We start from the raw sequence: 144179 nt of genomic DNA on the forward strand, positions 1-144179 counted from the left end.
CGACACGCACGTGAAAATAACTATGAGCAGTCGTGCACTAAGTGAAAACTATATCACTACTTGACCTTTCACAAGTGTGGTGAAGTAGTTTTAGTATATTAGAGTATATACTACGAATAATAACTATGCTCTTACTCTATCCTTCCAGATCGTTTTTTTTTTTAAAGATGAATACCAAGTAGGTATTTGATGAATGTATGTTGACCTAATGTATATTAGCCCTCGGCATTGACCAGGTTGACCATATAAGGTATATAGCTAAAGTGGTACAATGGATCAACACCCTAGGTCCTGAAGAGAACCTTTGGGGTAGGCTTCGAAACATGTAGACCTGAGAAAAAGCTGCCCATTACAGCACCCCTTCCACCATTTCCCCACTTTTTATCAATACCAGCTATAGGGAGTATTAAAATGTAGTTTTCCACGCAGCCAGGTATTTTTTAACTCACTATTTTCCTGACCCTTCCACTCTCACATCAAACACATAGTATCACCTCACTAGTAAGTGCTCCCACGTCTCCGTCGGTCGTAGCACGCCCCGTCCCGCAGCGGGGCGGGAAGAACCCGATGATGAAGCATGCCATCAAGGGACCTTTTAGTGGGTGAGGGTTATTTTAGAACACATATTGTTTTTCCTATTTAGGAAACCCAATAGTTCGCTTGGGCTCAGTCACTTTTGTAAGGATAGTATTGTTTTCAAATTTAGAGTGGACTTTCTTTGTTTTTTCATAACTTGTAGAGGAGGCCGAGTCCAAGACTAATTGCACCTCTTCACTTCCTCTTTTGTTTTTGGTGTGGTCCTTAGGAGTCAACTAGCCCACCTGGTACCTCCAGTAAGCCCCACAGACGGGGACTGCTGAAAGGGTGGTCAAAGGCCACACCCCTTTTTACACCACTCGGCAAATGAGCCTCTTGGTGCACTGCTGGTGGGGGAATGAGGTACCCTTGCGTACTGAGGGCCTAAAGACTAAAGTGGACTTCATCCCCCAAGCAGCAGAGCGCCAGGAGGCACGTTAGCTGAGTGGTGGAGAAAGGGGGCGTGGCCTCTAACCACCTCTCAGCAATCCAGCTGTGTGGGGCTTGCTGGAGGTAACAGGAGGGCTAGTTGGTTCTCAGGGACCCATAAAAGGCAAGGGGACTTCATCCCCAACCAAGAGCACGCCAGGAGGCGTGTTTGCAGAGTTGTGGAGAAAGGGGGCATGACCTGTTAGTAGAACTCAGCAATGCTGCTGTGTGGGACTTACTGGAGGTAATAGAAGGGGTTGTTGGCCCCCAAGGACGTCATTTGGGTCCAACTACCCCCCTGTTACCTCCAGTAGGCCCCCCACGGATTTGCTGAGACCTGGTAGGAGCCCTCGCCCCCTTTCTCCACCACTCTGCGAACGTGCCTCCTGGCGTACTGCTAGTTCGAGGATAAAGTCCCTTTGGCTTCAGAGGGACCTTGGGGGCCAAGAAGCCCTCCTGGTACCTCCTGTAAGCCCTATGCTGGGGAATTCTTGAAAGCTGGTCGGAGGCCCAGCCTCCTTTCTCCACCACTCTGCAAATGCGACTGCTAGTTAAAAAACCTTAGAAATTCACTGAAAAAAACAAAGGCTACAGGGACATTATAGTTAGGAATTAAAATTGAAAAAACCTTTGAATTTCACTGAAAAAAACAATGGTTACAGGAACGTTAGAGTTAGGCTGCCATTTCACTTGTACAAAACCAAACAAATTCCACCATTATAGTTAGAGGAGCTAACTATAACTCGTGCCCCCGCAATACACTGCTTATGATGTCACATATTACATCACTCATGACATCTCAAATAACATCACTGCTGACATCCACAGAATCTCTGATGCCCCCACTCACACACCCATATAACCTTTCTTACACCCACTCCAACTTTCACACTACCCTTCTCAAAACCACTGACACACCCATACTAGTATTTACATACAAACTCACTTATTTATAGGTCTACAGACACATCCACTCACTCACCCAACCATACAGCCACTCATGCACCCACTCACTCACTAATACAACCACTGACATATCCACTCATTCACCCATACAACCACTCGCACATTGTCAGACACTCACAGAGCTCCTCACACACCTACTCACTCATGCATAGTCAATCACACTGCCACTTACTCACATATAGGGTTATACACACACCAACTCACTTATTCATACAGATGCTAACACACACACACACACACACATTCACCCATACAGCCACTCTCACAATAACTCACTCACACATACAGTCCCTTATATACTCCAACACCCACATACACTGCCTTTCACATATGTAGTTACTCACCCATATACCACTGAGACATCTGTTCACTCACTGACACAGCTATACGCAAACTCAATCATACAGCTTTTCTCAGACGCACTCATGAACCCATAAAGCCAGTGAATCACACTCACTCATCCATGCAGGGAGTCACACACCCCCTCACCCACCCACATAGAGAATCATGCACCCATACAGGTACTCAGATAAACCAATCAATAACCCATATGGACACTCGTGTATCTACTCACCAACCCTTGCAGCCACGTATACACCAACTGACAAACTGATACATACATTCACACAGATTAGTAACTTACCATTCATTCACTGAGATACGTATAATCACTCATTTATACAGTCAGTCAAACACCCAGTAAATCATCCATAGAGGCAATCAAATACCCACTCATTCTTTAATACAGCTTGGCGTATATATATTTAACACTCATAAACTTTTTAGAAACACTCACAGTCACTGGATGATGTCATCATGAGTGATGTCAATTGAGATTTCATGAGCGATGTCACTGACCATGTCATGAGTGATGTAATATGTGATGTCATAAGAAGTGCATTGCAGGGGCGCGAATTATAGTTAGCTCAACTAACTAGAACGGCTGAATTTCCCTTGTTTTGTACAAGTGAAATGGCAGCCTAACTCTAACGTTCCAGTAACCATTGTTTTTTTCCATGAATTTTCAAGATTTTTAAATGCTAATTTCTAACTAGAACGTCCCTGATAACCTTTGTTTTTTTCAGTGAATTATATATATATATATATATATTGCAAAAACACTGGTTATTTATATGTATATATATGTTTGTGTGTGTATATATCTTTATATGTATGTATGTGTATTTATATATATATATATTGCAAAAACACTGGTGGCTCACTAGAGAAGCACTCGGGAAACATACAAGGTTACCAGCCTTTTATTCAAAGATATAAACAAGTTCAGGAGCTGGTGTATTGAAGGCAGCCTTTCGTTCAGCCTGACGCGTTTCGAAAATAATTTCTTCTTTAGAGGCTCCCAAAAGGTATGTGCTCAATTCTCCTTCTCCCATAGCGTTCATCTATATGTCCCGCCCCTGAATGGGGCCTTCGTCATTTCTTGGCATTGTGGTGGTGACCTTACATGTTTCCCGAGTGCTTCTCTAGTGAGCCACCAGTGTTTGCAATCAATAAGCGGTCGCTCACCCGCTGAGGATGCACCACCCCATTATATAAAGGGGGCCGCGTGGATGGATTTACCTACCGCAAAAGCGGGGAAACTTTGCAGAATGAAGACGTTGAGCAGTGGCTGGGCCCAATGCAGGCTATTATCGCAGGCAGTAATCGTGCGCAAAATTGATGGAAGATTAGCACTCCAAATCCCACAATGCCAAGAAATGACGAAGGCCCCATTCAGGGGCGGGACATATAAATGAATGCTGTGGGAGAAGGAGAATTGAGCACATACCTTTTGGGAGCCTCTGAGGAAGAAATTATTTTTGAAACGCGTCTGGCTGAACGAAAGGCTGCCTTCAATACACCAGCTCCTGAACTTGTTAATATCTTTGAATAAAAGGCTGGTGACCTTGCATGTTTCCCGAGTGCTTCTCTAGTGAGCCACCAGTGTTTTTGCAATATATATATATATATATATATATATATATATATATATATATATATATATATATATATATATATATATACACATACATACATATAAAGATATATACACACACAAACATATATATACACATATAAATAAAAGTAATATATATTTTTAAAATGAATGTACCCTATTTAATTATACATTATAAGTAAACGAAGTTCAGTAATTTAGAATTATATGTAGTTATTTTTAGTTTCACTAGTGTGTAATTTCTTTAAAATTGATTTGTGTATGTGAAATAGTTTTATTTTTAAATTAATACTATACAATTATTATTTTAAATAATTTCAATTTTTAGGGGTGGTAAGCGTTTCTTAGGGTTGAGAGATGAGAAGTCATTAGGGATAGTAAGGAGTTTTGAGGATTCAGGTTGAGTAGTGTTAAGGAATAGTAAGAAGGTTTTAGTGTTCAGGGATTGGTAATGTAAAATGTAAATACATAAAAACTAATTAATTTAACATTCAATTTACATTACATTCAGAATAATGTTAAGTTTGTATTTTAAAAGGTAAAACAAATTTAAATTTAAAAAATAGCATATCCATTTAATTAAAAATGTAATGATGCTCGTCTATAGATGTATATCTACATCTATCTATTTATTTATATATCTATCAAGATATATAAATATTTATTTGCTAGGGGTGGGTTAAAATTATACATTATACTTGACAACCTGCCTGCGAAATAAAGGCACTTCCGATGTAACCAACAAAATGGCAAAGTTGCTTGCGATGTAATGACAGAAATGTAATGAGACCTGATGGGACACCATGCAAATTGCAAACTGATCTTCATATATATTTATGACACGACAGCGAAAATAAGTGTGACACAATAGCACATATTATTTAATTGTGCTAATAAACAAACATTCACACTTTTGTTACTACAATGCAAAGGTCAATTTCGAGTTTATTAGCACAGAACTATAAAAGTGACCTGAGAAAGACGGTGTTTGGTGCCTCACAGATTGCATGAAACAATTTACACAAGGAAACAACCCTGTCATTTGAACAAACATCTCTGAAGCGGGATGTTACCTTGCTGTTTAAATGTGACTTCTTGCATCCTGATTTTGGCCGTACAGGCCCAATGGAAAGAATATTATACGCTTATGTATGTATGTGTGTGCGATATATATATATATATATTTTAAAAAATCAACCTTATCATTATCAGATGGAATATGGGAATTTTCATTATAGTTTGATTTTTATTCATCATTGGTTGAGATGAATGGCTTATTATTACTGTAGGCCAGGTGGGGAGTAACTCTTTAGTCTTTACTCTTCTCAGTTTGCTATTTATTTCCATGGGTAGGCAAGCACTACACCTTGATGAATGCTCAATTGAGAGCTGGAAATATTAAAATCAAAGACCTCTTTTCATTCCTGCGAGTGCCCTTCTTTTGCTTTTTGTTTAAAATATCTAATATTCCAAGTAACTAGATTAATACCTTTTGCACTTTTCTGCTACTAGGATGAAGATGGTTGAATCTTAGGATTTTGCCAGAAATAAAATGCTATTATATAGTCCTAATTGGCATCAGCCCTGTTCAATGCCATTTAGTAGATTATACAATCTTACATTTTAACACGGAAGCTGTCTCACTAGTAAGGGCACCCTTTCGACAGCATGAAAACTAGCAGCTACCTATTTATTATAGAAATAAAAGCTGAATGTTATCTCATATAACATGTGTCACTCTGGCGTGGTGAGCCTTAAAAGGTTTTTGATGACACACTTTTGACGGTAGGTTCCAGACCATCTCAACTGTGCAGTATTAGAGGCAAATGTGGACGTAAATGAGCAAGTTATTGTTTGTTGGGATTAGGCAAAGGAAGTACTACAGTATTTTTAGCCGGTTTTATTATTTTCGTGTTGAGGCCAAGAAGTAGCTGCTACATTCACATATTCATGGAGGGAAACAACCTTTACAACGCAGTCATTACATCGCACTACATTTACAATGCAGTCATTACATCGCAACATCCTTTGTAACGCATGTCACTACAACGCATCCATTACATTGCATGTCACTACAACGCATGACACTTCATCGCATGTCACTACAATGCAGGCATCACATGTCATTACAACGCATACCATTACAACGCATAGTACCCCTACACTATCCAACACTTACCCTACTGTTGCACCCCCTACAGTTAGAATAGTAATTTTCACCCCTACACTATCCAACACTTACCCTACTGTTGCACCCCTGGAGTTAGAATAGTAATTTTTACCCCTACACTATCCAACACTTACCTTAAGTGCAATGTAATGGTATGCGTTGTAATGGTATGCGTTGTAAAGGTATAATACAATGTAATGGAAAGCGTTGTAAATGTAGTTTTAAAAAATTTGACGTAGTGGTATGCGATGTAAATGTATGCGCTGTAAAGGATGTTGCGATGTAAAACCCTTGTTGTAAAGGCATGCGTTGTAAATTAATGCGTTGTAATGGCATACATTCATTCATGGACACATAGGGCTAGATTTGAGCTGCAGTGGTTGGCACAGAGTAACCATCGCAGTGAAACTTGCCTCAGGCTGGAACTGGCACTACAGGGTACCCTGTCCTACTCAGACTGTAAAATAACAGGATTGTGGGGAAATTAAGTGTGTGGTCTCTCAAAAAGTGATTGGGGTACTGGGCCATTCCCTGCAAAGGCACATTTACCTGCATCTCTCCCGCTAGTCCTGCAATCAGCTAGCAGGTTCTCTGAAATGAAACAGTTGAAGCTAGGCGTGGTGCTAGGCTTGGTGTGACTGGTGCTTAACATTTGTCAACTGTAATGTACATTTACTTTACTAAAACTTTTTTTGTAGTTTGACAGTATCAAATGCTAATGTATAATGTCGAAACCTTTCACCTTGAATCATATATGCTCAAACTCTAGACCTGAATTAAGATTACTTAGAAACAACTTTTAATCCTTTCCACGCTGCTCCTAAGGGCTTCTAATACATTACCCTTTCTTCTGTGGGTCTAATATTATATATTGTTTGTTTTTAATGTTGAAAGAAACAAAAAAAGGAATATAATGCCAGGAAATGGATGGGACACAATGCAGTTGCCTTTTACTGTCATCACTGTAAGAAGGGAACTTTCATAGAAGAGAGCGTTTCAGTCTTACGGATGAGTAACTTGTCCTGCCATTTATATTTTTGTCCATCTAGGTTTCATGCACTTGGGTTTCACGTTTATCGTTCCTCTCTGCCATTCACTATGGAGAAACATTGCAGCAGGACAGTTTTTGTTTTCGATTGTCAGCCAAGATGCAATCACCGTCAGCCAACAATAAGCCTTACAATGGTGGTGGTGTTGAAATATTTTGCAAGCGGTATCAGCAGACTATCTCTGAGCAATACAGTCTCCAAGCTAGATTTATAGGTAGCAAACATTTAAATAGTATATAAATCCCATTTCCTGAAAAACAAGTACCAACATAATTGGTCCATTCAGCCTTCAACTGTCCATTTTATGGTTTCCATCCTCCTCCGTGGAATCACCACTCTCGGGCTTCTGGTATGTATTTTCTGATGCCTTTTCAGATGTGACGAGTCAATGAACCGCCTTTCACATATGTTGCAAATGTAGGGTTTCTCTCCCAAGTGCATTCTTTGATGTTTGACAAGGTGGGCTAACTGTCTGAAATGTTTCTCACATTTACTACATGGATATGGTTTCTCACCAGTATGAACTCTTTGATGTATCATCAATGTTTGTGACTTTCTGAAATTCTTCCCACATTCAGTGCATTTGTAGGGTCTCTCATCCCATTCAATATCCTTCTCTTTTGACTTGGGTGAACTCTGCTCACATTTATCGCATATGTTATGTTGCTCGCTGTTGTTAATTTGCTGATGTGCTATATTGTTTCTTGACCGGGTAAAACAACTTCCACACTGACTACAAATATAGTTTTCCAATGCAGTCTGTGTTTTCTGAAGCGGGATCAGGTATTCAGTGCAGGTATATGGTTTCTTTCCTATGAGAGTATGCTTAGATTTGGTTAGCTTAGGTCTCCGTTTAAAGCTGCTGTTGTATTCAGGGGATGCGTACAATGACTCACTTTGATTCCTTTGGTGATAGTCAATGATATCTAATGTAGGACTCTTGCTTCTCCCATACTGTTTGCTTGCAGAGGTTTCCTCCCAGAAGCACAACTGTTGTTGTGTGATGGAGCTTGCTGCCAATTTGGTATCTGAGTTGTGGGAAGAAAAGAAAACACTTATCAACCAACAACACTGGCAAACAATGTAATTAACATCGGTAATGCTCTTTCTGGTACAGACTCTAGCCACAGATTAATCACTTTTTGAATATTTCCCAGGCGTTAGACTGGATCCGGAAACTTTTTCGAAGTACTTCTGCATGCAGGAAGGTGGCGCTGTGCAGCTCTACACTTTTCGTCTCTGGAAAGGACGTACGGGGCCTGTAAAGGCAACGCTCCCGAGGTTTTAAGATTGTCTGTGCCTCCAGAGGTGAAGCCTCAAAAGCAAATCAATATATAATTGGGTAGATTCCTAGAAGTGGGATCTTATTAAAGGATAGAGTCCAACCACTGAACAGGAAGGATGGGAGAGTTGGTGAGAAATCTGCAGCTAGACAGAGTCTCTACTTGATACCAAAAGTAAGTCACTTGTTCTTCTGATAGAGACTTCTAGCCGCAGATTCCTCACCTTTTGAATAGATACCAAATCAATACCTACGGCAGGTGGGCTGTGAATGGACTCAAAATAGAAAGTCCTGCATGACCAAGTGGGCAAAGTGCCCTTCTTGGCAGACTTGGCTGTCCAGACAACAGTGCTACATGAACGTATGGGGGGACGCTCACATAGCTGGCTGGCAGATGTCCAGAGCTGGCACGCCATGTACTAACGAAGTGGAATGGGCACACAGTCCTTCCAGAGGCTACTTCTTTGCCAGTGCATAACACATCTTAATGCAGGGCATGATCTAGTGGGAGATGATACACTTCTGACCAGCCTTGCCATTTTCTGATCCGGCACACCCTACAAACAGCTGATCATCCACCCGGTGGTCCTTATGTGTGATCAATGTAGAAGTTGAGCGATCTCTTAGGGTTCAAGCAATGGAGCCTCTCCTCCTCCTTAGAGGGGTGAGATGGATTATAGAACACCGGTAGAGATGGAATGGCTTATGTGGAATTTGTCAAATTTCTGGAGAAAGGGTGACCTAGTACACAAAATCAGTCTGTCAGAGAAAAAGGTGGTGTATGAAGGATTAACAGACAAAATCGGAAGCTCAATCACATGCCATGCTGAGGTGATAGCGATTTCCAACAGAGTTCAACTGCGGAGCTGCTCGTATGCACTCACTGCGCGATTAAACATCAGATACATAAGGACAAGATTGGAGCACTACTGGGGCAAAGGAGACGAGAAACATCTGTTACAGCCCTTTCAAAAACTGCATCACAAAAGGTGACTTAAATAAAGAAGGCTGAGCAAGCAACCATAAGAATGCAGAGAGGACGGAAAAATAACCTTTAACAGTGTCCAGAGCATGGCCTTGCTCTGAAAGAGACAGCACACATAAAAAACATCAGACCGTTTGGCCTGGAGTTGGTCAATCTGGAGAGCGGCGTAGCAAACCACAAATTTGTCCCAACAACAGGTGTATACAGTTTTTGTCAAGAGACACCTGACTGCCAAGATTACATTAACCACTTCAAGAGGAAAGTCAAAGGTGTTCTGCTGCCACTGCTCAATTTCCACGCATTAATGTGGAGATTGTGATGGGTGGATGGAGAACCTGACTGTTCTGCTGCAGCAGCGGATCCTCCCGGAGGGGCAACCTGATCGGAGGACAAATGCTTAAGTCCAATGATTTCTGGATACCATACTCTCCGTACCCAGTGCAGAGCCACTAGGATGGCTTGAGCCCGGTCTGTCCTGATCTTCTTGAGAACCCGACAAAGGTGTGGTATCGGCAGGAAGGCTAACAGGAGTCTCAAGTTCTACTAGAGGAGGTACACATCTCAGAGCGAGAGATGCCTTGGTAATTCCACATGCAAAAGTGATGACATTGTGCGTTCTTGGCGGTGGTGAATACATCCAGCCATGGTTCTCCCCTTTCACAGAAGCGACCTTCCGCCACCTCTGGGTGTAACTGCCACTCATGATCTGCTACGAGCTGAAGGCTGAGTTTGTCCGCCCTGTCGTTCAGTGAGCCTGTCAAGTAGTTTGCCACCAGGTAGATACCTTGGTGGTCCAGCCATTTCCAGAGGCTGAAGAGCACCTGGCACAGGGTCCGTGAAACCATTACGCCCGGTTTCTTGCAGTGCCTCATGGCAGTGGTGTTATTTGTGAGAACCTGTCCTAGCCTCCCCTTGATGGATGGCAGGAAGACTTTCAGAGTCAAACTGACAGCCTTCAGCTCCAGAAGGTTGATATGGAGCCAGGACTCTGCCAGAGGCCTCTGATCTCCAACTCTCCCAGATGGTTGCCCCAACCCAGAGTGATTTATTGGTCACCACTGTCAGTTCTGGGTGGGCAAGGGAGAGGGGGTCTACCCCCGACTCAATCATGGTCCAGTATCTACCACTGCAGATCTTTTGCAGTCTCCTCCAGGATCTGGATGTGGTCAGACAGATCTCCTTGATGTACAGCCCACTGGGACTTCAGATTTCCCTGCAGAGCCTGCATATGCCATCTGGCATGTTCAATCAACAGAATGAAGAAGGCCAGCAGACCCAGCAGCCTCTGAGTCGACCTCACTGAAATCCAGGACCGAGGCTGAAGATCGGGATCATAATGATGAATGACCCAGACTCTTTTCCAAGGAAGAAAGGCACAAAATCTAACCATGTCAAGAATGGCTCCAATGAAAGGGAGAGTCTGAGGAGTCAGATGTGACTTTGGAATGTTGATAGTGATCCCCCAAAGACGACAGGAGGTTTGCCTTTGTCTGGAGGCGACTGATGACTACCTGTGGCAAGCCTGCCTTCAAAGGCTAGCCATTGAGGTAGGGGAGGACTGGCACCCCTGACCTCTGAAGCTGTGCAACCATCACTTTCGTGAACACCTGAAGGGGGCTGGTGAGACCAAAGAGGAGCACAGCAAATGTAAAGTGCTACTGTCTACCACAAACCCCAGGTGGTGTCGATGAGCCGGCAGGAGGGGTACATGGCAATAAGTGTGCAGCAGGTCCAACACCACCATTGCAACCCCGGGGTCGACGGAAGACAAGACCTGGGTCAGGGCAAGGGCTGTGAACTTCTCCTTGAGGAGTAAGAAATTGAGAGGATGAAGATCTGGAATAGACTGAAGACCTCTGTCCTTCCTGGGCACCTGAAAGTAGCTGGGATAGCAACCACGTCCTACTTCTGGCGCATGCACCCTCTCAATGGATCCTTTTGGCCAAAAGGGCGTGTACCTCCTGATGCAAAATGGAGAGATGGTCGTTAGTTAGTCTTTAGGTAGATGTTATCATTTGCCAGCCCAGATAGGATTGATGAATTATTCCTTCCACTGCGTGGCTGTGACCCTTTAAGGGTACGATAAAGGGGCTTTGCAGGTAGGGCAGCAGGAATTGTAGCGGACAGAGCAGCTTCATAACCTTGGCTGTAGGGGCGGTGGACACACTGGCCTCTCCCGCAAAGCTGCTGGGTTCCCTGTTGGGGTGGGACAACCTGCTAATAGGGAATGCCTCAGCCAAAGCAATGAAAGTAATATTGGAAGTGTTGCTAGCAAGACTGGTGGAAAGGCCAAGAGAACGAACAGTGACCCTACTCTCCTTAAATCGTTCAAGGGCAGAATCAGTCTTGTCCCAGAACAGGCGAGTTTCATTGAATGGGTTGTTGTCATGGAGGACTGGACAACACCCAAGAACCCAGTTGAACGTAGCCACACATATCAACGAATGGCAACACTGGTGCCTAAAGCCCATCCGATGGAGTGGGTTGTGTTTAAGCCACAACGAATCGTGAACCTGGGCGTATCACAAGCATCCTGAATGGCCTGTGACAGAATGAGTGAAGATCTTCAGGAACACTAGGGAGGACCAGCACCACAAGCCCTAGAGGGCCTGAATGGATCAGCCTCGTAAGCTACAAGCATTAAGGGACCGAAGGGACAAACTGCCAGATGAAAAGAGGCATTTCCCAAATGTCTCCACACACTTTGATAGTAGGAGAATAGTTGGGATTGGTTCAGCTGGTGGAGGCCTGCACTACGAGGCTCTCAGGATAAGGTTACTGCAACAAAAATGCTGGGTCACCTGGAGCAGGGCGATGGCATCTGGTGATGTGGCCTTTTTTGATCGGTACAAGACTTAGCCCAAGTCCTTAGTATGATTATCTGTCAAGGCCTCATTAAAAAGGTAGAAGAGGCTCAGAGGTACTCTGGCTAGGCTTCATGATGTCTGTCAGGACGTTGGTTTTAACCTCCATTATGGGAAGCTGGAGGTCCAGGACTTCAGCTGGCCTATTAATGGCCATGGCATAAGATGCAGATTCTTCCATGACTGGGCCAAGAGGGGAGAAGAGGAAAGACTCTGAGGAGATGTCTAGCTCACTAACATCTTGCAAGTCCTCATACCAACTGCCATCGGCTGAGGGAAGAGCAAACTCATTACTTTGATCAGGATCATTGTCGGAGCCTATGTCAAAAAAGAGAATGTAAGGAGTGTTGCCTGCCTGGTAGTAAGGCAAGAGCAGAAACTTTTGTCAGATTTGGCTGATGTGTCAGTTGAATTTGGACTGGCACCTAATATTTGTTGCAAAGGACAACTGGGACCACCTGCTTGGGCGGCAAAGTCGTGGTCGACGTGCTTGGACCTGGATTGGAAAAGGGCACTGAGAGTGGCGTTGGTACTATAGCTGAACCCAGAATCGGCACAAAGGTTCCAGCTGCTGCCAAAGCTGAACCCGCAGGTGGTAGGCCTCTCTGTTCCAATGGGGTCAAAGGACCCAGAGGAAGTCAGTAAAGAACTGAAGACCCAGAGGATGGCTTAACAAAGCTCTTCGATTTGAAGCGGCATGGCTCAAGGCTCCAGAAACTTGGGATGTGCCGGCACCAGCTGCAGAACCAGAACTGATCGGCCGACTTCAGGAGTGGGTACAGGACCGTTGGCGCCACCCACTAGCTTTGTCAGTGGGGTGAGAATAACACCCAAGAGCAGAACTCCGCTTGGACTTCTTATATTTCTTATGTTTACCTGAGGATTTGGAACGTGATGAAGACCTTGAGAGTGGCTTTGTCGGCTCAGGGAACGGGAGCGGAACCGGGAACAAGCTTTCGAGATGGCGCGGGACTTGGAGCAGTCCCAGCGTTGCATCTTCTTGTGTTTGTCGATATAAAGTTTCTCCTCACGCTCCCTGATGGCTTTGGGTTCATTGACGTACAGTCCCTGCAGGTCCTGGAGTTGTGACACGATCCCACAGGCCAACTTGTTGGGGATCTGTCACAGCCATCTGTTTGTGACAGTCCTTACAGGCCTTAAAATCCATAATTTTAGGGAGTGACAAACCTTGCACACTTGGAATATTTGAAGAAATATTGGACAAAAAGCAGTCTCTGAGAAACGAGCGAAACTGCGGAACTGTGTCTAGAAAAGCAGAAAGGGCCCCACACATCATTTCCTGGAGTGAAACGGCGTGAGTGCAGAACCCCATGGTGCAACACTCTGGTGCGCACATGTACTATGAAAAAGCTTCTGGGTCCAGTCTGTTGCTTGGGGAATATTCAAAAAGGGAAGAATCTTCAGCTAGGAGTCTCTATCAGAACACTGAATTTGGTTATCATTATATAAATAAGTAAACATATCATTGTGGATCTTTACTGCTACTAAATAAATATGCCATTTGGTACTAAGAAACAAGGAACCACACAAAGAAGGCCTAGCACCCAATTTAGCACATTTAGGGCCACGTGTATCATTATTACAAGTAGCGATTACCTAATTGCGATTTTCTCCGAATCGCAATTAGGTAATCACTAATCTTAATGTATGAAACTCATTTCAGTTTCATTAGCGATTCTTAATGGGTCGCAAATAGACCTACCTCATGCATATTAATGAGGTAGGTCGCAATTTTTCAGCCCTTAGGAATCAGCAGACCACCATGTCTGTGATTGCTTTAAAATAAAGCAGTATTTTTTTTCAAATGCAGCTCATTTTCCTTAAAGGAAAACAAGATGCATTTAAAATGAAAAAATGATACTTTGCAGTTTCATTTTTTAAGAGTAGGGAGTGGTCCGTAAAGGAGTCGGTAAAATATGAATGTTTTGCAACCGTAATTTGGTCGCAAAACATTCATACATCCTATTTGGATTCGGTATATGGAAGGGATGCTCTAAACAGGCCCCTTCCAAATACTGAATTGCAAACACAAATTGCGATTTGGTAACGTGTTACCGAATCGCAATTTGTGTTTCATACACATGTAAAATAATTTTTGCCGTCACAAAACAAACGAACCGATCGGCCGTTACCGACCGCAAAAATGCTTAATGCATGTGGCCCTTAATGTTCTCATAAACACATGTTTAATGCATGTTTTACTCCCACTCTATGTACAGAAGACAATCCCAATCCCCATCGCTCCCATGTGCCAGAACTTTGTTATTGCAATTAGTAATTTTAATTATGGATTCCAACAACTCTGTTTTCTTATCCATGCTGTACATTTATTTTTTGTAGCGATGAATATACAAATATTAAAAAGATAGTTATGACATCTGTGGTACAGCCAAACATGTGAATTGCTCGTGAAACACAACGAAAATGGCCTTAGCGAATCAACGCACTTCATGTGGAAAAAGAAGCTGAAAAACGTTGTACTGTATAACGTTCACTTCAAGTAGGAAAGTACGCGATAGTAAACATTTTATGGCAAATTGCATATGTACGCCCTCTGAGAACAAGAGTTAAAAAACAATGAGGTAAAGAAAGGGAGAAGGCATTAGGGCCTTCATTTGGGGGAAGGGGGGGCAGAATTCAAATCTAATTAATGATGTCGAAAAACATTACGGACGGACATTCTGACATGACATTGCACAGTGTTGGCTCTCCTGCCCTCACAGTGTAAAGCTTTGCCTGCCATGTTCTGGTTGTGCAGTCAGGGCCAGTCCCTCTCAACAATAATGTAACTCTACTTTTGGTGCTGCAGTGTACTCAGGGTTATTAAACCAATTCAGTGGCCTTGTCTGCTAATGATTGAAACCTACAGTTTAGCCTAGCAAGTGGTGCCCAAGAATAGATGATTTCCTTTGTGTTGGCAGACACTTGTTAAATGGCTAGTCTTGTTGCTCTGTCGCCATGGGAGACCATGGTAATTAAATTTTTACGAATCAGATGCAATACAGCATGTGTCACTACATTAACAATAGAGGCTGCACGGAAAACTCGCTTTTTCAAAAAGCAATACTCAATCAGTGTTTGCTTTGAGTAAATGCCAACTGTAAAAGTATTTTATTGTTCTGAAAATTAATCAAGGTTCTGAATTCTTAAAACACCAGGACGTAATTTGCAGTACTCCTGACAGTTGCTTACATCAAGCAGCCACTGATGGGGAAGGTTCCCTACTGTAATCTTTCGGCACCCCATCACAAAGTTAAAATTGTATTCAAATTTCGTGTCTGAAATGCTTGTAAGCAAAACAGTCAAGTATCGGACAACCTGTAATGCTACATTATCGTTTCATCATCTTGATTTAGCGTTAGTTATGATAGTATAACATTACGGCTGTGAAACATTTTGAAAACTGAGAAAGCACCCTCCATCAACAAGCAGCAGGTTTCTTTTTATCCACATTTGTTTTGTAACAGTTGCTGACAAATCCAATTATCCGCATATTAGCGCTTTTTTTTTACTTTAAGGAACTACAGCAAAATGTATCTCGTTTTCACTAACGATGGTACAAAAAGAACTAAAAGAGTACCTACAGGAGCCTGCAACGGAAGAACACTGGCAACCGGAAGCAGTACTTGGTCTAGGCTCCACGGCACAATACACTCAAAACCCAGGAGGAAGACGGAGGCTATGAAGAGGCGCTGACCAATAGGAAACAAGAAAGATGTGGGAGCCACATGAGAGTCAGCCAATGATGAGTAAAGTGACGTGGAAGCCATATGGGCGCAAGCCAGTAAAAAAGGTATGTAATTGGCGGGCTCTACGCTCCTTTTAAAACTTTTGTCCAAAACACGGGATTCCGCAAGCACAGCGCAAGAGCTGTGCAGGTGAAACCTAAAAATATACCACATGTATCCATTACATTTTGTGTTCTCCGAGAAGAACATGTTTATCTTTTAAACTGCAATGACCTAGAGGCCAGGCTAATTGGTGGTATAATCCCTAGAAATGGAAGGAATGTATTTGAACGCAGCTACAGCATGTAGAAACTCATTGGTAGAGACTCGAGTGAACTATATAAATGGCCATTAATTTGTATATAACTAACATATGTTGACCTGCTGCCTTGATTTGCATGTGACATTTTCCTCTTCTGAAACGGCAAAAATGAGATTAAATTGGACTGCTACCCCAAGTACATATAAGTATCCACCACAGTAGTCAGGGTAATGGCTGAAACATTTGTAGTACATTTCTTTAGCTCATTTGATCTCCATGAGGGATGTGGGTACGTCCAGACAATAACCTAGCTTGCTGTAGCTATAGTTCAAACTACGCTACACCAACGATGACAAGCAAGGCTATAGTGCACCTGGGTTTCTAGTTATCTTTTACACAGAGGGCTGGCCTTATAGGCTGCAATGCTACTTCTTGAACAGGGTTGATCTAAGTTCCACATGAGATTATTAACCTAACTAAAAATAGTTTTTGACTAGAGACAACCACTTGTTCTAAGTGCAATCCTACATCATTTCAAGTTATTTGTTTCCACTCCTTGAATTCTCTCATAGTTCTTTAAAAGCTGCGCCTCTTATTATTGGCCTTATCTCCCACTGACGAAGTATGCACTCACCTATGGCATTAGTGACACATTCTTTTCTGTTTCGTGCAGTGTCCTGATAGTCCATGGAACCGGTGTTATCCTCGGCTTTAATGCAGACAGAAGCAACTGGGTGCAAATCTAGAAGAACAATAATGAATAGTGTAGCACTACACATATAAATTCACATAACATTAAATGTAAGATCCTATGCCCGAAAAGCAATAAAGATCAGATGTACCCAACATAGATGCGGTAGGGTTGAATCCAGTCCAAATGTTAAGAATGTTCAGAATACATCAATTCAACAAAATTCGAAAGCGACAAAAATCTAGATTTTAACGTAACTCACAAAGAGTCATAGGCACAAGATGGGAGTACCCTCTTTTAACATAACACCCCAGGAGTCATAGGCACAAGATGGGAGTACTCTCTTTTAACATAACACCCCAAGAGTCATAGGCACAAGATGGGAGTACTCTCTTTTAACATAACACCCCAAGAGTCATAGGTACAAGATGGGAGTACTCTCTTTTAACATAACACCCCAGGAGTCATTCATTCATTTCATAAGGCTTTATTCGGAGCTTAAACACAAAGTCCATAACAGCACATACATACATACATCAAATACAATATCATAATAACCATAAGTTAAATATACAGTACAGGATACAAGATTAAAAAAAAAAACACAGTTAAAATATCATACTGGTCCTTGCTTTGACAGCTTGTAGGAGAAAGGTAGCAGTAAAAAACCAGACATCAGGGTAGGGATTAAATAACAGCTTCATAGAATCATGAACAGTTCGGATTCCATACTTCATAAAAATAGGTTTTAAGAAGGCTGAACGAAAGTTACCATAGAATTTACATAGCAATAAAAAGTGCATAGTGCTTTGTACGGATGAATGATCACATGGACATGAGCCAATCGGATATTTTTTAATGCAGGGGAGGGCCACCAAATGGTGCACAATCCCCAACCTTAATCTAGTTAAAACAAACTGGTGGGAAGCTCTAGTAACATAACTCAAATACGGTTGGTAGCCCACAGTCTCACTATATCTTCCATAGAGCATACATGTGGAAGAATGGCCACCAATCCTCTCCCGCCTCTCTGATTTATGGCTCATAAAGATGATCTTCATCTCACCCTTAGACAAACTGGAAGCAACATACATGTCCTTTCTGATATCAAATCCATAGAGCTCTAAAAAACTATTGACAGCAAATTTAATCCAGGGAATCTTCAAGTGGTCATCAGTTAAAAAACAGTCTCGGATGATAGCTCTATTTAGGGAAGTCTCTTCCTTCGACCAGATGGCGCGCCATAACATTAATGGTCTTAAGGTAATTTGGTCTGAGAGGTGTTGAATCCCAAGCTCTTTATGCGCCAGATCGTTAGAGGCAGATATGGGCAGACACAAAAGTCTCTTAAGAAAGAGATTTTCTTCCACTTGGAGACTCTGGGCGAGTAGTGACCCCAAACCCCAGCACCATAAAGGGCAATCGAAAGACATCCCATTTGATAAATTGTTAACATGTCTTTAATCCGTTTATCCCCAATTTTACTAGCAATCTTGAACACCCCATGTGCACATTTAGCCATCTTGGCCCGGACATAGGTAATCTCACTGGACCAGCAACGATTCTTAGTAAAATTGATGCCAAGATAGTTAAGGGAGTTCAACGTTTGCACCTTATGCCCATCAATGTAATAGGAATGGGATTTATTCCGCCCCAAACCATATTCCATGATGTGGGTTTTGGATTTGTTGATCAGCAGCTTTCTGTCCTTGATGAACAGAGAAAACCTGTCCATCAGACGTTGAAGGCCAATAGGAGTCCTGGACAGGATCACGGCATCGTCTGCGTAAAGTAATACCGGGACGTTAAAATCATTGATTTTCGGGGCATCTGCCGCCACCGTCTTTAGGGCAGAATCGACTTCATTAATAAAAAGGGTAAAGAGTAGGGGGGCAAGAACACACCCTTGTCTTATACCACGCCCAATCTTGAACTTAGGGGTATGCTCCCCACCCGGTCCGTAGCGAACACTAGTACTAAGGTTGGAATAAAGTCGTGCCAGGAAATAAACGATGCCCTCAGGTGCCCCCAAATCAAGCAGTTTGGCCCATAAAATACTATGGTCCACCATATCGAAGGCACTGCTCAAATCTGCAAAGCAGAGATAGGGAGAGCCTTTCTTAGCGCTCGTATATTTCCCAATTAGGAGGTCGAGGTTGAGACATTGTTCAATGGTCCCTCGTCCCTTCCTAAAACCGTATTGGCAATTAGCCAGAATGTTATTAGAATCGGCCCACTCTTCCAACCTGACCAAGAGCACCCTGCTCATGATTTTCACAGAGGAATCAAGAAGGGAGATTGGGCGATAATTCTTCACGTCACCCCTGTCTCCCTTCTTATAAATAGGAATAATGATGGATTCCTCCCAAGTAGATGGGACTCCATTGCATACTGCAGCGTTAAAAACATTTGTTAACAACGGGCCCCACAGCTCAGGGACTAATTTATACAAATCGATTTGCACCCCATCGGGCCCCTGGGCCTTCCCACCGTTGCTTAGGATAATACTTCCCTGTACTTCAGCTGTAGAAATTTTCAGAGGGATGATAGGCCAATCATCTTCATGCACACCCCTCTGTCTATCTGAATCGAAGATCCCAGAGAAGTGGGAGACCCAGTTTCCCTCACTGACGTTAGCCATCAGTTCGGGCATCTTATCATCCTTTAGGAACGGACAGTTAACCGTATCCCAAAATAAAGAGGAATCTGATGTAGCCGCTGCCTGATCTAGTTTGTCCCAGGCCTCTTGCCTTAGTTCGGACTTCCTGCGTTTAACTGCAGCCTGATAGGTGGCTCTAAGATCTCTAACCACGCTATTATCTCTTTGCTTGGCTGCCAAAGCGGCTTTAAGCCCCTTAAGTGCAATGGTACTGGCATGGTCAAACCACCCCTTTTGTTTAAATAACTTGGCCTTTCCATGTTTGGTAAATTTGTTATCTATAATATGGTTGATGTTGGTAAAATTAAGCACAATTTCATCGGTAACCTCCTCACTTTCTAAGATGGTAGTGATTTCTATCAAACAACTTGAGACAATGGAATTTGACACAAGCTCCGCTTTATCCCCTTTCCATCTAATTCTGGTTCCATTCGGTCGATACGGTTCAATATTAGCAATGCTACAAATGTTAGGGCCATGCTTCTCCTTCCAGAGAAATGTCTCAATGGTGATACAATTGTGATCGCTGAGCGCATTATCCACGACCACAGGGGTCAGACACCATGAACTAAGACTAGAGGATATGCAAATCAAATCTATTACAGTGTTTGCATTCCTTCCCGTAAAAGTAGGGATTATTTCTCCAGAGGCATTTTTCGCGTTAACCAAAATTTCCAGATCATAAGTGGTCAGGATTTTATTCAAAGCATCCCCATAGTTGTTATGGGGGAAGTGGGGATCATCATCTCCTAAACTATCATTAGATCCACAGACCCTTTGGGAGGAAAGGGGACAAACAGCAGTATTAAAATCTCCCACCCAAATATAATCAAAATCAATATCAAACTCCATTATGATGTCAGTCAAAGCGGTCTCAAGAGCTAGCACTACCTGGTGCCCATTACTGTCAAATATATTGTTATAAAAGTTTATTGAAAGAATATTTTTCCCATGCTCCTGATAAAGCCATAGAATCTGGGAATGGACCCCAACCAATACAAGTTTTTTAACAATAATGGGAACTTCCACTGAGATCAAAACCAGGAGCCCACCCTTTGCCCTACCCAAGGGTGAGGCCACAGCTGGTAATTGATATGAAGCGAACCCATTATAATTGATTGGATCGGTACACCAGGTCTCTTGAAAACAAATAATATTAAAAGCGTTAATAAACTCCAACCAACCCAAGCAGGCATCCTTAGATGAGAGACCTGCTACATTCCAACTAACAATTGAGCATAACCTGGGGTTAGAATTTTTAATGGGCGTAAAACTCAATAGAATTGGTCCGCTGTGACCGTGAGGAACACTAGTAAGGGAAGAATATCCACCCCGATCGTCAGAAACCAACCTCCCGTCTTCACAGCGTCTGTTGTCATTAATGGGATCAACAGTAGGGCTACAGTTGGCACTTGGTCCCACAAGGTCAGAAACCCCCAATATTACATCGCCTCCCCCACCTCCTAAAGAAACAGCTTCATCCCTTGAGTTCTTCTGGACAGGACCCAGTCAGTCGTTGTAATCCAGTCCACTCAGAGACTGGAATCTATTGGACGTAGCAACATTAAAGGTAGTATGCAGGTTTAAATCTCTTACCCCCGCCCTAATGTAGTCAGAATTAGGCTGATTATATAAATGCCTATAAAAATAGCCTAGGAGATGAAGGGAAATCCCTTGGTCTCGGTAGGGGAGGGAAGTGCCTCTTCTCAGAACAGTGGAGGCGAGTTGGGGGTTTCTAAAATTAACAACTATACAATCGCCATCACAGTTCTTGCGCGAGCTACCTATCCAATTAATTCTTCTGGTACTTAAAATTTCATCTGCTAGGGCTACTGGGAAACCACACTCCCGATGAAGCCAGTCCATAGTCTTATTTTTCAAAGAGGCATGGGATTCACTATATATATTATTGTAACCGGTCTCTCTATCTGGGGGGACATTGGTTAGGACTGCCACGTAAGGTGCACAGTCCGGTGGTATATCAGGCTGTGAGTTGACATTAATTTTGGCTTTTCCAGTACTATGTGCCACCTGGTTCCCTGAGGCTAAATTAGACAAAGAATTTCGACCTGTTCTCAACGGGGGATTAGACACAATGGGTACCTTCTCACAAAGACCCCCAGGGGAATGCATAGAGGTATTGGACATAACCGTAGGGGTGATCTCACTAGCGCTCTTGGGAGTATGGCCTCCGACTTCCTTATCCTTAACTAGGTGACCTATACTGGGATTAGTAAATGATTCCAACATCCCTCCCAGTCTAACTACTTCTGCATTAACCAAATCAAGCTTAATCAATAGGGGTTTGACAATCAAGTCAAACTTGGCTTCTAGGGTACTGATTAGGAGATCGAATAGCTCATCTAAAGTGGCCGGGGTAGAGGCCGATACTAGATTAGGGTCACCCACAGCACTAGTTAAAGGTAAATCCACTCTCTTATTTGAGCGTTTCGTCCCCCACTTTAGTTGGGCATTCTTGTTATTATTCCTACATGCCCGTGGAACTCTCTGCGATCTCGTGGCCGTTGGACAAGATAACGGTGGATCTGGATGTCCAACCAGACTTGATTCTAGGTCAGTAGAAGCCCCAGGTTTTAAACCATCTGAACGGACTTGGTCTGGAAGCATCGCCAAGATGGGGCTATCCAAGTGGTTGGAATTATTAACGGCCATGGGAGAGTTAGATAAAATAGATGGAGGGGGAGTAATATCAAGAGACTCCACACGCCCCAGGGACTTTCGGCACTCTTGGTTGATTTTATCCACCATTTTAACCAGATAATTGTCCAAGGTGGCCGTCGCGATGGCGTTTTTCGCTTTAGACATAGTAAACTCAACCAAACAGCCTTATTAATCCAGTAACCTAGTACAACTGACAGACTGGCGGGGTACCATGCAGTGACGTTTAAATGCAATCCCGCTACCACACCCCTCTTAAACTGATGGCTAACCGCTAAAGGTCACAGTTGTTAATACGACGATGGGAGGCACAACAATCTTACCGAGGCAACCAAAATGGTTGAATACCTTAGAGCTACACCCACACTACTGGGTCCGGCCCAGCCTCCTCCAGCCCCCTCCTGTCTCGGACTGTCACAGACTGTCCGCCCTTTGTCCGGGCTTCGTCCTGGGCGTCCCGCGCGCGTCTCGCGCAGCAGTAAATGAGGATATATGAGGGGGGCAGGAACCAATAGGCGGATGGGCGGGCCTCGATACAGCTGGGAGCACGCACGGACACCTGGAAGCTGGAGTCCCGTGCGGCAACCTTCCTCGGCCACAGCAGTGGCGGTAACAGCAAACACAGCCCCTCCAGGGGTAGCGGCAGCACAGTTCACAACTTTCCCCCAAGGACGAAGCGGGACCCGCGCCAGCGGGTTCCGCGAGGTGTTTTAAGTGTTTGTAGGCGGATGGGCGGGCCTCGATACAGCTGGGAGCACGCACGGACTCCTGGAAGCTGGAGTCCCGTGGGGCAACCTTCCTCGGCCACAGCAGTGGCGGTAACAGCAAACACAGCCCCTCCAGGTGTAGCGGCAGCACAGTTCACAACTTGCCCCCAAGGACGAAGCGGGACCCGCGGCAGCGGGTTCCGCGAGGTGTTTTAAGTGTTTGTAGGCGGATGGGCGGGCCTCGATACAGCTGGGAGCACGCACGGACTCCTGGAAGCTGGAGTCCCGTGCGGCAACCTTCCTCGGCCACAGCAGTGGCGGTAACTGCAAACACAGCCCCTCCAGGGGTAGCGGCAGCACAGTTCACAACTTGCCCCCAAGGACGAAGCGGGACCCGCGCCAGCGGGTTCCACGAGGTGTTTTAAGTGTTTGTAGGCGGATGGGCGGGCCTCGATACAGCTGGGAGCACGCACGGACTCCTGGAAGCTGGAGTCCCGTGCGGCAACCTTCCTCGGCCACAGCAGTGGCGGTAACAGCAAACACAGCCCCTCCAGGGGTAGCGGCAGCACAGTTCACAACTTGCCCCCAAGGACGAAGCGGGACCCGCGCCAGCGGGTTCCGCGAGGTGTTTTAAGTGTTTGTAGGCGGATGGGCGGGCCTCGATACAGCTGGGAGCACGCACGGACTCCTGGAAGCTGGAGTCCCGTGCGGCAACCTTCCTCGGCCACAGCAGTGGCGGTAACTGCAAACACAGCCCCTCCAGGGGTAGCGGCAGCACAGTTCACAACTTGCCCCCAAGGACGAAGCGGGACCCGCGCCAGCGGGTTCCGCGAGGTGTTTTAAGTGTTTGTAGGTGGATGGGCGGGCCTCGATACAGCTGGGAGCACGCACGGACTCCTGGAAGCTGGAGTCCCGTGCGGCAACCTTCCTCGGCCACAGCAGTGGCGGTAACAGAAAACACAGCCCCTCCAGGGGTAGCGGCAGCACAGTTCACAACTTGCCCCCAAGGACGAAGCGGGACCCGCGCCAGCGGGTTCCGCGAGGTGTTTTAAGTGTTTGTAGGCGGATGGGCGGGCCTCGATACAGCTGGGAGCAAGATGGGAGTACTCTCTTTTAACATAACACCCCAGGAGTCATAGGTACAAGATGGGAGTACTCTCTTTTAACATAACACCCCAGGAGTCATAGGTACAAGATGGGAGTACTCTCTTTTAACATAAACACCCCAGGAGTCATAGGTACAAGATGGGAGTACTCTCTTTTAACATAACACCCAGGAGTCATAGGTACAAGATGGGAGTACTCTCTTTTAACATTACACCCCAGGAGTCATAGGTACAAGATGGGAGTACTCTCTTTTAACATAACACCCCAGGAGTCATAGGTACAAGATGGGAGTACTCTCTTTTAACATAACACCCCAGGAGTCATAGGCACAAGATGGGAGTACTCTCTTTTAACATAACACCCCAGGAGTCATAGGCACAAGGTGGGAGTACTCTCTTTTAACATAACATCCCAGGAGTCATAGGTACAAGATGGGAGTACTCTATTTTAACATAACACCCCAGGAGTCATAGGCACAAGATGGGAGTACTCTCTTTTAACATAACACCCCAGGAGTCATAGGTACAAGATGGGAGTACTCTCTTTTAACATAACACCCAGGAGTCATAGGTACAAGATGGGAGTACTCTCTTTTAAAATAACACCCCAGGAGTCATAGGTACAAGATGGGAGTACTCTCTTTTAACATAACACCCCAGGAGTCATAGGTACAAGATGGGAGTACTCTCTTTTAACATAACACCCCAGGAGTCATAGGTACAAGATGGGAGTACTCTCTTTTAACATAATACCCCAGGAGTCAAAGGTACAAGATGGGAGTACTCTCTTTTAACATAACACCCCAGGAGTCATAGGCACAAGATGGGAATACTCTCTGCAGAGGGACTCAAGGCAAATTTAAGGAAAAATTGCTCTTCCCTTGAAGTATGTTAGGTAGCACTGCCACACATATCAATGCTGGGGAGGAGTAACACCTTCAAGGGAATGACAGAATGCTAACTCCAAATACTCTGGAAAAGATGAACACACGCAGCATGCATGTGGAAAAAGTAGGCTCAAATCCGGCTACAGGAAATCCCACTGACCCCAGGACATGTCTGATATACACACTGCTCCTGGAGAGCCAGGGTGTCAAGAATTCCTGTCATACAAGGGAAACACGCCCTTATGTAAACAGGAGAGCTGTTACATAACTCAAGGGAAACACGCCCTTATGTAAACAGGAGAGCTGTTACATAACTCAAGGGAAACACGCCCTTATGTAAACAGGAGAGCTGTTACATAACTCAAGGGAAACACGCCCTTATGTAAACAGGAGAGCTGTTACATAACTCAAGGAAAACACGCCCTATAAAGGGAGGAACCGGGAGGTACAAGGCTGTCGGATATTGTGTTTACACCGACGTACCTGCTTCGTGAAGAGCAGTGTTCCGGAGTGGTGCTCCAGTAAGGCAAGAACGGAGGTAGGTCGAGTCGTTACTCCCTGGGCCGTGTCTTGCCCCATCGTCACCTGTGAAGGACCCGGAAGCTCTACCGGTCAACCATTGAGCTTCGCTTTTTGACTCGGCTGAGTCCAAGCGCAGTGGCGCTTTTGCTGGTTGGAGTCGTAACTCCCAGCCCGACCAGAGACACAGGGACTGCCAGCTGTAACGCACACCAGGAGGTGTTTGCCACGTTACAGACTCGGAAGTCCACAGGATCGATCGAGCGGCTGCTCTCGGTTCAGTCTTCTTGCTTGTGATTGGGGTATCGGTGACGCATCACCAGGAGGTGACTCCGCGTCCCGGTGCAGTCTGAGGAAGAGGTTGAGCGGCTGCTCCCTTCAGGTAGAGACCCCGGCTGGGTGTTTCCCTGACTCCTCGATTCTCCCCAACACTCTTCGTGCCCCTCACAGCCTACCGATTGGCATTGTCGGCCATTTCATTTCTGCCCTCTGTTGGCATACGCCGGGATCGGCGTATATGCAGAGGACGGTTAGGACCATCCGTGCTGTGGGCTGGTAACGTACTTAGCCTGGAGGATTCCAGTGACTATAACTTTTGTTTGTTCTTTGTATTTTATTTGCCTTCATTAAAAGAACTAACCCTTCACAAGTGGTTGCGTCCTCATTGTCGTGTCTGTTAAACGATCCTGAGACGTTCAGGGCGTTACAAAATATCCGACCTTAATAACACTAACTGTCTCCCGGTCGATAACAGACATGGCAACACTTGATGATGTGCTGGCTGCTTTAGCGGCCATGCAAGTTGAAGTGGCTGCCTCTAGGCAAGAAACAGCCGATGTAAAAGCCAGACTGGATGCTATCCAATTGGACCCGCTCACGCCCAGCACCTCCCTCACGAACCAGACCCCTGCGGTAGTAGTGGAAATGCCGGTAGCCATCCCCTTGGCAACACCAGAGAGGTACAGTGGGGATCCTAACACAGTGCAGGTATTCCTCACACAAGTGGCGCTACATTTATCGTGCAAACCAAAGGCGTTCCCCACGAGTCAGGCTCGCGTGGCTTTCCTTATATCATATTTGGCTGGAAACGCGGCACAATGGGCCGTACCTCTGGTGAGCAGGGACGACCCCCTCTTATGTGATTGGGGTGCTTTTCGCGAGGAATTCCTGAAGGTTTTCGACAGAAGGGCTGACTCGTACACGGCGGACCGTGAAATGCTTGAGTTGAGACAGGGATCCAACGACCTGGTGCAGTATCTCAACGCGTTCCGAAGGCTGGTTGCGGAAACCAAGTGGCCTGTTGCTAAACAGATGGCGCTCTTCCATCAAGGGCTGAGCGATGAGCTCAAGGACGCCGTGGCTCATATTGACCCTCAACCCAAGACATGTGAGGGCCTTATCAACCTGGTATTACGGCTGGAACATAGGCTAAGTGAAAGAAAGGGGGATCATGGGAGAAAAGGAAAATCCCTTCCATCCTATGTGACGGTGGGAAGTCCTGAAACTTCCACCGCATCCAAGGGAGAACCCATGGACATCAGCGCAATACGAGCGAGCCTCACAGCCACGGAGAAAGAGTCACGCCGTAAACAAGGATTGTGCCTATATTGTGGCAAAAAAGGCCACTACGTACGTGAATGCCCTGCCAAACCGAAGACGTCACGTTATCGGGCCAACCGGTCGGTAACAGCCGTGGTGGACATACCGGCGGAAAACTAGAGGACTCCAAGACCAGAGAAGGGGCATCTCGGAGTCACTCATCCATCCCTTCACTTTCCAACTCGGTCACTAAGGGACAACGACACCTGTTTATCACGGTGCACATGGGAGTGCATGACCAGTGGATACCCGTTGTGGCCATGGTGGATTCAGGGGCCACTGGCATGTTTATGGACCACAACGAGGCATGCAGGCTAGGGCTAGTGCTTCTTCCCAAAGCAGTACCCGAAGACGTCTATGCGGTAGACGGAAGGCGATTGGTGACGGGGCCCATCGGACAGCACACGGGGGTCCTTCCGATGAGATATGGGAGGAACCATTTGGAACAAATCGATTTTAACATCATCCGAGCGCCCCAATATGGCGTCATATTGGGATTGCCGTGGCTACAGAAACACAACCCCTTTGTGGATTGGCCAACACATCGCATCGAAATGACGTCACCGTATTGCATCCTGCATTGTGGAATAAGAACGGAATCCCTTGACGCAGATGAGAGCGGGAGTCAGACGGTGGCTACAGCGGCAGAAAAAGATGTGGCTCTCCCCCAGGCTTATCACAGTTTTGAGGATGTATTTGATGAGGTGAAGGCGGAAGTGCTACCACCACATAGACAGTTTGACTGCCAGATCGACCTGGTGCCAGGGGCCAGCGTTCCCAGCGGCAGGCTGTATGCCCTGACGGAGCCTGAAAACGTGCATCTCCGGGGGTACCTGGATAAACTCCTCAAGCTAGGATTCATCCGCCCGTCCAAGTCTCCGGCCGCCTCGCCACTCTTCTTCATCCCGAAGGCTAATGGGGAGCTGAGAGCCTGTGTGGACTTTAGGGCATTGAATGCGATAACCATAAAAAATCGGTACCCCTTGCCTCTCATCAGTGTACTTCTGGAACAGGTCAAGAAAGCTCGTATCTACACCAAGTTGGATTTGAAAGGGGCATACCATCTGGTGCGCATGAGGGACAGAGACGAGTGGAAGACCGCCTTTAAGACCAGGTTCTGCCTTTTTGAGTACCTCGTCATGCCGTTCGGTCTGTGCAACGCCCCGGCAGCCTTTCAGTACTTTTTGAATGAGGTATTCAGAGAGGAGTTGGATATCTACGTGGTCGTATATATCGACGACATCCTCATCTATTCGTCCAGTGTGGAGGAGCACGTACACCACGTCAAAGCTGTGCTCCAAAAGCTGAGGGAAAACATGCTGTTTTGTAAACTCAGCAAGTGTGACTTCCACGTCACATCCGTGGAATTCCTCGGAGTGATGCTGAGTCCAGAGGGACAGGAGATGGCAGAACGAAAGATCAAGGCGGTGAAAGAATGGCCGGTGCCCCAAAGCGTGAAGGACGTCCAAAGTTTCATTGGCTTCGCCAACTTTTACAGGCGGTTTATAGATGGATTTTCAGGAGTGGTGGCCCCAATCACACAGCTACTGAGGAAGTCCAAGGAGTTTGTCTGGTCCCCTGAAGCGAACAAAGCCTTTGAGGCCCTGAAAAGCGCCTTTGGTAAGGCGCCGGTGTTGGCTCACCCCGATCCGGATCTCCCCTACGTGGTGGAAGCGGACGCGTCGGATGTGGCGCTGGGGGCTATCTTGTCCCAACGCAACCACGACACAGGGGTGCTTCATCCCGTTGCGTACATGTCCCGCAAACTCAACGACGCCGAACGCAACTACCATATTGCGGAGAAGGAGCTTCTCGCAATCAAGGACGCCTTCACCGAATGGAGGCATTGGTTGATGGGGGCAAGACATGTGGTATCGGTGTACACGGACCATCGGAACCTACAGTTCATGACGGCCACTAGACACCTTTCTCCCAGGCAGCTGCGGTGGATGATCTTCTTTGCGGGGTTCAACTTCCGCATCACATATCGGCCGGGGACGGAAAACCGGAAGGCGGACGCCCTGTCCCGTCAATCTGCAGTTAAGGAACCATTGCCTGCAACCGAGCGTTCCATCATTTCCCCGAGGATGGTATTGGGGGTTATCCAACCGGATACTTTCCTGAGGGGAATAAAGAGAGGGATCAGGTCATTCGCATGGCGGAGGTGGCTCCTCAGTCACAGAGAATGGCAGCTGAAGGACGGGATACCCCTGAAGGGCAGGTGCCTATTGATACCCACGCCTAGGCTAAGGAAACAAGCATTCATCTGGTGCCATGACTCTCCATGCGCAGGTCATTTGGGCTTTGAAAAAACGGTGGCTAGCATGGGACGGCATTTCTGGTGGCCAACCATGAGAGTGGATGTCAGGAGGTGGGGACAGGAGTGTCCTACGTGTGCTACCATGAAGGCCGACCATGGCCGAACCCAAGGGCTCTTACATCCACTTCCGACCCCGGATAGACCATGGGATAGCATATCACTGGACTTCGTGGTGGGCCTACCGGTAGACCAGGGGATGACGGCAATACTGGTGGTGGTGGATTACTTGACGAAAATGGGGCACTTCATCCCCTGCAAGAGAGTCCCTACGGCCGGGGAATTGGCGTCACTACTCCTAAAGAATGTGGTACGACTGCATGGATTACCTGGGGTGATCGTGTCGGACCGGGGGTCGCAGTTTACTGCGCAATTCTGGAAGACTTGGTGCACTGCGCTGCATGTTAAGACCGCCCTGTCCACCAGCTACCACCCTCAAACGGACGGCCAAACCGAGCGCCTGAACCAAACGCTCAAACAGTATCTGCGATGTTTTGTGGACCAGGGCAGGGAAGAATGGGTCGACTTGCTATGGGTTGCAGAGATAGCCTATAACAACGCCACTCACAGCTCCACACAGTCATCTCCGTTCTATAGCAACTATGGCCAACATCCCAGGTTCTTGCCATTTCTACATCCGTTCAGAGAGGACAGGATTCCCGCCACAGCGGACAGGGTGGCACACATAAAAGACACGTTGATGCGCTCAAGGGCTGTCCTAATAGAGGCCAAGAGAAGATACAAGGCTGCGGCAGATAGGAAGAGAAGGCCCGGGCCACTGTACCGCACTGGAGACTACGTCTGGATATCCACAAGAAACATGAGGTTTCGAAAGAACAGTGTGTTCCATCCCAAGTACATGGGCCCCTATCGAATTACCAAGTGTATGGGTCCCGTGAACGTGAAGGTGTGCTTGCCCCAGTCATTGCGGATACACCCTGTCTTTCATGTATCATTGCTCAAACCAGCACCCTCCAAGCCGTCTGGGACACCTAGGCCGGTATGCGTGGAGTCGGAGGTGGAGTATGAAGTGTCGGGCATACGGGCGTCCAAATGGCGCAGGGGGAAGCTGTGGTACCTGGTTGCGTGGAAAGGCTATGGCCCGGAGGAGCATTCATGGGAACCGGCTGAAGGGGTTCATGCTCCGCGCTTGGTCTCCTTGTTCCATCGGCGTTTTCCCTGCCAGCGCTGGACCCGTGGGGAGCCGCTGAGAGGGAGGATGTACTGTCAAGAATTCCTGTCATACAAGGGAAACACGCCCTTATGTAAACAGGAGAGCTGTTACATAACTCAAGGGAAACACGCCCTTATGTAAACAGGAGAGCTGTTACATAACTCAAGGGAAACACGCCCTTATGTAAACAGGAGAGCTGTTACATAACTCAAGGGAAACACGCCCTTATGTAAACAGGAGAGCTGTTACATAACTCAAGGAAAACACGCCCTATAAAGGGAGGAACCGGGAGGTACAAGGCTGTCGGATATTGTGTTTACACCGACGTACCTGCTTCGTGAAGAGCAGTGTTCCGGAGTGGTGCTCCAGTAAGGCAAGAACGGAGGTAGGTCGAGTCGTTACTCCCTGGGCCGTGTCTTGCCCCATCGTCACCTGTGAAGGACCCGGAAGCTCTACCGGTCAACCATTGAGCTTCGCTTTTTGACTCGGCTGAGTCCAAGCGCAGTGGCGCTTTTGCTGGTTGGAGTCGTAACTCCCAGCCCGACCAGAGACACAGGGACTGCCAGCTGTAACGCACACCAGGAGGTGTTTGCCGCGTTACAGACTCGGAAGTCCACAGGATCGATCGAGCGGCTGCTCTCGGTTCAGTCTTCTTGCTTGTGATTGGGGTATCGGTGACGCATCACCAGGAGGTGACTCCGCGTCCCGGTGCAGTCTGAGGAAGAGGTTGAGCGGCTGCTCCCTTCAGGTAGAGACCCCGGCTGGGTGTTTCCCTGACTCCTCGATTCTCCCCAACACTCTTCGTGCCCCTCACAGCCTACCGATTGGCATTGTCGGCCATTTCATTTCTGCCCTCTGTTGGCATACGCCGGGATCGGCGTATATGCAGAGGACGGTTAGGACCATCCGTGCTGTGGGCCGGTAACGTACTTAGCCTGGAGGATTCCAGTGACTATAACTTTTGTTTGTTCTTTGTATTTTATTTGCCTTCATTAAAAGAACTAACCCTTCACAAGTGGTTGCGTCCTCATTGTCGTGTCTGTTAAACGATCCTGAGACGTTCAGGGCGTTACACAGGGTCACACAGATATTGCTACTACTGCATGTAGATAGTTCAGAGGTAGTATTTAATTTACTGAATGTGCATGCACATAGTGCACGATTGGAAAATCTGCAAGTTGATAAGAATAGACGGGGGATAGGTGTTCTCAGTATGGGTACTGCTACAACTGAATGAGGACTACACAGACAATGCCATTAGTCTCTCTCACTGGCACTATCAATGGAGACTGGGTGAAGAATTTACAGTGCTATCCAGCGCTCCCTTTAAGCCTAACCCTCACACTTGTCATCCCCTTTCTCTCTTAACCTTCGTTTGCAATACCCACTGTCAAACCCACATCTGTACACAATGCTCTGTTGCTTTGTGTGTAGGTCTGTGCAACAATTGTCTTAAAAATAATGATGGATGCAGACCACACACATAATGATTGGGTAAGGTAGGTCAGGCATGAACTGTCACTAGGTAGGTGTCTGGTTAGGATGTTTGCACTAAGGACTGTAAATAACACCAATGTTTTCCCTAAGTAAAGTGGAGAAGACATGCAGTGGAAATTAAAATGTAGAGATCATGCAGTTTTTCCCATTGGAATAATAATTCTCAAATATAATGCTCTTCAATATCTCAATTCATTGCCTCAGAACATGTACGGTACATGGATTTTCAGCACCACACGGAAAAAATGCATTTTGTTGCTGTTGCACTGAAACACACCATCAAAATGGTAGTATTTACAGCTCTCAGATGTAATGCTGATGCTTTCTGCTGGCCCCTGCCGATAAGGCCTAAACGTGCCAGGTTGTATCGACAGCCATGCATGCTAATGGAATATTCTATTATCATATTGGCTATGCTATATAACTTGGGGCCCGATTACGATGACAGAGGGACCGCCACCGACAGCCCGTCGGGGCCGGTCCTACCGCCATCGTAATGAAGATTCCCGCCTGCCACATTAGGATGGCAGGCAGATGGGTGGTGGTTGTAGAGACTGACTGCCATGGATCCGACTGGCTCAGAAGCCCGTTGAACTGTCGGAGGAAACTTCAATCCCTAAATGGTGGCTGTGCCTGCCAGGCACCCTTTGTAGGGAGGGATTATGATGTCCCTCATCGGCAGCCATTACATGGCGGTTTACCCGCCATGAAAAGGCTGGCAGAAAGGGACATTGGGGGCTCGTAGCGGGCCTCCCTTCCCCCATGGCCCTCTGCTTTGGGTTTTGGGGGGCACCTATGGTGCCCCCTACATATCCCTGCACCATGTGGCAGGCAACTTATGGTGCCTGCCACGTAGTGCAGGAATATGTGTAATGTCTATTTTTTAATACTGCGACGTGTGCTACAGCACCCACGCCATACAAAATAAAGAGATTGCGACCGCCGCGTTTGCGGTCGCATCCTAATGTCTATGGTGGGACCGCCGACAGCCAGTCGGGCGGGCCCATTTACGAAAGGATGGCGGTCGGCCGAAAGTCTGACCGCCATCATAATGAGGACCTTAGTGTTGAGGTTCAGAATTTTGAAAAACAGAGAAGTCTTTGAAGTAGCTAATGTACATCTTTATAGTGGTCATGGAACATGTGTGATAAAACCATTTTATGTGTATTAAGGGCAGTACGACAAATCACTGTCCTATTCTAGAAATTCAGCTACTCTGATAAAATGTGCAACTTACTTGAGTTGAGATTCAAGATGTTTTCATCTCCTTTGGTACTCTCCTCAGGTTCAAGGAGCAAACAATCTGTCAACCAAGGCATTAATTAACAAGTTAATGTCAGTTCATAGCTAATAGTTTTCTGCATGCCACCTCTCAATGTCCTGCCTCAGTAACGAGGAACTGGAAAATGGTACAAGAAAAAGCTGTCTCTCCAAGGGAAAACCATGAGAACCTTGTACCACAACCCTTGAAGTGCTAGGCATTCTCTGTTTTTTCAAATAATACGATTTACTATGAATTATAAAACACAGTACAATAGGATAAAAAAATTAAAACATTGGCACAAGTCAACACAGTTCAGCTACCTCTTTTGGTGGTCGGTGTAGTCCTTTGTACAAAAAATAAAAAGAATATGTAATCCAGATTTATGTCCCTACCCATTACTAATGGTTAACTGCCAGCTAAATTAATGCACAGAGATTTTGTTGCCAAGTTGACGCCAATTTAATGTGCAATCTAAATATTGAGCAAATATAACATTGCTAATTTTACTATGACCAAATAGCATTTCTGTCTTTGTTGCTAAATGCAGTCAACCGAATATTTATGAGTTCAATTAATCTACACGCCAGGTGGAAATTAGTACCAGAAGTCGTATTAGATTTATAGGCACATGCATCAAAAGAAAAACCGGTCGCAAACGGGCAGATTCTTAGAATCTGCCCCTTTGCGACCGGTATTTTTGCATTTGGGAAGCATCATCCCAAATGCAAAAATCGCAATTTAAGTAATCTCTAAATTTCGATTACCTAAATTGCGATTGCATTTAAGGGAGCGCAAATTGAGATTCCTTAAATGCAATGCATTAAAGTAAAAAAATTAGCTATTTCGCTAATAGGGGGCGCAAATTACCATGAAGTTGAACTTCATGGTAATTTGCAAAAACTTGCAAAAATGCATTAAAGTGCATTTTTCAAAGTTCCATTTTACACACACACATGCCCTTGTGGCATGTGTGTTTGCAAGATGTACTCATATGCAGATTTCAGGGGTGCAAGAGGGCACCCTTGACATTGCATTCTCAATTTGCGATTCTCTAATTGAGAATCGCAAATTGAAAATGTCTTCCCATTCATTCCTATGGGCCTCTAGGCCCATAGGAATGAATGGGGAGGTATTCCTTAATTGCGACTCGCAATTTGCGAGTCACAATTAAGGAATGTTCAGAAATCGCTATTTTTGTAGCGATTTCTACATGCATAGGGTTTTGCGATTCCTTAATTGTGATTCCTTAAAAATCGCAATTAAGAAATAGCAAAAGCCAACAATGATGCATGTGCCTGTAAGTCTCATAAATAGGCCACCTAAACCAGATCAAAATCTATTCTCAGCTGACTAAGCTCAAAGGTGATGGAAAGGTAGGAATATGTTTGAAGTATTGGCTCAGACGTTTACACAGAGTAACACTCACATGACAAAATTACCAGTAGGAACCTATTTGTTTTTATTCTCAAGATCAAATTGGCAATCGGGCTCTGTAAATGGAGTGTTGGAGGTAGGTTGATTTTATTGTTGTCGCATTCCGTTGTGCTTCAGACCGAACCTGAAGCTCCTACCACACTTCCAAATAATGATATATGGTAACGGTGTCTTTTTTAGTGCCTCCCTACATCCAGTTGAAGTTACACTTGGATCGAAGACTGTATGCAATGATTTTTGCTTTTATTGTGTTAACCAGTAGGACATTTGGTTGACTGAATTTGTCTATTTTCCTCGAGGGACTCTGTAGCCATACTGGTGTTGTGACAAGAATTACAGTGTCATCCGTGTACTGAAGCAAAGGGATGTGTGCTGAAGACCCAGCCCTGAGGGGAATTTCAGATCCTGTGTAACACAGTTCCCATACCGCCAATATATAAGCTAAAAGTAGTGGAGCAAGCATACATCCTGTTTCAGTCTACGATTAGTCCGAATACGAGGGGTGAAACACAATTGATCATCCACTTCAATTTACACCTATGTTTTCCAATGAAGTAGTTGGATGGCTCTAAGAAGGGCTGGAGAAATGTCCCAGCCAGATCATTTTCCCCTGACATTGGGACAATTAATCGTGGAAACATGGCTCTGTGCTTCTTTGCAAAAGGTTGAGATATAGTTAGGGGCCACTCAGCAAGGAGCCAGCCTGACAGGGGCCACCCTCTCAAGAGATGTTTGGGCCCCGTGCCAAGTAGACTGATCCCTTGTGTGCCTATTGGGGCACACAGAAGGAGGCTTGGACCCACACCTCTGAGGTACCATGTAATGGGGGCCATCATGTGCTGGAGGAGTCATTTCAATCTCAAGTGTCAATGGAGATTGATTAGTAGTTGCCCCGCTATGAACAAAGCATAAAGGACAGGTGGCCCAAAACTCAAGATTGAATGGCTTTATTTCCAGGGGTGAAATACGACAAGAGTTGACAGCCATCTACAGCGGAATCCCGCTATTTAAGCGAGCTCTTCCCCTTTAAAGTTGCCAGTCATTGAAGTTTCCGGGTGGCGGAAACTGTTTCTTAGCGCCTGGGACTGTCAATCTGGAGACCGCATTTAGGTAGAAAAGGTGCTCAGTCTCGCGTCACTGTCATCGTGTGAGCATTAAAATTAGAAGGGACTTATTTTCTCTCGGGAAGAAAGGGGCCTTCAAACGGTTGGTCCAAGCCTTGACTACGTGGGTGCAGAATCTGGACAGATATTGTTTTAAGCATTGGACGTACACCCCTCTTGGTAGAGAGGAGGAGTTATGACGTACACCCCTCCTGGTAGAGAGGAGGAGTTATGTGCCCAGTCATTTAACCAGTAAAAAGGTACCACTGAGGGGACTTGATGAAAGGCCAAAAGTTCTTTGACCTTGTCTTGCATCAAACGTGAAGCACATTTTAAAAAGTTATGTTTGCACTGTACCTTGCTAAATCATCATCCTCCCATTTCGCCCAGTGATCTTTTAACCCCCTCCCTTTCTGACCTGTTTTCAGGTCTGGGCTAAATTAATATATCAGGAATGAAACAACATGAAATGTGTAGAACAAACATTGCCCCTGAATGGATTCCTGCACACCAGTGATTGGACGGTTAAGGTATAGCGTAGTTTCTTTTTTATTTTGAAAAAAATAGGATTTTTGCTTCTGATGGTAGATATTCTTCCATTCAAAATAAACATTTGACAAATGTCCAGTCAACAGCTTTCAAATGTCTGTGCTCGAGCATAAAATATGCGATTTCACGCATGTGTGATGGGCGCGGACTGTTGCTCATGTGTCTCCATCTTGCAGTTCAGTAGTGGTTTCCTTCTATGTCTTGTAAATCGGCAGGGATAAATTCTTCCTGCTGACCAGGGAACCTCTCTTCTTTCTGCTGTAAAATCTTCGATGGACCAGCTCACCCTCACAAGCAAGCACTGACCTATGTTTCTCAGGTATAGAATGCCATGTTTGAGCATCTGCCTTTCTCACTGTGGCAAAACACTTTGCTCCACCGTATCTGTCTTCAGAGTGACTTTTTGGTTTTTCTGTGACAATGTCCTCACAGCAAACGTTAGTTATAACACTTGGGACACTCAAAATAGAAGTGGGACACCAAAGCCTGGATCGACCCTCTTCTACTAAATCACTGAATGTCGTGAATATCTGTGCATGTTACTGCGCATGTTCGTGCCTGTGGGTGTATGCGTGTTTCTGATTGAGTGTCTGTGTGAGTTGTGGGTTTGTTTCTGGGGGGTGGTGGGACATAAAAAGTGGCACTTAGGCTTATAACAGCCATCCAGGGCATGCTGTGGGCATGCTAGCCCTAACTGTGCATTTCTAGACATAAGTGTCCTCTTTAACATTCTGAGCACAAATGAAATACCTGTGACTATTTTTGGTATAATTATGTTCCAAGGTTGCTGGTGACCATTCTTGACATACTGGGGGCATTGTGAACATAACTGTGGTTATCCTTGGTTAACAATGGCCTGGCGGAGGAGGAGCCTAGCGCGCATCCAAGATGGTCGCGTGAGCACAGGGCTCCCCGGACCCTTGCTGCTCCTCGGAATTTATCCTGAGAATATCCTGATTTGGTTTGTGGAATCTGGCAGATGAAGACCGGCTGAGCACGTATCTCCTTTCAGAACTCGAATCGGACCTGGGAATCCTGAGTTGTCGTTGTTCGAACTTTTGGGACCCACCCGACGGAGGTGCCCGGGGCGAAGGTGAACCGTGTCGTAATTGAACAACAGCGGCTGCAGCGCGGTGCCAGTGGCCGCTCTACCACTTTCGGTTTCACTTTCGGACTTCAGGGGGCTGGCCTGCGAGTGCAGTTGATGTGGCGGGGTGTTTCCTTGGCCTCTGTGCGAGGCCTTGTCACCACCGGCCACTAGAGTGCCCATCGCCTTGGGTCCCCCCGCACCGTTATATTGTGATCTCTGGTGAGGCGCTGGTCTGCGGTGCCGTTGCCCCTACGACTCTTGATCAGCGATCCCCTTCGGTGTCCGTGACCACATGGGGGGCAAGGGGGGCCCCGAGGGGCGTAAGACTAAGGCCTCCCTCCGCGGGGGACCGGTCCAGGCCAACAACATGGACCGCTATACTCAGGGCAGAGGGTCCCCTGGAGCGACCGGCCCCCCCCCGGACGCCGTCGGTGGTGGCACGACCGTCTCTCCGGAGCTCTCCCTGCAGGACATCATGGGCGCCATTGATGGCATCAGGGAAACCATCGCCACGCAATACGAGGCCCTGGCCCGTAAAATCGACACGGTGGCGATTGACGTCACCTTAATTCGGGCAGATCTCTCCAAAACAAGTGAGAGGGTCCAGGCTCTCGATGTGCGGACCTCCACCCTTGGTACGGATGTGTCGGACCTGCAGGCCGCGCTTGGTGACATTAAGGCGGTCAACGACCAGATGGCCCGGCGGCTGGAGGACTTCGAGGGACGGGCCCGACGCAACAACATCCGTGTCATAGGCGTACCGGAGTCCTCCGATAGCCGCCCGGTTGACCTCCTGGTTGAGGAACTCATCCTCCAACAGTTGGCCCCTGCAGGCCTAAGTAAGTTCTTTGCCGTGGAGCGGGCACATCGAGTTCCGGGCGGTCGGCCACGGCCGGGGGCCCCCCCGAGGCCTATCGTGGCCAAACTGTTCCACTACAGAGACCGAGATGCGATTCTGCAGGCTTCACGGGTCCACGGCCCGGTGCGTCATGAGAACTCATCCATTAACTTTTATCCGGACTTTACCCAACTTGTTCAGAAACAGCGGATGGGATTCCAGGGGGTGAAGCGCCGTCTCCGTGAACTGGGCCTAAAGTACTCTATGCTCTATCCTGCAAAACTCCGGGTGGAACATGAGGATCGGACTGCCTTTTTTGACTCTCCTGTGGCCGTGAGTGACTGGCTGGACTCGTTGCCGGACAGAGGTGACCGTCCCGGGCCCTCTGCAGGCGCCGAAGGTGCCGGGTCCCCTTTGGAGTGACTTTTGGTCCTTGATTTTGCCATTTTGCACTGTTCAGCTGGGTTTTACTTCTTTTGTTCATTTTGTCTCACTAGGACCTGTGTGGGGGGCGGGCGGGGACGGGTCCCTTTCCTCCTCCGGGGTCTTTTCGTAGAATGGGGTTAGTAGGGCGACAGGCACACTGCAAGTTGGGGGGGTTTTCAGGCCCGCAGGGGTGCAGGGTGGGGGGAGTTGGATTTGGGGGGGGGTTGGGGGGAGGGAGGGGTTGTTTTGCTGTGTGTTTTTTGTTTACAGGGCGAGGTATTGATTTTTGTCCAGACACGGGAGCTGTGCTACTGACTGGGGGGCCTTTGATCTATTGGAGGGGATGGGGGGGGACGGGTTGAGACTGATGTCATGGAACGTCAATGGGTTGGGGGATCGTATCAAACGGGGTATAGTACTGCAGTATCTGCGTCGTCTTACTCCTGATGTGGTGTTTATCCAGGAGACGCATCTGGTGGGCAATGTCTGTCATGCAATGAACAGGGGAGGATACCGCCTTGTGGCCCATTCTGGTTTCACAACTGGTTCCAGGGGGGCGGGCATTCTCCTGCGATCCTCACTTCCGTTGGATATCACTAGGGTAGTCTCGGATGACAGAGGGCGCTATGTGTGTCTGTCTGGGAGGTGGGAGGGGCAGCCCCTTTCCCTGGTCTCAGTTTACGTCCCCCCGGGCCTCCAGAACTCCACCTTCGCGGACTTGGGTCGAATACTGCTTGAACTTCCGGATGGCCTTTTGCTTATGGGCGGGGATTTTAATTCGGTGGTCTCGGGTGACCTGGATCGTCACCCACCCAGGGCCCTCCCCGCTGCCCAGGCATGGCTTGGTGGCCTGCTGGAGACCTTCGGCCTGGTAGATAGCTGGAGATTAATGCATCCGACCCAATGTCAGTACACCTTTCACTCTGGGGCGCATGGGAGTCTTTCTAGGTTAGACTATTTCCTTATGCCCGCGGCACAGACTGGTCGGATTCGGGAGGTTAGGCACCTGGCGCGGGGTATTTCCGATCACTCCCCGCTTTGGCTGCTCTTTGACACCGAGACGCGGTCTGCAGGGCGGATTGCTCCCATTAACCCGTGGTACCTGCGAGACCCTATGACTCGCGACAGCCTGGTTAAGGCTATGGACCAATACTTCCTTGACAACGAGGGGTCGGTGTCGTCCGCAATGTCCCTATGGGAAGCCTTTAAAACCGTAATCCGCGGACACGCCCTCTCCCAGATAGTGGTGGCTAAGAAACTCAAGAGTGAGGCAGTGGTGAAGCTGGAGACTGACATTTCGGGGCTGGAGTCGGCCTTGGAGGCGGGTGTCACTCCGGACGGGCTCCATGCCCTCAGCCTGAAACAGTTTGAATACAGGTCTCTTGTCACTGATGCCGCCAAAACGTTGTATAGGGAACAGCAGGGTCGATTGTATGATGCCGGGGACAAGGCGGGAAAGTTGATTGCGTGGCTGGATAGGAAGGAGAGAGTGAACCGTGTGGTCCCGGAGCTGTGTGTCTCGGATGGAGTGTGTGTGACTGAGCCTGGTGAGATTGTGGAATGTTTCGCTGACCACCTCCGGGCCGTATACTCCCCGGTGACTGATAGGGATGAAGAAGACTCTCGCCTTCTGCTGAGGGATATTGCTTTGCCCGGCCTGTCTGTCGAAGACCGTGAGCAGCTGGACGCCCCCTTGTCTGTAGATGAAATTGCAACGGCGATTCGGTCCCTTCGTTCGGGCAAGGCGATGGGCCCCAACGGGCTGCCTATTGAATTATATAAGTTGCGCCCGGATAAACTCGCGCCCTTCCTCCGTCGTATGTTTCAGGAGTCCCTTGAGGCAGGCTCCCTTCCTGATGACCAACGTCTGGCAACGATAGTCGTGATCCCCAAGGACGGTAAGCCACGAGACCGCTGTGCCTCCTACAGGCCTATTTCGCTGCTAAATGCAGAGCCTAAAATCCTGGCGAAAGTCCTTGCCAACCGTTTGTTGAGCGTCATCTGCGATTTGATTCATCCTGATCAATGCGGCTTCATCCCTCACCGTAACACCGCTCTTAACTTGCGGCGTCTTCACGGCGCCCTCGCCAGGGCGGAGTATCTCTCCGAACCAGCCGTGCTGGTTTCTTTAGACGCCACGATGGCCTTTGACACCATCGAGTGGCCATTTCTCTGGGCTGTCTTGACCAAATTCGGCTTTGGGGAGGGATTTCTTGGCTGGGTGAAGCTTCTTTACACGGGACCCATGGCTCAGGTGGTGGTTAATGGGCGGGTCTCTCGGCCCTTCGCGCTCGGTAGGGGTACGAGGCAGGGGTGCCCGTTGTCCCCTCTGCTCTTTGCTCTGGCCTTGGAGCCGCTCGCTGCTTGGCTCCGCTGGGAGCCCTCGATCAGAGGGATCCGTTGGGCCCCGGGCTTCGAGGATCGGGTCTCGTTGTATGCGGACGATATTCTCCTGTATCTCACCTCGCCGCGGCAGTCGCTTAATGTTCTCTTTGATGTTCTGACTTCCTTTGGGAGAAATTCGGGTCTAACGATCAACTGGTCTAAATCCTGTGTCTATCCTATCTCCGGTGACCCTCCTCTCTTGCCGCCTCGGCTTCCGATCCAGTTATCTCTGTCCGGCTTTAAATACCTGGGAATATACGTCTCGATGGACCCGGTGGCTCGCTATGAGCAGAATCTCCTGCTTCCACTTCGGCGTTTGAGGGAGGACACGGCTCGGTGGTGTAAGCTGCCCTTGTCCCCGCTGGGTCGGGCAGCACTGTTTAAAATGATGTCTCTTCCCAGATTTCTCTATGCACTTCAGAACTCCTTCGATGTTATTCCTGTGTCCTACTTTCGGGAGGTGGAGAGCCTGCAGAGGAGATTGGTGTGGGACGGACGGGCGCGTATCGCTCTGGCAAAGCTTACTCTCCCCTGGTACGACGGGGGCATCACGCTTCCCGACATTCGCAGGTATTATTGGGCCTCACAGCTGTCGGCCATTAACCATGCCACGTATGCGCCTGGCTTGAATCCGGCGTATGAGATGGATAAATTCCTGCTTCCCGGCGGCAACTATAACAGGGCACTTTACTCCAGCTCGGCTGGACGGACCCTTACGGGCCCTACTAAGATTGCGGTACGGATCTGGAAGGCGGCCAATGTAGCCTTGGGCTGGAGTGAGCGTTTAACATGTGCTACTCCTCTGTTTGCCTCCGACCGCCTGGGAAGCCTTTGGACAACGAAGGGGTTTGAACGTTGGGACACGATTGGTATTAGTAGAGTGGGAGACTTATGGATTAAGGGTGCTGTTAAAACATTCGCGGCGCTCCAGAGCGAATACGAACTTACGGAAAGGGAGTTCTTCCGCTACGCCCAGATTCGGCATGCCCTGCTCTCTGTTTTTGGGGAGGGGACCAATATCCCGGCTTCTTCGCCCCTCGAGGACCGCATACTCGACGGTCATGTCCCCGACAGTACTATTTCATTAATTTATAAAAAACTTATTAATAATCGGGCTGACCTCTTGGTGCGCCTCCGGGAGGCGTGGACGGGGGATGGGGTGGAACTGGACGACGAGGACTGGCAGTCCGCACTGTCGTCCCCCAAGGAAGTGGCCATTCCAGCCCGTCTCCGCCTGGTCCAACTTAAGATTCTCCACCGGGTGTATGTGACGGGTCCCCGTTTGGTCTCGATGGGATTTTCTGAAGACGGGCTCTGTAAGCGGGGATGTGGACTCAGAGCCACCTTTCTCCATATCCTTTGGGAGTGTCGCGAGGTGGCGGAATACTGGCGTCGGGTTCATGTGATCATGGGACAAGTCACCGGGGTAGTGCTGCTGCCGGAGGTGCGTCGCTGTGTCCTGAATGTGTGGGAGCCCAATGATTATAACGCGGCTCAGACTCGGTGGGCGGCCCTGGGGAACATGATTGCCAAGAGAGATATAGCGCAGCTTTGGGGTTCCCAGCGGCCTCCCACCGTGTCCGTATGGAAGGAGAACATGGACTGGTGCATGTTCAGGGAGAAGACCGTGTATGTGGCTCGTGGCAAACCGGGGGCATGGGGTAGAATCTGGGGACAATGGAACGCGTATCGTGGGGGTATCTGTGTTCCCCCCCTAGTGGACACCGATATTGCCTTGTCCCCCTGACCCTTGATGGTTCCCTGCGACTTTTGGGATAATCGAATATAGACGTTCCTCTCCCGTGACACCCCCCCCGACCTATCATTACTCCTTCCTTTTAGTAGCTATTTGAAGGTCAGAAGTAGAGTCCCCCGGATGTAGCCAGACCCACATTTTTTGGCGCTTACGCCTCGCCTTTTGTCTTTATTTGTTATTTATGTTAAACCTATGTATCCTGCTTCCCTAGGACTATCCGGAGTCATGTACGGGGCTGGACCCCGGGAGTCGACTACTGCCTTAACCTCTGTATGATCCTTCCCGAATCTAGCGGCCGGCCCTGGTGGTTGTAGGCCCATGCTTGTAATTGATTTATTGTTCAATAAAATTTTCAAAAATTTAAAAAAAAAAAAAAAAAAAAAAAAAAAACAATGGCCTGGCTTCCGCTGTGTACCTTAGCTTCCTTAGACTGTACTACTGTTCCCAATAGTGGTCTTGTCATATTGGTACTGTCCTTGCCACACTGCACCCACACTTAACTTATTTCTGGCTATTCATTGCATCATGATGGTCCTTGCTCAATTGTATTATCCTTGAAATTGGGCATTCATGACATAATTCTGGCTATCTGTGACATATTCCTACCACATTCCTGGTATTCAATGATAAATGCGCATTACAGAAGTTAGAATTTGACCTTATGTAGCGGTGGGACATGAGAGTGCTTGATGGAAATGAGCTGGCATGAGCTGGCAGTCAACATGAATTTACTACAACAAAAGAGCTGCCATTTTGTTTCAAAATTAGAGAAGGACACTATTTTGTTTGTGGCAACTAAACCTATTTACTTAAAATGAAAATTATGTATTTGATAGTAACATTTTCAGAACTTGACCTGTCTGGAGCAAAATTCTTGCATTTGTGAACTGTATTCCTAGATGATATATGAATTAGTTCATGCATTTTGTCAGAAGCTTATTGCTGAGCTCTATGCTTTGCTATCATAAGGCAGAATGGCTGTAAATTCGTTCCATCATCCATATCTAAGAAGCTTTTACAATATCCTGAGACCTTACAAGGTGACACCAGTGTAACTAGTCTCCCATCTAGCACTGTAATGACACTGTAAATGTAATGATGGCACTGCTACTTAGCCCTACTATTGGTCTGAAGTGACTGTTAGATTTGCAATATCATCCTTTTTGCACCATGTCCTATGCAAATAGATTCTGAGCCATACGCATATTTTAAAGAACCTACTTTGAAGGGACAGAATGGAAAAATGAAAGCCCAAGGGATGTAAAAATAAAGCAACATGCTAAAGACATGGCTAAAAATAAATAGTGAAATTGCATACCCAGAATATTTTTTAATAGTCTGCAACACATATAGCGAAGAAGACAGTTTTTGACAGATCCTAGGGAGGTTGAATCTTTAAAACAACCCTGTAAGGGGCGTGGCCAACCAACATGGCTGCGTGGACGTGATCCACAAGGGCTCTGCTGCACTCGCTTTTTATATGAAGGTGACTGGCGCCATAGCCCCGGGAATCGCACCCTCTCAGCATTCCCCTAGGCCAGGGTGCAGTGGGAGCTGCTTTATACACCCCGAGGTGTACAGGGAGCAGGTACACCATCATGTTCATGGCAACCATTGCAGAGCCGCGACCCATTCGGAGGTGTTGGCGATCTCCTTGTAGAGACCATGAGGAGCAGCTAAGTAAGGATGAAGTGAGGGCCCAGAGACAGCAGAATGAAGAGCGGCAAGCCGTTAACTGCCCCACTGCCCCGTTGCGTGACTCTAACATGGAGGCCGCACCACACTGCAGATTTGCTGCGGAGTGGCACATGCTCCTTCTAGAGGCGCCCTAATGAAGGAGAGGAAGCAAAACACACACTAGATGGACGGAATGCAGAACAAATCAAAACATTCACACCCAGTCAAGATATCTGGGTTAAATCCATCATTCTTTTGCTCACCATGCCACCCCAGTTTATGCCTGGTCATATGCAAATCAGTCTGAACCCTGTGCCTCATGGGAACAGTCCAGCCCGAACTGCCAAGCCAGGTCCTACCTGGACCGGAAACAAGCATCTTAGGACCGGTTTCGGGGTTTCACCCCTCATCAGCCAGGATAGCTTGATTCCAGTGGCACAGTGAGCCCGGGACCCACGTCTGGGCATACCCGCGCACTTAGGGTGAGGAGGCAAAAGACGCATAATAGATGGACGAAATGCAGAACAAATCAAAACATTCACCCCCAGTCAAGAGATCTGTATTAATCCATAATTCTTTTGCTCTCCATGCCACCCCAGTTTAGACCTGGCCATATGCAAATCAGTCTTGACCCTGTGCCTCACAGTCAGAGTGTGTTAAAAGGTTTACCGCTCCGTCCATCATCTCCTAGTTTTTGCTTTGTTCACCCTAATGAAGGAGAGGCACCCACGGCAAGAGACTGCTCAGGCCCGGCCACTGTAATCACAACCTGCATACTTACAAGGTGAGCGCACGCAACCAGTGGCTGGAGTTACATGCTCCCTAATTCCTGTAGCCTCCTTCTTCTGTGCCTCATGATGACATGTACTACTGCTGCTACGGCCATATGGGAAGACTTGGGGCTTGCTCCTGGAGCACTCAATGGCGAATCCTAGATCTACAAATTAGAGAGAAGCCAGTTGGTGGGGAGGCAATAAAGATTAAAGGCTCACCTTAGCAACTTCTTGAGGGCTTCACTACACATTGGATAGAACAGCGCCCACGCTACGGACCACAGTTGATTTTGATGATGGGGATCTGGTAGAGAAGGGGCCCAGACTACCATCAGATTGAGCTTTAAGTAGACCCTGCATCGTAGGGGGTATCAGCCCAAGAGCCACGGACCGGAGGAAGAACTGAATAGAGCAGCCACGAGCTCTTCAACTGATGTGGATAGGAGATAATGGCCATTGCAGCGACGGCAAAAGCGGCAAGGGAAATGTTGAATCTAGAGCTAAATCATCATTACTGAGAATATACGCCTTGCCCTGAGAATTGACAGATTTGACCATAGCATTCGAGTGACACTTGTCTGTTTGATGTTCTTCACCAGAGCGAAGGGCTTCAACCTGAGGCACCTCTCATTTACATACTTGCAGGTCTGCACTGCCTTCTAAGGGCGAATGTTTAGGCACCGAGATGGCAGATGCTCCTATACACAATTTAAAGGACTGTCTGAAGTAAGCTTGCCTTGTTCTTGATGTCACTAAGATGGAATGCAATAGCGGTTTATGATCTACACGCAATTTGCAGTTTCTACACAATTTTGTAGGGGACCTTGGTTCCTGTGCGGTATTGTTATGATGTTTTTGTTTCCGGTACAGGAGTGGGAAAATGTTATGCACCATGGGGGGAATGGCAGGAGGGACGGGGGGAGGGGAGACAAAGGGGTTGTCTTTACCCCCTCGAGTGTTTGGGGTGCAGGTAGGAGGAGGTTAAGCCTTACGTGAGGTCTGTGGCTATTGAGTGAGACCGCTTATGTAGCAACACCATGATATCGACAACCATGACACGGAACATTAAAGGGCTAAACTCTCCAGCCAAGCGTCGTAAACTCTGGAAATACATTCTTGACCGGAGACATGACATAGCAGCATTACAGGAAACACATCTCAAATGCAGCAACAACCACAAGGTGCACAGTGGGGTAGCTCTCCTTTTCACTCCTCCTTAAAAGTCAAACCTGAGGGATGCAAAACTGACAAAGAAGGGAGAATAATGCAAGTAAAAGTTTGCACTGCAGCCCAGATGTGTACAACCACTTCCATATATACCCCCAACATCAATCAGGCCTTGTTTCTGCACTTGTTCATATCTCTCCTAGTGGGTTTTGCAGCGGGAGAGAACATCCTAATGGGAGATTTCAACCTTAAGTAGGACCCAGGGGTCGATAGTACCCACTCTCATAGATCTCCTACTGGGAGTTTTCCTAAAGCTTTGAAACAAGCCATCCAGTAGGGGGTTTAATGGAGGCCTGGAGAACCACCCACACAATAACCCAGGACCATATATTTTTCCCACACTCCCAACGACAGTCAGTCATAAGTCTTTATTCGGCTGTATACCAGCCATAAAAGAGTGCATCATAAAAACATTTCAGACAAGATTACAAATAAAAATGCAGACATCTAATAATAAATCCATGACAGTCGCAGTTTCAGTATCAAAATATCAATGTCATAAACCGTTAATTCCACAGAGAGGCATCTTAAAACCTGAGCACAAGATATAAATGAGACCATTAAATCATTTTCCAACAATGTCCCGTAGCCGAACAGCCGAGGAGATGTACCTGTAAATCATTAGACAGGTAAATTCCTCTCTTAAAAGCTGGAGGTGATATAACACTGCCCGACACTTTCTTATATTTAAGAATTTTAAAAGGGGTATTAAAAAGGAACGCCTTGGATTGGTATAAAGTTTACAAAAAAACATAAAATGTAAGGTGCTCTGGACTGATTCTGGGTCACATGGGCATAGGTCCAGTTTGGCATTACAATATACATTGAGTGGATATGAGACCTAAAATATGAGATGCCAAACCTGAACCTTATGAGATAAAACAATTTAGCATGTGTGAAGTAGAAAGAAAGGTAAGGCTCAATGCCTTGAGTACACACTAACAGCGAGTGTTCTAAAACCCTCTTTTTTTGGCATCTCCAGATATCCTCTGGTCAAGTAGGAGTATGTTAAAAAATCTCTTTTCAACTTTACTTTTGGTATCTTGGCAATACTCCATGGATTGTAAAAACAATCAGCCAACCCTATGGTCTCTAACTGGTCTTTTATATAGCTAAGCCAGGGTATTTTTTTCATGCACTCTATTTTTAAACAATCTAAGATGACAGCACGATTTAGGACTGCTTGTTCCTTTGCCCAGATGTTATGCCACAGTAATATTGGGTCCAATTTTATTCGATAGGACAAGGGAATCAAGCCAAGTTCACTATGGCAAATAGTGGTGCCAGTACTTTTAGGGACTGTCAAATATACGTTTCATAAACATATTCTCAGCTCTTTGTAAACGCCCTGCATCACAAAAACCCCAGGCTCCAGCGCCATACAAGGTGACAGTGCATGTGCGGGCTTTATAAATATTAAAAATTGCGTTAATGGGTTTTGAGCCTAATTTTTTAGTAAATCTAAAAATTACCTCCAGATTTTGATTAAAACCACTCGTCCTTTATTCTACTAGATGATGCCATGTACTTTTTTGGTCAAGGAGAATTCCCAAATAAGAGAAGGTTGGCACGTATGACAATTTTTCATTATTTATAAAACATGTTTTTAAGTTGGTGGGGGATTTACCCACCACCATAGTATAAGATTTCTTCACATTAGTCTTCAGGCCAAGGTCATTCATAAAATCATTAAACCTGGTTAAAAGCCTCTGCAGCCCCACCCCAGTCCTGGACATTAAGACACAGGTGTTTCCATTCAACAATGCAGGTAACAGCCTGCGGCCTATCAGGGGAGCATCCACATTCCCCTGCTTGATACAGCTTTCTAGATCATTTATATACAGGCAAAATAAAAAAGGTGTGAGAACGCAACTTTGGCGAACCCCGCAATTCATTTTTATCAGGGCCGTAAGTTCGCCACCTGCCCCATATCGGACTCCCCCCATCACATCTTGGTGCATGGTTGCTAAAAAATGCACAATGGATGGTTCAATGCCCATATTCAACATCTTTTCCCAAAGCCTTCCTCTCTGCATCCAACGACAATACTCCTGCCGTGATTATGCCTTCATAAGTGAACCCCTAGCTGTGATGCTATCAAGAACAGTACATTGAACATCAACGCCATTTTTTATAACTGACTCCATTTTCTGTGCTCTCACGCAGTTGCAAGGTGGGCAGGGGATGTTTTTGCTCTTTACCTGTTTTCACTCTTCAGAGTAAGCTGGAACATGTTGTGTGGAATGTGCGCTTGGTATCTTTCACAGGGTTGCGATTGTTTTTGCCAGAGAAATGTGCGGAATCTACAGTTCTGTCTCTGAGTCAAAGCACAGAGGCCTGGCCAGCTTCTGTGAAGACACTGACCCAGACCGGTAAGGTCAGCCTTGTTTTCGTAACAGATGGAAGGGGGAGAGATTTCTAGAAACTTTTCCTCAGGTTTGTAATAATGTGTATGTTGATTCTAATCTGTCATGGAATCTCGATTGCCTAGGTCATGCTCTTTTATGGATATTTTTATACCCGAATAAAGAATAATTGATTGATTGATTGAGTAAAAGGTATTAAGCCGGGGGATCTTGTCTCTCAGACAGAAGCTCGTCTGGGGAGTGGATGCACAGTCATAGGGAAATCTTCTGTGGTTCCCGATCGAGACTTCTGCCTGACCATCAAGGGCTTCCCGGTCGTGTTTGCCAGAATGTTGAAAGATTCTCGCTCTGTGATGTTTATCCTCTAGTTACTTTGTGTATATATTTGAGGAGTTTCTTTGCTCTGAGTACATATTTCATATGTTTTCTTGCTTTTTGCACATGCTATCTAAATTTGACTCCTTTCAGTCGATATTGGGAATCTGCATTGACCAATATATTTTGTCCTCCTTTTAAAATTAAAAGTGTTGAATTAATAAATGCACATATTTCATTTTAAATGCACCTGAATCAGTTTCCTTGCCTCATCTGGAGTGCTGAGTTCCTTTTCTACGTGTGTCATTTAAAGGTGCAGCAGTACATTTGCCTCCTCTTGAGAGTGCTGAGTTTAAGTTTGTCCTATGTTTCAATTGTGGAGGCCAAATTTCATTCCAGATACTCCAACCTTGTCCCTATAATGGAAAGTCATGGCACTACTTAGGGGGGAAACTCAGCGCAATATACACCAACAGAGCAGTGTTTACTCTGCTACACCTTAAAAACACAACATATGAGCAGGGTAATAAAGTTGGATCCCACTTGGCGCAGCAAATGAAGACCAAACATGGGTAAGAATATATTGGTCTGAAGAAAATAAGGCACAGGCGATCTGAGAATTTTACAAACACCTTTGCACAGCTGGACTACCTATCAGGAGTGACAGCTGACACCTCCAGGTGACAGCTGACCAGAACGAGGTTCTGGGAGGCCCCATCAGGGATGAAAAGTTCAGGCCACTATTGACGCCCTGAAGCACCACAGGTCGCTGGGGCCAGATTGGTTTAAAGCCCAATTCTATAAAACCTTTAGCTCCGATATGGTTACTCACCTTACTGCCTTGTTCAATTCCATTGCCGTAGCCACATGATAAGCATGATGAGCAAACCATTAATATTGGTCATCCCAAAACCCGGATAGGATCCCCCCTCCTGTGCTTCCTATAGGCCCATCACGTTGCTAAAACTGGATGTCAAACTTTACACTAAGATACAAGCCACTAGATTGGATGACATTATGACTGACCTGATCCATCCAGATCAGTTCAGCTTTATCAAAGGAAGGCAAACACACAACAACCTACGGAGAGTGGTCCAAGAAACAAATTCCAGTAGTCCTGTTGGCCCTAGATGTCGAGAAAGCTTTCGACCGGGTGGATTGGTCCTTCCTCTTCCATATTCTTCGCTGCTTAAGCATTAATGAACAATTTATAGCTATGGTGCAGTTCAATTATGCCTACCCACAATCGCAAGTACTGGTCAATGAAGTGGGCTCTGACCTTTTCAGTTTAGAACTAGGCATGAAACAGGGGTATCCACTTTCCCCACTTTTATTTGCTCTCAGAATTGAACCATTGGCAGTCAAAGTGTGAGCCACACAATCCATCCAAGGCCTTCCATTCAGCTCAATCTCGTTGTTTGCAGATTAGGTGTTGCTCTCCCTTACCTCTGCTCAGATATCTCTGGCAGAACTGCAATCTGAACTGGCAGTCAATGAGAAAGTGCCAGGATTTCATATCAACCTACACAAATCCTTCCTTTTAAATCAGACTTTGCCTGCCCCCGAGATGGAGGCGCTAGTTGGTTTCACCCATTTCCACTGGGCCAAAAAATATATCACTTACCTGGGTATCAAAATCACCCGCAGAGTGGCTGATCTGTACCATGCAAATTATCCCCTGTTTTTACAACTTAGAACAGACCTTAAGAGATGGACCCCCTGTACATTTTTTGGGCTCGGCCGTATTCATTCGGTTAAAATTACTTTCTTACCGAAGCTGCTATACCGATTTCAAGGGCTTTCCATGGAGACAGACCACAACTTCTTCCCCACGCTCCGTTCCCTGGTAACCCGATTTATCTGGCAAGACCGCAGGACAAGGCTCCCATATAAACTATTGCGACTACTGAAAGGCGCTGTTGGTTCATCTATACTATAAGGCAGCACAAATTAGGGTGATTTCCGAATGATCATAAAGAGAATCCGACAAACATTGGCTCCACATGGATCGGGCGGTGGTGGGTAGATACATATAACATGTTCATACCAAAAGCTGATTGACCCCCCAACGCTCATATTAGCACAGCAACTAGAATGACCCTTAAGATGTGGGATGCTGTGACCCAGTCCTCTGGGTGGGCTACATTCCCCTTTACCCCTATACACTTTAATACGGCCTTTATACCTGCGCTTACACCAGGCCCTTTCGATCTTTGGAGGGAGGGGAGATGCCTCACCATATCTGATCTATATCACGGGAGGAAAATTCTTACCTTTTAAAACTGTCAGCACGATTTTGCTCTTTCGAGCTATGAGCAAAACTATTGCACACAATTGAAACATTGGGTACTCCTCCCAGACATAATGATAGCTGCCACAAGGGAACTCTCCCTGAGCAAGAAGTTTGCCAGACCAGTGGGAGGTTCAAGAGTTTGTATATTATTCCCTTGCTCTCTATCAATTAATACTTCCCCCCACTCCTAAGCCTCACCACATAGCTTTCTGGGAGCAGGTGCTTGGGGAAATGATCCTGGATGAGAGAGGATGAAAGCTTTGGAAAGACATCCTTAGAGTCAACCACTCTACGAGAATGAGGGAGGCGCCGTACAAAGTAGTTTTTACCTAATATCTATACCCTACCAAACTAAAACACATTTTTTCGGCCATGTCTGATCTCTGTTTGAGGAGTTGTGGGCTACTCGGAGATTTTCATCCTATCTGGTGGGATTACCCAGTCATTCGCCCTTTTTGGTGATTCTAGCCCAAAGTATGGAAATACTGGGATACCTCCTCCCAGGTACACCTAGGTTCGTCCTTTTGGGATTACTAGATGAGACCCTTAAGCACCAAACCTCTGGCAACAGGGCAATTTCGTGGCTGTGTCTTGGGGCAGCTAAAATGACTCTGGCCACTCCCTAGACGAAGGTGGAAATGCCGCTCTAGAGAGGATTCCCGACAGTCTTTTAGATTATAAAAAATTATAAATCATAAAAAATGTGACTATATATGGGTCCCCTTAATAAAACTTTTCTCAACAGGCCTCCAGCTCTTTGCTTGTCCCACTCCTACACAGGCATGGGTGCTCCACCTCTGCCAGATCTAACTTTAGAGGGAATTAGTAACTACCCCTGTCATCCTCAGTACCCTATTCCGATGCTCCCTCCCACTCCTAGGTCACATGGTTTCCACCACGTACTGCGCTGCTTCAGCTATTACACTCATGTACATTTGTTTGGGGTTATATGAAGGGCGGGGGGGCAATATGTTGGGCATCACTATTAATGGCTTTTAATGTATAACGGCTGGCAGTATGTCACCCAGATTGTTTGTTTAAACCAAGCAAGGATACAGCTATAAGACACAAACTGTACGTTACACTAGCAATCTTGGAGTAAATCTATGGTGTCCTATGTTTGCATTACTGTCACTGGATAGAAATGTTCCTTAAAAACTCAATAAAATTTGACAAAAAAACAGCATTGGAATATTTAATTCGGCCACTTTTAGAACATCTGGATTTTTAAAAAATGTGTGTGTAAGTAGAGAGTGAATGATTAGGCCTTATTTGCCCCTACGTCCACCTCCTGATTAGTGGGATGAAGTAATGCCCACTCATTTAATTCACTCGCTCAGCGCAGGCAGTTTGTGGCAGGTGCTCAAACTCCGTCTCCATCACTTTCAAAGTAGCTATCTGCTCCTTTTGACACCTTTAAGAAATCTTTGTAGTCGCAATTATTTAAAAGGAGCACTATATCTGTCCAATCAAAATGAGGACTCAAACAGGACTAGAAGGTCATGGTAGTTAATAAAGAATTCTCATAGGCTAATGATTCTTTTCTCCTGTAACTACTGTCTAATGTTAAAATCGGCAACTGAAAGAATACGCTTCAAACTATTTAACAACTTCATGTAATACTCCAGCTGAAAAAGAAATAAATGTGGCAATTTTCTCTATTGTATACATATTATATCATGACAACATATAAATCCTGCTTAAACTTAACTGCTTACATTTATAAACTTTGTGTAACACTTTTATAGTGTAGGACTGATTGCAAGAATGTGGTTGACAAAAGTTTGTCTGACATAAATATTATGTGCTAATTATCGTTTATAAAATATCGTCCTACTGGGAGTAGAATATCTATTAGTACATCCAATAGTGCAGTATTTATGTAAACAATATTCAGGACATTGTATTTTTTTCAGACAATATTTAGCCCACAGTATTCTGGTACCATACTACCACAATAATGATTACTATGATAACATATTCTACAGAGTAAAATGTATTTCCTAAATTTTGTTTTTTTTGTATATTATTTTAAAGGTCTCGTGGTCTTTACGAACACTATTCAACATATATCATATTCATGCCTTTCACACAGCCTGGTCTCCGTTATAAAAATTGCATAAATTAATTAATGAATAAATAAATGGCAAATGAGGTTAACTGTAGTAAAAAGTGTTCATTGCAGTTAAAGACAAGAGAAAAGTTGTAGTGTACCTGAATCAAGAATGGTGCTACTTTTTCCTTCGTCCATAAAACCTGCTTCTGACTCGGTTGAAACAAACGAAAGTCCTACTGGATAAGACAAAATCTTTCATTTTCTAATGCAAATATACTTTTTAATATATCAATAATTGCGTAGGTGTTCCCTCAGGCAGAAATAGTCATCACTATTTTGACAGCATACCAAACATGTGAATTTACTAAATAAAAAAGAGTTTGTATAAACCAAATCCAAATAATAGGTAGATCTTTAATCACAAATTAAAAAAAAAAGTCACCAATTCATTTAAATGTGTTCCTTGGAGTTACAAAATTATTCTCAAACTTCTACAGGAGATTCAAATGATATACTGCCAATGTCTGTCACCCCTATCTAAACAAAACAAAACAAAACAAAACAAAACAAAACAAAACAAACACAACTCCCAAGAGATAAAGAAAAAGCTTGTTCATACCAGTTGTTTTGACCCATAAGATGTTCATCTAACTATCCATCTGGGTACATATATATACACACACAGACACACACATATATATACTGCAGAGTGACGCTAGCCACTCTGTAGTTGTAGTTAGGGTTGACAGAGATGGAAATTCCTCAGATGTTTGCGAGCTAATCACTTTGCCTCGGTTTGATGAATCGCCACAAAACTTTACAGACCTATTCCTTTTTCTACATTGGCGGAGGATGGAAAGTTTGGTGGTCATTTGTTAAGGTGGTGTCCCAAAACAGGTTTTTCCACCAATTAATTTTCCATAAACGTTTGTGTTGCGTGTGGTGCAAAAATGGCTGAACAGAAATGAATGAAAATTGGCAGGATTATAGATTATGTGGTGTAGAATATCCTTTTTTGGTACTACAGGTAAGTATTTTTTAAGTTATAAAGCGTAAAAAACTTAGTGATATCTGTGGCTGCAGTATTTCACAAATGTTCCTTAAAGTACTGTGGTACATGGTAATGACGAACAAGTTAGTTACCTTTGGTAACACCTTATCTGGTACAGACTCTATCTAGCCTCAGATTCCTGACTTTAGAATTATCCACAGGCATGGGACTGGATCCGGAATTTTTTTGTGAGCAGTACCCCTGCGTGACGGTAGGTGGTGTTGTCCGGCTCATGTGGCACCATCGGAGTCGTCTGTGCTGGAACTGAAGTGCGCTGTGCCTATGTTGGTGCCAACCCAGCGCGCTGTCATCAGTTTCTTTTTGAAACTTTCAATGCCAGAAGCGCAGAGCCACGAACCACTGGTGTGTGGAACTAGGGCCCTAAAAAGAGAACAGCCCTTAACTCTAAAATCCATTTGCAGAGCGGGGAGGATGGGTGGGTAGGTAAGGAATATGTGGCTAGATAGAGTCTCTACCAGATAAGGCATTACTGGAGGTAAGTAACTTGTTCATTTGATAGAGACTTCTAGTCGCAGATTCATTACTTTAGAATAGATACCCAAGCTATACCTTCCCGGAGGAGGGTCTGTAAACATGATTTAAACGAGAAAGTCTTGCAGGACCGAATAGGTAAACTGTCCATCCCGACAGACCGGATTGTCCAGGCAGTAGTGTTTGGTGAACGTGTGCACCGAGGCCCACGTTGCTGCCTGGCAAATGTCCAGGAGCGGAATTTCGCATGCTAACGCAGTGGTCACAGCCTTTGCTCTGGTGGAATGAGCACGCAAGCACTCCGGGGGATGCTACTTGACCATTACGTAGCAGATCTTAATGCAGAGTACTATCCATTGGGAGATGATTAGTTATTGCATGGCCTTCCCTTTCCCTTTCATGGCCTGACATATCTTACAAAGAGTTCATCATCCACCTGGAACTTTCTGTGCAGTCAAGGTAGAATGACAACATTCTTTTTGGGTCGAGCCAGTGGAGTCTGTCCTCTTCTTTAGAGGGATGAGGTGGAGCGTAAAAGGAAGATAAAGTGATGGACTGGCCTAATGTGGAACAGGGTGGCAACCTTCGGCAAGAAGGATGCTAGAGTCCGAAGACCAGCTTATCTAGGAAGAAAGATACATATAGAGGCTGAGATGACAGCACCTGCTGTTCACTAACTCTCCGGACAGATGTAATTGACACCTGGCAGATGTAATTAACACCAGAAAGGCAGTCTTGATAATGAGATGCCTAAAAGGACAGTTATGAAGTGGCTCAAAGAGAGCACACACCAGAAAATTAGGAAACAAATGAAGGTCTCACTGAGGCATAACGAATGGAGTTGGGGAAAGCCTCTAAAGAACCTATTTACATTAGGGGACTTAAAGAGGGAAGGTTGATCTGGCAGCCGCAGGAAGCGAAGATGGCAGGTAAGTAACCCTTTAACCTGACCAATGCAGAGACCTGCTGGTTGAGGGGAAGGATAAACAGTAGGACTTGGGAAAGAGGGCAGACAAGGGGTCAATCTGGTTAGCTGTGCATCCTGCCATAAACTTGTGCCAACGGCAGGCATATACCATCTTGGTGGAGGGATACCGAGCTGCCAAGATAACATCACAGACTTTGGGAGGAAGGTCAACTGCTGTTAACTGTCGCCGCTCAAATTCACGTATGAAGGCGGAGAGTAGACAGGTTCTGGTGCAGAACCCTCCTCTGCTGCTAGAACAGAATATCCTCCCAAAGAGGGAGGATGATCGGCGGACCGATAGACATGCTCAATAGCTCAGGATACCAGACTCTCTGAGCCCAGTCCAGAGCCACAAGGATGACTTGGGCCCGGTCGTTCCTGATCTTCGTGAGAACTCTGACCAGGAGTGGTATGGACGGAAAGGCATATAACAGGCTGGAGCTTCACTCAAGCCAGAAAGCCTATCCGAGCGAGAGCTGCCTTGGAAACTCCACCGCGCAGAAGTGCTGATATTGCACATTCTTGGCAGTAGTGAACAGTTCTAACCAAGGTTCTCTCCTCTTCCGAAAGAGACCTTGCACCACCTCCAGATGGAGATGCCTTTTGTGATACACTAGGCATCTTCGGTTGAATTTGTCCGCTCTAGCGTTCAGAGAACCAACCAGGATGTGAACCACCAGGGAAATGTTACAATGTTCCAGCCAAGTCCAGAGATGCAGGGCCTCCACGACCCCACCTCGCCCACTTTGTTGCATTATCCCCTGGTGGTGGTCTGCGAACACCTGAACTAGCCTTCCCTTGATGGAGGGTAAAAAGGCTTTCAATGCTAGTTTGATCACAGGTTGATGTAGAGTCCGGATTCTACCGGAGACCAAAGTTCTCTGATCTCCACCTCTCCCAGATGGCCACCCCAGCCCAGGAGTGACACATCTGTGATTACTTTAGATCCGGTTGTGGAAGAGAAAGGGGTCAGCCACTGACCCAATTGTGGCTCGTTAACCATCATTGTAGATCTTTTGCAATTCTTTCTGGGATCTGGACCATGTAGGAGAGATTTCCCTGATGCTGCACCTATTGGAACTTCAGGTTCCACTGCAGAGCCTACATAAGCCAGCAGGCATGTGTCACAAGTAGGATGGAGGATGCCATGAGGCCCAGCACCCTCAAAGTCAGTTTCCCTAAAATCCAGGATAGGGGCTGAAACATCGGTATCATAGCCTGAATATCCTAGACTTGCAGGTAGGGAGGAAAAACCTAAAACAGCACTGTGTCCAGAACAACTCTTGATGAAAGGGAGCATCTGAGAAGGGGTTAGGTGTGACTTTGCCACATTGACAGTGAACCCCGGTGAGTGAAAGAGGTCTGTCGTAGACTGCATGGGGTGAGCCCGCCTTCAACAGCCAGTCGTAGAGATAGGGGAAGACTGGCACCCCTGATCTCCACAGATGAGCGGCAGCCACCGCAATCACATTGGTGAACCGCAGATAACATCTGTGGACAGGCAGGACGGGGATGTGGAAGAAGAAGTCCTGCAAGTCCAAAACTACCATCCAGTCTCCCGGGTCTGGGGAAAACAGGACTTGAGTAAGCGTGAGCATTTTCAATTTCTCCTTCTTCAAGAAGAAATTGAGATGGCGCAGGTCTAGGATAGGACAAAAGCCTCGGGCCTTCTTGGGCACCAGACAATACCAGGAATAGCAACTACGACCTACTTCTGAAGCCGGGACCCGTTCTATGGCTCCCTTGACCAACGGAGCTGCCACTTCCAAGCAAAGTAAGAAAATGTGATCCTCCGTCAGCCTGCCGCAAGTAGGTGGCATAGGTGGAGGAGTCGACATGAAGGGAAGGGAGTAGCCACTACCAATAATCTGGAGAACCCAGTGGTCAGATGTTATCGACCTTCGGTGTTGAAAGCGATAGCCTATCCTGCCTCCCACTGGGGGCCCATGGTGTTCGGAGGACCAACTAAAGAGGCTTGGAAGCTGTGGCTGCTGAGGGAGTGGTGGACAGGCCCAACCTCTGGCTAGCTGACCAACGCGGCCTGTGTGTGCGGCATCCTCAACCACGCAGGGGCTGGGAAGCTTGGGTTCCTTGGTGGCTGGGTAAGCAGAGACGCACTGGAAGACTCAAAAGAAGCGAAAGATGGACAGAGGTTGACGAGTGGGCGTGGAAAAGCCCAAGGACCGGGTTGTAGCTCTGCTGTCGTTGAACCGCTCTAGCACGGAGTCTGCCTGGTCTACGAAGAGACGGGAGCCATCAAAGGGCATGTACATGAGCAAGGCCTGGGCATTCCCAGAAAAACCAATAGTTCTCAACTAGGCGTGGTGCCTAAAAGGCCACAAATGTTGAAACTGATCTGCCCAGTGAATCAGTCCTATCCGGTCCACAGTGAATGGATAACTTAGCTGTGTCCCTTCCGTCAGCAATCGCTTGGGAGAGTATGGCTCGAGCCTCCTCTGAGGCTATAGGCAGTACCTGCACAACTGAGTCCCAGAGTGAGTGGGAATATTGGCACAAAAGGAATATGGTGTTCACTGACCACAGTGGCAGGCTGGTGGAAAAAAACATCTTCTTGCCTAAGATACCTAGCTTCTAGGATTCCCTGTCTGGTGGAGTGGTAGGAAATATGCCAGGATTTAGTTTGGGCGTGGAGCCTTGGACCACCAAGCTCTCTGGGGTGGAGTGTTGGGTGGGGAAGCTGGGGTCCCCTGGGAAGGGAGGTGGAAACGGGCTATTGTCCTATTAACAGGAGCCCTTGCGCAGGGCTTGGACCACACCCCAAGTAGGATGTCCGCGAGGTCTTCGTTAAACGGGAGAGGCGGTTCGGATGGGGTGACTCTAGTTTGAAGCACCTCCGTCAAGACATTTGCCTTCACAGCCACAGAGGGTAGCGTCGGCCATCCTCCTTACCACCATTGAAAATTAGGCCCCCCTCCTCCATAGCCATGGTAAGAGGAGGGTCCAAGCCAGTATATGGGGAAGTGTTCAGTTCACTGGCAATCTCCAAATCCTTACACCAGTTGTACTCATTCAGGTCTAGGGGCTAATATTCATAAGGGTTCTGTGGCTCCTCCCAATCTTCCCCAAGTCCTAGTCCAAAGGAATAGGGCTCAGGCTCTGGCCTTGAGAGAATGGCTCCAGTCAGTGCTAAAGCCGGCGTCGGACAAATGACCATCCGGCACCATGTCGAAGTGGTGGATAAGAATGGGGAGGTGCTGCCAGTGGGTGCTGTCGGAGATGGGGATGTCAGCAACGGGACCGGTGCCAGGAAAGGTTAAGATGGCTCGACCAGTTTCAGTCCGGATCCGTCCTTGGATCCAAGGGTCCTGACTGGCGTCGGGTCCAAACCAGATGGCCAAAGACCAGTAGGGGCCCCTCCTGATCCCATGAGGCCAGAAGGGGATACGCTGTCCAAATATGAGGTGCATGGCCTCATAAAAGTCCTGGAATTGTGCTGAGGTCGCTCCGGCTCAAGGAAACTCGGTAGGCGTGGAGATGGACCAGGCACAGGCTCAACCGTGGAGGTAGGCCATGAGTGATGACATACCCTCTTCCTGTTGGATGACTTAGAGGGACGAAGCGAAGTTGAAGACCACTTCGAGTTCTTGCTTTTTATTTTCTTCTGGGATTTACCTAAACGTCAGGACAACTCTGACTGCGACCAAGATCCATGGCTTCACAACCAATGGCGGGACCTTTCACTCAACCGGCCTCGAGACCATTGCAGAATCGCACGTCAAGCAGCAAGAAACTTGAGTGCCCTAGAGGTTTTTGGGTGCATTGCACAACAATCAGCGCAGGTGGATCTGTCACTGACATCTGTGGGTGACAGGCACCACAGGGCTTTAAACCAGCCTGCCACACCAGAAGACAAGTGTCTCAAAATGTCTTAGACATAAGGTCAAAGAAAGGTCAGTCAAAAAGTGACTGGGGTAGCTCTTCTCTGGATCTGCGCTAACTGGCTCGGAAACAATGGAACTAGCGTCAGCATGCTGGGATGGTGCTTATATAGGCACCGTGCATGTCACTTCCATCGCAGCCAGCGATGCCACACGGAGCAGAAAAACACCACCTACCAGTACACAGGAGTACTGCTCATTAAACCTTTCTGATTCCATTCTGACGCCTGTGGATAATTCTAAGGTAAGGAATCAGCAGCTAGAAGTCTCTATTAGATAAGTCATTATATGACTGGCTAATGACTGCCTTTACAAAAATTAAAGGAAGCCATAATATTTTAATCACATTTTGGCTATGTTCTGGTTAGAGGCTTAAATCTAGTTAAGTATTAGGTTTTATATTTTTTCACCCCGTAATACCACTCCATTAAAGTGGTAATAGGTAGACGAAAAATATTTATAAGTTTCTATATATTTTTTAAAACATTTACAAAGTACTGTAGTTGCTCCTAAAAAGTACAGCTGTACAATTTTTTCTTTTAATAAATAAGAAATTGAAAAAACACTGTAATACACTATATGTTACAAATATAGTGCACTACACTGTATTTAAAATTTCTTTACAATTTTTCTTCGGTACAAAAAAGTGTACAGAGTACCATGGATATACCTAAAAAATATCCATAACTTAAAAACAATTAAAAAAAAAATGTACATTTGATCAAAAATACGGTACTTGCTAGATACGAGTGTGCTACTCCATAAACCCATTTAAAAATATGTAAAAAAAATAGTATAAATACATTTCCCTAACTATGACTCATGAACAAAGTGTTAATAGGTAGGGAACAACAATAAAACCCACTACTTACTTATATCTGAGGTCCTAACTCAAAACACAGCCAAAGAGTAGTAACAACAACATAGCTGCCTTTTTATTTTGTAAAAATAGCCATTATCCTTGCATTACCACGATAACGCATGGACAATGCAATACTTAAGTCAGATTTACAAAGCAACGCAAGGCCATCATGCATACAGCACTCCTCTGTACACCATTCAACTATGCACCACCCAACTCTAAGGTAGTGCACTGTACCCCACTCCAAAGCACATCAATCCACTCTAAAGCAACCACTGTATGCCACTCCATTCTACGCCACGCCGCTATGCTATTACACTGTATGCGACTCCACTCTGTGCCACTCCACCACTGTATGGTATTCCACTCTACCTCACTCTACTGTACACCACTCCAGTGTACACCATTCCACTGAACACCACTATGCTCTATGCTTTTCCACTCTATGCCACTCCACTCTATGCCACTCCAATGAACGCTATTCCACTGTATGCCACTCCAGTGTACGCTACTCCACTCTACACAATTCCACTGTACACCTCTCCACACCACTCCATTCTATGTTATTCCGTTGGACGACACTCCACTCTACACCACTTCACTCTATGGTATTTCACTATACACCACTCCACTGTACACCACTCAAGACTATGCCACTCCACTGTACACTATTCCCTTTTACACCACTCCACTCTAAGCCACTGCACTGTATGCCACTCCCCTCTAAAACACTACACTGTATGCTATTTTACTGTATGCCTCTACGCCACTCCAGTGCGCCCCACTCCACTCTACACCACACCACTCCATACTACACTACTCCACTGGACACCACTCCACTGTATGCTATTACACTTTACCCCACTTTATTGTTGGCTACTCCCCTGTATGCCATTCCACTGCATGGCACTACACTTTACGCTACTCCCCTCTATGCTCTTACACTGTATGTAACTCAGGTCTATGCCACTCTACTCTATGCTATTACACTGTATGCAATTCCAGTCTATGCCACTCCACTGTATAGTACTCCACTCTACCCCACTCCACTGTACACCACTCCAGTCTACGCCACTCCACAGTATGCCAATCCACCGTATGCTATTCCACTCTACAAAACTCCACTGTACGCTTTTCGGCAGTATGCTACTCCACTCTACAATATTCCATTGGATAGCACGCCACTCTATGCCACTCCCCTTTATATTATTCCACTCTACCCCACTCAACCATAAGCCCGCCCAGTTTACGCCACTCCGCTCTAAGCCACTCCACTGTATGGCACTCCACAGTACTGTATTCCACTGTACGCGACTCCACTGTAAGCATCTAGACTGCACAACCCCAGTGTACGCCATTCCAATTTACGCCACTCCATTCTACACTATTTCATTGGATGCCACATTGTATGCTATTCCACTCTACCCCACTTCATGCCACTCCAGTCTATGCCACTCCACTGTACCCTATTTGACTCTATGCCACTCCACTGTACTCCACTTTACACTATTCCATTGTATGCCACTTACACTGTATTCTAGTCTACTCTATGCCACTCCAGTGTATGTCACTCCAGTCTACGGCACTCCATTCTACGCTATTCGATTGCACTCCACTCCACTGTACGCCACTCTAATGTATGCTATTCCTCTCTACCCAACTCAACTGTACGCCACTCCAGTCTATGACACTCCACACCACTCCTTCCATTCCTCTCTATAGCCCTACACTCTATGACACTAGACTCTGCAACACTGTCTTCCACTATACTCTGCGACACTCCACTAAACAACACTCAACTGAATGGCACTCAGCACTAAGATTTGGAACACATTTTTTACAAAACAAATGAAATCCATTTAAAATCATTGAAAGAAATCAAAGGTAAGTATAAGTCATACTCGTGAAAACTTTATTTATTCCTTCTATACAAACCCAACTTAAAGTATAGAAACCTCACTCACCACACTACATTAACTATACATCGCCACTCTATCATGCACAATGTTCTCACAAATTATGTAATTCAAGATGTCATAAGTTCTGCTATGATTTCATGTGCTATACGTTATGCAATTTATTATCAGTTCATAGAGAAGACATGTGTTATAGTTATAGTAGTGTGGAGAGTGAGGTGACAACTGTAAGGAGGAGCACAACATAGTAATTTGAAGGTGGCGCGTGAATTATGAATTTAAGTTATAAATATAACTTCAGAATTTTTTAAGTTTGTCTAGTTTAAGTTGGGTTTGTATAGAAAGAATACCTAAAGGTTTCCTAACTATAACCTATACTTAACCTTTGTTTTTTTCATTGAAAAAAAAAAATATATATATATACATACATACATACACACACACACACACACAAACATACACACACACACCCACCCACACTAAAAACTGAGAAATGGAAATTGTTCTGGTTCACTGAGCACACCCCATCATAACTTGCGTCACCCATTTTTGTTCTCTTGATAACTCCTAGTTTCGACATATTGGCGAACTGGTGTTTGAGCATGGCAGACAGCCCACATTTGGGTGCATGCAGCAAAGTTGATTTACATTAATGGCTTTTATTTGTTTGCAATGAAAATAATTCCAGCTTTTAAAGTCATATGCCTGATGTTTAAGTGCATTTAGTGCAAGGCACATACATAAGAGGAAGAAAGGTTGAGCACATATGTGGCCTACTTTGTTTTTGACTCCCTGAAAACTTATCTCCTAAGATATACCATCATCATTTGTGTAGATAGACTGATAGACAGTTTGAGCTTTTTAAACTCTTGCTTCCCCAAACACGCCCCATTTTTCTTTTCAAGTAAAAAACAACTAAAAAGACATGGCTGTTACAAAAACATGTAAAGACAGATATCTCTCCCGCTTGGAACAGACTGAATTCACAGTAGACTGTGTCTTACAAATTCAAAGATTTAAATCAAATGAAAACCTCATTCATTGACATCTTATCTACAATCGCACCCTCAAAGCAATTTTATACAACCTACCCCACACACACTGCTGGAACCAAACACCACCATTCTTAATCATCATGAGAACTGGTCTCTAAACAAACACTATGCTTAAAGGGTCCCAAAAAAGGCTCTAGCCCCTAAAGCAGAGGTCTTCAATCTGTGGGGCGCGACCCCCAGGGGGGCCGTGGAGTCATGGGAAGGGGGTCGCGCTCTTCCTTTGCTAAAAGAAAACGTTCCAGACAGGGTCGTTAAAATGCCTTCCCTGGAGCGGTATTCAGGGACTCTGTCATGCTGGGAAACAGAAACCAGGCAGACAGTTAAACTCACCTTTCTGCCAGTGTACTGTTGGCCTGAAAGAAATGCAAATGTGCACAACGAGTTAATCTGCAAATCCTTTACATTTGCAGATTAATTCGTTGTGCACATTTGCATTTCTTTCAGGCCAGCAGTACACTGGCAGAAAGGTGTGTTTAACTGTCTGCCTGGCTTTGATTTTTCAGGAAAGGAGAGTGCTGTTGAAGTTCATTTATTGAATCACTTGAAACTTTTTAAGTGGTGGTGCACAGAGTTAACTGAGCTGTGAAGTGCTTGCTTTTAATTGTCATTGTATTTAGATAGCTTTTACTATCCCTGAGAATGTGTTGAAGGGACAGTTATCTTAAAAAAAAAAAATGCATTACATAGGGTCTAGATATTACTAACATCTATGGGCCTCATTTACAATGAAATGGTGTAGGGCAGCTCCGCAAGTATTTTTGCTGCGCTGCCCTATGCCAATTCAAAAGGGCAGGATTGGACTGTATTTATGAAATACAGTGCATTCCTTTCCTTTCTGGCTGCACACAATTTGGTGCCTAGCGCCAATGCAGGCAGCCTTGCACCGTGGTGCAAGGGTGTCTGCATTGTTTGCAGGATTGTTTTTGCCTTTCAGCGTGTGCCACACAAAGAAAGAGGAAACAATTGAGGAGAAATAGATATTTCTCCTCATTACGCATCTCCGGGGGCAGCTTACAGTTTTGACGCATCCTCAGGTTTACAGATGCTTGTAAATCTGGGAATGTGTCAAAACCCATGGAAAAACCCACCGCAACGCCCATGGAACGCCCCCACCTCCCTGACGCAGTGTAAGGCAACACATCAACTTGCGCAGCGTTGCCTTACACCATATGTAGGTGTCCATGAAATGCCACACAAAATGACTTTGCATGGCCTCATAATTATGGGTCTGCGCAACCAGAGCGTCATAAAAAATTATTCAGCGCAAGGGGCTTATAAATAAGCCCCTATATTTTGAAAGCTGCCCATATATTTTGGAAGCACCATTTTATCATAAAACATTTTGCGCATTTTGTAGCAGTCTGTCTTATACTGTGTGCAATGCAAGTATAAAATAAAGGCATTTCCCACTGAGTAACAATTTTTTAAAATGTATCTATTATTCATTGAAGCTGCCTGTTATTTTATATGTAGCTACCGGATGGTGAAAGACCTAAAAAATATATGTATGTTTTAAATATGATGAATGATGTTCAGCCACATCCAGTTACATGCAGCTGTAAATGCCAAGCTGTCAGTATCCCATGAAATATAATATGCTTTTCCTCTAATGCCGTGCAATAAAGTTGCAGACCATGCATTACAGCTATTATACCAAGGGCCACTGGAATTATGAGATTGTGAGGCCGCAGAGATTTTAGCATGATTATAGATTTGTCGCATTTGCCATATAATCCATTATCTGCCACATAATCTGCTGATTTTAACCAAAAAAAACGTATTTATTCAAAAGGTTCAAAAGTTAATAAAAAGCAGCAACAGGTGTTGAAGCTTAGTAGAAGGCCATTTGTAGAGCTGTGCTGGTCACCTCTTTGTTGCTTATTGCTATATTTGGGTGTTAAACTGGTATAAAGGAGGTGCAACCACAGATTGACCGTTTCTCTGGTAAACATTTATGGTTGTCAATGATACAGAGTACCAGGTTTTAGAAATTTTTGTTGGGTCCTTATGCCTAAAAAATGTTGATGGGGGGTCTTGGCATCAAAAGGTTTGAAGACCACTGCCCTAAAGGAACACTATCCTATGTCAATTCAATTCAAAATGCTTTATTCGGTATGTACAAGTACAACCATATAGCAACATACATCAAAACAGTAAAGAATCAAATTTATGCAAATTAAATACAAAAACATTTAAAATTACATCACTATCCATGCCAATATTGTTAAATCAATAAAGTATATCACTTTGTGTGTAGAGTTAAATTTAATCATTAAATACATTTTAATAATAGTTGTTAAGGCGGGAGTTAATTCAGTTTAGACATTTTAGCAGCAATTTGTTTGTAATGAAAGTTTGTGCAAATGCCAGTACAGAAATAAATATACAACAAACAATGTAACTTAACAGTAAATCACCGATAGTCATAGCCAACGGGTGAGCGGGGATAACGGAACGAGGGGATCATATAATAATTGATTTCCTGTGCCAGGTGCACTTTAAAATGTAGGTGGCCACGCGATAGCACACATTCGGGGAAGCCAAATCAAACAACAATTGTATTGCGGCTCTTGTATTGTATATCTTATATTCTAAAAATAGTTGCTTCAAATAAAACTTCCTAAAACCAGTATAAAAATTACAAAAAAGTAAAAAGTGGCAGATGCTCTGTTTTGATTTCCCGTCGCATGGGCACAGACATGACCCGGGTTTTTTTACGGTTGGGAAAGCCACCAGATGGTGGACTATTCCCAACCTCAGGCGTGCTAGAACGAAGCGATGAGAATTAATACTAACAAATGTAAGATAAGGTGGGAATCTTGTACTAAGATTGTACTCCAAATATAACTTGAACGTACTTTGCATTGCATACTCCTTCGTTCTGGTCCCTTTTGCATGGTCCAAGTAAATGGTTTTAAGGTTACGCTTTGTTAAAACCGATGTTGTTAAAATATCTTTAAAAATATCCTGGCCAAAGAGAATCTTATACCAGGAGTGAATATGTTCTAACCAGGGAATTTTCGAATGACGATCTAGTTGGATACAGTCCAAAATTACTTCCTGGGTAAACCTAGTTTCTTCTTTGGCCCATATGGACCGCCATAGGGACAAGGGACGCAATGCAATCAGATCTGCGGCATGATTTATGCCTAGCTCTCTGTGGGTAATCTCATTTGAGGCAGAAGCGGGGAGGCATAATAGTCGTTTCAGGTACTTGTTTTCCTCTTGCTGGATGGACAGAGCAATCTGACGATTATATCCCCATATCCCTGCTCCATACAAAGCAGAGGACATGCACCTTGAATTATAGATAGAAATCATCTCACGGATTCTACGACCCCCCAATTTCGAGGCGAATCTGAAGATGCAATTTGTATTTCTGGTCATCTTCATACCAACACAGGATTGCTCGTTTACCCATCTCCCATCACCTGAAAAGGTGATACCTAAATAGCAAAAATGTCGGACTGCCTCAAGTTTATCCCCATCTAAAAAGAATGACTTGTTTTTCTTTATTTTCTTACCACAAGTCATAGTCATAGTCTTACCCTTGTTAATTTTAAGCTTTCTGCCCTGAATAAAAATATGAAATTTCTTAATTAACTTTTGCAACCCATTCGCGGTCCTGGAGATCAGGACCGCGTCGTCCGCATATAGTAGGACGGGTATTTGCTTTCCATTGATGATGGGAGCATCAGCATAAGATTCTTGTAAAAATTGATCAACCTGATTTATAAAAAGGGAGAATAAAAGGGGAGCAAGCACACACCCTTGTCGGATCCCTCTACCAATTTTAAAAAGGGGGGTGCATTCACCATTTGTTCCGAATCTAACCTTACTTGAAAGATTACCATACATTCTAGCCAAGAGGTGGATGATTTCAGGTGGTGCGCCAATGTCAAGTAGTACTGGCCAGAGCAGTGCGTGTTCCACTAAATCAAAAGCAGAACTTAAATCGGCAAAGCACATAAACAAATTCCCCTCCTTGGCTTTAGTGTACTTGCCGATGATAAGTTCAAGGTTCACGCACTGCTCCATAGTTCCTAAACCCCTTCGGAACCCAAACTGAATAGGCGAAAGAACATTATTGTCCTCAGCCCAGGTCTCTAGTCTCACCAGAAGTATACGACTCAAAATCTTTAACGACGAGTCTAAAAGTGAAATTGGGCGATAATTTCGTGCTTCAGCCCTGGAACCCTTTTTAAAAAGTGGTACTAAGATGGATTGACCCCATGAGGTTGGTAACTCGTCCTCGATTGCAGCATTAAAATAACGGGTTAAAATGGGGGCCCATAGAACAATCTCAGATTTAAAAAAGTCCACGGGGACCCCATCTGGGCCCGGGGCTTTCCCCCCCTTACTCTTTTCAATTGCCACAATCACCTCGCTTAGTGTCACCGAGAACAATAGTTTCTCCCATTTAAAACAGGTTGGAGTATCAGTTAAAACATTAGAATTAAAAACGGTAGTAAAATCAGAATTAAAAATCCCAGTAAAGTGAGCTATCCAGGCCTGACAACTGACATGCGAGGTTAGTTCAGGGACATTGTCATTCTTCAAGAATGGACTATTTATGGTGTCCCAAAAAAGTTTATGATCTTTAGTATCTGCAGCCTGGTCTAATTTTTCCCATGCCGCATCCTGCAATTCCTTCTTCCTAATGGAAAGTGCAGTTTTATAATTATGACGCTCTTCCCTGATCTTACAAACGTCTCTTGGTATTGCATCAAGTGAAGTTTTTAACCTTTTTAAAGACTGCGCACAATGGTCATCAAACCACGCCGCCTTAACTTTCCTTGATTTCCGAGGTTTGTGTGTCAGGGATTTCTCAATGGTTTTGGTAATAGTTAGGAATTTGGATAACAGAATTCGTGGGCATGGGTCCAGCAATAAGCAATATTCGACCTCCCCACAACAGTTTGTGATCACATTGGCAACAAGTTTAATGGGGTCAACTTTTGTCCATTTCACTCTCATCCCATTCGGTCTTACTGCAACAATGTCCTGAATTGGTTGACCAAAGGTATTCCTTTTGATTCCCCAACCCAATAGTTCAACGGTTACACTGTTGTGATCACTGACCGTTTGTTCAATCACCCAAACATTAATATAAGCTACAGAGCAAGATATCATAATATGATCAATAAATGTTTGACTGTTCCTCCCATGGAATGTTGGACATCTAACGTTGTTTTTGTTCTTATTACATTCAAGGAGGTCCAGGTCATATTTGGCCAATAGGTTATTCAGAGCACTACCATAGTTGTTATGCGGGAAATGATTATATACACATGTTGTTTCCCTTCCCGAGTACTCCTCCCTATGGCCACAAGCCCCCTTGAGTGCATAGGTACATGATTTAATGTTAAAATCTCCCACCCATATGATGGCAGCAGGTTTGGGTGTACTCAATAAAAAGGCATCAATGGCCTGCTCTATATCAGAAATAAACTTTCCCTGTTTGTGCCCAGCAATGTTGTTATAAAAGTTCACTATTATTAAGTCTCTGCATCCGCTATGGACCATACGCAGAACCGAGGCATATTCGCCTAGAACTACATGATCACTAACACAGAACTCAGTCAGTGCAGTGGATATCAGGGTCACGAGTCCACCCTTGGCTCGACCAGCTTGGGATGCCACAGCCTGCACGTTAAAAGAAGTATAGCCCTCAACATGTACTTCGGCCCTATCCCAAGTTTCTTGCAGGCAAATAATATCAAAACCTTGTTTAATAAAATCAGCCCATATGGGGGTGTTTACCTTAGAGGCTAGCCCAGCTATATTCCACGTAATAGCCCTTAGGTTCTCTTCTAAGGCTACTTGGGATGGGTTGGTATCTATTGTGGCCGATAATATTATTGGATTTAACATACTTTTTTCGGCAGTACATGTGGTGGTATCTATCACATTAGGAATTCTTAAAGTAGTGTTTTCTGCATCCTGGAGAAGCACATCACTACTTTGGGGGTCATCAACCACATTGGGTAACACAGTAACGTTCCCCGCAACTCCACCTCCAATTGGACTCTCCCGCCTACCCTGCCCAGACTGTAATTTTCAATCACAATCATCAATGCTGGAAAAAACATCAAACCTGTTCCCTAATTCTAAAGGTGTAAAAGGCCTCAGGTGCTCCATTCTCCGAATGTTGTTATTCCTGTGGCCACTAAAGGGAACCGTGTTCCAACCTTGGTGATCGATTCGCTGATTTGGTGCATAAAGGGCAGTGGGGTCATTTGCGTAAACTGAACGATTTTTCCTTACATAGAATGTGGGGAAAACCAAAGACCTGGGATAGACATAGGTCAAAGATCGAGGGCGAATTTGGCTATTACCATTGCCCAGGGGCCAGTTCAATATAAGAGCTACCGCTTCTGGGTCTCTGAAATTAATCAGAACTATATCTCCATCGACGTCTTTATTCCTTCCACCAAGCCATGGGAGACGTCTAACATGTAATATCTCACCATTTACTTTCCTGTTTATGGGTCTATATGTTCTTAGCCAGTGGATAGTTTTGTTTTTAAGCTGGGCATAATCCTCACTTTTATTAACAGTTAAAACAGGAACCCCAGTCAACACCACCACTAAGGGTGCAGCTTCTGGGGGTAAATCAACCCGAAGACCATGAATCCCAGGAACCCCCTCCCACCTAGGGTTACCCTGCGCCTGGACAGTGCTCCCTTCTGGGGCAATACTGGCTTCCTCCACCAAATCCATAACGGGCTTGCTAACTAAATGTTCCTTCGGCAACAAAGTTTCATTTCTGCCCTGATCCGTAGTTAGGTGGCCCACAGTCTGCACTACATTCCTACTGAGATCAGGAGGTTCCCTGGGTGGATTTATAAGGGGAGCTCCAGCCTGTTTACTAGTACCATCCGTTGTAACCTTACCTACAACGGCCATATTTCTCATTGTAGATTCGATGTTCGCTAGCCTATGCTCCAGCTTCCTTAAGGTGTCAGTAATTGGTAAAAGGAGAATGCTAATCATGTCCCCCAGTTGGGGTAAAAAATCTATGGGAATGGGCACCTGTGGGATAACTTCAGCTGATAGAGCAGGCTCTGGGGGGGTCACAACAGGGTTCCCAGCCGTTGGACAGGTACTAGTGGCCGCCGTCTGGCTATGATCTGGCCCAATTAATAACCCAGAAACAGACCCTTTAGAAAGATGGTGGCCAAATTCTGAATGCTGTGTTCTGGGGCCATTGGTCACCCCCACCCTACGCCTTTTTTTCCTGGGAGGAGGGCCATGAATAATCCCCTTGTTCGGATTCTTAGCCTTTTTTCCTACCCCCCGTCCCACAAGCCGCGTATTAAAAAGTTTAGAATGACTTATGGCATGTGGGGGGAGAGAATCGCTGATAACCTGAACACTAGGGACACAGTTTGTGGGCGAACAGTCACGTAACAATAGCGGAACACCCTCTTGCGAGAGGGGGGTGTCGTTTACACAATTACTACCACTCTCGACAACAGGAATGTTTGGGGAAACAACCTCTGGAGCTCTACGTTTCATGTTTTCAATAGAGCGACGACGTTCTAGTCTGCGCTCCTCCAGGGTAGTGTCCAGCTCCTTATCCGTTACGATAGGTTTTTTAAAATAACTGTCAAGGGGGCCATTTACCACTGGCCTTGGTTTCTCCCCAGGCATAACAATCTCACTAGAAGCCATGGCAATGTTTAAAAGAGAAACTCCCAATTACCACGATTCTGCAGAGTCACTCCTGGCCCAGCCCAGCCTCGATCGGCCTCGGAGGGTCTCAGAGGGTCCGCCCTTAGTCCGGGCTTTGTCCCGGGTGATGTCCCGCAAACGCGTCCCGCTGACGCGTAATACCTTCAGGTATTATACTGGCTGTTGATAGAGGGGGCGGAGTCACGGGAAGAGGCGGCAGGTGTGCTGGATGGAACACGCACAGCCTGCTGGTCCTCGCAGTCCCGTCCTCCTCCACAGCAGATCCCCGATCAACTTTCAATGCCAAACGGGGCTCCCTGGACACAGGTTAGGTGAGGTCAATGCCCTACGGGGCTCCAGTCGGCAGCAAGCAACGCAGGTCAAGTACTCCTCTACGAGCGGCCCCGCGAAGCGGGGGCCGCGAGGAGTTTTCAGCGGTCAGCAGGGGGCGGAGTCACGGGAAGAGGCGGCAGGTGTGCTGGATGGAACACGCACAGCCTGCTGGTCCTCGCAGTCCCGTCCTCCTCCACAGCAGCTCCCCGATCAACTTTCAATGCCCAACGGGGCTCCCTGGACACAGGTTAGGTGAGGTCAATGCCCTACGGGGCTCCAGTCGGCAGCAAGCAACGCAGGTCAAGTACTCCTCTACGAGCGGCTCCCGCGAAGCGGGGGCTGCGAGGAGTTTTCAGCGGTCAGCAGGGGGCGGAGTCACGGGAAGAGGCGGCAGGTGTGCTGGATGGAACACGCACAGCCTGCTGGTCCTCGCAGTCCCGTCCTCCTCCACAGCAGCTCCCCGATCAACTTTCAATGCCCAACGGGGCTCCCTGGACACAGGTTAGGTGAGGTCAATGCCCTACGGGGCTCCAGTCGGCAGCAAGCAACGCAGGTCAAGTACTCCTCTAAGAGCGGCCCCGCGAAGCGGGGGCCGCGAGGAGTTTTCAGCGGTCAGCAGGGGGCGGAGTCACGGGAAGAGGCGGCAGGTGTGCTGGATGGAACACGCACAGCCTGCTGGTCCTCGCAGTCCCGTCCTCCTCCACAGCAGCTCCCCGATCAACTTTCAATGCCCAACGGGGCTCCCTGGACACAGGTTAGGTGAGGTCAATGCCCTACGGGGCTCCAGTCGGCAGCAAGCAACGCAGGTCAAGTACTCCTCTACGAGCGGCTCCCGCGAAGCGGGGGCCGCGAGGAGTTTTCAGCGGTCAGCAGGGGGCGGAGTCACGGGAAGAGGCGGCAGGTGTGCTGGATGGAACACGCACAGCCTGCTGGTCCTCGCAGTCCCGTCCTCCTCCACAGCAGCTCCCCGATCAACTTTCAATGCCCAACGGGGCTCCCTGGACACAGGTTAGGTGAGGTCAATGCCCTACGGGGCTCCAGTCGGCAGCAAGCAACGCAGGTCAAGTACTCCTCTACGAGCGGCTCCCGCGAAGCGGGGGCCGCGAGGAGTTTTCAGCGGTCAGCAGGGGGCGGAGTCACGGGAAGAGGCGGCAGGTGTGCTGGATGGAACACGCACAGCCTGCTGGTCCTCGCAGTCCCGTCCTCCTCCACAGCAGCTCCCCGATCAACTTTCAATGCCCAACGGGGCTCCCTGGACACAGGTTAGGTGAGGTCAATGCCCTACGGGGCTCCAGTCGGCAGCAAGCAACGCAGGTCAAGTACTCCTCTACGAGCGGCTCCCGCGAAGCGGGGGCCGCGAGGAGTTTTCAGCGGTCAGCAGGGGGCGGAGTCACGGGAAGAGGCGGCAGGTGTGCTGGATGGAACACGCACAGCCTGCTGGTCCTCGCAGTCCCGTCCTCCTCCACAGCAGCTCCCCGATCAACTTTCAATGCCCAACGGGGCTCCCTGGACACAGGTTAGGTGAGGTCAATGCCCTACGGGGCTCCAGTCGGCAGCAAGCAACGCAGGTCAAGTACTCCTCTACGAGCGGCTCCCGCGAAGCGGGGGCCGCGAGGAGTTTTCAGCGGTCAGCAGGGGGCGGAGTCACGGGAAGAGGCGGCAGGTGTGCTGGATGGAACACGCACAGCCTGCTGGTCCTCGCAGTCCCGTCCTCCTCCACAGCAGCTCCCCGATCAACTTTCAATGCCCAACGGGGCTCCCTGGACACAGGTTAGGTGAGGTCAATGCCCTACGGGGCTCCAGTCGGCAGCAAGCAACGCAGGTCAAGTACTCCTCTACGAGCGGCAACCTATGTCAAAACTGTCAACTCTTAAGGAGCAAATCCCATGGGTTGAGACGCAGGCCTGGGACTGTGTGAGTCTCACGAAACAATGACCCTGGGCAAATAAAATAAACTTTCACAGGACTAAATTCAAAGTCGAAATCATGAAAGTGTATTCAAATTTTAGAATTATTACAGAATGCAAGAATGATTATGCATACAAGTAATACAAATGTGAGATGCTCAACATAAGGCATCCCCTCCAAAGCAAGTAAATAGTAAGAACCAAAGTTTAGTTCAGCAAGAGGAGTAGCAAAGGATCTGCTCAGCTCACACATTAAGAAGAGCAGAAGTATCAATCAACAGACAGAATAACCCAGAGTGCACAGTTCGGAATGCAAGAACAGACAGACCAATGTAGAGTCTGCCTTCTAGAAAGGAAGAACAAGTCTAAGTATAAATCAACAAGGAGAACAACGGAGATTGCTCACTCTGAAAGGTAAAGAAAGTCTAAGTTCAGACAAACTGACGTGGAGTTTGTCTTTGAGGAAGTAAGTAAAAACTTAAGCACATCTCACAAAAAGGAACAGTTTATAGGATTTAGCTAGTGAAAGCAGCACATTCTCAATATGGTGAGATACGACATAAAAGGACTGTACTAATAAAGTTACATACACATAAACCAATAGCTTTTCATGAAATTATGATACATCAAATAAGAAACATTTAGGAACTCCAACTCTAATGCATAATTATAATAAGGAGTACATAGGAAACGAAGGAAACCACATGACACTTGTGGAACAAATAAAAACAATAGAAAGTAAACTGATGAATGATTCTTAGAGCAGACTCAGACAACTAGTATTGAATTTGCTGCACATACAGAAACATTCTGTATATGGCTTCCTTCTCGAGGAACAACATTCATACATTTCAGCTCAGCAAGCAAACCACACCATTAAATGAATTCCATTTAACTTATTTTCTGAAATGAAAAGACTCAGAAAAGAAACATCCAGGTAGAAATTTCATTCAAGTAATTTACACACAAAATTATTTCTATTACTATAAAATGAACATCAATGCAGGCAGACTTTGGCCTGGTCATGTCATTTGAAGCCTGGTTAAACTTAACAGGTTTAAATTGAGCATTATTTTCTACTTATTAGAAATGCTCTCAGAACACTATGGGCATCATTACGATGTCGGACCAACTTGTGTCCGACCAACATCGTTGCGGAAAGGAATCACCTGACCATAGGTCGGCAGTTCCGCCTGCGGAATTTGGGTGCGAACGCTCTATTGGCAGTTGGAATCATCCATTTTTCAATGGCAGCTGGAGAGGCAGGCGGAAAAAGCCTGCAGCACAAGCTGACATTGAAAGTTTTATGTTTTTAAACATCCCTGAAATCACTGCACCGTGTGGCAGGCACCATGAGGTACCTGTCACACGGTGTAGGGATGTTTAGGGGCACCATAGGTGCCCCAAAGGCCCCATAGCGGAGTGCCTGGGGGCCCTACTAAGTGCCCCCAAAGTCACTTTCCGATAGCCTTTCCATGTTGGAAAGGCCGACATTGAAAGGCTGTGGGAAAGTGACATCATAATCCCGACAGCAGAGCCGAGGATGGCTCCGCCTTAATTATGAGATGATAATTCATTCCGACACTCCAACGGGCTCCTTGAGCCCGACAGTCCGACGGGCTCTTTGAGAACGGTGCCTCTGTAACGTAATGTGGCACGTGGACCGCAGGGGCAGATATCAGAAGAATGCAACCGACAGTCAGTTGCTGTCTGCCCGACATCGTAATCGGGCCCAAATTGATTTTCTGCATTGAACTTCTTCACTCTGAACCAACAGCACTCAACATACAGGTGTCATGTTAACACTCTGTCAAACAAACGTTCAACTCCAATTGTTCTAATGGCTACTGGTTACTTCCTCCTGACTTCACATCTTAACTAGTAACTTCAGTTACATCTCGCCAAGCAATCTACTCCTTCTCCGACCCTTTCTCAGACTTATGCTTCTACTTGCTTCTGAACTTATTTTGCAGACCAACCTTAGAGGAATTTCACTTATGATTTAACTTCACATTTTCGTTAAGAGAACTCTTTCAATACATTTCAATTCTCATTGACTCTGCTGGCCACAGGATTAACAAAATCTGCTCCCACGGCATACTCACTGACATAATATGGCCAAAACTATAAATTCGACCCCCAAATTCAAATCATGTATAAAATGTATTTGTTTTGGTGATCTCCCATCCTTCCTATTCTCATGCAATATCCCAGGCCACCGTAACTCGCAGCGGAATGAACATCTCCCTACCCTTTTATCACCAGCACTTAATGATAATTCCATATACAAGGCACCACATAAGGTTCGATAAGGGAATTCATTCATTAAATGTCCATTGACTCCTTTCCACAAAATATAGAATTAAGCCAATAAAAAGTGGGCCTTGACATTCACAAAACATATCATACTCCAAAAATTATCTGCAAAACCCATACACCAAACAACCCTTATATGATTGGCAAAAAGAACATTCCTCAACTACTATCTCCCTCCTCCAACTCATCGCACTGCCACCTTTCAAATTGAGGCGTAACTTACCCTTGAACCACTACAATCTCAGTCACTATTGATACTGTTTTTCCAGAATGCCATTTTCAGCCAGAAAATGCTCTGCCATATCCTGATTTTAAGGTTGCAAGGGGCATTGATACAAAGCATGCCGAATCGGTATACGAAAGAGCCACCTGCAACACATCCCTTCCAGATCCCATTTTAGGAGTCAGAAAAACATTTCTGACTCCTAAAATGGGAATAGTACATCTGAAAAAACATTTTCATGGTTTCAAATGCCAAGCTGGAGCATTTGAAACCATAAGATTGCTTAGTACAGCTGGCCGTAGATTCCTTCAAAGTGACTCCTGGGCCACTGGAGGTAACCACATGAGGGGGAAAGATGGATGATGAAAGCTGAGAAACTTGACTAGGCATCACATTTCCATGATTTAAAAAAAATTATTAGAAAAGTATTACCTGAGTGGCAGTGGACATTTTGTTTTTTCTTTGTCTTTACACAGGCCATGGGATAGGTCTCCATCTCCTCTTTAATGCTGGATTCTATAATTGGTATGGGGCTCTCATGTCCTATATCTTAAAAGAAACAATATGTATAATTCCAGATTATTTTCCCATTCCACATAAAAACACTCATCCGTCTGTACAAGTTAAGATGACTTTTAAAGCATTTGCATTTTTCACCTCAGAGCTCTTCCACCCAGCCACTATATGCAGGTACTTGATATAGTGTTCAGATACATATGGAAGACAAACTGCTGATATCCATCACATAAAATGTAAACAATATGAATAACTTTTACCTCAATATCACAATGAACTACCCGAAACATTAAGGCATCGCCTTACCAGTTGTTGATGTTAAAATAATTCACTAATGAAAGTATTCGTTTTTGTCATTGATGCTCTCCGTAAAGTCTCATATTCATACATCTAAATATGAGTTTAATGGCACAAAATTATACACAAAGCCATTAATTAGGTACAATAAATGTTTAATCATATTTCTTAACTGTCTAGACCCTATACTTGTACTCCACACCACACAAAAACCTAAATAAAAGGAAAACTAATAACATTTAGCACTTCACTAAACAAATGCAAGCAAATTAATCGTACATTGGTCTTCCTTGCTGCTGCCAGATGGTCGAAGCCACATTGTAGTGGATCTTTCACCAAGAAGTGAAAAATTGTACATTCTCTATCACTTGTTTACTTCAACTATACTGGGAGGGTAGAGACATTTGTTCTGTTTATCTCTTTACACTGAAAGGGCTATTTCCCTTTTGGTAGGTGTTTCCCAGTGTTTACGGGTTTAAACCTAAAGCATGAAATCCCAGGTTTGGCATATCTGCACTCTCCCATGTCTCTCTGTAGGGAATCTACTTGCATTACACTGTGTGCCACCAGTTTACTTTAACAACAAATAACATGCAATAAACAAAGCCTCTCTTTCCACAAGTAGCATGAGATTTATTATGGTGAACCCATGTAAACGGAAACAATAGTTTCCACATGACAGAAGTTATTCTTTCAAGATAAATAGCCTCATTCAGTTCCTTTGAACATTATCCTAGTCATTCTAAATAAACATTTAAACAGCTGTTCATACACTCATCTTTCTCACACAGCACAAGCAGCCATACTGAAGAAAATCTTCAAGTGAGCCCCTCAGTGTGTCTCCCCTAGGATTATGTGGGAATCTCTTGCTGAGCTACTCTGAGCACTAGATTCCACTTCTCCTTAGAGTACCCTTTGGATAGTAGGCTCTGGACAACTCTTAAGTGGGTGGAAGAAGCATGTGAACAAAATGAGTCTGGGTCTGTGTGTTACCACAGGGATTCCCTCCCTCACCCCTTACAGGTACCACTGGCTTTAGCTAACAACAGCCTCAGTCATGACACCTCTAGGCATTAACATACTGGATTGCCAACCCTGTAGGATCAACACCTACTTAGGTTTTAGGTAGGGTGCGGCCCTAGGTCCACTAACCCACCATGATGTTTGGTGAGCATGGATGTTCTGCTTCAGTACTGCTCTCCTTCCAAAACAGCTGCTCTGTTTTGCCATTCATACCAAAGACCGCCTCTGCTAGAGCCACAGAAAAGCCAACTCTGTCTTGTCTTAAAGACAACCTGCAGCATGTCCCACCCATGAAAGACTCTCAGATATTCCTCATTTTCAGTGGTGTGTAAATTCAGAGGTTAATACCCCATTGCTGGAATCATTTTACTACAAATGTGATTTTAGATGTTTAGCCTATGAATGGAGAATAACGTGCTGTACTACACATATTTTTCTCCACTTATATGTGAGGAGTTAAAGCCCTGCTTCTGCAGGTGATAATCCCAAGGAAATAATCTGAAGTAATCCAGAGTTAATGTATATCCGTAATATGGTATTACTGCATTACTCGTTATCAGCAGAAAGGTAGAAATGGGCAGTTACATGATTACAGCACATTTCTTCTATTTACTCATCAATCTAATCAAGGACCATTATGATTATAAATTATGTCTGAACTAGTCAATCAGATGCATCTTGTGTGGCAAAAACTTTTGAAAATCGACCTGTCCAAACTACATGATTATGAAGCTCTATACATATATCCATACAATATTCAGGAATGCAGGCTGTGGAAGCCTCAGCTGCCGAATTGCGGGCACTGTGAATTTAAAACCATCTGTCTGGGAAACAAGGCGATCCTTTGTGCACTGTACAGAACAAGCATTGGCAATGCCTATCGGTCTCGCCATTTGGATCTTATATGTATTTAGGTATGCAGCACATTAGCCTGGGTGCTGAAACATATACTGTTCTTTAACATGTTCCACACTAGAGCAGCAAGTTTTTGTCTGGGTGCTTATATGCTCCCCAGCAGCTGTACCCCCACTGTGCAACTGTCAACGGATTGTAACAGAGAGCTACTGTATCAGCCAGATTATCACTGTAAATGTTAAACAGCATACCAACTACCAACACTGGACAGCAGTATTAAATATGAGCTAAGGATATATAAGTCTGTTACTGTCACTATCCCAGTTAATAGCCTATTCATCTACATGCCGGGGTCAAAATTAAAATACCAACTGAACTACTGCCATAATATGGCAGGGTGAGGCTGTATGTCTTATTAATGATCAAATATGCCAGGGTGTTTATAATGTAAAAGCAGGGCCCTACTATCACAGTTTGATGTACGCTAAAGTATATACAATATGCCTCGCAAAGCAGAAGCTTAAACGGAAATGACAAGATGCAGCCATTTCTGCACAAGGCACTTTGAAGCTTCCGATGCGACAAGTTATGGACGAAAGCAGGGATCAACTTTAGAAGTAACATTAAGTGTTGATGGTGTATTGCATGTACACTGCAAAAAAGTCAACATTGTGGCACCGGTTTACCCCTGCAGACAAATACAGTAATGAAGAACGCAATACTACAGGAACTTAGACTGTTCCACCTAATAAAAAAAATAAATTTAAATAGTGACAAGATTCAAGTGAGCCATGGTATCCACCGACACCCACTATCTACTACTTTAAACAAACCGACATTCTATCGTTAATCACGTCGTTGGCGGTGTACAGAGAAAGGAAGACAGGATGCAACTGCATCAAAGGTTTCAGGTGATTTGTATCAATTACAAATCATGCGTGTTGCGGAACACATGCGATATCACAGTAACATATGCATTTCACAATTCTTAAAAGGGGGGTTTTGGGAACTTCTTTGACAAACAGTGATTATACAATTCAGAACAGTAATAGGACAGGCTGATCAATTACACATTTATCGTAATATCATGAAGCTTTATCTTTACCCCACAAATATCAAACATAGAACTTGATCGTGGATTAGATTTTTTGCAAATAGTATGTTTACGAACACATATGAAAACAGATGAAGCTTTTATGAAAAATAGCTTACATATTTTACAGTATCACATTTGAAGTGGGCATACAGGTCTTTGCAGAGCCGGAAAGTATGCTATACTCACGCCCAGATGCATATTCACGTCATAGAGGTAGTCAGTCATACACAGAGGCACGCATGATAAGTTATAAGTGTACGAACATCATCCTTAATATTACATATGCTTATTTATGGACACAATTGTCACCCACATACACGCATGTAATAACACGCACAAGAGGTCAAATATCTATCCACGCCATGTAAGAAGCCCTCAGGGCCCACTGCTGTTCTCAGAGGAACCTGGGCCTGCCAGAGACCCCCTGGACTCGGATCCCGTTCATGGCAAAATATTGCTCACTGCACTCACTCTCGAAGGCCTGAATGAATATTTCATTGTCGGTTATAAGCTGCTCAATCTTTGGATTCTTCACCGGCTGCACCGTGGCAGAGGCAGCGACTGCGGGGGAGCACCCAGACCCACTGCCCGATATACCGCCTGAGGAAGACCCGCCGCTAAAACCTCCAGAACCGGGACCCGAGCCGTTGCCGACATGCTTATGAGGTGCCATCCGGCCCTCCGCCTCTGGAACTCGACCAGGGATGCCACCGAAATCTGCTAAATCTGACAGACAACGGACAGCGGGAGGGGGGCGGGAACAATAGGAACGCGGACATCGGGAGGGGGGGCGGGAACAGGAAAGTAAACAGAGCTGCACTGGCGTGCTGCTTCCGGAGCAACCGAGGTTTCTTTTCCGGTACAAGTCAAAATGACTGTGCACTACTTGAAAACAAGCATTTGCAATTCAATACGACTTGCATTTACGCGAGATGTAAATGTGAGTGCGGGCGTGACAGAAGACACAAACGGGAGTGGGGGTTGTGGATTTGGCAAAAGATCACGGACTACGTAAATGGGGTGGGGACACAGGGAAACAAATAATGTTGAGTAAAGGGGCCAATAGCTCGGATGTGTACAAATTACGTCATGGACGTTAGGAGGAGGGACTAACAAGGGAAAAACCAATCAGAAAACAGCATTTAGGATGGCAGCCAAACAAAAAAATGGGCGGAGAGTGGGCGGAGCTTACGCAAAGCTTCCCCACTAAAGTATATACAATATGCCTCGCAAAGCAAGCAACGCATGCGCGCTGCAACGCTAGGCGAGACCTAAAAAGGGTCATACAAACATTCAAATGGTGGCAGGTCCTTTCAGCATGTCACCAAGGATTGGAGTATAAATGATAGTAATGGTGTGCCCCCTGAATATCGATGGGACACAATACTGAGGACAGAAAATCGAGAGGAAAAAACTGTTGACAGGCAAGTGAGTCTTGATTTTCTATAGCTAACTCTATGTATACGTACCAACACAGTACATGTATATATATATATATATATCGTCATGGTACATAGATGTGGAGTTAGGAATGGTAAATCTATACTTTTCTATATATACTTACTGTTTGATATTTTGTCCCTCCTTATTCTGTCCACGATATTCTTGTACTACAAAATTCTGGGGGTCGATATCCTGTAGTACAATCAATAAAAAAATATCACTTCTTTGCTCACGAAGCTTGGCAGGACTAGAATGTTAAGATGAACCCGCAGAGCTGTATCGTCAGCAAATAACTTCAAGAGCTTACACTTTCGGCTTACATACATGACTGCCACCAAGCTGTCAATTTGCCAGGTAACTCATTTACAATCACTGAACGTCTTGAATTTGAAGTATGTAGAAGTCATGTTTGAAAGAATGACTTTTGAATTCTGGTTTTGGACCTGAAGAATATAGGGAAAGTGATACCATCTGACACATTAGGTCTGAAAATGTTTTTTCAAGTTCCTGTCCTGTCACAGTAAATAATGGCAAGCTTGAAACCACATGAATATCAGAGCTGGCAAATGTGGCAAGAAGGACAGAATTTTGCCCAGAGAACAGGACATCAAATCGTTTTCCAGTACCAAAATTGAAAGCTGTTGACTTGATGTTATATTATTTACCTGAGCAAGAGAACAATTCCTTTATTTTGAACTGACTCTCCTGGGATACTAAAACTCAGAACCTCATGGTTCAGGCTACCACACATCAATGGAAGGCAAGGATGAAAAGCCATATTGCTCTGTTGATACAGGAAATCTGGCAAAAGAAGCAGTGAAATCAGATTATTTTCCAAAAGCTCAGGACAATTGAGAACCAAAATCTGTTTGAGGAAGTGGCTCCATTATAATGCATAGAGAGCTGCACTGGCATTTGTAAATCATGTATGGGATTCGGACCTCTATTTAAGTCTTGATGCAGGGAGGAAGCCTCCCTCATCCATGGTACCTGCATGGGCTCCTGGGTTACCAAATACAAGGCAGGGCAGAGGTGGGATTTCCAACAATGAGAAGTTAGAAAGCATGACTCTTCTGCACCTGTGGCCTGCCAACGTCCATTACGATTTCAGTAGGAGCCGTACAAACCATCCAGCTCCTTCAGTTCACTATTTCCATTCATGGTGAAAAGACATTTGACAAAGTGACCAGAAGCTGCTTCTGGAAGGATTTAGAGATAATTAGTGTAGAAAGATGCAGTAAGGGTAATCCAAACCATCACCAAATAAAGAAGGGCATTTTGCAGTTTGGCCAATTATGATATTTCTGGAGCATTTAACCCTCTCGAGTAGTAAGCGGCTGTTGGTCCCCCCTTTTTTTTATTTAACACAATGCAGTTTGCAATTATGCCTTCCCACCTGTTTTCCACAAAATATTTCTATGCCAAATGTTCTCACATTCTTGGAATTGTAAAAATACCCAAATATTTGTCATCACTGTTTCTGTACTTTTATAATTGGTGGTGAATATTTCCAACTTTTGAGGCTTCTGATAGGAAATAGTGGCGCAAACAAGTATGAAACCTGTGGGTAAGCAAGGAATGCAATATATTTCTGCAAACTAAACACATATCTGGATTAGGTAAAGGACATGTATGTAGAAGTAACTAATCAGAAAACAGTGAATAAAAATGGGAAAAAATAAACTGCCGACAAGGTTCCAATCTGTAAAGTTTTGTATGGAAGGTCAATCTATGAAAGTAAGCTACCTGTCCGTATAGCAGACACTTGTAGACACAGAAATATATAACTTGTGCAGACTATCCAAAAATCCCCAATGTCCAGAACCTAGACACGAGCCTTGGATTTACATGATTTTTCAATATGTACTGCCCATGCATCACTTGGCAATAAACATATAAAGTGAAGAGAAATTGGGCACCAAGGAAAACTCTCCATTTTGTAAATGGACCCAGGAATCTGAGTGTAGCAGTAGATATTATCCCTATCTCTGTGAATCTTGGATTACACATGATGCAATGTTAATGTGAGGAGTCTTTTCAAAAAGTAATTTTTGTGGTAACTCACTTACAATATGATAGGAGTATTGTTGTGAAAATTGATAGTCAATGTCAACCCCCTCCAATTCAGTGTTTACACAGATCTTCCAATAAGGACAGTACCTCGAAGGTGTAGATGGAGCCGTTGCATGGGACAAAAAAGGCCCTAAACTGTATCAATGTCAAGGAAGCCAGAGGTGCTGGAAAAGGGTAAACTATGTGTTTTATGGAATGGGGATATCTGCAATATTAATGCCCAATGGTCGTCCAACACCCAAAGAACCCTAAAGATTCCAGACATTTCTGAAAATTAAAGACCCATGATAGTGTGGGGTGGATGGGCTTGCATTGGTCCCATCAATTTTTCTTACCCAGGGTCCCCTTCATGTGCCAAACTATGGCTAAAACACATTTTCCCCAATATTTATCTAACAGAAAACTTTATCATGTCTGGCCAAGTACACATGCTACTCCCCTGAATCTCCACAAATTTCCATTAACAAACGGTGCGCCACATTAGTGGAAAGGCCTATTGCACATGACAGTAAAGGCTCAAAGCCTCAAACATGACTGGAAAGGAAGAAATGCAGAAAAGGGTAGACTTTTGCAAGGGTAGTGGCTTACAACACTTGTGTATATGGTCAGTTGACACTCAGGGAACTGTATCAACCCAGACATTCTGGAGAACTAGTGACAAGAGGGAATCCAGGAAAAGATAGTTTGCATGGATCCCTTCATTTTTTTCTCAGTTAGAATGCACTGCAAATGTCACACTATGGGCACCAAGTATTCATTTTCCTCACAACTGCAAACGTCTAACCATCCTGCTCCCCACACTTCTTTCGATAAGAAAGGTAACTCGCATATGTGTGAACCTATAACATGGGATACTAACCATCCAAAACAGCCCTCATCTGTGGGGAGCTGAAATCCAGACAAGCCAGAGACAGACATGGTGAGTGCCTGGCTCCGGGCTCTTTTTCCATTTTTCTTTATTTGGCAAAAATAAACATAGTCCTATTGTCCACGGCCCATTTCAGGTTCCACGAGAGTGGCTGGTCACAGGTTATCATGCTCAAACTGTTTTCCCAGAAGAGCTAAAATGCAGATGTGAGTAGATGCCAAAGAGGCATGCTTGCTCCCTACTCTATTTTAACATTTTCACCAGACAAAAAAAATACCCATAGTTTCCATTGGGGTTTGGGACATTTTTGATCCAATGGGGGGGAATCTATATAGCGAGAGAGGAAAAGGTTAGCGTCTCCAACCATACAGGTCATTCACACATTAATCTCACATTCGTCAAATATTTGTGACTTGCAACTGTCATTTATGGCATATGCATTTACCCCCCCCACAGCAATTTCATTGAGTCACCATTAAGAGGAGACATATATGCAGGGGCATCCTCCTTTTTTCACATGCTGGATTCTGTTGTACTACGTGAGGGGCTGGATGGTAAAGCATCCATCCATATGTTTGGAGAGGTATTTATCCACTTCTTGAAAATGGCCTTTTCCATCTTCGAATAGTAGCTTAAGTGATGAATAATATCGGGAATGCAGAGATTATACGAGTCATACCCAACTCATGCGATGGCGCTAGCGTTTGCTGCTACTTTGTCCCCTCTCCCACCACTCTGCCTATGTCCCATTCTGTCCAGTGTCCAGATTTGCCTAGTGTCCCATTTTAGCTCCTTTGACTCCCCCCCCCCCCTCCCTTCACAAACCATGCCTGGACCTGGTTTATGTGCTAGCCGCTCCTCCCTTCTACCTCCATCAGCGTACTAGCACCTTGGTCAAACACTCAGCCATCCAGCAGCAAAACAGAATGAGCTGTAAGCCCCCCAAGACCTGACCAACGTGTCAGCCACACAACCTGCCAGCACACCCCACCAGGCTAGAAAGTAGGAACTGGTGGTGATTCTAAGCACCAGTACAGTGAGGATGCCCTAAGAAGCAGCAAGAAACTCATCGGCCACTCTTCTCCCTGCAGCATTTGAGAGTAAGCGGAAGCCCGATAGGATGGGACAGTTGCTGATTTGCATCCACAAAATCTTGCACTGCTTCTGGTTGAGCTGTATCTTTCCTATGAAAGAGGAGACAAGTTTACACTGCTCTATTCTTGAAATACCTTCTTGTTATACCTTTTCTGCTAGGGAACAGACTGTTCCCTGACTGAGTGTCAGGTGGCTGTGGATAGAATAATTCAAACCATGACTGTGAGGTCTGTGCAAAAGCACTTATTACTTGTACATACTTGCCCAATGGTCCTCTTGTTGTCTTCTCTCAGGATCCTGGTGGTCCTCAGTGAACAAATCTTCCTTTTCTTTAGCTTTTAATGAAAAGATGTTTGTGGCAATAAGCGGACCTGTTTTGGAAACAAACAAAAATATGTAACTAATCTAGAATTTCTTCAGTAATAAGCCAACACACCAAAAATGCTGACTTAGGCCAATATGAGTGAGGGGTAAAACAGCACTTAGAACATATTCATACATTGAATGTATGAGATGTGAGAAAAGATGGGACAAGGCAAACAAACAAACATGAGAGCCAACTTTGACCTCAGAGTCAATACTACTTCACACGACTGTAATAGCTGAGGTTGGAGATCTCTTTTAAATAGAAGACTCACTTGGAAGTAGGGTTACTATCTTCCCTAGTTCAAATTATAAGCCATGTATTCCCCTTTTTTAAGATTCTGGAAGATCCAGGTGCTGTAGTCGAGAATCAATTTGCGTAGAATCTTCTGTATTCTTGAAAAACATGACGGATCAGCTCCTCTCTGCTTTGATAAACATTTAGGGAACGTTTTGACAGCCCTAAAATTCTTTACTTTGGAAGTGATGTATTCTTGGATTGTATCCTTAATGTTTGAATCTTCTTTTACTGGTTTTCACTTTGTTGTTTACCAACCTCGATATAAAAATACCAGCTATATCTGTGCAATATTGACCAGGTGGAGCACTCGCACCCCGACCATACACAGTGTTGTTTTAAATGTTACTTCAGATGTCTTCAGTGATGTTATCAATGATGTCATAGGACATGTCATGAGTGGTGTAACATGTGAGGTCATGAGTAGTACATGGTGAGGATGCACGTTATGGTTACTTCAGATAACTATAACTTGTGAATTTCACTGGTTTTTAGAGCTTAAAATGCTATGTTTCACCTAACTGTAACATCACATTAACCCTTGTTTTTTTCAGTTAATTTTAGTGGTTTTCTGTAGAGTAAAGTTTTATTACCAGACCTATCATGTCACTTCAGCCTTTAGTTGTTTCAGTGAATTTCTGAGGTTTTGTATTGCAAAGTAGTTCAGGTCTGTAATTGGTACTTTGCTATTTAGAGACAGACTGACCCAGCCATGGTTATTGTGTAAGGTGTAAGCAAGAAGGTGTGATAAAGTAGTGAGTCAATCAATCAATTCAACTTTATTCGGTTTCAGAAATATAAAACCATAAAAGTTATCATCCCATATTAGCTACATAAAAATCACACATTTTTCCCTGTCACAAATAAAACACATTCCACAACATTCCAGAAAAGTCAGTTAATAAGATAAAACGACAGAATTCATATATCATTGAGCATGAACAGTAAGTGAATTAACTAACAACATAATTGCAGCGTCCCGTACCTATAACTGAATTTAAGAGCAACCTCGAACCCTGACAACAGTTAATGTTCAATCAAGACAGGCCCTGGAGTTTACCACAGATTTCAGGTACCCAAGAACAAAAGGGATACACTCATCCTTCAATAATTGTAAAAACAGGAGAGCTGGACGAGCTTGTTTAAAATCCATCCTTTTCAAAATCGGCACAATATAACATTTACGAGGGACCACGGTAAAAACTACAAAATAAAACAAAGTGTAGCAGATCCTGTGGAGACTCTCCGTCGCAGCCACATGGTGCTAACACTTGCCCTCTACTACTCCCCCTAGGAAAGGCGAGCAGGAGATGAAAAAGGTCCCTTGACAATAAAAACGTTCATAAGTGCTAAAAGGTCCCCTGACTGCGTCCCTATAGACGTTTTTAAGTCACACCCTGACTTATGGGCCCCACTGCTCACTAACGCTTTGAACTCTCTGAATTCCACTGGTTTCATTTCCACCTGGCCATCGGCTGTTGTCGTCCCGATTTTTAAAAAAGGCGCGAGGGATAATCCCGCCAATTACCGCCCTATCTCACTTTTAGACTCCCTCATGAAGGTAGCCGGGCGAATTATTTTAAATAGATTTCACGATTGGCTAAGCACTCAAGATATTATCTCCGAAATGCAATATGGTTTTAGGCAAGGCAAAGGCACCATTGAACAGGGTCTTAATCTGTCCCTTATTATAGCCAAATATACTCAGGCAAAAAAAGGTAACCTCTACATAACCTTTGTTGACCTCAGCTCAGCATTTGACTGTGTTGATCATGGGCAGTTATGGGACTCCCTCACAGAAATTGGCTTAGACCCTACCATTATATTATTCATTAAAGAGCTGTACAGGGATGCATCGGCCCGCGTGAGATATGGCATCAACGGGGAATGCTCCGACAGATTCGCTATTAGGCGAGGTGTAAGACAGGGTTGTATATTAGCCCCTTTACTTTTCACCCTTTATATCAACTCTGTCAGTCACCACCTGTCTAGAACTTACCACGATTACCCAACAATTAATGGTAAATCGATCCGTCAAAGAGAGGCCTAAAAGTTAACACCTCCAAAACCCATAGTATGTCCTGTGGCCCAGGGATTGGGAAAAAGCCATGTACTATCTTTTTGAATGGCAACAAATTATCCAATGTCGATAGCTTCCCTTACCTGGGCATTACTTTTAATAAGAGGGGCACCTGGAGAGCTGCGGCCCAAGCCAGAGGCTCAGCAATGACTAAAGCAATAGGTGCACTGACAAACTTTTCAAAAAAATTAGGGGGGTCGCCCATTACGCCCCTTACTCCAGATCTATCAGGCGAAGTGCACCTCAACCGGCACCTATGGGTCAGGGATCTGGGGGATTGAATCTGTCGAACATCTTCAGCGCCTCGAGAATGCTTTTCTACGTTATCTCTTGGCTATTCCCCCCGGCACCTCTACCCATATGGTGCACACAGAACTGGGCCTCACATACATTGCAGACACAATTAACTCCTCTCCCCTCATCCTATGGCATAAAATTTGGATCAACGAAGATACACCATTTAATAGGGAAATCATAGTAGACTGTCTAAAACTGACAGAGGTCAGGAACATTAAATGGCTGAACTATGTAAAAGGGTTATCCACTGACATCGGGCATCCGGAATTTTTTGCTGATCCATCAACCTTATCTCACATATCCAAAGCCGAGCTTAAGCGACTTGTTTTAAATCATCTGCACCGTATCCGCTGGCTCTTAGAATCACAGAAGTCCACCACTGTTGATTACCAAAATTCGATCACTGTGACTGGCATACAGCAATACTTATTACTAGAACCATCTCCATTCATTCGTATGCTCCTGACCCGTCTTCGCACTAACACGTTCTTCAGACTTCTTACTTTCCCTAATCCAAATTGCTGGGACACTGACCTACAAAAATGCCCCTGTGATGGCCTCTCGCCTCAATCCAACATCCATTGCATCCTTTTCTGCAGATTTTATCACCTGCCAAGGACTACTTTTTTAAAACCACTGCTGAGATCTTGGGGTATACGCACATGCAAACTGGCATACTGCAAATTAAAATCTTTGGAAACCCCTTTAGTCCTGGCAGCTATGTCATCTTACCTGAAAATGACGATGAGGCTGAGGTCATCAATGCAACCCTAACCTGTTTTAAATTTTGTTGCTTAGCTGTACCTATCTTTTTAACTTTTGTGATTTTACTTACGTTATTGACTGCATGTAATTTTAGCTGTTTTAAGGATTTTTATTCATGTGTACTTTTTTGATATTGTATTTACATATCGAATAAAGCTCAATATCTATCCCAGTAGGTAAGGCTCGATTAATAATGTGGTCTTTAACATTATAAATTTACGTACGCTGGGTTTACACAGTTCTAGCTCTTCCATTTCCAGTCTCCTGAAATTGCCAAAGGACTCCCTTATTATCCCCACATCCTGTTTGGTTATTGAGTCAGGGTTAGTGTACAGTTCATCTCGGCCCAACCTTTCAAAGCTGTCCTTAATGTATTTGAGCCATGGGATGCCAAGCGCTCGGGCAAGGGTCTCACACTCCTTTAAAATCATATGACTCGGGGTTAGGTCCTTATTCAACCCGGTTTTTAACCAAAACGTTAAGGGACAGAGGGCCAATGTATCATTTAAGAAAGGCACCCCAAGTTCCTCATGTACCACCATATTAGATGTGCCACGAGGAACACCCAATAGACATTTCAGAAAACTATTCTCGAATACCTGGATGTCATCTAAGGGGACATGCCCCCAAATTTCGCTTCCATAGGAGGCTGTTGCAACACTCTTAGCCTGATAAATCTTCAACAAGGCTGCAATAGGGCTCTTTCCTAGCTTGGATGCAAAGTTGAAAATAGCCGCGTTCACCCGCATCAGATCCCCCTTCTTTCTTTGTTTAAGTGGGCCCCACTTTCCACGCGTATCCAGAACGACCCCCAAATATGAGAAGACGTCTGTTTGCGGCACCTTTGCCAGGCCGACCCTGAATTGAAACAATTTTTTGGGGCGAGTCCCCAATTGCATGACATAGGATTTTGAATCATTAATAGATAAATCCCGATCCACCATAAAGGTGGAAATACATCAAGTAGGGTTTGTAGCCCCCTTGCAGTCCTAGAGATAAGGACTGCGTCATCCGCATAAAGTAATATAGGGAGGCCGCGTCTGCCTACGTACGGGTAATCCACCCCTGTAGACAAGAGAACTTTGTCTAGATTGTTGATATAAAAATTAAACAGAAAGGGGGCCATCATGCACCCTTGACGAACGCCTCTTCTGATATCAAAATCACGAGACACGTGCAAATCTTGCGGAATCCTGACGTTAGCCTTAGTTGCATGAAGGAGATCTTCTAGAAAGTGAACAATATTACCATCTACCCCTATATCTTTCATGGACTGCCACAGTTTGGTCCTATTCACACGATCAAATGTGGAAGATAAGTCCATGAAAGCTAAGTAGATGGTACCAGGGCGTGCAACCGTGTACTTGCTAAGAATCAGGGTGAGGTTAAGACACTGGGCCACAGTAGACCGCCCTGGGCGGAAACCGTATTGAACATTTGATAAAATATCGTGTTCCTCTGCCCATCCAGTCAGTCTATCTAGGAGCACACGACCACCGAATCCAACAATGATATCGGTCTGTAACAATGTGTGTTATCACGATCCCCCTTTTTAAAAACTGGAACGATAGTCAAGGTGGCCCAAGACTCGGGGCAACCCGTCTTTGCCTCCACATTAATTAAGGCCGTAAGTACCGGGGCCCAAAACGAGGGATCAGATTTGAAAAGGTCCGGGGGAATACCGGCGCTTTGTTGCTTGTCAGCCCCGCAATACCTATCTATCTCCCCCAAACCAAAGGTCAATGTGGTAAAAGATACTTCCTGACCGGACTCACAAATCAACTCGGGGGGGCTCTCAAACATTACTTTAAAGTGAGACACTCGTCCTCCGTGATGTGTGCGCATATGGCGCTTCCTTCAACATCCTCAAGGAACGGGCTATTAATAATGCTCCAAAATCTGGAGCTATTCTTCAGAGTGCAGGACTCAATCCGCTCCCTCCAGGCCTCCTCCTTCAGAATAGACATGCGCTTGGCCAGTTTAATCTTATAATCTTTACGGCAAGCCTTGACCAGGGTCTGATTCCTAGGACTCCTATCAAGAGCTTCCCGCAAGGATCTTGCCGCTTTCGAACATGAACAATCAAACCACCTAGGAGTGGAAGAGACTGTTCTGCGGGCCGCGGCACTTAATAGGTCACTTACTCTGGCAGAAATGGTGTTAAAGGCACTAATGATCCCCCCTGGTGAAGTATGCGGCGAGGTACATGTGGCCAGTTCACTGACGCAAAGTTCTATAACAGATTTATGAAAAGCATCTGGAGAGATCTGTGTGCATTTAAGCCTTCGTTTGCCATCTGTCGGTCTTAATAACCCCTTTTCTGCAATTCCCCTTTTAAATGACATTAGTGGATCTCGCAGTTCAACACACAATAGGTTATGGTCACTGTTGGCACTTTCTTGTATGAAAAAACCCCGAAATGAAGATTTCAAGAGCGATGAAATTATCATAAAATCAATAATTGTACCACACCTAATTTCAAGAGGGATATCAAATCAAATTCAAGAAGGAGGATGTTCAGGGCATTCCCCTGGCGGGTATGCTCAAAGTGCAACCCCCTCACAAGAGGGCAACCTAAATCTCCCAATCTGGTCAGCATGGGATCTCCACAGAGGTGTACGTTAAAGTCCTCTGTAATCAAAAGATTTTGGTGTTCAGTTGCACAATGATGCCTTATAAGGGAACCCAATAAACTAATGTTCCACTCACCAGACGTACTTGATACTGAGCTATAAAAGTTAATGAGGCCCAGTTTTCTAGATCCCTTTCTTAGAGTCAAATATTGTATACAGGGACTGTGTGAGGGTAAAACCTGAATCTGACAGTGAACTGCGACAGAAATAAAAATGACTAAACCACCCTTAGGTCTGCCAGCCGTTGAGGGGGAAGCCGGGACAAAAAAGACTTATAGCCCTCTAGAAATAAGCTACAATCTACCAGCCATGTTTCCTGTAAAACAATCACTTGAAATTGTCTCATAAATGCTATCCACAGGGGGTCAGAGAACTTATTAACCAAGCCTACGACATTCCAGGATATAACGTTGGTATAATGCCCACACATGCTTTGCTGGTTTTTCCCTGGAGAGTCCAGCCAAACAATAAGATTCACCGGGTCCGGGTTCGATGCAGGGGACCTACCAAGTCAATCACATTTATCCCATTTAGACAGAGGAGTGAATCTATTTGACAGCTGCAGGGGCGGTAAACCAGATCCCTGCCAATACTGGGTCGTACCATCAGGATATGCTGTTGTGGCAAACAGATTCGGATGAACATTCCTGATAGGTAAGGTTCTCTGCAGCAGGTTAGCAGGTAGAGCCGTTTTAACATAGTTCATGTGTGTACTCCCTGCGAAGACAGGTTTATAAAAAAAACAGAGTGGCAGGGCCACAATTGCCGACTCTTGACTCAAAGAACCAGAATATAACCTTGAAGATAAGATACCAGGTGTGGTCTGTTAAAATTTACAATGATGCAGTTCCCCAATAATGATTTATGAGAGCTACCGATCCACTTCACTCTTCGCACCATAATAAGATTTTTTCCCACCCTTTATCCCAGATGTGTATTATGTGATAGCCAGTGTAAAACTTTATTCTTCAACTGGGAAAGGTCCTCTTTCCTACCACCTGGGAGAGTTGGCAGATTCCCCAGTACCACAACGTATGGGGTAGATTCCGCGGGCAGATGTATTACTGTTAGGTCTAGCGGATGAACTTCCCCTCCCTTCGTAGGTCATGCCCCTGTTAGATAAGTCCCTGTCTGAGGCTGGGGCTGTGGATGCAGAGACAAACTGCTACTCGGGTAATGAGATCCTCTCTGTCTCGGCAGTGGATGACTTTCGATATCTTGTCTACCCTGACTCTGTGGCTGGCTCCTGTCGAGATCTTGCGGTCGATCCAGATTAGAAGGATCTGGTAAACCGTGATGTTCTGGTTGGGCTGCTGGGCCTCCATTCTGAACTATTGGAGGAGAACATTTCAAGTCCAATAAACTCTTTTCGATTGCCGTTAATCGTTGGAATATCGGGGCCAGCTTAGAGTCCAACATGATCTCCATCGTTACCCTGAGCGACTCCTAAGCACCAATCATGTCAAAATTGAGCAGTATGGATATAACAGATGGTTGAGCTTTAGGGGGCAGATTAGGTTTTTGTTTTTTGGCCTTGCCCCCCATTGTTTGTAATTTCCTTGTAGTGCCTGTGACCACCCCCTTAACTCCCAACTTAGTCAGGGGAGGGTTCCCTTGCGTAGAAACGTCAAGTCGAGAAGTGTACATGCAGGGGGTAGATACCACCCCTGCTTGATTTAATTTAGCCTTAGTGCCCCCATGATTATCGATTGTAACAACCGGCGAGAGAGGCCTTTGTTGAGCTGTGAGAAGGCGAGTAACCCCACTGCAATTATGCGTTTCTATGATATCTAAGGATTTAGAAGGGTCGTCGTCCATGCTGGTCAATAACATGGGTGTATCTGTGTTCAAGACAGTTGCAGCAGTAACCGGTGACCTAGAAAGGCGACGGTTGACTAGCTCAATCTCCTTGTCCAAGACAGCTGCAGCACGCTTAAGAAACAAGTCCATGGTGGTTACTGAGGTGGTAGTGCCAGCTACAACCCTTTGTGAGGCTGATGTCGCTTTGCGTCTAACCATGGTGGATTTGATGCTAGCAGTGTCAACAATTAACTGGCACTGGACGGTAATATTGCTCAAATGGACGTGAGATAGCAATCGAACAAAGCTGGACAGAATGCAGCAACAGGGGTACTCCAAACACCAGGCTAGAGGGACAATCGTCAACAGGCAACCCAACAGATACCTGGTGTATTATACAGATATGGGGCGGGACAAGCGCCTTCTTACCTTCACCTTAGACGATAGAGCTGCAGAGGGAGGGCCTGTGGTGAGCGGGGGCGGTCGGCGTATCTCGGTGGTACTCCGATAGGGGTATAAGGCGAGAGATTGGTGACAAGCCAAGAGAGTGGGCCCAGCCCAGCCTCCTCCGGGCTTGGACGGGCCCGTGCACGTCCCGCGCTGCGGGATCCCTGGCCCCAATTTGAGCATCTCCTGACGCGTGGGCGGCGTAGGCGGCGTGCGCGCCGCAAGGACTACAGTGAGATGTAGTTTCCTCCCTCCCGTACACCTCCAACACTTCGTGGCACCGCTGAGGCAACTCTGAGGCAAGTCTCCACAACAAAGTTCAAGTGCTCCCGCGCTACACACAAGAGTCAGAATTCAAAATCAGTGAGTCTCCAGGAAGAAGAAACCTCAAACATTTCACAAAAGATAAGCAGTTTAGAACTCCCCATCTCCAAAGGGACCCTCGGTCTCATTCCCTAAACACAATTCAGTCTGACCCACTGTACTGCCTTCTGAAATGTCTGACTTGCATATTAGATCTGCTGCCTGGGCTCTTCCCAATCCTCCATCATAGGTACCACTTGTACTTTATATCACACAAAATGGAAACTAGTGTGGTCATGTTCACCAGCATCCCACACACACCATGCAGGTATTCCACATGCATGCAAAACGAATACAAAACATGCATGCACCATCCATGCTTTGCACAGATGGATGAAGAATGGTTGCAAACGCAGGGGATGCCAGTAGGCCCATTCCCTAGTAGATGACAAGTAAAAAGGCCTGTCCTGCTGCCCAAAAGTAGTGCTGACACAATTGTTAGTCCACTACATCTTGGTGAGGCGACAGTAGTTTAGTGCCCATTGAACCTCAGTGCGGAGCTCTGGGCCTCACTCTAAAGAATAAAAAGGCCTCAGTGTACACACATACTTGTCACATGCGCTGAGGCAGGGATCAACAAATACAACGCTTTGATATGGTAAATGTGAGGCAAGATTCACACTTGTCAGATCCATGCAGGGGACTTTACTCCTTACCTTTAGTGGGTACCTAAAATGACTCTCAGAAGCTCAGCCCTATACCATTTCCTGACAAGTTAGTAAATACATGTTCCCAATAATGTTTTTCTTTCAGCAGCCCTCTCGCAGCACATCACACAAACGTTCAGTGATGGTTGTAGGCAAATAGATAAGAATGGAAGACTGGTGGAAAGGAATGGCAAAGAAAGGAAAATGATAGAGAAGGAAAATGATATTCATAAATGTAGCCTAACAGCATAGCATCATAGTCACCAATACGTTTGTTTGAAGTTTGGTGGAGAAATCTAGTGCAAAACAGTGCCTTAGTCTTCTAATGTATCTTTATACGTTAAAAGCAAAACGCTCCCAAACCTGTTAAAGCCACGACTGTCAAGCAGCCTCACATACTGGCCATTTTGGCTTCCATTTTGAAACTTTTCAAGAGAATCTTTGCCAATGAAAAATTAGCTGGGCTTAAAAAACGAATCTCTCAAAATAAGAAAATCTACATTCACAATGACTAATCATATGGATAGGCTAACACACATTTTAAAAATATTGGAATTAATATGCCAAAGAATTCTGCGAAGAATTCGAAGAATTTTCAGAGTTTAAAAACCAAATGTTTCAAAATCACAAGTTCTACATTCACAACGACTAATTAAATCATATAGATAGGCTAAAACACATTTAAAAAATATTGGAATTCATTTACCTGATTATATTAGAAATGTGTCCTAAAAACAAAATTAGTTTGATGCTCAATCTCCTGCAAGAATTATTTTGAAAATTGGAAGACATGCTATTCCTTAAATAGTGTAACCGAAATTACCATAGTTCCATTCAGTATCTACTACGTAAAACTTAGAAAAAGAGATCATGTGTCTACAAAAAACAATTACACAATGTATCTAAAAGAATATTGTTTCCCATGTTTAAATTAATTCAGCTTCAAACATTTAAGTTTTCAGAACTTGCTAGTCTAGACCACTTAAACTATTATGCTGCACAACTTCCAATGTTAAGCGAATGGTGTAAGACAGAAATGTAGTCTAGTGGCTAAGCTGCTGATTTTGGTAATCAAGGCCCTAGGATCTAATCTTGGCATTGGCACTGAAAAGTGTGTGAGTCTAGGCATATCACCTAACTTTCTTATGCCTACAATTTTAAAATGTATTTAAAATGCGGTTGTAAATATGTGAATCCCCAATTGGAAGTGCAGTACTTTGTTGCTACATATCTAGGTTTGCGCTACATAAACAGCAATAAAAATTAGAGACACTCATTATGCGATAGAACCTGGCACCAAAAATCAAATACTTACTCCCTTCACATATTCACAGTGATAGATAATATGGAATTAGCAGTTACACATGACTTCACCTCACTCCGCATAATATACTATGATACACAGCAACTCAGACTTTACAGCTGATATTAGTGGTACAGCTTTTTGAAGCGAGCGAAATTGGACTTGCTTTCTCTGTTGTTCTTCATCTTATTCTCCTTTAGTGTCATCTTGACCAGGGGAGAGTGCAGGCTAAAGACGAGTAATAACAGTGCCAGCCTGAGACGATGCTGCAGAGCGGAGTCTAGGCCCTCAACAACCCAAAGTGGGCACTTAACTGTAGGTGCGTATTGACCAGGCTACGCCGGGCTCAAAGCAATTAATTTCCTTTCTACAAAGTTGTATGAAAGTTAACTTGTAGGGGGTTCAATTCTAACATATTTTAATGGAAATGTTCTATGAATATTGTCATCTTTGTAAAGGCTGTAACGACAAAGAAAAGTATATATGCATTGCAATGCAAGATATGGTTATAGCCAGCTCATTCAAATCCCTTGACCAAAGCAAAAATGATAATATGGATATAAATTATGACGCTGGCCAACTGTAGAAAAAGTGTCCTTTTTGTATGGTCACACCCCATCCCCACATTTTGCCCCAGTGCTGATGGTTATGACTCTGAAAGTGCACTGGAGCCTGCTGCCCAGGCGCCAGTGCTCTCTCACTAAAACTGATGAGTGTCAATTGGCAACCCCAATTGGCAAAGGATTTTAACCCCCTTATACGTTCCTCGTTTATATGGTACCAGTGGTACCCAGGGCATGGGTGTTAAAGGGGTCGCCAAGCCTGAAGCACAGTTTGTGCCACCCTGAGTGACCCAGGTAAACTACTGATAGCAGGCCTGCCATTGCACTCTGCAGGAACAGTGCAAACTGCTTGAACTCAACTCTGCACTCACCATGTGAAGCAAAGTCAATGCACTATTTTTAAAATATGCCAGTCACCCCTAAGGAAGGCCTCCTAAGCCCAGGAGGCAAGGTGAATTATATAAAAAGTTTAGACATGTAAGTGCAAGCTTATATGTCCCTATAGTGGCCTTTACCATTAAAGAGCACTATAAGTAATAGACGGTCCATAGAATAATTATGGGCTGGCACCCCGACAAACTTGAGGTTAGCAGCTCCATTATGGTACCGCCTAAATATGTCATGTTTGGTATCAAACAACGTGCCTCATCACCCTTAACAAAAATTTCATTTTGAGGACAATGTGGCATGCACCCAGGTGGTTACCTTAGAGGTTGCCCACCTGGTTGCCCCAGCCTTTCCTATGCTCTGGCTGGCAGCTCGCAGTTGTTGCCACCAAGACAGGAATCTGACCCATTTCCAGGAGGTGTGAACTCACCCAGGAGTCAGCAACAATGGCCAGGATGGGAAAGAGGTCACACCTCCCTCCCTTCCTGACAGGCTGCCTAGTGAAGTGGCACGTCAAGGCAGTGAGCTTCAAAGGCTGCATCGCTGTGATATGCAACTAGGATGCCTCCCAAAGGAAACAGCCCTCACCTTTCCCCCAGGCCCATTTGCACCCCGGTAGGCAGGAATATTATGCATTCATGAGGTGTACACCCCCAGAAGGCTAGCCACACCTCTAGGGTGGGCTACCTGGTCTGTACAGTGAAGGAAGACTTGTGCCATTTTTAGAAGTGGTAGAATAGAAGGATGAGGGTAGAAATGGTGACCTACACCCCTGGATATGGTCACCTGAGGGGCGGATTAGCCACTGAGGCTAGTAGCCCATTGGCACCCACACCCCTCACATCCCTAAATCTAGGATTTAAGAGCTACCCCGGACACCAGAACCTCAGTTCTGATCTGACTTGAACAAGGAAAAAAGAAGACCCGTGTGTTCACAGGAGCTGCACAAACCATAGGCATAATACTCTGCATCTGTGCCAGCCTTCCTAGAACTGCACAAACGTGGCTCGTCCTGGACCAAAGCTCGTATCCCCCAGACAGAGGACCCCTTTGAGAGCAAAAGGCATCACCAGACTGCAAGGGAGTATTGGCACTAGTCCCCTGCAACCACAAGTAAAAACAATGCATCGGAATCGAAGAATCGCTGGCCATCGAGCCCTTCAAGAGATCGCCCAGAAATAGATGGCCCAGTGTATTGTGGGAAACGTAGTCCTGCCTGTCACAACGTTTCTGGCAGCTACCATGTTCCCCAGGACCTCTGGACGTCAAAATAACTTTCTACTGTGCTTACTGCTGCCAAGGCGTGTTGGTTGCCAGTCCGCCAACTACCCCCGTTACTCGATGTTGCACCTCGAAGGAACTTCGTAAAACCTTTAGGCGATGTCAGCTGTAGTTTAGTTGTCGCTTTTTGCACCCTGCTCCCCACCAGCACCTTGTAAGCGGTAACACCAATTCGCCCCCTGCCCCCCCCCTTTCCTAGGCTTCTTGAGCCAGGTGAAATTTAACTGACTGCCATGGCTTGGTCCTGGGACCCGCATATCACCTTTTCATTCCTTGGGTTCCACGCAACACGACCTGCAAGTGACTGATTGTCACTACCACTTTTTCCCATTGATTGCAATGCAAACGTTCTGCAGTAGTGTAGTACTGCGATTTATGTTTTCTTCTAAAATCCATAACTCCGGTTACTTGTATCTGATTTCGTTCATTTAGGTGTCTAAATTAAGATTCAAATCTGCTTTATTTTTATAAATTGGTGTCGGATTTATTTCTAGTTGTGTCAGTTACTTATCGTCCATGTTGTTACTCTGAAATGCTTAACACGTGTTCCTCTAATAAAGCTGGATTGCTCTTTGCCACCCTAACAGGACTGAACTAAGGATTTATTATTGTGAATCCAAGGACCATTTTGGGGGTATTGTGAGAGTATTGCATGGTTAAGCCTAACCAGCATAACAACATAATACTCTACCTTTCTACACCAACATACTCCTAAAACAAAACGTTGCGTGCAGAGACAATTCACACAGACCAAAACCTCTGGCAAAGATTATGTTTTGGAATGCAGAGTTTGATTTCTGTCTCCTTCAAACCTTCAATAGATGATTCCAAATGGAAATACAATCACAGAATACCTTTGGAGTGACATCCAAAAATCATCAAAATTAGCGCTTGTTTGTATATGACCTAAACAAAGCAAACTTCTCCTCACAGAGTACTAGACCTCCAAAAAGCCTCCATTAGGAATACCCCAAACTTTGACAAATGCTCTGAACGAATCCATCAGGCAGACTGAACTGGACTTAAGTGGTGCCCCAGCCCACTGCTTCAACCATTTTGGGCAAGGGTTCTAAATACTGTGACGACATTTTGAGAGTAGGGATTCCTCAGGACCCTTCGATGATTATATTTACCTTCAATTAACTTGTATCCAACTCCATATTCAGACCAAGATCAAGTGGATACTCTTGTATATATTAAGCGATAAACAGATTCTAAAGCGCCTCGGGACCCTAAAAGGTGAGTAGTGTGCTATACAAAACCCTGATTGATTGATGTACTGAAAGCATAGTTATACAGTAAGATAAACAGTATATGTTTACCCAGCGAGACGAGGACTTGGTGAATTTCTTTCATAACATTATGGTAAAGTTCCTTCTGCCATTCATGTAACAGCTTCCATTCCTCTTCAGAGAAGCAGGCAGCAACATCAAAGAAAGTAACTGCTACCTGGAAAGACAAATAATTCAAGACATATTAAAAACTCCATTACTTGGATTATCCTAAATGTCTTCCACTTAATGTTTAAGTGGTTTGGCTTTTGTGTGTTTTTAGTTCATACGGAGCCGAGTCGTATATACTTAAGAACTGCATTAGTAATACTGAAAGATGTTAATAAAATGCCAGCAGAAAAAAACTCCTTTCTATGAAATATGTATATACAAATTAAAATGACACTTGAGTATTACAAATTGCACTAGCGTGTCTATTAAGTACTATAAGGGCCACTTCAAAGACATATTCTCTTTCCTAAGACTGCGATAAAATTAACTGTAGCCTGTCAGTGTCCCTTCCAATAGAAGGAATATATGCGGACTTTGGAGTCTGGGGGGCATAGCTGTCATTTACGTTTATCTGACCTCTTCTACTCCTAAGCTCCTTTAAAGAATTGGCTCGGCTGCGCTTGCCATAATTATGAATTTAAAAACCATTTATTATAATGGATAACCAAAGAGGGCAGTGTGTTCCCTTTTCTTCTATATAGGATCAATATCCATTAAAAGATATTTTACAATTGCTGTAAAGAAATTAGTTCAACAATCAATACCCTTTCTCAATCCTATCAGGACTTGTGACCAAATTTGCTTTTTTCTGTATTTTTCACAAATGTGTAAAAATATAATTAAGGACCATTGCAAACGACCAATTAGACTCTGGCTGTGTGCCCCCTCCTTTCTTTCATTAGGGCTTCTGCATAAGAATCTAAGTTCTTGCTACAAAACCAGTGTGGTGTGGTGCCTTCCAGTCTGGATAGCTCTGAGCTTAACTCTATGAAACTGTTATTGTTGGAAATTGTAGCAGCTACACATGTGAAAACAGGTGAAAAAATGCCTATTCTTTCTAATAAATGTTTCTGAGCATTCACATTCAAGTTTCAGAAATATTTTCAGTAACCAGAATGTAAGACATAGGAACAAGTTACTTACCTTCGGTAACAATATATCTGTAAGGAACATTAGTAGTGATAGATTCCTTACCTTAGAATTACCCCCAGGCATCAGACTGGATCCGGAAAGTTTTCGTCAGCAGTACCCCTGCGCATCGGAAGGTGGCGTCATGCGACTCCGCGTCCGTCGTTGGCGTCGTGGTCGCCGAGATGACGTCGCGGCAGCTTCTTAGACACCGCCCTCGCGCGCTGACGTCAGTTCTGTACACGACCTTCCGCGCCAGGAACGCAGAGCCATGCAAGATACTGACCACTGGTGCCTTGAAACTAGGGCCCTGAAAGGGATGACCTTAGCCTTAGAAATCAGTTCGCAGAACGGGGAGGATGGGTGGGGCGGTAAGGAATCTATCACTACTAATGTTTCTTCCTGACAGGTAAGTAACTTGTTCATCTGAAAGAAACACATAGTGATAGATTCCTTACCTTAGAATAGGTACCCCAGCAATACGAACCCCGGTGGTGGGTCTGCGAACCAACATCACACCAGAAAGTCTCGTAGAACAGAACAGCCAAACAAGCTGTCTCTCCGGACTTGGCTGTCCAGGCAATAATGCTTAGTGAAAGTGTGCAGCGAGGCCCACGTAGCTGCCTGACAGATGTCTTGTAAGGGGACACCATGTCCCAACGCCATAGTGGCAGCTGTCGCCCTGGTGGAATGGGCGCGCAGCCCCAACGGAGGCTCCTTTTTAGCCAAACAGTAACAGGCTTTAATACACAAGACGACCCACCGGGAGATAGTCCGCTTGTGTACCACCAGACCTTTCTTGGCGCCAACGTAGCCAACAAAGAGCTGGTCATCCACCCGGAACTGTTGTGGGCGATTCAGGTAAAAGGAGAGTGCACGTTTTGGGTCCAGACGGTGGAGCCTCTCTTCCTCTCTAGAAGGATGCGGAGGCGGAAAGAAGGTGGGTAAAGTGATAGTCTGCCCGATGTGAAAAGCAAAGACAACTTTTGGCAGAAAGGATGGACGGGTTCTGAGCACAACCTTGTCCAGATGGACAGACAGGAAAGGAGGATTACAAGAAAGAGCCTGGAGCTCACTCACTCGCCTAGCAGAGGTGATGGCAACCAGGAAAGCAGTCTTTAGAGTCAAGAGACGTAGAGGACAGTTGCGAAGAGGCTCAAAGGGAGCGCACATCAAGTATGTAAGAACCAGGTCCAAGTCCCACTGTGGCATCATAAAAGGAATAGGAGGGAAAAGGGGAGTAATGCCTTTGAGGAATCTATTTACAACAGGGGACTTGAAAATAGAGGGCTGATCAGGGAGCCTGAGAAAGGCCGAAATAGCAGAAAGGTAGCCCTTTATAGTGCCCAGAGCAGAGCCCTGCTGGGCCAAAGAAAGAAGGAACAAAAGGACTTTAGAAAGAGGGGCAGAAAGGGGATCCACAGCCTTTGCTGTGCACCATGCCACAAATTTGTTCCACCTGCAGGCGTATACCAACTTAGTGGAGGGCCGCCTGGCCGCCAGAATGACATTACAAACGTCAGGAGGCAAGTCAAAAGGAATCAGCTGCCACCGCTCAATCTCCACGCAAGGAGGTGTAGACTGGACAGGTTCGAGTGGAGGACCATCCCCTGCTGCTGCGACAGAAGATCCTCCCGAAGAGGCAGTCGGATCGGGGGATCGATGGTCATACTGAGTAGCTCAGGATACCAAACTCTTCGAGCCCAGTCCGGAGCCACAAGAATGACTTGGGCCCGGTCGCGCCTGATCTTCTTCAGCACTCTGGGCAGAAGTGGTATAGGCGGATAGGCGTATAACAGACCGCAACTCCACTCGCGACGAAAAGCGTCGCCGGGCGAGTGCCGCCTTGGAAATTCCAATGCGCAGAACTGCTGACATTGCGCGTTCTCTTCTGTGGCAAATAGATCTAACCAAGGCTCTCCCCACTGCTGAAAGAGACCTTGCGCCACATCAGAGTGAAGACGCCATTCGTGATCCAGCATGCACCTGCGGGTGAGTTCGTACGCCCTGGTGTTTAGTGAACCTGCCAGGTGTTGAACCACCAGGGAAATACCCTGATGTTCCAGCCATGTCCAGAGGCGCAGAGCCTCCTGACATAGGGTCCACGACCCCGCCCTGCTTGTTGCAGTACCACATGGCGGTGGTGTTATCCGTGAACACCTGCACTACTCTCCCCTTGACAGAGGGAAGGAATGTTTTCAGTGCAAGTCGGATCGCCCGAAGCTCCAGAAGGTTGATATGGAGCAGGGACTCCGCCGGAGATCAGAGGCCTCTGATCTCCGACCCATCCCAGGAGGGACGCATACGTCACCACTCTGTGCTCCAGTTGGGGAAGGGAGAGGGATCTGCCATTGACCAAATGCTGGTTTGTGAGCCACCACTGCAACTGTCTTGCAGGTCCCTCCGAGATCTGGATGGACTCGGACAGGTTCCCTGATGCTGCGCCCACTGGAACTTCAGGTCCCACTGCAGAGACCGCATATGCCATCTGGCATGATCGACCAGCAGTATGCAGGAGACCATGAGGCCCAGCAGCCTCAGGGTCAGCACGACCGAAACCCAGGAGAGAGGCCGGAAGATCAGAACCAAAGCCTGAATATCCTGGACTCGCCGTTCGGGAGGATAGACCCAAAAGAGCGTCGTATCCAGAACAGCTCCGATGAAGAGGAGCTTCTGAGAGAGAATCCGGTGCGACTTCGGCACATTGATGGAGAACCCCAGCAAATGCAGGAGGTCAGCCGTAGTCTGGAGGTAGGAGAAGACTGCCTGGGGCGATCCCACCTTCAACAGCCAGTCGTCGAGATAGGGGAAGACTGGAACCCCTGATCTGCGCAGATGAGCTGCGACCACCGCTATCACTTTCGCGAACAACCGAGGGGCGCTGGTAAGGCCAAAGGGGAGCACGGTAAACTGAAAGTGCTCGCGGCCTACCATAAAGCGCAGGTAACGCCGGTGGGCCGGCAGGACGGGAATATGGAAATATACGTCCTGCAGATCCAACGCTACCATCCAGTCTCCAGGGTCGAGGGTAGACAAGACCTGAGCCAGAGTGAACATATTGAACTTCTCCTTCCGGAGGAAGCGATTGACGTTCCGGAGGTCTAAGATAGGACGCAGGCCCTTGTCCTTCTTGGGCACCAGAAAGTAGTGGGAATCACAACCATGACCTACTTCTGGTGCAGGAACGCGCTCGATGGCCGCCTTGGCAAAGAGGGCCACAACTTCCTGTTGAAGAAGTGTCAAGTGATCCCCCGACATGCGGTGGTACTGGGGTGGCATGGCTGGAAGGGTAGTCTCGAAGGGGAGGGGGTAGCCCCTTTGGACTATTTGTAAAACCCACCTGTCCGTAGTGATGGTACGCCAGTGGGGGGAGGTGATGGCGAATCCTAACGCCCACTGGCATTTGATGGGCCTGAAAAACCGGACTAGGAAGGTTTGGAGGCAGTGGTGGGCGGAGTGGCGGCGGACCCACCCGCTGGCCCCCTGACTCACCTCGGCGGGTCCCACGTCCGCGGCCACGCTGGGACTGTTACTGCGCAGGCCTGTGGCTCTGAAGCCAATGTGGTGGGGCGCCCCTTCTGTGACCACAAAAGGAGCGAAAGGCAGAAGGCGGAGGAGGGCAAGTGGCCGAAAGGCCCAAGGACTTGGCCGTAGCCCGTGAGCCCTTAAAAACGCTCCAACGCACTATCCGCCTTGTTGCCAAAAAGGCGAATGCCATCAAAGGGCCAGTAGTCCTCAGCCAGCCGTGGCGACGGAGCGCCACTGTCGTGGGAATCGCTCTGCCCAGCAAGTCGGTGGTGTCAAGGCCACATCGAATTGTGAACTTGGCTGCATCTCTCCCTTAAGCAATAGCCTTAGAGAGCACTGTCCGGGCCACCTCCGGACACTGAGGCAGCACTTTTGCCACCGTATTCCACACAGAGTGGGAAACGGCCCAAGAGGCATGCGGTGTTCACAGACCGCAGCCCTGAACTGGTGGAAGAAAAAATCTTCTTTCCAAACTGTTCCAGTCTCTTGGATTCCCTATCCGGGGGTGCGGTAGGGAAGGCGCTTTGGGACGTAGAGGCTTGGACAACCAAGCTCTCAGGGGTGGGGTGTTGGGTGAGGAAAAGGGGGTCACCCGAGGCTGGGCGATGGAGTGGGGCCACGTTCCTATCCACAGGAGCCCCTGTGTTGGGCCTGGACCAGGTGCCCAAAAGAACGTCAGAAAGTGCCTCAATGAAAGGCAGCAGTGGCTCCGCAGAGGTAGCCACCAGCTGAAGCACTTCTGTCAGGAGGTTAGTCCTAACGGCCACTGTAGGGAGCTTCGGCCACCCTACGCAACACCACTGCATAACTAGCACCCTCCTCTGTAGCCACGGTAGGAGGAGTTAGCATGCCAAGGTCAGGAGAGGTGTCAAGACCACTGGCATCCCCCAGCTCCTCTGCCCAGTCCGGGTCATACTCTCACTGAGCTGCGAGAGGGTCCTCAGACCCCCCCAGTCCTCTCCTTCCTCAGAAGGCTGATGAACAGGCCTAAAATAAGGAGGCTGGACATAGGGATAGAAATCCCCCATTAGCGTCAGAATCGGCGTCGTGCAACGATGTATCGGCTCCGTATCCACATTGGGGCTGAAACCGGGGACGACGTCGTCCGGTGCCACGGGCAACGTCGGAGGTGGTGCCGGTGAGGTTGATGCCGGTGCCGGAGCCGCCGACAGTGAAGGGCAAGGACCCCCAGTCGGGCCCGCGGGGCGCGAAGGCACGCCGGTGGGGCCCGACGGCCCAAAGAGGCAAGCAATGGCTGACAGAAATTCCTGCAGCTGGGCCGGAGTTGCCGAAGGACCCAGGAAGGGTGGGTAGGCCGACGGCGACACTGTAGGCTCAGCTGGAGCCGCGGGGGAGGCACCACCCGCACCCTCAGCCGCGACGGGCAAGGGGAAGTCGGTGAGCGATGACACTTTTTCGACTTTTTGTGATGCTTCGTCTTACCTGACCCCGAGTGCGAAGACTTTTTTCCCGACGAACGATGGTGATGGCTCCGCGACCGGTCCCTCGACCTCTCATGGGACCTGGACCTTGAGCGGCGCGGAGCCGACCGCCAGACTTCAAGCAGCTTTCGGGACCGCTCCCACAAAGTCTTCGGCGCCATGGCCTGGCAGTCAGGGCACGACTTGGGGTCGCAGTCGCGCCCCAGGCAGTAGAGACACACGCGGTGCGGGTCCGTCACCGACATCATACGATGACAGTCCCCGCAAGACTTAAAACCGGGCATCCCTATGGCACCAGGAGTCAAAGGCCTCAAAAAACTCAGTGAAAAAATGCGAGGGGGTACCGCTCGCTCCGGATCTGCGCTTGCTGGCGCGGAAAAAGAAAGAACTGATGTCAGCACGCGAGGGCGGCGTCTAAGTAGCTGCCGCGATGTCATCTTAGCGACCACGACACCAACGGCAGACACGGAGCCGCACGACGCCACCTTCCGACGCGCAGGGGTACTGCTGACGAAAACTTTCCAGATCCAGTCTGACGCCTGGGGATAATTCTAAGGTAAGGAATCTATCACTATGTGTTTCTTTCAGACAGTGCAATTAGCAACAACTTCTGATTTGTTCAAGACTACGAAAACCACTAACTCTAGGCAGAGAAGACAACACAGGTTATGGTAGCACACTCACACCATCTACAGATGTTGTTATAGCAAGAAAGTCAACTTGTAATACCTGGTGCAGGCTTTGCACACACCCTGTCACATATGCTCTATATAAGGCACCCCAGGAAAAACCCTGCGGGGTACCTATCTCCATGCTATAGTTGGCACGAATCCTGACTGGGAGGTGTCAAGCAGGGGGTTTTGTTCCTGGTATTCGGTGAGTGTTGGTTGATGGCCTTCTCGAGTACTTTGGTTGATAATTTTTGAGTTCACCAGAGTCAGAGGAGGATTCCTTTAGGAGGGGTCTGATCACTGCATGTTTCCATCTCTCCGGAAAGGCTGCTGTGGTGATGGAGGTGTTGATGATGCTGGTGAGTTCAGTGCTGATTTGGTTGGTCCGGAGGTTGAAAAGATGGTGGGCGCAGGGTGTGGTGGGTGGTCCGGAGGTTGAAAAGATGGTGGGAGCAGTGGTTGGTGGGTGCCCCGGAGTGAATGGATGACATGATGGCTGTGGTGGTCTATGCAGGGAACGGAGACCATGTGGAAATCATTCCGCTGGTGTGCGCTGGTTTGCCAAGGCGCTTGAGGGCAGTAGGTTGGGGGTCAAGTTTGTTGTATGGTAGCAATCTTGCTGTGGAAGTAGTCTGAGAGGGTGTCGCAGAGTTCTTGGGAAGGGTGGATTTTGTTCTATGTGGCTGCTATGTTGGAGAATTCCTTGACTATTTTGAAATTTTCTTTTGGTGGTAGCTGCTGCATCGATGGGGGCTGAGATGGCTGCTCTCTCGACTTATTTAAATCGCAGGTGGTAATTGCTGAGAGCTGCTTTGTGAGCAGCTCTGTTGGAGGGGTTCCTTGTGGAGCGGCATTGTTTCTCGAGTCGGTAGCTGTTGCGCTTGGTAATTATGAGCTCTGGAGGGTACCAGCTGGCGTGTTGTGAAATTTTGTTGGTTTCATCAGGGCGACTGTCGGCGCATTTAGTCATCCTTGCGGAGAAGTTCTGGGCGGCCTTTTCTAAGTCCGATGAAGCTTCGATTTGGGTGGTGCTGAGGGCCTGAGTCCACTGAGTCTCTGTTATCTTGCCCCAGCTGCAGTGGGAGGAGCTGTTCTGTTTTGTCCTGGTGTGCTGCGCGCCAGAGATGGTGAAGTGAAGGCGGGGTTGGACCAAGTGAGTTCTGTGACGTGGCTGAATTAGACTCTGTCTCTGGAGGAGAAAATAGGGTTGAGTGTGTGTCCGGATTTGTGCGTGGGTTCGGAGACCAGCTGGGTGAGGCCGATGTTGTTCAGGTTCTCCAGGAGATTGGTGGAGTTGGCGTAGTTGGAGTCCTGGACATGGAAATTGAGATCGCCGGGTAGGATGTAGTGGTAGGAGTCGATGGTTAGGGGGCGATGAGATTAGAGATGCTGTCACAGAAAGTCAGTTGAAGTCCCGGGGGTCTGTATTTGAGGGTGCCTCTTATCGTCTTAGCGTGGGTTTGTAGTTGGAAGTTGAGGTGTTCCATAAGAGGTGCGCGGTCATCGTTGGTGGTGAAGAATCGGATGGTTACATGAAGATGATGGCGATGCCTCTGCCATGAATGTTGGTCCGGTATCAGTGTATTATCTTGTAGCTGATGGGTGTTGCGGTGGTGATGTTGGGGTTGGAGGAGGGGCTGAGCCATGTTTTGGTGATGAAGGTGATTTCCGGGGAGAGTGTGGTGATGGTGTCCCAGATTTACGACCCCTTTTTGCAGAGGGATTAAGCAAGATGTATTGGAGCAGTTCCAGGTTGTTCGTGGCCTTCCAGGCAGATGTGGCGTGGGATTATGTGTGGACTGGCGGTCCTATATTGCAGGAGAAGCGGCAATGGCTGCAGGTGAAGGATCCTTTGGTTGCTTGCGGGGAGGAGGAACAGCAGTTGTTGTTTCAGTTTCTGGGGTCCAGGGCCAGGAGCTTCTCAGTGGTGTACTACATTTTCTTTTACAGAAAAAACAAGTATTATGGACAGACAGAAGCAGGAATTATGATTATGCTTTTGCAGTCAAATAAACTCTGCTAAGGGAATAATAGTTCTAAATGTATGTATTTATTATGTAGAATACCTTAAAGGCAGAGAAGACATTCTTTCAAAAGATGTGCAGGATTTTAATGTATTTCTTATAAGGAGAAGGGAGGAATTATATGGTAAGTATGCACAAACTTCCAATCCCAAAGCAGACAAAGTGTAAGTTTTACAAACTTTACTGGAACCAAGCAGCTGTACTTAGACAAACTCTGAACTGTTCTGGACTTCAAAGAGGAAGGAATGCTGGAATTTATGTATACTGAGTAGTCTTACAAAAGTTCAGTTCTGCTTGCATTGACACAGGCTACACACTTTCAGAGGGAGGACACGAGAACTTCCACTTATCATTAATACTTCAATATTGGTAAGGAACTGGATAATTAGGTCTACGGGTATGGAGGCAATATTGACTTCAAAGGCTCTTATCCAGAAGAATTCCCTGATCATGTTTAACAGGAGAAAGATAGTCTGTCAAGAAGATTGAAATGAAACAGGTGTCTTTAGGTGGCACAAGAAAAAGCAGTACAGGACAATGTCATTGAAAGGTGTCTTGTAAACTTATGCTACACCACAATCTGAGAGCTGACAATGTGAACTGCTTAAAAAGTTGCTGGAGAATTTTAGGATAGCAGCCGCTAACAGATGAAGTAGCTGGCAGTCAAAAAATTATATTTGCTGACAATATTTACTTTAGCCAATTATGAACATTACTGTTTAGCTTCAGAAATTAGAGACTGAGTTTAACACAAAGTTGAAGGAATCTTGGACAGTAGAGTTAAGTTTGACCAATCCTAGGAATGTATCATACGGGCTTTGAGATCCTTAACATCAGATTTACAGTGTAGCATTGGTGGTGTGATGATGAAAACCTTCTGAAATTGTAGAAGATCTTGAGGTACTTCGAGTCATGTTATAGAACTGTGATCTGTTGATATGTTACCGTACAAAATTCTTCAAGTGAATGACCCCCCTCTTGCAGAAACCATTGACAAAGTTAGATGAAGAAGTTGTTGTGGAAAAAGTGTCTTGCTAGATAGACATTTTTTTTTATATGAAAACACTTTTATCTTTGAAACTGCAAGAGACAGTCTATTTAAGTTTGAACATATCTGGGCACCCATGTTAGTTTACTCCTTAGTATGGTATGCCTGTGTGTGCCACTGTGTATGCGGTTTTGCTGGTTTATTATATGAGATTATGCATTCACGTTGTGCCTCCTAATTGTTATAGTATTTTGGTTGTTTAATTGAGGGCCTTACTCTCTGTTTAGTGAAGTATTTATTTTTCTATACTTCATATCACTAGGCTTCAGTGATTTACGTATGAGCTGTCTTCTTTTACAGATAATAGTAAACCATTACAGCAGATATGTGGCTCATTGCAGTGCAACAAATCTGCTTTTTCTAATTTGACTCTATGCTTCTGATAATGGTCCATGTTTTTCCGTGAATCCTAAAACGTAGCTATAGTCCTGGCTACACATTTCTTGTGTGCATCTCCCTTACCTATTTTGTGCAGGTCAGGATAAAATGTCAAGCCTTTAGTGACTTTCAGCTGCAATACTACTTTTCAACTGAAGATCCTGATCCAACTAAACTAATCCAGTTGAGTCAAGATAGATCTGAAGATTTTAAAGAAGATATTTCTAAGCAACTGATTAGCACCCAGGTGTTTCATGCTTTGGTTATTTTGTTCCTTCTGGTATTTTTGGGATACCTTCAAGAAGGTATTTATCTCGAAATCATTTTCCAATTTAAATAGCGGTGAACATTTGCCTTTTTTTTTTTTAGATTAATGACCAATATGTTCTTTGTATTGGATCATTTGTGTTGGCCTAAACGATGTGGATGCTCCAAGTGCCAAGAAGCTCAAGTTGGTAATCAATGTGATTTACAGAATTCATAACTTATGTCTGGTTCCTGGAAAAATGTCCTCTCATCATTTCTTCCAGAGGGTAAAGGATCAGCATTTAATTCCACCCCTTGGCAGTTTGTGATGACAAAGGATTTTCGTCCTTTGTTGCTATGAATCAACTCAAAGGGATCAGGTATACAAAATATACCAGAATACTTTGATACATACTTTACGGAAGAGTAATGCAGTTCAGATACAAATCCCAGCTCCAAGTAGGTGGGTTTGGAAGTGATAAATGTAATAGAAATCCCTAAAGGATGTCTTACTGATTTTGTTGCCCTTTCACCCGAATGCAATTAAGCACTGATCATGTAAAGATTAACAATAATGATGCAGGAGTGAAAGATTTAAAAATTATGTTATTCCTTTGGCTCAAAACAAAAGGAAGTCTGACTCCCCCAAATGCAGAATCTTTTATGGAAGAAGAAGTCATATGTAATCTTCAGAGGGGTTCCATACATGAACTGGTGCACAATTCCTGCATCAAGCAGGTAACATCTGAATCTGTCTAGTTTGGAAGAACTCAAATGATACTCCTTGAAAGGCGAGATCCAACATGAATGGAGACATATTAGTGATAATGATGTCTTGTTTGACTGACCTTATATTATAAATCAATTATAGATTAAAGAAAAGAGGAAGTTTTCAGAAGGAATTTCTCATGTGGTACCTGATGATAATCATTATTTTTTTTAACTGCCACTGAAGTTTCTCTAGCAACTGTTGGGGGATATATAGGGAACAGCCACAGAGATACTTTTCTGAAGAAAGGCTTGGAGGTACCAGATTTTCAAATCATTGTGGTGGCAGGGCTTATATGCTTGTCATCTTGAAATTAACAAGACTTCTCCTTTCTGGAAAAAAAGTTAGGAAAACATGATTGTAGTTACAAACTTGGTTTTACTTCATGTTCAATGAGATTACCGGACTGCGGGTCAAGCAAGAAAATATATATGTATATATATATATATATATATATACACACACATGTATACACAGATGGGGACAAGACAGCAAAGAAGATTCAAGATCTGCATGGAATTATGTTGTCATTTGATCCAGTTAAGATTCAGAGCAAACCCATGTTTCTTTCTTTTAGAGGTTATAGAGAGATAAGATCATAAGATATCCTTTGATCTTATCGACAAATCTAAATTGCCCATTCATTTTTTGGAAGACCTGATTTATACTATCTATCCGTACATCGGCTGGGTTAATCAAGACTTTATCATAAGCTGCAATTTTTCCAATTATAAGTGTACGCTTCCTGTCATTGAGCATCTGTGGCATCTGAGAAAAAAGTGGACTGAGTTTGCAAATGCCTGAATAAGAATTGGTGGGGGGCAGCCTAGAATTATTGATCAATTTTCAGAAATAGCATGTGTTGCTGCCACATAGTGATAACAATTATGCTATCGACCTGGAAGGCGGTCTGTAGTGCACTTCAGGCTGATCAAATCTTCGTTTGCCGTGCAGAGGGAGGTTGTAAACAATACTGAGAGCAAGCCTTAATAAATGGTTGTTTTGCATTCCATACACTGACGGATACCTCCTTATTTTTGCACCCACCAAAGACTTGAATCTTTATCTTCTAGTGATTTAGAAACTCTGAAACAATTGATTCACATGCAATACTGAAAAGAAAGAGATTGTATTAATAGTCTGTTAATCAGGAAGGAAAGAAATGCAAGTGTATGAAATAATTTAAGAAGAGGAAACCTAACTTCAACAAGGGAAAAAAGTCCATTTTTTTAGACTTCCTGTGTCAGTGGATCCTCACAAATATTTGTCTTTTTTTTCATTAAGCTTGTATGTTGACATGAAGACGTGTTCCTGTATTTCAGAACAGCAGGGTTTTTTGCAGTTTCGCTGAAGGTTTATAGATGAACTTCGAGGTTGAACACCCTGGAGACTCCTTGCGGCCACCACTGTAGAAGCCAATGAAAACCACAGCCTGTTCTTAGCTTCAGGCCTGACTTATGCCTGTCTAATTCAAGATGGAGAAATGGCTGAACTAAAAAAAAGGGTCACCATCAATCTCTCTCGTGGGATACATAAACAGATGTGAACTCGTGACGTGTACTCATAAAGAGTATTCAAAGGCCACTTATCTACGGTCCCTTTAACATAAGGCAGATCTATGCCAATGATAACATCCAATAATATGAATCCCAAACGATATCTTTTAAAAGCAATTCAATTAGTTTGCAGCAATGCCGCCAAATCTGAAGTGCGTCTCTATGTGGGATTGCATAACAATCTTTTATCCTACTTCTTAATTCTAAATTTAACATGCTCCTGAGCCCAGTAAACACATCTTCAAAACAGAAAGACAGTCATCTTATTGTAGGCTGTTACTGCAGACATTTTCACCGTGAATTAATTTTAAGAGAAATGTCACAAATCGCATTCTCAAAACTCACGTCTTTCATTTTATGAATAAATCTACAGCACCTTGACAGTCCTCCGTCAATCTACAATCTCCTACGAGCACATTACTCACCGTTTCTGAGCTCTGCCGAGACATTTCTTTCCCGATAACGAATATATTTTCTAGGTGAAATGCCCGTATCCGAAGCGTGCCCAAAAACGTCAGTGAAGTACCAGTTCCTTTCTTGTAAAATCAACTAGCAAAAGAGGCGGTTTTAGTGTGTTTTGTCGCATTTGCCCAGAACTCGAGACACTAATCAAGAGAACATGCTCAGACACGGCAACGCGAAGAGGCAGCATAAACGAGTCAGAGTATAAAACGGAACCAGAAGCCATAGAGAAAGTTTTAGGACTGAAAAGTAGCTAGGAATCATTAAATTAATTTTATATTGACATGATTTTACACGTAATAAACATTTAAAAAAATTCTCGCTAGCAAGTATTTTCTTATAGGAGTAGGCTGGTACGTTCGTTCGAGTATTTTGTATCATAATATCACAAATTAATTACTAATTTCAGGTGTTCATGTAAGATTCTTTATGTGTATATGTTTGGGGGGGGGGGGGGGGGGAATGTAAGCAATATTAAACATACGCTTATAGTTTTCTTGTTTTCACCTTATAAATATTTTCCCATTAAAAAGAAAAGAAAATCAAATTTTCAGTGCATGCAATAACACACTCTTCCAAAATGGCTTCTGTATTCATTCACATCTTGAAGGGGAGGCTGATAACAGTCTTCTTTTCATCTCGCTTTTTTTATTTTCAGTGTATTTTATATATATTTAATTTCATGCACAGACATTTATTATGAGAACGCCACTCAATGTGGTTTAGTAAGTTTAGTTGACCTCCATTTACTCCTACCATACATGCCAACATTTTGAAATTAACTGCATAGTTTCCAACATTTAAAAAAACATTTCCAGGGACACTTTGCAGCACATCTATCAATTACTTACTTGAAAATGTACAACACCCACTGTGCCAAAGCTCCGCCCACTCCAGCCAACCCACATAATTAGCATGATTTAACTCCGCCTACTTGAACATTAGGTTCTGTGAAATGCATGATACACTTTCTTTGCAGCAGTCACAATTAACCCTCTGCACTACTGGTGAGTCAAAACTTACACTAGACAAAACAGATCTCTCACCATCAAGAACATTAAACAAGACGCTCTCTTTGACTTACCAACGGAGTCACTGACGGTGCTGGGAAAATACCTCCTCCTGCCTGGCCTGTTCACTGTAGCTCTGCTGCAGTCTATGGAGTCACTACTGCGTCACATCTAATCTGCAGCTGAGCTGTAGACTTAAGTCAGGGTGTAGAGGGCAGAAAAGGTTGGACACCTTTGGTCTAGAGAGTGTTGCCATAATTTTACTATCAGAATAGCTTTTGGTCCCTGTAGCGTGGCGGGGCCTGGAAATTACTAGGCCACAGCAGCGCTGAATAATGTACACAAAACTCTCACTTTCACTCTCGTGGCCGGAAAGACCCCGAGCGGTCTCCGGCCGTTTATTTATCCCCTTGGGTCGAGCCCGCCCCGAGGGGTGTGTGGATGCATGAAAACGGCAACACTGTAGTAGAGAGCCCGAGTGGCTCTCTACATCCCTCCTTTCTTTCGGTTCCAGACCATCAAGTCCTCCCAGTTCATGGAGACGTATATACAAAGTCTTTCAGTCTCTGACTTGGCACAGGATTCGGCCGGAGACCATACTGCTGCAGATCGGCGCATATAAATTCTCCCTGCTTCCACGGACAGAGTAAATCTACAGTCACACGCGCAATCACTCATCATACGCTAGGGCCCATCACACTAAATTCACACTATTACTCTATCCACACTGAATATAGGAGAGAAAACCTAAACCAATCTGCATCTACAATGAGGTCAATGCGACCTTAATGACATTGCCTTGAGTCATGATTTTGAACATAAGAAATACATTTGAAACTCAATAAATGACAAAGAATAAACACCCGACACTTGAATTCAAACAAATACTTGTTTATCTAAAATTAATTCAAATGTAAAGTCAATCATTAGCAAAATCGTTATTCTCATAGTTACCTATTCTAGCTAAATGGGACAGGACAGGTCTCTCGGTAAAGTCTCTCGAGCCGCCGTCCTCAGCATAGGAAACGTCCAAACGTGATGAAAGAACCAACGAACGAACATGGACCCTCTCTAGTCTAACATACTTATAGTGTATGTTGCAAATAAAGGTAACAAACAAATGTCAGATATCCGTTGAGCCACTGAGCAGAGCGAGCAGGAAAGGAAGTCTTTTAGATACATTTAGAAAACCTCTGCTCAGGAAAAATCACAAAAATAAAAAGACGGAAGAAGGAAACTCGAGTTTGCAAATGTTTCTTTCGTAAATGCTCTTCCTTGATATCTTAGCAGAGCCACCGCAGCATTGTCATTGTTCATTGTGGCTTTATCCTTGTCCAAGGACAATTGGACTCGTTCCCGGAGCTGCTGCCCTCACGGAAAACTTTCTAACCAGGCAAAGGCTGTGGTCAGGTGACTCTCGACCATGTTCAGCAAGGCCTCTCATCAAAATTCGATCACTCGAGCGCAGGCTGTAAATGGCAGCCATCTTTATCTAGGCCAACACGGACCATCTTAATTAAAAGAGACAAAAACAACGTTACCACATCATAATGATTGTACAGTGTTAAACCCCTCTAATACGCTTATGTGTATGTACTTATCTAGCCTTCTACAACACAATAAAGCATTAGTACACATTATTTTAAACGCACAAACACAAAACAAATAGCATTTGTGAATAAATCCGCACACTATTATTAAGCAACATATATGCATCCCACGTGTAGGTTCTCTCATTAGTAATATTGGTTAGTCCGGACAAAACAAACTATTAATTAGTCGTTACAAATTAGTGTTTTAAAATCATAACATATAGACGAAACTGGAGCTTAAAACTCGATAAATTTTCAACAGAAAACTCTGCTCCAGCAATACTTCTGGCTCCGGGAACTGGGACCGGCCAGAGCACTGGACAGGACACTCTCGGATGACTCAGTTGCTGTGTTTTGACGAGTCGACCTGGCAGCGTCAACACAACCTTGGCTAACTTGCCGGGGTGTCTCCGGTGGTGTGCTCCCCATGCTGGGTGAGGCAGGAGGGGAGAAGCTTGGAAGGGTGTCCTGGTAGTCGGATGCTTCGTGGTCCAGCTCCCTCTCAGCTGTCTTCTTGAAACTGGACACATTCCTCGTTACGGAGTGCTGTCCCCTTCGAGCAGTGATCATGGTCCCTTGAATGCCTACAACGATCCATACTTCTGGCTCGTAGGGCGTCCGGAACTTCCACCCGGGGTGTCGGTCTTTGATCACTACCCGGTTTCCTACTCTTAACTGAGGTTCTTGTGCCCTTCGAGCTTCACTGGCCTTCCGATTTGCTGTCTCCCTCCTTGCTTGGACCGCTTCATCGTCCCACTACCACGGACAGCCACGTCGGGTCCGACGGGATACTGTCTCGTGGTCCCCCTTTAACAGTAGATGAGCCGGAGCACACTTGGAGGTGCTGTGAGGGGTCTGTCGATACACGCCAAGGAATTGGTCGAGAGCTGTCTCAGCGTCTTCTCCTTCATCCACAGCGATGCGAAGTGCTCGGTTGAGTATCCGCATCAGACGTTCCACTTCCCCGTTAGCCTGTGGCCATAACGGGGTGATCTTCGGAAGGCGAATTGCCTTGTTCTCAAGATATTCTTGGAACTCTCGACCCTGGAACGGAGGTCCATTGTCTGACTTCACTTCTTCAGGCAGCCCCATCACTGGAAAAGTCTTGTCTACGACCCTCTTCACCTGGGGAAATGCCGTTGACGTCACTACTTCGACGATGGGGAACTTCGAAAATGAGTCAACCATGACCAGCATGTGACGTCCATCTGGGAAGCTCCCAAAATCGAGGCTGATGTGTGTCCAGGGGGTCTTGCTTGGTTCTTCAGCGATCACAGGTGCAGGTGCGGGATCTCCTCCAGTGATCGTGCAGGCGTGGCACTGCCTCACCATCTCCTCCACCATGGAGTACATCGCGGGGAACCAGTCCTTGCTGCGCAGCCTGGCCTTTGTCTTCGCCATCCCTTGGTGGCCAACGTGTGCCAGTGTGAGGACCCGTTTCTGCAACTTGTCTGGGATTACGATCAGGTGTCCTCTTAAAACAACTCCTTGTTCCCCCATACTGAGTTCATGACGGACTTGTCAGAGCTGTTGTCGGGCATGGCTAACTTCAGATCGGAGGACGCGGGCTCCATCCATGAAGTGTGCCCATCCATTGCTCTCTAGCGCCTCTCTCACTCGGGACAGAGTGTGGTCTTCCTGTGTGGCCCGGGCAATTTCTTCGAGCGTCATGGCTGTGGGACACGCCACTTGCGACACCATGTTTACGAACGCTTCCGTGTTGCACACATCCATCGATTGATCTGAGGGCAACGTCAATTCTGGGTCCCGGGAAAGATAATCAGACGGGTTGTGGGCCCCAGGATGGTAGATGACCTTGAAGTTGTAGGAATGCAGCTGCACTGCCCATCGTTCGATTCTCGGGGGCACCAGACGGGATGAGCCTGCAAAAAGTGGGAGTAGGGGCTTGTGGTCAATCACAACGTGAAACTCCTGGCCGCAAAGATACAAGTGGAAATGTTGGCACGCCCACTTGATGGCCAACGCCTCCCTCTCGATTTGAGCGTATCTGGTCTCCGTGTCGGTGAGGGCTTTACTCGCGTAGGCTACCGGTCTCCAGGTCTCAGGTCCATGTTCCTGAAGGAGGACTGCTCCCAGGCCCACTGGGCTGGCGTCGATGACCAGTTCTGTGCGCCGCCTTGGATGGAAGTAGGCCATCACTGACTTGTCTAGCAGCCCGCTTTGATGTGGTTGAACGCTTTGTTAGCAGCCCCAGTCCACTCCCATTTGTGATCATGGTGTGTGAGGGTTCAGAGCGGTTCCGACATGGCAGCCAGGTTTGGAATGAACCGCCCGCAGTAGGTGGCTATGCCAAGAAAACTCCTCACTTCAGTGGGGTTCTTTGGTGTGCTGGCTGCGCGGATGGCTGCGGCCTTCTTGGGGTCCACGAGGAGCTCCTCCAGGGTGAAGGTATACCCGAAGAAGTCAACCGTTTCTTGGTAGAATGAACACTTGGACTTGTGCAGGGTTAAACCACAGTCTACTAGTCTCTTCAGAGTGGCTCGGAGATGACGGTGGTGGTCTTCAAGCGTGTTCGAGAACGCTAGTATATCATCACTAAGGTTGATCACGCCTTGCAGCCCCGACAGTGCTTCCCTGATGGCATTCTGGAAGACTTCAGCTGCCGATGATACTCCGAAGCTGAGCCTCTTATATCTTCGGAGACCAACGTGCGTCGAGAAGGTGGTGATATACCTGCTCTCTGACTCAAGTTCCAGCTGATGGTAGCTGGCATTCAGGTCTAGCTTGGAGAACCACCTGGCTCCGTTTAGGTCTGCGACTATGTAATCCATTGTGGGAGTGATGTGGAGTTCTCTCTTCACGGCCCTGTTTGGCAGCCTCATGTCAACGCAGAGCCGGATGGCTCCAGGCTGCTTGGGTTTGGGAGCCACGACCAGCGGGGATGCCCATGGGGTTGGGCCAGAGACCTTTTCAATCACATCGAGATCTTCAAGCTTTTTCAGTTCTTCCTCCACTTGCGGGCGAATATTGAACGGCACCCTCCGGTGTCTGAGAGCCACGTCTTACAGAGGGGTCGATGTGGAGTTTGAACTTCTTGCCCTTGAGCTTCCCTAGTATTTTGAAGAGAGCCGGGAATCCCCTCAACATTGCTTCAGTGTGAGAGTCGTGAACTTGGTTGGCAAAGAAAACGAGTCCCAGGTCCTCAGCCGTGTGGCAACTGAGCAGTGTCCCCTTTCTTCCTCCGGTGATGTGGAACCTGGTCTCAGTGGCGTAGCTTCCGCTCGTGACTTTGGCCTGAATGACTCCTCGGAGAGGAAGTGGATCAGTCCCTCCATACGTATAGATTCGGGCCTTGGAGGGCGCAAGCGGGGGTCGAGGTGACAGTCGATCATATTGCTCGGAGTCCATCACGTTGATGGACACGCCGGTGTCGATGAGGGCTTGTACATCAGTGCCTTCAACTGAGACGGAGCACATGGGAGGTGGCCTTCGGCGACAGTCCGTTCTACTGACGTATGACACCACAAACACTTCCTCGTCATTATCTTCATACACCGGGCATCGTTCCTGCGGCTGGTCCTCCATGGTTGCTGGAGAATCGTCGAGAGAGATATGGCGAATCCGTTGTGGCATGCCTCTGAGCCTCATCGAGGGTTGTCTGAACCGTCCGCCTTGGCACACCTTAGCATAGTGGTTCAGCCTGCCACAGCGGGAGCACGTCTTCCCTTTTGCCCCACAGGCGGCCGTCGCGGGGTGGTCTTCTCCACAGTATCCGCACGGTCCTCCTGGTGACGGCCTGGGTGCTTGTCGAGTCACGGTGGGGCGTCTTTGGATTGCTTCCACCCTCTCCTCTTTGATCGGCGGGTGCCGGGGCACGTGTGAGGCAGCAACAGGCATGTGCAGGGCTGCTTCCAGCTCTTCTGCTCGGATGTCCGGCAGCTCATGGGAGCGGGCCAGGACCAGGATATCGTCCAGGGAGATCCCTGGCTGACGAAGGGTCAGCTTCCACAGGAGTTTGGAGCGGCATCCGAGGATGATTTGGTCCCGTATCTCCTCCCGGTGGTCTGTGAACGTGCACGTGCTGGCCAGCCGGCGTAGCCGTGCATAGAACATGTCGACAGACTCCGAGTCTAACTGCCACGCCCTTCTGAACTTGAATTTTTCAAAATCGGGGTTGAGTTGAGGGTCAAAGTGCCTGTTCAGCGCGGCGACTGCCGCATCGTAGTCGTCATCATTTCCTGTTTGGGAAGTGTCTCGAAGAGGTCATAGATCTCCGCGCCTCCATAATAGATGAAAAGCGACCATTTCACAGTGCCATCCGTTTCCCTTGTCCCTTTGAAATAGTGGTTGAGCCATCAAGCCCATGCCTTCCATCTTGGTGCAGCTGTGGCTGGGTCTGAGGCTTCACTGAAGGGAGGTAGAGGCGCAACTACTGTGTGGCTGTGTCCTGGGCGAGGCGCATTGGCACCCTCATGTGGATTATTTGTTCCATCCTGCTGGGCAGCAGTGCCAGCTGTCGGTGGGTTGCTCATGGTGGCCGTGTGCTGGGGTACCGGCGCAAGGGAGTGGCCTGGGTATGAATACTCGGTGGCTGGGAGCGCGTGATAGCACGTGGTCATGTGCCACTGACTGCCTTGTGGCTACACGTGAGTGCGTGGGAGGCGATGTGCCCTCTGGCGCTGTCCCGTGGTGGAAGAGAGGTATGGGCGTAGCAGGCGTCTGTGTTTCCTGATATACAATATCTCCTCTCTATTTTTTGTGTTCCTTTCTTCTTTTTTTTTCCAACTTCTACCTTTAAATTGCTTAACCTTCTCTCCTCTCTTCTTGTGTCCTCCCCCCAGTCAGGAGACTCTAGGAGTGTGGTCTTGCCATGAGGTGCTCCCAAACAAACAGCACAGTCCTTCCCCGTAGTCCCTTGGCACAGATCGAGTCCTTGTGCAGACTCAGTTCAAGTGGAGCCGTCTGGGATGACACGCGCTGGGGCTGGAGCAGGCAGTATGTGGGGCAGCCCAATCTCGAGGGGGGGGGGGCCTCGCCGTCGAGGAGCCGGTGAAGGGATCGGGCAGGCCTGCAGGCTGAGACGCGGCACCAGAGGCAGCAGGTGCGAGAGCAGACACGTCCACAGGATGTGCTCCGTGCGGGCGGGGCAACCGGCACTTACCCCACAATGTAGGCAGCCTCAGCAAGCGCCGCCAGCTGAACGCGCTCCCGTTGGGCAGGGAGACGCGTGGGTGGGCGTGAGCAGATAGACGCTGGCAGCAGGGCAGGCGGTGCGGCCGCAGAGGTCTCGGGGTACAGAGATCAGCAGGCGTCGGCCAGTGCGGAGCTGCGCGGGCGGGCTCCGCGAGCTCCCTGCAGGAAACCAATCGGCGGCAGAAGGGAGCAGGACAGCGCGGGTAGGCACCACACGCTCCCGGCAGGAACAAGACAGGTAGGCGGGCACGCGTGGGGTGCGACCGGCCTCGTCGCCAATGTAGCGCGGCGGGGCCTGGAAATTGCTAGGCCGCAGCAGCACTGAAAAATGTACACGAGACTCTCACTTTCACTCTCATTGCCGGAAAGACCCCGAGCGGTCTCCAGCCATTTATTTATCCCCTCGGGTCGAGCCCGCCTGAGGGGTGTGTGGATGCATGAAAACGGCAACATTGTAGTAGAGAGCCCGAGTGGCTCTCTACAGTCCCAACCTTCAAATCTCACTCCTGTGAGCTTTAGAACAGTATCATCTCTGAACCCAGCACTTGTCCCTCCTCCCAACCCTTCCTGTACGCCCTTCGTTCTTGGATCAGTACCTGAAGCTTTCCCACAGCATCCTTCGGCTTCCACAGGCCACTGCAACAGTCCGTAGCAAGCCAGCGGACATCATGCTGCTGATTCTAACACGCACTGGTCAAGCCGGAAATAATTATTTCGCTGGAAGAAATCACCTGCCATTTTGGAATGGGTCTCGATAAGAGTACAACTCTCAGGGACCCGAGGCCTAGTGCCTATGCACTGAGAGAAAAATCCCAATCTCTGCCAAGTGGTATCAGATTTCGAGACAGCATATTTTTTAACAAATCATTTACTATCATGTTATGTTATGTTATGTTATGTTATATGCATTTATATCGCGCACGGCTACTCAGGAGTGTCCCGGCGCGGTACCTTGCAAGAGTGTGGGAGTCAGACAAAGGAGTTTATACAAAGAGCAGTGTTTTCAGCCATTTCCTGAACAGCTTAGCATCTTGGATACAGCACAATTCCAAGGGGAGTGTGTTCCAAGCCACGGCAGCCTTATAGGCCATAGAGCTGCCGCCCATTCTCACCTGGCGGAAACGTGGAATCACTGCCAGGAACTGTGCCATAGAACGCAGGTTTCTTGAGGGCACGTAGAATTTAAAAAGCTTCCTGAGATAGCCTGGGCCAGACTGATACAGGGTTGCTTGCACCATGGTAAGGGCTTTAAATCTCACTCTTTCCGCAACCGGCAGCCAATGGAGATCACGCAGATATTGTTGTATGCTTGATCTTCAAGGCATATTCAGGAAAACCCTGGCTGTGGCATTCTGGATGGACTGGAGTTTTTTCAACTGGTACCCAGGAACGCCAACATGAAGTGTGTTTGCATAATCAATACGCGACAGTATTAGGGCGGGGGTGACCATCTCTTTGGCAGGCTGTGGTAGAAGTGGCAGAAACTTCCTAAGTGATCTTAGGGCACTAAAACATTGCCCTGCTAATTTTTTAATCTGAGTGGTAAACCTAATATCCTCATTAAACCAAATCCACAGGTTGGCCATCTAAATTGGGTAGAGGATATTCGGCCGGCCAGAGGGATTCTTTGAACTGAGAGCGAAAGGTACCGTACAAGAGGATTTCAGACTTATCCTCGTAGCACTTAAGCTCCGCAGCATGAAGCCATTTAAAAACGGCCGACAGGCAAGCTCTGGCCTGAACCGGAGAAGAGTCATCTTTACTCCAAGTGAAGAGGAGCTGGGTATCATCAGCGTAGGCGATGATCTTGGCACCCAGTTCCTCTGCCAGATAAATCAGAGGGGTCATATATATATTAAAAAGGAGAGGGCCCTGAGGGACTCCGGTGGACAGAGCTTGTGACGTAGAGGAGAACGGGAGCATCCATACTTGCTGAGAGCGTTGGTCCAAAAATGAGCCAACCCACATCAGCGCGCAACCTGTCACCCCAATGTCAGACAGGCGGGCCAGAAGCAGTGAGTGAGGGACGGTATCAAATGCCGCAGAGAGGTCTAATAAAATCAGAGCCGCTCTGCCGCCAGCGTCCAAACACTCTCTGATGGCCTCAGTCATTTCAACCAAGGCAGACTCAGTACTATAACTGGCCCTAAATCCTGATTGGGCTGGATGAAATAAGCCTTCGTCTTCCACAAAGGAGGTAAGTTGTCTATTTACCGCCTTCTCACAGACTTTGGCCACGGCTGGAAGTAGCGAGATTGGCCTGTAGCTTGTAGGGATCAGAGGATCAAGAGAAGGCTTTTTCAGCAAAGGCAAGAGTTTAGCTTGCTTCCACGTCAGAGGCACAGTAGCTGTCCTCAAGGATAGATTAATCATAGTGTTAACCTCTAGGTTGACTGTCTCAGCTACTGAGGCCAACAGCTTGGCCGCACAGGGATCAGACGGGGAACCAGATTTAAGTGCTTTTAAAATTGCGAAAGAATCTTGCAAAGTAATGGGGGAAAAAGCAGAGAGAGCCGAAGATCCATGCGGTCCCCCTAATACGGCTGATGGGGCAGAGCACTCGACTGATGAAGTCGAAGTCGAGGATGTCTTAAAATTTTCCTTGATTGCCAGAATTTTGTCGATAAAAATGCTCAATAGTTTCTCACAACAGGCAACCTACGTGGGAAGAGTGGTACTTTCAGCAGTAGGTGCCAGGAAACTCTGAACAATGGAGAAGATTTCTTTAGCATTGTTTTTTGAAAGAGCAATTATCCCAGCAGAGTGCAGGCTCTTGGCCTGCAATATGGCAGCATAATACACTTTTTGAGCTTTCTTCCACAGCCCTTTTGCCAGGGGGCAATAGGTTTGATGCCAGCTCTGCTCTAGTTTTTACTTCCGCGCTTCTGTGTTTTGAGCTCCTCAGAGAACCAAGGTTTCGAAGGGGAGTCTCTGGCTCTCCTGGGGGGAAGGGAAGGGGAAGTAAGCTCGACCGCCTGAGCAATCCAGCTATTAAAGTTTTCCCAAGCTTCCTCCAGATCTTCGGCTAAGTCTGGCTTGGACCCTTCCAAAGCTAATCTGAAGGCGTCTGGGTTGATTTTGGTCACCGGTCTGTACTGGTTGGGCTTTTTAGGGGGGAGAGGATCCTTAAGAAACCAGGAGAAAGGAATAACAGCATGATCAGTCCAGGTTACTTGAAAAGGAGGCTTAGTAAAAATCAGTGAGTTAGAAAAAATAATGTCCAGGATGTGTCCTCCGCAATGGGTGGGGCAAGTAACCCATTGGGATAGATGGGCCAGGTGAAGTGAATCAGCGAAATCCCACGTATCCCTTTCCTCAGTCCAAATGGATGTTCAAATCACCAAGAAGTAAAAAGTGGGAGAAATGAAGTGCATAGTGAAACAAAATCTATTTAGTGAGATACAGTACCTGTTCCAAGATGGCAGCAGTATTAAAACAGAAAATTGGCGTCAAGAGCACCTTAGCTGAGTTAGTTGGTAGTGCTGTACTTGTAGTTTCTGTTCTTTGGTGAGGAGCTGCTGTTTTTGTAAATAAACCAAAAGAAGGCAAGCATAGCCCCTCCTTTCCGGGCTTCATTACTAGCTTTGAACTACCGGGACTGTCCCGAGCATAGTGAATTACCCGGGACAGTCTCCAACTTGCCGAATACTCCCTACAATGGACCCCAGACTCGGTGAGATATCTAGGGATACATATCCACGCAGATCCCTCTGTAGTACTGAATGAAAACTAAAGTGTAGCTATACAGAAACTTATGGACAATGTAGATAGATGGATCCAACTTCCACTATTATTAATAGGACGAATCATTGTAATGAAAATTATGGTGCTGCGTAGATTTGAATTTTTATTCCAAAATATACCGATCTCCTTAACGAATACTGTATTTCACCACCTTTGCACACTTCTAATTAAGCTAGCTTGGGCAGGCAAACAGCCTAGAGTGTGGTGGACTCACTCACATTGCTTTATGAATCGGGTGGGCTAAACACACCTGATTTGGAAATGTATTACAGAGCACACATGCGCACTATTGGGTGCATGGCCCTCAAAACATTCCACACCTATACTTAGAGAGAGACGTAACTGCCCCGGTCTCCTTGCCACAGACCATTTTCCATGCGACAACCAGGAGACGTGGCGTATTCGACTCCTTCCCGACTACGACACAGGCATGGTGAGCGTTACTGAGCAGGCAAGCAGGCGCACTGTTATACTACCCACATGTAGGGTGGTTCCCAATGGGCCAAGAGATTGGGGCAAGAAAGGCACTGCAGACTTTGGGGATAACTACAATGGGAGAATTTTTTTACTGACAGAACAATATGCAGCTGGGAAGCGATGCAAGAAATAAACCCCACACGACGACGCTAGCTAAATTTCACTATCACCGTGCCAGACACATGCTACAAGAGCTATTAGGGGAGGATATGCATGAACGCTCTTACACTGTTAATACAGACAGAAACACCATTCAAGCTAATTACTAAATTATACGCTAGGCGCAGGAGGCACACAAACCAGCCATTCTGAAGGTGAGGATGGATTGGCAGAGGGACCTTGGGGATCCTGTCAGTTACAGGGATTGGCAATACTGCTGCTCCAAGACTAAAACCATATCATTAAATGGTCATCACAGGCTCATACATTTTACATTCTTACATAGGGTTTACTGCACCCCCGAGCGACAATGGAGATATGGGCTGAGGGAATTCCTGGAAATGCGGGGAGGAACATGTGGGATTCATACACACAGCACGGTATTGTCCAGCAATATACAAATACTGTTGCAAGATATTTAGAGATTTAGGTGAAATTACGGACACAACACTAGAACCTGTCCCGAAAGTGACATTACTAGGATATGACCTAGACATTGAGCGCACTGTTCGAACATTGATTGCTATTGGCCTACTGCTAGCCAAGGAGTGGGTGGCTATGAGATGGGGAAAGGTCCTGACCCGAAGTTAGAAGTCTAGCACGCAGATATGCTCTATTGCAACACTCAAACTGATGCATTCAATGAACTGCTCCCCCCTAAGAGCCGACCTAAAAACTGCTGGAGTCCATACCAAGCTTACTTAATAAGTAAGGAGACTGGTGTAGAGGACGGGGAGATAACACAGGTTTAGAGAGATAGGGGTGGAAAGGCGTAAACTGAACAGTATTAATGTCAAACAAAGGATTAGCCCCCTGCTAGTCTGGTGCTCCAAGTATAAACATTTAATTATAATGTGACAGAACTGAAATATCACTGTCAATGTACTGTACCTGCAACAACACGTTAACAAATGTAAACCACTATTTTCAGGTATATCGACTGGGCACTTATTGTTGTCATGTTTTTGGGAAGCACAGTATCAAAAACTCAAAGTTTCATTGTGGTACTGGTCAAGCACTGATCTGTAATTGATGTTTCAATAAATACAATAAAAATAATTTGAAAAAACTTGCCGGGACTGTCCTGACAAAAATAGGACAATTGGCAGCTGTGAAAAAGGAGGAAGATTTTGAGAACAAAAACAGGGGACTTGATTTTCCCCATTAACGTACACTGAAGCAAAGGCAATTTTAGGTGGGATACAGGTAAAAAAAAAGCCTTTTTAGAAATTGGGAGTCTCCTGCATGAATCAGGTGTGTTGGCTTGTAAATCCTACTCTAAATGCAATTAATTGATCTTCTGCAAACTCATGCAGAGTTTTCACTTTTGCCTGAAAAACAAGTTACTTAACAACATGAAGGATATTTCCATTAGATGCTTTGCCTAAACCCAGATTCCTCATGTCGGAATTAGCCTAAGGGGACAGATTTTGTTCTCATCAATTTCCTTGTACACTAGTAGGTGGCGTTATGCGGCTATGCGTGTGGTCTGTCCCATGCCAAAGTGACTTTGGGGCCACATATAACTGCCACCTCCATGCATCGACGTAAGTTTCTTTCTGATATCCATCTGCTCCACAGGCTGCAGAGACCTAATTAATCAGTGTGCAGATCACTAATTCAAACTTTTTTAAGATGAAGAAAAAGATCCCTCTCTAAAGAATATGGAGGAAGAAGGGTCAGTGAGGGATCTGCACTTAAATAGAGAATCAACCAGAAAGTGCGTTAACGAAGATAAGTAAGTGGTTCTTTCTGATTGATACATCCAGCCACAGATTCATCGCCTTGTAAATAGATATCAAAGCACTACCTCCCCAGGTGTGGGGGAGTGAGGGGGTGTCTGCGGGATGGCTCGAACAAAGAAGTCCTGCAGAACCAAATGGGCAAGATGCCCTTCTCGTCGGATCTGGCTATCTAAACAGCAGTGTTTCGGGAACGTGTGAACTGACTCGCATGTAGTGCCTGGCAGATGTCCGAGACAGGCATTCCGTGTACCAGCGAAGTGATAGCAGCCCTGGCCCTGGTGGATTGAGTCCGCAGGTCTTCTGGCGGCTATTTCTTGGTAAATCCACAGCAGTTCTTTATGCAAAGCGCAAGCCATCTAGAAATTGTCCGTATTTACACAGCTTTTCCCTTCTTTGTTCCAGAGACCACTACATAGAGTTGATTGTCCACCGGTGGCTTTTGGTGCGATCTATATTGAAGCTTAATGCTCTCTTTAGGTCTAGACGATGGACTGTTTCTTCCTCCTTGGATGGATGAAGTGCGGCAAAGAGCAGCGGCAGAGTGATAAGATTGCCTAATGTGATAAGATGTTACACCTTTTGGGATAAATGACACTTAAGACTTCAAAACTAACTTGTTTGGGAAAAAGGTGGCATACGGTTGGTGGACAAAGTGCTTGTAGTTCACTTGTGCAACAAGCTGACATGATCAATATGAAAAACACTATGGGGTGGCCTAAATAGGGTGCACATCAGAAATGTGAGATCCAAATTCCATCCCCACTGAGGCAACACAAAAGGTTTCAGCTGAAACATATAGATGAGCCCTCTCAGATAACATATCACAACAGTTTATTTAAGCAGAGGCTGCTCATCAGGATCCAAAGGACCAACAAAAAACCCTTAACAGTTGCCACTGCAAGGCTTGCTTGGCTAAGAACAGGGAGAAACAGACAACTGTGCTTGTAAAGACAGGATATGCCAAAAAGAACACCAAACAATGAACTTGTCCCAGTATCCCACATAGATTGTTTTTGTCAACAGACGCTTGGCTGATAAAATTACATTGACTGCCACAGGAGGGATGTCACCACTCAGTCTCTAAGCATTGAGGTGGAAGGTGTGCAAGCTTGGTTGCCGGAACGTGCCATACTTCTGCAACAGAAGGTCCTCCCAAAACAGCAGCCAAATCGGAGGACAGATGATCATGGACAGACGTTCCAGCTACCAAACCACTCCTGGCCCAATCTGAAGCCACTGGGATGACTTGGGTCTGGTTATTAGGCAGAAGCGGTAGACACGAGAAGGCGTACAGGAGTCCGGAGATTCGTTTCAGCCAAAAGGTATCTCTAAAGGACAATCGCCTTGAGAACTCCAACATGCAAAAGGCTTGGACACTGAGCATTCTCAATGGTGGTGAAAACATCAAGCCAGTGTTCTCACCAGTGCTGGAAGACACCCTACACGATCTCTGAGAGCAGCTGCCAATCATCATCCGCTCGGCAATGCTGAATGAGTTTGTATACCCTGGCCATTAAAGATCCTTCCTGGTGTTGTGCAACAGAGAAATGCCCCTGTTCAAGGGGTGCAAGGCATCCTGGCACAGAGCCAATGACCCTACTCTGTCCTGCTTGTTGCGGTACCACATGGTGGTGGTGTTGCCCATGAGGGCTTGTACCCATTTCCGTTGATGGTCAGAGGAAAGGCTTTTAATCCTTGCTAAACCTGGTATCCTTGGCGTGGTTTTCCTCCTTACCTTTTGCTTTCGACCCTCCTGTTTAGCTGCCTGGTTATACTTTACTGCGCCTAACCAGTGCTAAAGTCCTTCTTCTCCCTCCTTAAAACATAGTAGAATTGGTTGTACCCAATTGGCATATTTATTTACTTGTAAGTTATTAGTACAGCGGCACTACCTGGGGGCGTGGCTAAGCCGGCTGCAAGATGGCTGCACTTTAAGTGGCTTCTGCCAGCCAAGCCAAATATCCGTAAATATCCTCCAGACAATCGCCCTTACCTTGCCTGATCCCCTGCCATCCTGCCGCCTCTGCTCCTGGGGCGACCCTCCGAGTGATTTGCGGCTCCCGGCGGCACGTGGAGGCCGAGTTCACCTGCCTTGACCTGAGACGTCGTGCTTGGGCCCCGCCGCCAGAGAGGCCCGTTCCTTCTGCTGCTGCTGGTGTGGTCTCCTGGGCCTGGGGATCAAGCGGAGGATGGCGGAGGACTTCACGCTGCCAAGACCGGTGAGTGCCTGTTCCGCATAGCGGACGCCATTTCCCTCAGCTCCTGGCACCCGCTGCGGGGGTCCGGTGTGCCCCGGCCGGGTGACGGGGGTGGCGTGCCCCCCCGGCTCCCCCCATAGGGCTGCTCACTCTGCATTGGCACCCTTCGTCCTCCCGGTGGCCTCTCCTACACACTGCTGCACCGCCTCTGCCTCCCCGCAGCCACCTCAGCCCCTGCTTCACTGGTGATTCTGGCCCTGGGTCCGGCTTTCCTCCGCCACCTGTCTGGAGCGTGCCACACAGCCTGCACCTGCCACAGCTGGCCCGTTTCTGGCTTGAGCTACCTGCCATGCGGGATCTTCGGCTATCAGCCTCATCGCTGGCACATCTTTGCAACCCGCTCAGCCGTGACGCACTTCGGCCTCTTCTGGCCCCTTCGTTCTACGGCGCCAACCATCCCTGCAGGGGTCTTCGCAGCTGGGCTGAGGTGCACACGCTACACAGGTGTGCCCTCTGCCACACACTCCTGTCATGCCACTTTTCGCTCTTCCTCCTCTCTGCTGGCCAGCGACACAGACCCCATGCTTGGTGCAATCAGTCCTCCTTGACATCCTGTAACACCGCCACCCAAACTGCGCCATTGGCACCAGTAAACTCCACGTGGATGATCACATCTGTGACCTCAGGTCTCCTGGCGTCGCCTTCATCCCGCACCCCTTGCATGCCCTGGCAGAGTTCAAGTTGGTATCTCGCCACCCCATTTGTTGCACATCGCTGGGATCTCTGACTTCTACGGACATTTGCCACACCTCATTGCCTGTAGTGGCGCGTCCTCCTCTGGACTCTATTGTGTTTGGGGGGTCTGACGCTGCCTGCTCACTGGCCCGCCGTCTTGGTGCGCCCACCCTGGGGCAAGTCCTGCCGCCACCCCACCACCTCTGCGGTTGTCACTGACTGTGTGCCCCTGGCCGCCTGCATCGGAAATGCCTCTTGACACCCCGCAATCCCCTCATCGCTGGCTCAGCCGTTGTTGATGCGCGGCCTACCTGCTGTGTCCTCAGCCGTCTTTCCCCCTGGCTTGTTACCACCCCATCTGTTGCATATCACTGGGCCCTCTGACTTCTATGGATGTTTGCCACACCTCATAGTGGCGCGCCCTCCTCTGGACTCCATTATGTTTGCGAGATCCGTCGCAGCCTGCTCGCCAGCCTGCCGTCTTGGTGCCCCCAATCTGGGACAACCCTGCCGCCACCCCACCACCTCCGCGGTCGTCAGTGACTGTCTGCCCCTGGCCACCTCAGCCTTCTTTCCCCCTGGCTGTCTACATCCCCTGCTCTCTGGCTGTGCCCTCGAACGGCTTCCACCTGTCATGGGGAGAACTGATCCTAAGCAGCCCAAGATCGCCTTTGACCAGCGCCACCTGACGCATCAGGACGGCGCGAGCTCTGATGGTGGCAATCCCGCTGCCGTCGTGGAGGCACCCCCGCACGTGAGAATTATTTGAAAGCAATTATGCTTGACGTCAAATCCCCGGTCACTTGACCAGCTGTCTGCCTGGCTGGATTCTATCAAGGCTCGAGTTGATTTCCACGATGCTCGGCTTCTGCACGTCGAATCCAGGGTTTCTGATGCTGAAGACGCCGTCACTCAAGATTGTCAAAAATTGCTGCAGATGGACAAAATACTCGACCTTATCCACAATAAAAATGAGGATTTGGAGGCGACCTCCCGGAGGAGAAACCTCCGCATCACGGGAGTCCTCGAATCCACCAATATCTCCCGCATGGAGGACTTTGTGGAACAGCTCGTCAGGGAACTTTTTGGTGACGTCCTCTCTCCTGTCTTCATTGTTGAACGTGCCCACCGCTCCCTGGGCCCCTGCCCTGGCCCGGGATTGCCGGCCCGCCCCATCATTGCCAAAATCCCGAATTTCAGAGACCGCGATGCATCCTCTGGGCGGCTAGGGAGAAGGGCGAAATCCGACACCAGGGCCACTCTCTCTCGTTTTACCCGGACTATACCATCGCTGTCCAGGCTGCTTGCCATGAATTCCTCCCAGCTAAGCGGATCCTCCAAAAGCACGAAGTCTCCTAGTCTCTGGCATATCCCGCAAAGCTGAGGGTCCGGCAGGGTTCTAAAACGCTCGTCTTCTCAGACCCCAATGACGCCCTCGCCTTTGCCAAGAAACTGGACAGGGTCGCATCGCACCTCCTCTGCTGCATCTCAGGACACTTCCGCTGACCATCTTAGCAATAATGATTGACTGGCTGTGCCTTAACTCTTGTTTATTGTTTGCAGTATTTGTGGCTATCTGGCCAGCCCCACGCTGATTTTCTCTGTTACTCCAGCTTTCTGGGTCGTGCCTTTCCCGATCAACACACAGGGGCTTCTGTTCCTCTGCCATTTGGGAAGTTCTTGTTGGTTGTCTGACATGCTTTGGACTTGGCCACCTTGCCTTATCGGCAAGAGGTGTATGCTGAGCGATGCCATGTCCCCATGGGATAATTCCCTTCCTTGACATTGTCTTTCTTTTTCCTAGTTGTGGGTCCCTGGGGTGGGAATGGGTGGTATCTCAGCCTGATTGGGGGGTTGGAGTGGGAGTGGGGGTGGTGGGTCTCCTGGGGCTGTCTCTCGGGTCGGGTGGGATGGGAAGCTGCGCTAGGGGTATTTGGGAAATGTTATCACCCATTGGGCTTTTGTTTTGTGTTCTTGTATTGACATATGCTATTCCCCTTTTCACGACACGCCTCTACCATTTTGCATTTCTGTTTTATGCACCAGATGTATTCATCGCCATGTCAGTTTCATGCACTGTCGTTGCCTGTTCCTCAACCGAGTGCACTTTGAAGGTCTCCATTTCGCCCTCTTGCGGGGCCCTTCTTTTCATTATGGTTATGACACCTTTTTGCGTCTTCATGTTTAATGCACTCGCCTTACACTTGCTCCTTCTGCGGCAGCTCCGCTTGCACCGCCACGCACCTTCCCTCCCTCCAACTGACTTGTTTATTATTTTTCTCCCTGACACGACACTATGACTGGCACTGTCCTTTGGACCTGTAATGTCTGGGGGCAATACGACCACCATAAAGCGCGGCTGGTCCATGCCCACCTTATTCGTCACAAAGTGGACATATGCTTCTTACAGGAAACCCATCTCCTGCTCCCCACGTCCTCCAGGCTCCTCTCCCGACACTGGTGCGAGATTCATTCCTCTTACTATTCTAATTATTCCCGGGGGGTTTCTATCCTGGTGCGCAGGGGGCTCCCCTGGCAGACCTCACAGGTGGTAATCGACCCCGGGGGCCGCTCTCCCCATGCTCAGCCTCTGACACTTGCCGCCCTTTATGGTCCTAACTGTGACGACCTTGACTTTTTGCACAAGTTTGGCATCACATCTCTGCTCTTGGCCCTGCTGTGCTCCTATGGGGTGGGGATTTTAATATAGCGCCTTTCTCTTCACTTGTTCGGTCTGGCCACCGTGCACTTCACCCGCGTGCCACCGCCCTCCTCAATTCCATCCTTGCGGACAACTCCTTGTATGATGCATGTCGTCATACTCGTCCTGACGCGCATGAGGGTACTTGTGTAGCTGGCTCCCGTGGCTGCTGGTCCCGCCTGGACCTCTGGATCACTACCCCGGATGCTCTGGCTTGGCTCACCTCCGTCGATCACATGGCGCACACCCTCTCTGATCAGGCTCCTGTTCACTTAAGTTTGCGCCTTCCCCTCTCTCCCTGCCGCGCTTTCTCCTGGCGGCTCCCTCCGAATGCTCTCTGCGATTCTGTATTCTGCGATGAAATTCAGACCGAAATTACGCGACTCTTCGAACTAAATGAGGGTTCGGTAGATTCACCATCCACGCTGTGGAAGAGTTTCAAAGTCGTAATCCGTGGCGAGTGTATTTCTAAACAGTCTGGCGTTCTCCGATCCATTTGTGGCACTCTTTGCAAATTGGAAAGGGAGATTAAGGCCCTCGACTCTTCTCATGCTCAGGACCCCAGTCCCGATAAGCTTGCTCAGATCCGGGGGAAATTGACAGATTTCGCCAACGAGGCCGACAGAGAACTTTCCTTTCTCGGCAGGGAGGCTCGAGGGCGCCGTTTTGGCGAGGGTAATCACACCGGCAAAACCCTTGCCAACCTTTTTCGCCCGCCTCGGGCTGCATCTTATATCAACGCCTTCCGCGACGGCGGTCCTGATCGTATGACCTCACCCGACGAAATCAAGGCGCGCTTTATTTCATTCTACACGCAACTTTACACGGCCAGCTCAGTCCCCTCGCGCAAGCTACTGAATTAACTGTTATGGCTGTGTAATCCTCACCGGGAGTATCTAGATGAGCCTTTCTCCAAAGAAGAGATACTAGCTTAAATAAATGGAATGCCAGGTGATAAGGCTCCTGGCCTGGACGGCCTGCCGGCCTCATTCTACAAAGCCTTCGCCCCCACTCTGGTCCCCCACCTAGCCGCCATGTATAATGAGTCCTTCGAGACGGGACAGTTCCCACCATCGCTCCGCGAGGCCTTACTCACCCTGCTCTTGAAGCCGGACAAACCACCCGAATCACAAGACTCTTACCGCCCCGTCACTAATAAACACGGACAACAACATTTTTGCCAAATTGCTCGCTTCGCGCCTCCTCCCCCTCATGCCGCTAATCGCTCGCCCGGATCAGTCCAGTTTCATCCCTGGCCACGCCACCTCCCATAACCTCCGGAACATTTTTTCCATTCTCCATCAAATAAAACCAGCGCTCCCAGCAGTGGCGGCCCTGCTAGACGCCACTAAAGCATTTGACACCCTCGAGTGGCCTTCCTATTTTATCTTCTCCCTCGATTGGGTTTCAGTTCGGTTTTTATACATAAAATTCTGCTCCTCAATGCTCTTCCCACTGCCCTCCTTCGACTCAACGGCCAAATCTCCGATCCCATCTCCATCGAGTGTGGCACACTGCAGGGCAGCCCATTGTCGCCCATGCTTTTTGCCATCACAATGGAGCCTCTTGCAGCTCGACTGCGCCAACACCACACCCAGAGGGGCATCGGCTTCGCGTCTCGCACTTTGCTTGTTTCCATGTATGCTGATGACGTTACTCTATACGTCCGCCATCCCCCAAGAAAGCCTCAGTCCTCTAGTCCGAGAGGTGATTCGCTTTGGCGGATACTCCGGCATCCAGGTGAACTGGAACAAGTCTGTACTGTTTCCTCTCACCGACGCTACATTGCCCTTTGATCCGGACTATCCTTTTGTATGGGCAAATGAGCCCACTAGGTACCTCGGGATCTGGTTGAGTAGGGACGTTGACGAACTCTGGAGAGCCAACTTCGGACATGCGGTAGACTGGTTGGAATCCAAGATCCCCCTCTGGAGTCGATTGCCACTCTCTTTTGCCAGTTGCATCGCCATTGTCAAGATGGTGGTGCTCCCGAAGTTTTTATATTTGTTCCTCAATATTCCCATCCCCCTCACTGCTCACTTCTTTTGTAAACTCCGCTCCCTCGTGATCACCCTAATTTGGGCTGGCCGTCAACCCCGGCTTGCATATAATATCTTAACCCTCCCTATGTCGCACGGCGGTCTTGGTGCCCCTGACCTTAAACTCTACGCCCTCAGTGCCCAGGCCAGCTTCCTTTACTTCTGGCTTCACCCCACTCCGTTCCAGCCCCACGTCGCGGTCGAGACCGACCTGGCCGCCCCGTGGCCGCTCTCCACCGCCCTGTTCACTTCGGCGAGGCCTCCGCACGTTGAGGTCGATACGGTCGAGACCCTGTGCTGGGCGTGGGATGGGCTCCGAAAGTTCTCTGGTTCAGAGTTGCTCTCCGCAGCCGCAATGCCCATTACTCACCACCCGGCCTTTCCTCCCCTCCAATCTTCAGGGATGGCGAAACACGCTACTCGTCTCGGGCTCTCCACCATGTCTGATCTCTATCCAGAGAACACATTCTATACACTTGCTACTGATTCTGGCCGTCTGGACACTTTGCTTTAATATCAGCTCCGGGCGATCTGCAGGAAGCTTCATCCCTCTTTCCCCCAGCCTCCCCCCTCAATGGCTTCTCTAAATTTTCTCTACACATCCCCTTCCCCTAAGAAACTGGTCTTCACAATTTACACTTATACGCTAGCAGCCTCCTCCATCTCCACTGACAGGGCGCGCACAGCGTGGGGGATGGACTTAGGCGTCGAAATTTCCCAGTCCGACTCGCTATATTGCTGTTCTCAGATCAAACGCCTCTTCCCCAACTACCGTCTGTGCCTTATTCACTTTACGTATTTACACAGGTTTTACCGGACCCCGGTACAATTACACAAGATGGGACTCATTGCTAGCGACAGGTGCCTGCGCTGCTCGGCGCCCGCGGCCGACTTTTCCCACCTTGCCTGACTTTGCCTACAGATCTCTGATTACTGTCATTTCCGAGCTCACCTCCTTCCTGTTCCAACCTGACCATTTGCTTTGCCTTTTAGGCTTTGTCAAATTTTGGCCAAATGCCTCCAGCAAACTGATTGCTATGTTGTTGGTCCTTGCACGGCGCAGCATTTCCATGTGCCCGGGTCGCCGTCCCACGCCGAAGGCAGCCCTCTGGCTTGAGGATGCTTCCCTTTGCCAGACCCTCCTGTCTGAATTCTGGGACCTTATGCCTGCCAGATCCCGCCCGCTGGATATTTGGGGTCCGCTCACCTCGTACCTCTTAAATCACACTTCCCAACACCCGGTGACCTCTCCCGCGCTCCCCACTGGCACCCCGCCCATGGCGGCCGCCGGTGTAGGTCAATGAGTCTCCTCCTCTCTGCTCCCTTTCCTCCCCCGAATCCCAGTGTCACTCCCTTCCTTTTTCACACACGGCGCAGTGCAAGTCAATTTCTCTTCATTGATATTGGTGTCACCCTGACTTATTACATTGGCATGTTTCTTTTTTTTGTTTTTGTTTTATATGTGCGTCGTATCCTTTGATTTTCTCTGCCGCATTGTAGTGCATAGTATTTTGTTTTGGTGCAATATTGTAATTTGGCTGTGTCTCATTTTCAATAAAGGTTTTTGAAATAAAAAAAAAAAGCGGCACTACCTGTACCCAGGACCTGTAAATTAAATGCCACTAGTAGGCCTGCTCCCATGAGGCACAGGGTCAAGACTGAGTTGCATATGGCCAGGACTAAACTGGGGTGGCATGGTGAGCAAAAGAATTATGGATTTAACCCAGATCTCTTGACTGGGGGTGAATGTTTTGATTTGTTCTGCATTCCGTCCATCAATTGTGTGTCTTTTACTAGTAGGCCTTTAGCACTGATTGTGCCTCCCACTGAAGTATCCCTTTAAACAGGTCTCAGGTCTGCCATTGCAGTCTGTGTGTGCAATTTTACAACTGCCATTTCAACCTGGCAAGAGAAACCGATTTCCCAGGCCCAAACCTTCCTTTTTAATACATGTAAGTCATCCCCAAGGTAGGCCTCGGACAGCTCAGAGGGCAGGGTGCAGTGTATTTAAAAAGTTGGACATTTACTGTTTAGTTTTACATGTCCTGATAGTAAAAAACTCTTACATTTGTTTTACACTACTACAAGGCCTACCTCTCCCTTATGATAACAATGGAGTTACCTTATTGCATTTAATAAGTTGTAACTTCCAAATGGGAAAAGGCTTTCAGTTTGTGTTTGCTGTCTTTGGAATTGTAATGAGAAATCCACTCTTATGGTAAAGTCAGATTTTAAATTACTGATTTGAAAATGCCAATTTTAGAAAGTTCGGCCTTAGCAATTTGGTGCCTGCAGCCTGTCTCTGGGTCACATGACTGGGAGTAGCTAACAGTTGGGCTTTGTGTATTCCTCCTAGACAGCCACACACAATAGAGATCCTAGGTGTGTCTGGAAGGGCCATTGCTGGCAGGATGGAAAGATGGAGCTAGACACAGCCCTACTTACGCTAAGTCCTGCCTCCACACAGAGGACTGCATACCCTCTGTGGTTAATGTGGAGCCATGGAAAGCATGGAAACCTGTACACTTAGGGAAATCTCCAGAAGCTTATCTGCCTCCAATTTAAAGTAAGGCCCATGTACAAATATCGAACCTCACACACCAACTTTTCAGTACACTTCTGGGACTGGGGAGACTGATAGGAAAAAGGACAGCTGTGCTGCCGAAATCGCTACCACTCTGCTGGACTGCTGCTCTGAAGGGCTGCTGCCATGCTGTTCTGACCTGCTGCCTGCTGCAATCTTGCCTGGGTGAGAAGGACTGGACATGCATCTATTAAACCCAGGTCCTTAGAGTGACTCCAAGGGCTAGTTGGCTGGCCTCCTGATTAGAGCCGCAGGGATAGAAGGATCCACCAACCTTGAACCCTTCACCTGGACTCTGCAATTCGTGAGTCCTACCCTGTCAAGTGGTGCCACCCAATTATGGACCCTTGGGAAGTGGGCCCAAAGGTGCTCAGCCAGTCCATCTATGGAACCAGCATAACCAACGCATCTCCTCTGCTGCATGGAGCAACTCTGAGCAGAACCGCCACATTGCCTCTACTGCAAGGATTCTCCAGGAGCAAGGACTCTACATCAACCTCGCAGTCTGCATCAGAACTGCTGTTGTGTCAAGCCTCCCCGACGCAGACCCTCACATCTATTATCCATTGCAACATCGATAACTATGCAGGTTCTCGCATTGCAGCGTCATTGCTCCTCAGAACTGTCACATCGCCTCGGCTGTGCCGCATCCTCGATGCTGGACTTCGTATGGCAAGCCCTCATCCATGGAATTCTCGACAACAATGCAGGACCTTGTATCAGCACTTCACAGCTTAATGGAACCAACGCATCACTTCGCTGTGTGATGCATCCTCGATGTGGGACATCGCAACACTCCACAACTAGGACATAAGGTACTCTTGTTAAGCTGGGTCCCTGTAGCCAGCCAGCACTCCATCACGGTTGGCCTGAAAGTGTGACTTTGTCCCAATCTAGTGTGACCAGATATCAACAGTTGGTGCTTTGTGCTTTGTGACACATTTTTTGCTGAAATCCTTAAACTTGCATATCTCTAGTTCTACTGATTGGATGTTTTTGTTGTTTTGGTTTTGATTTATGGATTACATTTAGCCCTGTATTTCAAAATTGGTGTGGAGTTTTTCTTGTGCAGTGTTTTCACTTTATTACTGTTTGGAGTGATGAATACGTATTTTACACATTGCCTTTAAGTTAAACCTGACTACTCTGTGCAAAACTCCCAGAGGTTTGAGCACAGGCTAATTTGGGGTTTGATTTTGACTCACCCTGACAAGGTTTGTGGTTGTTGCTTGTGTAGGGTTTCACCCCTTCTCAAAAAGTAACCCAATTTTTTACAATCCTAAACAAATTGCCCGCAACTTCAACAGATTAATGTGGAGGCAGGTTTCCACCAGAGCCCTCTCATCTCTATCTCTAAGATGACATTGAATTAATTAAAACAAATAACTCTGGATCGAATGTGAAGAGGGTGTGCTGTTGGTCAAAATGCAGTTCTGCATGTTGTTTGCAGTCTCCTCCAACGTCTGGATTGAGTATCACAGGTGTCCTTGGTGCTGAGCCCACTGAGACTTCGGATGCAATCGGGAGCCCGCATGTCCCACCTCTCATCGTCCACCAGCAGGAAGAATGAGGCCAAGGTGTCACAGAATCACTTTCACTAAGACCCAGTTCAAAGGTTGAAACATTGAGATCATAGCCTGAATGTTCTAGACTTGTCATGGTGGAGGAAAGGCTCGGAATAACACCGATGGCTCCAATGAACAGGAGCCTCTGTGGAGTCAGGTGACTTTAGCACATTCATGGAGAAAGCCAGGGCTGTAAACAGCTTGGGTGTCGTCTGGAGATGGTTTACTACTAATTGAGGCAAGTCTGCCTTCAGCAACTAGTCTTCCAGGTATGGGAAGACTTGTTTTCCCAACCTCCAAAGATTTGTAGCAACAACCACCATCACTTTTGTGAACACCTGAGAGGCACTGCACTACAAATATTTGCATCAAGCATATTATACGCCACTGAAGCTTCAAAGATATGGCCTTTGTGAAGAGGCGAGATGCTGCAGATGCAAGGCATCTGATGCAGACTTTGTGCACCTTGCATGGCACTGTGAGAAGATTAATGCATATTGGGGAAATGTAATACACTTATTAGGAAATATGCTGACTTGTCACATAGAGTGTTCAATTAAGTTATGCTTATTGGGTCTGCTAAAGCAATTCAAATCCACTAAAAAAGAAATGTGCAGCTATTGCTATATTACTCGCAGAAAGACGAATCTCAATGCACTGGAACAGCAAACAACCCCCAACAGTCAAGAGATGGATAATGGATTTAATATACTGTAGAGACAATTTCCAGATATATGCGGAAGAACCACCTTCAGCCTCCAAACCTACAGATTTCTAGGAACCACTGACAATATACTTGAGCGACAATCCTGATATGCTTAATACTGATATGTTATGAATACTGATGATCTGTAAATATTACAAGGGCAAGAGAAGAAATAAGTACTTGCTAAATAATGTTAAAGATGTACCATGGGGTATCGGGTGAGTGTTGATCAAACCGTATTCTGTTGTACAGTATGTTTCAAAGCACTAATAAAAGTTAATTAAAAAAAAAACACCTGAGAGGCAAACAGCAGCACCAAAAACTGAAGGTGCTTGTGGCCTGCTTGAAACTATAATTAATGTCTGAGGGACTACGGGATGGGGCATGTGAAAGTAGGCAAATCCATCACCACTGCGCAGTCACCTAGATCCAGGCATACAAAACTTGTGAAAAATTAAACAACTTGAATGTGTCCTTTTTGAGGAAGAAGTTCTCAGAGTGTGAAGATCTACAATAGGATGAAGTCCTCATTCCTTTTTCAATGCTACAAAGTAACAGGAACAGCAGCAAGTCTCGATTTCTGATGCCAGCACTTTCTTGATTGCTCCCTTGTCCAAGAGAGCCTGGACTTCCTTCTGTAGGATGGACAAGGGGTCCTCCGGACATCACTGTGGTGTAGATGGCATGTTAAGAAGGGTGGATTGGAAGGGTGGGGTGCAATCATTCTGGACGATTTAAATCACCCACCTGTCCTATATGATTCTTTGCCACCCATCTTGGTAATACCTTATTGTGCCTTCAATTGAGTACAATGTGCCGCCCAGGGCATACTAAGGGGATTTTGCAGTGGCGGGAGTGGAAGGGGTGATGTGGGGGCAGGAGATGGGTAGTGTGCTGCCCTTGAGGGCCAGGTCACTGTCAGCCAGATCATTGACATCTACTTTGAAAGGGGTTGGGAGGTCTACTGTTGTGGAGGCAGGTTATGGCACTGCTGTTGTTGGATGCCCCTTCCAAGGCTTAGAAAAGGGTGATATTGTAGGGGAAACTGCTGCACAGATGCTGAAAGGCCAATGGAGCTTACTTTAGCATTACTCTCTTTAAAGTGCTCCAGGAATGAATCGGCCTTGTCTCTGGAGAGATGGGTGCCATCAAATGGCATGTCTATGAATGAAGCTCGGACATCACTGGAGAAGCCTGTGGATCTGATCCATGAAGCACCACGCTGGTACCAACTCCCCTATCCACGCAGTTGGTAGTGTCCAGGTCGGACCATTTTACTTATTTTGATGTGTCATGCCCATCTTGTATGGTCTGCTGCAGATTGGCTTGTCAGTCTTGAGGGACTGCGTGCAAGATGTCAATCACCGTGTCCCACAGTGCATGCGAGTAACACTCCAGAAGGTAACATGAGTTCACAGATCTGATGGTGAAGCTGGTAGAGGAGAACATCCTTTTTCGAAGGAACTCCATGTGTTTTGACTCCCTGTCTAGAGTTGTAGCTGGTAAGGAATTAGGATTCAACCTACCAGTGAAGATTTGTATTATAAGACTTTCTCATGTGGGATGCTAAAGTAGGAAAGATGGGTCCTCTAGAGCCAGCCTATGCCTCCTAGCAATTTGCCTGTGAGGCGGCGGGCAAGACCCTAGTTTTGCCCAAGTACTTGATAAGATGCCTGTGAGGACTTTGTTAAAAGGGAGGAGCAGTTCTGAGGAAGTCGGTCCTGGCTGCAGGACTTCAGTGAGGACATTGATTTTGACCATAACTGAAGGTAGTTGGAGGTTGAGGACTTTGGCCGCCTTCCTGATCACCATGGTAAAGGATGCTTATTCCTCCATGTGCGGCCAGGTGGAGAATTGATGCCAGTGTGAGGGCATTTATCGAGGCCACTGGCTTCTTGGAGGTCATAGAATAAGTTCTCCTCATCATAAAGTTGAGATTGATCATCATCATCATTCATGTGGTTCCGGTTCTGAAAAATATTGTAGTAGCAGAAGCATACCTCCAGGGTCTGATTGGGGTTCCGGTCAGGATGGGAACGATGTCATTGTGGATTCACTTCTGAGTCCACTAGGACTATAGGTTCTTCCTCAGGCATTTGCCGATTGGTTCCGGCGTCGGCGCACAAGACCGGTGCATTTCTCAGTGCCAGTTGAGGAGTCGAAGCAGGCATTGGCCTCAGAGTCGGGCGGACCCTAGAACAAGGTTGAGATGGCTTTCGGGTTCATCCGACACAGTCATTGCATGATTTTAAATCATGCAAGGAGGAGTCCAGACACCAGAGACAGTCTTCATGAGGGTTTATCATTGACATCCATTTGTGACAACTACTGCAGAGTTTAAATCCAGCAGTTTTGGGGAGAGACATTATATTGCAAACAAGAGAAATTTGTGAAAAAGTCTTTTGTCAGGTGACAAAATTAAGGGAGCAAGCCACTGATTTGCAACGGAAAGAAAGGAGCTGACGTTGACGCACAAAGGTGGCAGTTATATGGGGCCCAACATCACTTACGGGCCACGGTGGACCAAGCCAGATGCGCACAACAGCACCGACCAGTGTGCAAGAAAATTGCTGAGAAAAATTCTCCTGATCCAGTTTCGCACATGGGGACATTCACAAGTTAAGGAAGCTGTAGTCAAAAGTATCCATCAGAAATACTTTTTCTCCTTCCTTTAACCATGATGGTATATTGAGAGTACTCAATTGTATGCTCATGAAGTCTGTCTTAGCACTGCTCATGTGCTACAAGCTGTTATTAATGCTATAAAATATATGTGAAGTTGGCGGTGGGTACTTCTCAGGAGAGGAATTTATCTTGCTTCATCCTATTGGCTTTTTGGTGTGTTATTTAATCTCCTACGATGAAGAATGTATGGAGGGCTATATCTCCACACATGGAAACTCTTGGAAATGGATAAAACAGAGATTTTGAAAATAAAACGGGGAAATACATTTAAGTGGACAAAGTTTTAGGCTGGAGACATCTAAATTAAAGCTTAAAAAATTAGAAGACTCCATTCTGAATCAGAAGTATTGGAAGGTATGCATCTCAAAAGCACACTGAAAAATCACAATTTAAATTCTTTACCTTTTTTGTTTATTTCAGTACAGCAGACAGCACGAGTACAGCACATGTAGCAGCAATGCAAACTTCTTTCACATACACGCACTCTCTCACAGAACGAATATAGCACTGAACTCTCATACACACATAGCAGAAAGAACCGCGGAAGCTTCCACCACCCTAGAACAATATTGTAAAAATGCAGGGAAACACAACAACCAACAACCAGTCATGCGTGCCACTGTCTGTAAGTCTTTGGTCAGACTGTTGATGGCTACTGGGGGGGAAACGGCCACTACAACGCGGCCGTTTCAACGCTTAACCTTAACCATGCATGCATAACAGCGCATGCGTGGTTACCACGTATAGCCTTTACCACGCATTCCTCTACTACGAGATACGTAGTAAAGGAATGTGTGATAAAGACTAAGCGTAAAAAAGGGGGATTTGGAGGGGTCTCCCCCCCAAGAAAAAATAAAGCGTGTGTTAAAAAAAGGGTGCTGGGGGGGGGGTGGGGGGTATCCCCCCCCAAAAAACACACCTGTTTCTGTTTCTGCAGGCAATCGGCGTCGTTAAGAGGAAACGGAAAGACACTTCCACTTCCTCTTTACAACTGGGGCTGAATGTGTTTCGGTCTTGAAGGAGGCTCACACACCTACCAGTTCAAATGCCTGTGGAATTATTCCTTTAGGGAGTGCTATGCCTACACTGTTCTTCATCTGCACGGAGCAGGCCAGGGCTAGAGTTATATTCAGACCATTGGACGAACCCAACACATTGCTTAATTATAGCACTGAATGTTTGATAAACTTTATCATTCTTGTAACACCTAGCATTGGCAAAGCCAACAGGTATGCTTTTAATGTGCTAACACATGCAAATAATATTCACATGCCTTTATGTGCATTTTTCACACTGAAGCCAGATCTGCAGACATTTCCAGTGCTTGTTTTACGCCTGGATAAAGCAAGCCTTAAATGCAATTTCCATTTAATTTTGCTTTATTCAGCAAAATTTGACATAAAAGCATTGATATAAAATATAAACAATATACAGTAAAAAAGGAGTTTCACATAAAAAACAATGGCATTCTGGTATAAAAGCCAATGCATTGCAGCCTGCCTGAATAATCATGGCAACTTAAAAAAAAGACAGATATAAAATAACCAAAGATAACGACACACAATTCCCCATTGACCCAGTCCCCTATAATTAAACCTAAATGTAAACTAGACAAAAGACAGTTTGAAAATGTATAAATCAACAAGGTAGTGATCAACATAGCAAATAATTGTGGGGACCAAA

General features: G+C 46.3%; 1 protein-coding gene across 2 annotated transcripts; it reads right to left on the bottom strand.

The window, feature by feature from the left end:
• Positions 1 to 6574: 6574 nt before the first annotated feature.
• Positions 6575 to 113509, bottom strand: LOC146861853 (uncharacterized). 2 transcript variants are annotated; one of them, XM_085641031.1, is made up of 8 exons: positions 113366 to 113509; positions 100190 to 100316; positions 85901 to 86011; positions 76807 to 76923; positions 53835 to 53912; positions 33362 to 33427; positions 16924 to 17031; positions 6575 to 8175 (listed from the first exon to the last, which is right to left on the bottom strand). In XM_085641031.1, the coding sequence occupies exons 1-8, from the start codon at positions 113387 to 113389 to the stop codon at positions 7430 to 7432; spliced, it is 1377 nt and encodes a 458-aa protein (XP_085497157.1). In that variant the 5' UTR covers positions 113390 to 113509; the 3' UTR covers positions 6575 to 7429. The 2 variants fall into 2 exon arrangements, with proteins under 2 accessions (XP_085497157.1, XP_085497158.1); XM_085641032.1 differs by having other exon boundaries at positions 7031 to 8175; positions 53835 to 53909.
• Positions 113510 to 144179: the final 30670 nt, after the last annotated feature.

The sequence above is a fragment of the Triturus cristatus genome, chromosome 2_2 (genome assembly GCF_964204655.1).
Source record: "Triturus cristatus chromosome 2_2, aTriCri1.1, whole genome shotgun sequence".
Classification (NCBI taxonomy): domain Eukaryota; kingdom Metazoa; phylum Chordata; class Amphibia; order Caudata; family Salamandridae; genus Triturus; species Triturus cristatus.

Bases quoted from the DNA above. Each gene is read 5' to 3' on its own strand.
- LOC146861853 (XM_085641031.1), bottom strand. From the start codon at position 113,389: ATGTCTCGGCAGAGCTCAGAAACG. The intron at 100,317-113,365 runs GTGAGTAATGTG...TTGTCTTTCCAG, and splicing joins CTCGGCAGAGCTCAGAAACG to GTAGCAGTTACTTTCTTTGA. The intron at 76,924-85,900 runs GTATGTACAAGT...GTTTCTTTTAAG, and splicing joins ACAAGAGGACCATTGGGCAA to ATATAGGACATGAGAGCCCC.